Source organism: Cnephaeus nilssonii (genome assembly GCF_951640355.1).
Source record: "Cnephaeus nilssonii genome assembly, chromosome: 5".
NCBI lineage: Eukaryota > Metazoa > Chordata > Mammalia > Chiroptera > Vespertilionidae > Cnephaeus > Cnephaeus nilssonii.
Window position 1 is genome coordinate 4581811 of NC_137076.1, and position 141882 is coordinate 4723692.

Genomic DNA, 141882 nt, shown 5'->3' on the forward strand with positions numbered 1-141882 from the left:
CCCACGAACAGCATATACGGTCTCAAACTACAGGCAGCGATTGTTCTCTCTTTTCCAGAACAAATAATAACTCAGAAACCAGGAAGCTATTAGGAATAGGTATAAATGAGCCTAAAAAATAAGGCAAAACAATTTTAAGTATAACGGAAAAAATAAACAAAACCAAGTAAGTTGATACATTTTTTAAAACACTTAAAATATCTCCTTTTCATTTTGGAAACCAAAATCAACATAAGCAGTTTAACCCGTGGAACTGAAAATAACCCAAAGCTGGAAACATATGAAGGTGACCAAGCAGGAAAGCTGCAGGCTGGTTTCTGAATACCTTTTTATTGTTTACTGGATAATGCGGTTGATTATGCTAAGGTTCCACACCCTTCCCTACTGCAGGGATGACACTAATAAGTAGTAGTATTAAATAACAGTGTGAAACTTTTATTAAGTACCAGGCATTTCTAAAACTGTGACATGTAGTGTCCATGGTACCACGTGGTAGAAATGGCATCTCCATTTCACAGATGGGAAAACTAAGGCCTGAGAGACCAGACTAGTGGCTGCAGCCAACGCTAAAACAGCCTGGAAAGACCACGGAAGGGCCCGCAGAGGGGACTGTAATCGGGTTTCTCATCAGAACCTAATGAGCACCTTCAACACAAACATTTGCTCAGAAGCAATTGCAGTAGCTTAGCTTAACCCTAGCACCTCAGGGTCAGACACCAAACGTATCGCCTGTTTCAGCCGCATATGAAACCACTTCTCTCACCAGCGGCCACCGTCTTCTTATCGTCGAGTGACTGACCCTATTCCCCGCAAGGCTTGACATAAAAGGAAGAGACCTCCCATCGCCTGCCAGGCTGCAATGCATTCCACAGTTCGCCTCCAGCCCACGCATTTATCCAGCGGACAATGAGTGCCCTAGGCCACACGCAGCCCTGGCTGCTGACCATACAGACGACGCCAGGCCCTGGCGGAGGCCAGCAGGTACCAGACAGGTAGATGGTGATAGAGGATAAGTTCTTGTGGCAAAGACGGAGCCGTTCCTCCCACTGACCATCATCTGCCTTGTCAGCAAGTTAAGCTCTGGATCTTAGCTGGGCACACGGCCGCGCAGACCAAAGTCGGCGTTACCAACTCCGCTCGAGCGATGTATGGCTCTTGGGCAAATTCCCGCCCAAGGGCTTCGAGGGACAGTGGTGTGAGCGGCGCCCGGCCGCGCTCTGAAGGAGGCAGTGTGCCTGGCTCCAGACCTTTCCTGAGGACTGAAGTGATAACTCCTGCACCAGAGCTGGAGCCTGTGGAGGCCCGAGGGGTCGCATTTCAGGGACAAAGAAGCAAGTCGGAAGGTCACGTCCATCACCAGCTCTAGATTGCTTCCCTCTGGACCAAGCTTGTGTGGGCAAACCAACGTTGCTCCTGTACAATTCCTGTGTTTAGGGGTCTCTGTCCCTCCCATTTGACTTAGATCCTTTAAGTGGCCACTTGGGAGCGAAGCTGTTTTGTAGGAGATTGAAACGGGTGGTGCGTGTCGGTGTCTGGTCAGAGGACGGAGCGGGCAGGTGGCAGCTGGTAGGTTTAAGCTGGCCTAGCGCAGTCACTTCGGTGAAAGTCTGCATCGAAGGTATTGATTATGTTCCGGTGAGAAACCGCTTTGCCAAAGCCGACAAGGTAGACAGACATATGGAGAACAAGGAAGCAGAGACCGAGGGGCGGCTGTGGCCTCTGGACAGGGGAGTCGGGGAGGTCTCGGAGGCAGGTTGGAGTCCTGGTGCACGAGAGCCTGTGGGGGGAAGCTGCAGCGAGTGGGGCACAAAAGCAGGAGTCCAGGAATGGGGGCTCGCTGTGTCCCAGGACCAGCCGGAGGCACAGGGCCACTTCCCACACTCCCCCCACCCCCCGCCCCGGGGATCCTGACCCCCAGCGCAGAGATGGGTCCACGTGTGTGCTCGCTCCTCGAAGGGTCTCTTCCAACGGCGCCACCCAGTCAGGAGGCTCAGCTTCCACTCAGAGCCGCCTGCAGCTCGGCACCTGACGTCCACGTCAGAACGCTCCCCAGGTCTCCGTACGAATATTCCCTATTTCCCTCAGCCCAGCCAACGGATGGTCTCCTGGTCCACCGCACCACTTGCCTTCTCCCTTTTTAAAACATATTTTTATTGATTTCAGAGAGGAGGGGAAAGAGAGATAGAAACATCGGTGATGAGAGAGAATCATGGACCGGCTGCCTCCTGCACGTTCCCTACCAGGGATCGAGCCCGCAACCCGGGCATGTGCCCTGATTGGGACTGAACCGTGACCTCCTGGTTCATAGGTCAACGCTCAACCACTGAGCCACAATGGCCGAGCGCTTGCCTTCTTCCTGAAGTTCCACGGCTCTGGCTGCCCACACTTCCATTGTAATTGCTGATACCCTGCCATTCTGTTCTAATCCATGCGTGCCTCGCCATCGCAGCCAAGATGCAGCATGAGCCCTTCATCGGAAAGCCGGCACCATCCCTTCGCTTCTGTCTCCTCCAACAGAAGGCGACCCAGAACCCTTCCGTGTGTCCCTTCCTGCACTGCCTCACCCCCCAGATCACAATGCAGAACCCTAATCTCCCGCTCCTCTCCCGCCAGGAAGCTCTGAGTGGCTGCAGTGTCCGAGCTATATATAGCCGCTGATGTCAGCGGATGCCAGGCTCCTCAGCAAGCGCAGTCCCCGGTGGAGCGGAGCGAGGACCATGCCATCACGGGCTCAGGCGTAGACCGTCGGCCCAGGAGCACCCCGACCCCGCCGCGGCCTTCCCGCACCCCGGGCCGTCCTGCTGGGAAGCACGGGCCGAGGGCAAGGTGAGTGCACGCTTCCTGAGTGAGTTCTCCCTCAGTTGTCACGGGCTCAGGACTGTGATTCACAAATGAGCATTCTTCACCCTAAGGGACAGCTGTCGATGCCAATTTTAAACCGTCCCCACGCAGCATGCCGGCTTGATCTGCGTCCTTGCCTCACTCTGGAGTCTGCGGCCCAGAGGGGCTGGATGCTGGGGAGTGGGCCAGCAGGGACATGGGGACAATGAACATGAGCCGGGAGAGCCGGAGGGGAGGGGCAGCTCTCTCACTGTCCCCGCCGCCTGGGGGTCCTTGTGCAGAGACCAGACCTACCGAGCCCAGCATCCCCTCTGCTCACTGTGACGCTGCCGTCCAGGGCGACAGGCTCTGGCCCCCGCGGGGGAGGCGCAGGCAAGCCTTCAGCCAGAGCGTGGCGGAGGCCTCCTAAGGAACAAAGACGCTCTCTAAAGGACGGCACGCCGCCCCCAGGGCGCGCCTCCGCTGCTTCAACACGTTTGTTTCCACAGGGAACAGGCGATGCTGTCGCACGGCTCAATGGTGAGGCAGAGGGAGCAGCAGGCCTCGGCTATCGTGAAGGAAGTCCACGGACACGGTGCCCTACTCCCCGTGTGGCGTGGACATAGTAAGGGACACGGTGCCCTGAGCCCCGTGTGGTGTGGACATAGTAAGGGACACGGTGCCCTGAGCCCCGTGTGGTGTGGACATAGTAAGGGACACGGTGCCCTGAGCCCCGTGTGGAGTGGACATAGTAAGGGACACGGTGCCCTGAGCCCCGTGTGGAGTGGACATAGTAAGGGACACAGTGCCCTACATCCGTGTGGAGTGGACATATTAAGGGACACGGTGCCCTGAGCCCCGTGTGGCGTGGACATAGTAAGGGACACGGTGCCCTGAGCCCCGTGTGGTGTGGACATAGTAAGGGACACGGTGCCCTGAGCCCCGTGTGGAGTGGACATAGTAAGGGACACGGTGCCCTGAGCCCCGTGTGGCGTGGACATAGCTCAGCACTAAGGGGGACCCCCTGGCGTGTGTACTAGCCTGTGGCCGACCGTCCGCTCGGCGTTCCCGGGGCAGCAGGCGCGGGGGGAGCCTCCTCATCACTCAGCCTTTTGTAGTCATCTTCTCATCTGGAAGCTATTTTCAGACGAACAGCTGCTCGGCAGGAATGAGGCCAGCTGACAGCTGATGTGCGTCCTGTGGGGCCTGCCCGTGAGCAGCGACTAGCGCTCTGCTCTTCCTTCCTCTGGGCCGGCCTCCCCTTTGTCTCAATGTTCATCCCCACCGCAAACCTTGATCTACTCTCCCTTCGGGCCCACAAATCATTCAAAACAGGCTCTATGGTCCCTTCTTTAACAAACAACAGAGGATGGAAGTGGGAATTCATAGTCATTGCCACTCTCTTTAACCCTGAGACCCGTCATCATCTTGGGTAACTAACTTAGCGAGAACTTTGCATTGGAAATCTTTTATTCGCGACTCCTGGGAAAAGACGAAGCTCTTGTCATCTCAGCGCCCATGATGCAAACCATTCTCAAGAGAAGTGAGGGGCGAGGTGCCGACGCACTCTCTCTTGTCCCTTACGTTCTAGCAGGGGACTCGGGAGGCCAGGCTCCTCCCCTGCACTCTGATTGCTGTAAAGAAATCCGGCTTTGCATGGGCGAAGGTGGCATCGAGGTTACGGAGAGGAAGCAGAGCGCCAGGTCCCTTCAGGGCTGATCGGAGCTATCCCCGACAGACCTGTGGTTTCTGCCGGAGGCGCCTGGTTCCGGCTGGGACAGGAGCCTAACCTTCCCCCCAAGGACCCTGCGGCCCGGCCTGAGGTCTGGGGGCGGGGCAGGGAGCAGTGCGATCACTCGCCTTCCCTGAGGGCGCGGCGGGGACCAGGGGAGCCGGTGTCCCATGCTCCCGATGCTCCTGATGCTCCGGACAGCACCAGCGCCAGCGCAGGCAGGAGCAGGTGCTGTGGCTGACCCTGTCCTGGTTCCGGAGAGACGAAGTCGGCACACGGACCAGCTCCGTGCCCATGCTCCGCGATGTCGAACCAGCTCGGGGGAAAGTGAGGAGGATTCGGACTCAGTTTCCAGAACTGAAACAGACCCAGAGTCCCCAGATCCACATGCCGGCCTCCTTCGGTGTACTTCCTGCTGCAGGGAGTCTACGCAACATGGTTTTCACCGCTTTCCTGATCAATGCGGCCAAAGTCAGACGGCCACTCCAGTTTGAGACGAAATTGTTCACCTTAAAACTAGACCTGAGCCACGTGATCATTTTCTCATTCATCATGATCGTATGTCAGTGGACCCATTTCATGAATCCCAGTTTAAATCATATGTGGGCCTACTCTGTCAGTCCAGACACAGAGCTACAAGGATGAGAATAGCTTATCTTTATAGCATAACTTCGGTGTTTATAAAAGATTTAAAAAGTACAATTCTATCTCAAGGGGGGAAACCCCAACACTACTGTCTCAGCCCCAGGCGATGGGGGTCACCCGGAGCCCCCCTTCGGGTCACGGGGAGTCCCACCCCGTAGTGGGGTCACAGGTTCTGCCCTGGTCCCGGCGCCCGGGGGCCAGCTGGCAGGGACCGCCACGTCGCCCTGAGTCCCGCACACAGAGCAGCTCTGTGCGTAGGAGCCGCTTCAGCCGCCCCTCTGGCTCCCTCGGGTGTCTCCCGGGGACAGCTGTCTGCACGCAGCTTGGTCTCTGGGACCTGGAGGTCAGGGGGTGTCATTGTTTAAGGAAGTGGCATGGAGGCCCCGACGGCAGAGGACCCGTTCTGGGCGCGATCCTCCAGACTTCCCACACCGCACAGCAGCCCGGAGCCGGTGACTTAAGACAAAGCACGCGACTGTTTCCTACCAATTACAAGGCTGACCCAGCCACAGGACTGGCCGGCCTTCATAAAAACGGAGAGGAGAAGGCCCTCGAAGCCCTCCTCCCTGTGCCTCGGGCTCTCTGTAGTAGGAACGTCACGTATTTTTTCTATCCGTTTTCAACAATCACTGAGCCACAGGAGAATGGAAGGCGATCACGGGGCCGCTCCACGAGCCCCTTCTAAGCATGAGGTGGAGGTTCGGCCCAGTTCTTGTTGTGGGGGAGACCTAGCAGGTGCGCCTTTGAGATCAAGCAGTGGGAAAAGATGAAAATAAAAAAACAAGAGTTTTACATCTGAGCCTTCACCCTCCTGAAGGAGAAATAACCTCAAAGAACTACTGAGGAGTTCTCTCCACATAGACCCACCACGAGAAACCGACAGACCTGAGTGAGTGCCGCTGCTAACCGCACCCCAGTTGTCTCCTTGTGGGTCCGCTGTGCTTGGGGTCAAACTGCGTCCGGACGCGAAGTCACCGCACGCCCAGCGGATAACTAACAAGGAGTGTCCCGGCCCAGGTACCGCTGTGTCGGGTCGCCGCCAGCATCAGCAGCAGTGAGCCCACGGAGCAGCCACCTCGTTAGGTTGAGATACAGTGAGTCCCTGTTTGCACAGAAGTATCAGAGCCACGTTGCTACCATCCAAGTGCGGCTCTCAGACCCACAGCACCGCAAAGGGCCTCCCAGTGTGGGCACACGAGTTAGCTGTGGCCTGTTCTGCAGCGATCGCCACCTTCCCCTGTCAGCACCTCAGCTGGGACTTGAAGACTGAGGACAGAGGGGGGGAAGGGGGACCAGAGGTTGCTGACAGAGAGACATGGGGGGATGGGATGGATGGAGAGGCGCAGAGCAGCCTGGCTGTTGTCCGGAAGTAGCAGGGACTGGAAGTAGAACAGCCACGGGAGGTGGGGGCCCGTGTCCCTGATCGTAGGCACAGACATTGCCGACAGTTTAGGAGCTTCAGAAGCAGGAGGACCCCACCTCTGAGGCTGTTCTGCCGCCTCCAGTTCCCTCACCTGGGCTCTTCGAGGGCTTGTTGGTGTGTTTTTGCTCTTGGTAGGGTTTTTGATTTTGTTTTTCTCCCCTCGCAACCTGTGAGCCGCTTTCCCAGCACACGGGAGAGGACTGGGCAGACTGCTGTGATTCCAGGAAAAGGGCTTAGTTCGTGCAAGCGGGGGGGCCCAGGTCCACGTGGGGTGCTGCGGCCAATAGGGTCCCAGGAGCCCGGGGGTCCAGACCACACATTAGAGTCCTCGTCCGAAAATGAGGAGGCTGGCGTGCTGACACGTTGAATTCTCGGTCCCTGTCGCTGTTCACGGAGCCGTGTGACGCAGCAAACATCGTGTTTGGAATTTCTCCACCAATAACCAAGGCGATGCCAATATTCACACGGACTGCGGGGCTCTCTGAAACGCACGGAGCACAGCATCTTGAATTTCAGAGGGAAGATTATGTGAAGACCCTTTTCCTTTCCTGTCTAAGCAGATTTTACACTGTAGTTGATCAGGTCATCATTATTAAAACAAGGACAGCAGGAAGGCCTTCAAGACCACAGATCAGAAAGTCCGGGGCAGAAAAATAACTTAATGCCTGAGTGTACAAGTCTGTTCGTTTTCTTTGGTTTAAAGTTTCTCATAACCCCCCAAGAAAGATGTTTTATTTTGAAAAGCAGTGTAGTTTCTGGCAAGTGTTTAATTGAAGCCAAACTCTTCCTTCACCGGTGTCTTCGATGCCCATGCTATTAACAGCAGCTCTAAATGATTCTGTTTGTGGAATGCAATCTATGTCATTTAATACGTTGGTAACCTCATTTCTTCAATGTTTATAGATTTACACAGCCATTAAGAGATAATATTTTTATTAACATTTTTGAGAACTTTAAAGTCTTAGAACTCAAATCAAGGCAAAGAGATATAAAATAGGAAAATCAAAAAAGTTCCATGTGTATTTCAATATCAACTTTTTAGTATAGATAAAATTATTAGTAAACTTTTAATCAATTGTAGGCACTATGCACAATCACACTCTTCACTATTATCTTTTACTAGAGGCCCGGTGCATGAAATTTGTGCACTGGGGCATGTGTCCCTCAGCCCAGCCTGCACCCTCTCCAATCTGGAATCCCTCTCACAATCCAGGACTGCTGGCTCCCAACTGCTTGCCTGCCTGCTTTCCTGATTGCCCCTAACCGCTTCTGCCTGCCAGCCTGATCAGCCTGATTGATGCCTAACTGCTCCCCTGCCAGCCTGATTGCCCCTAACTGCCCTCCCCTGCAGGCCTGGTCCCCCCCAACTGCCCTCCCCTGCAGGCCTGGTCCCCCCCAACTGCCCTCCCCTGCAGGCTTGATTGCCCCCAACTGCCCTCCCTTGCAGGCCTGGTCCCTCCAAACTGCCCTCCCCTGTTGGCCTGATTGCCCCCAACTGCCCTCCCTTGCAGGCCTGGTCCCTCCCAAATGCCTTCCCCTGCTGGCCATCTTGTGGCAGCCATCTTGTGCCCACTTGGGGGCAGCCATCTTTGACCACATGGGGGGCAGCCATGTTGTGTGTTGGAGTGACAGTCAATTTGCATATTACTCTCTTATTAGATAGGCTAGAGGCCTGGTGCATGGGTGGGGGCTGGCTGGTTTGCCCTGAAGGGTGTCCCGGATCAGGTTGGGGGTTCCCTTGGGGCGTGGGGCGGCCTGGGCAAGGGGTCTGTGGTGGTTTGCAGGCCGGCCACATCCCCCGGCGACCCAAGCAGAGGCCCTGGTACCTGGGATTTATTTACCTTCTATAATTGAAACTTTTAACCTTGAGCGGAGGCCAGGGCCGGCCAGGAAACTTGGCTTCCTCCATCGCCGGGGGCAACCCAAGCCTCCTGCTCTCTCCAGCTCCGTGGCTGCTGCCATTTTTGTTGGGATTTATTTATCTTCTATAATTGAAACTGTAGCCTTGAGCAGCCAGAGCAGGCGGGAAGCTTGGCTTCCTCCATTGCCTAGGAAACCCAAGCCTCCTGCTCACTCCATGGCCGCAGCCATCTTGGTTGGGTTAATTTGCATGCTCACTCTTGATTGGCTGGTGGGCGTGGCTGGTGGGAGTAGCAGAGGTACGGTCAATTTGCATGTTTCTCTTTTATTAGTGTAGATATGACACACTGTACTATGCAACAATGTATATTTCCTGGGGTCATATGCAATCCACATGGGCCACCCGCAGGCAGTCCTGTCGGGGGCAGAGAAAGCCTCGTGGCCTCAGCCAGGCTCCTCAGTGAGTCCCGGGCCCACCTGCAGCTGGGCATTCCGGTGGCTCCCCTCAGAGGGGTGCCTGCTCCACCAGAAGTGCAGCTGCCAGGCATCATGGGAAACATCTGTAAAAAGATACTTTTTCTCTTACTCCCATTATTTGTAAGTGGGTACCTTTACAAAGTATGAGTAGAATTCACTTACCTATCTTAAATTTGTCACTTTGGCAGGATCACAATTTCAAATTTAAAACACAGCAGTTCTTGGGCACACATAAGTCGCTGTTCACTTAATTTCAGACTATTAATCTATGAAACTAATATGAGAGAAAAAAAAGAATGTTTCCTTTTGGAGGAATGTAAGCCCAGTGTCCACTCAGAAGACTACACATTGAAGTAGGGTTTGAAAGAGGAACTGACCACATTTCCAATGATGACTCATAGTCTCCCAATAAAATGTGATTTTCCTTTTGGTTCCCAGTGTTCAGAGCAGCGTGGCTCCACAGTATGAAGTTTTTATGTAAGATTTTAAATCTTAATTTAACTACAAGAAGATAGTACATTTGAAGACATTATGAGAAAGAGTATTGGTAACAATTATTTAATATTTCTAGTAGATTAAAAATTGTGGATTTTTTGGTGGAAATTAATTTGATTATGGTCAAGACCCTAAAGGTGTATGTTGATATCTATCCGTTCATAATTACATAGTTATTCAAAGATAGTCCCTGATTTGCTTGAAAGAATAGTAAACTATAATAGATGAAGTCCCCTCAAATGATTAAAGAATAAACAGAGAATTCTGCATCAGTGTCAATGACATCAGTAGGAAAGTACGCCCAGCAATATTATTTTCATTGGATGACCTAATGCCACAAAGACAACCTTCTAATCCATCGGGTCAAGGATGTGTATCCTGAATACGTTGTGTCATTTATCAGGCATCCAGCTCACACAGGCGGCTAAGACCCTGCAGGGGTTTGCAGCAAAGGGCAGGGAACAGCTGAAGTGGACGCCCTGTGTCCAGCTGGCAGCCTTCTTCACGCTGAGCGTTTAGGCAGCGAGAGTCCATACATTAGACTCTCCACTCGCAGGTGGTCTGGGCCCTGCCGGACACATCAGAGATTTAAGTGTTGGAAGGGAAGGGAGGGGAAGAAAACCTTGGAGAACCTACTTTATGTCTTTTGTTGTTTGTTTATGCAAAATATGTTGACTTATGTCTGTGTTTAGGAGTATGCTAGTAACTATTTAACTACTGGTTCTTTTTTGGGGGGGCGGGGGGGGGATGCCTTGGTTTGCAGAGTTTGCTAATTTCTGAGGTATAAGTACTCCCTCCGTGGCCAATTTCAGTACCACCAGGGTCACTGCAGGCCGACTTGAGAGAGATGTGCAGTAACAGGACCTTGTACAGTTTCCACCGAACAGATCCAGCAGAGAAATACCGTCAAGGGCACACCAACAGCAAAAAGGAGTATAAGAGAAAGTGATGAAAGGGATCCTTTTGAGTCTTTATAGCTTTGTTTTTAATTTCTCTAGTGATTAACTTTATGTAACTTAATTGTAACAATGGCTGTGTTCATGGAGTTTCTCTGCTGGCTCGCGCGTTCCTGAGAGCTGACCCGTGTGTGGCTCCGGTGAGTGTGCCTTCGCCCACTGGCTCCTTTCACGCAGCCGCACACATCAGTCATCCGTGTCTTTTCGTGGCTGGATGGCTCTCCATTGAACTTTTATTTTGAGATAACTATAGTTTCACATGCAAACGCGAGAAATAATTCAGAGCTACCCCCTGGACCTTGCCCCAGCCTCCCCCAATGATAACACCTGTGCCCACACCATGCGACGCCACAGCCAGAACCTGACCCTGAGGTGGTCAAGACTCCTGATGGTCACTACTCCGCTCGCTCACTCGCCGTGTGTGTGTGTGTGTGTGTGTGTGTGTGTGTGTGTGTGTATTTTTTCTTTTCTTTTTCTCCCCTTCCCTCCCCTCCCCGCCCCTCCCCTTCCCTCCCCTTTCTTTTTCAAGACTGCAGTGTGAATGGGATCTTGCAGCATAGACCTCTGGGGCTGGCCTCAGAGTGGGCGAAGGTGCACTCCGTGTAGCTCTCTGGCGATATGCCCAGGTGTTGCATGTCCCAATAGCTTGTCCCTTTTTATTGCTGCCTGTCATGGTATGGATGGGCTAATGTTTTTAACCATTTACCTATTGAAGTACATCTAGGTTCTTTCTGTTTGTTTGTTTGTTTGTTTGTTTGTTTTTAAGAGTAAAGCTGGTGTGAACATTTGTATACAGGTTTTTGTGTAAACGTGAGTTTCATTTCACTGGGGTAAATGCCCCGAAATGCTGGTAGCTCTGTGTTGGGTTTTAAGCAGAACCCACTCCGTACTTTCCAAAGTGGCTGTGCCATTATCCGTCCCAGCAGCGGAGGGCGAGGGATGGTTTCCCGGGCCTCCCGGCAGGAGGTGCGGCACGTCCCCACTCCAGCCCTCGGAGGCCTGTGCGGGGACATCTCCCCGCGGTTTTAACTGTAACGTGAACAATGCCTTTGACGGGCTTTTCATGTGCCGATGGCACCTGCCTGTCTCTTCCGGGGAGATGTCTCCTTTCTCTTGCCCACGCTCTCGATGCTCTAATTGGATGGTTTGCCTTTGTACTGGTGAGTTTGGAGAGTTCTTTGTTTTATTCTAGCCTACTGTCCAATCCAAAGGCAACATATGTGTTTTGCAAACATTGTTTCCTACATTATAGCTTGTTTTCTTTTTCATCCTTTAACAGAATCCTCCTCAGAATAAAAGTCTATAATTTTGATAAAGTCCCACTTCTCAGCTTTTCCTTCGGTGGACGGTGCTTTGGTGTCAACTCTAACAGCACTTGGCCCGCCCTGGAGCCCAGAGGCACGGCCGTGTGGTTTCTCTAATGCAGGCTGCACAGTCGGTGGTGGATTGGAGGGATTGGTGTCTGAATATTGAACGGTCTCACATCTGAGGCACAAACCCCACGGGCTCGTGTAGAATTGTGCCCACACCATGTGGCATTCTACTCGCGAATACTTTGTGAAGCACCTCTGCTTCCACTGGCGGGAGGGACATTGGTCTGTGGCCTTCTGTGTGTTCTCCTTGTTGGGTTTGGGTGTCAGGCTTGTGTTAGCTTAACAATGAATTGGGAAGTGTTCCCTCGCCTTCCACTTTCAGACATAGTTCTCCAGTGAAGCCTTTTAGCTCTGAAGGCCTTGGGGCTGGGGCCTTGGGGCTGGGTACCTCAGGGCTGGGGCCTCGGGGCTGGATACCTCAGGGCTGGGTGCCTCAGGGCTGGGGCCTCGGGGCTGGATACCTCGGGGCTGGGTGCCTCAGGGCTGGGTGCCTCAGGGCTGGGTACCTCACGACTGGAGACCTCAGGGCTGGGTACCTCAGGGCTGGGTACCTCACGACTGGAGACCTCAGGGCTGGGTACCTCAGGGCTGGGTACCTCACGACTGGAGACCTCAGGGCTGGGTACCTCAGGGCTGGGTACCTCAGGGCTGGGTGCCTCAGGGCTGGGTACCTCAGGGCTGGGACCTCAGGGCTGGGTACCTCAGGGCTGGGTACCTCAGGGCTGGGTACCTCAGGGCTGGGGCCTTGGGGCTGGGTACCTCAGGGCTGGGTACCTCAGGGCTGGGTACCTCAGGGCTGGGTACCTCAGGGCTGGGGCCTTGGGGCTGGGTACCTCAGGGCTGGGTGCCTCAGGGCTGGGTGCCTCAGGGCTGGGTACCTCAGGGCTGGGGCCTTGGGGCTGGATACCTCAGGGCTGGGTACCTCAGGGCTGGGTACCTCAGGGCTGGGTACCTCGGGGCTGGGGCCTTGGGGCTGGGTACCTCAGGGCTGGGTGCCTCAGGGCTGGGTGCCTCAGGGCTGGGTGCCTCAGGGCTGGGTACCTCAGGGCTGGGGCCTTGGGGCTGGGTGCCTCAGGGCTGGGTACCTCAGGGCTGGGGCCTTGGGGCTGGGTACCTCAGGGCTGGGTGCCTCAGGGCTGGGTACCTCAGGGCTGGGTGCCTCAGGGCTGGGTACCTCGGGGCTGGGTACCTCAGGGCTGGGGCCTTGGGGCTGGGTACCTCAGGGCTGGGTGCCTCAGGGCTGGGTGCCTCAGGGCTGGGTACCTCAGGGCTGGGGCCTTGGGGCTGGGTGCCTCAGGGCTGGGTACCTCAGGGCTGGGTGCCTCAGGGCTGGGGCCTCGGGGCTGGGTACCTCAGGGCTGGGTGCCTCAGGGCTGGGGCCTCGGGGCTGGGTACCTCAGGGCTGGGTGCCTCAGGGCTGGGGCCTCGGGGCTGGGTGCCTCAGGGCTGGGGCCTTGGGGCTGGGTACCTCAGGGCTGGGTACCTCAGGGCTGGGTACCTCAGGGCTGGGTGCCTCAGGGCTGGGCGCAGAGTGAACAGTGTTTGGACAGAGACAGGGAAACGGGGTGGCATGGTGGAAGGGTTGCACTCCAGCAGGAGGGACAGCTCAGACTGATCCCCAGAACAGTGGGGAGCACACGGAGCTCTTCAGGAGGACTCCGAGCAGCGCTGCCGGAACACTAAGTGCGGAGAGACGGCATTCTACCACTAGCAATGACAGCGCACATCCACCCCTCTCTCCGTGCCAAGTGCCACGCGAAAGACTTCGTCTGCAGCACTGCATTCAGTCCTCCTCTCACCCCACGTGGTGGGTCTGCTGAGCCCCCTTTAGAGATAGGGCATGAGGGTTAGGGAGTTCAGTGCCGTATCTATGACTGGTGGTTGGCACGGAGTGAAGCCAAGGTCGCCGGGCGGGCTGAGGGGAGCCTGCATCCAGGCCCCAGGCCCGCAGATGGCGGCGACAATGACGGGGTTTAGGAAGGCACCTGAAATGCATGTGGGTATCGTTTTCCAGACGCGGGCGGCATGGACCTGGGCAAGAAGGTGAGCGTGCCGCGGGACATCATGCTGGAGGAGCTGTCCCACCTGGCCAACCGCGGCGCCCGGCTCTTCAAGATGCGTCAGCGACGCTCTGACAAGTACACGTTCGAAAACTTCCAGTACGAATCGAGAGCGCAGATAAACGTACGTATCCTTGATCGTGGGGCGTGTACACAAATGGGCGCCGTTTCTCCACGCGTGCGGATTACCAGGTTCCCAACAAGCGTTCTCCGTATGTTCTTCCTCTGACCTGCTGAGACCTTTTCTCCATGACGGCGAGTAGTCCTGGGGGTGACAGGGAAATGCAGTGTGTGGCTGAGTGTCTCACAGGGACATGGTGAGCCTGTGGACGTGGCACTGAAGCCAGCCGGTCCTGCCAGGAGCGGGGGAGGGTGGCGGTCTTATCTGGCTGGTCGGTGAGGGTGGGACACTCCCGGGCACACAGCGCTCCGCAGAGCAGGGGGAGGAGCCGGGAGCTGCAGACACACGGGGTCCCCAAGCACTGACTGTGTGTGGTGTAGGGAGGGCTGTGCCTCTTAACCACAGAGCCAGCGATGGCAAAACTCCTTGGACAAAAGCTTTCCTAAATTAGAAGCTAGTAAACAGTAAAGTAAGACCCGAAGCAGGGAGGCATGGAACAGACTGACACACCTCGATGTGGGATTGGGGGGACCAGAAGAGATAAACCAAAGAACTTAAATACTTACTAGAGGCCCAGTGCACAAAGTTGGGGCAGATTGGGGCTGGGCCTGTGGGGAGGAGGAGATGGTGGAAGATTGGCCGGCCGGCCGGCCCGCCCTGATAGGCTGATCAGGGCTGTCCAGCTGGGGGAAGGGGCCGAGGGTGATTGGCTGGTGGGCCCCACCTCCAATTGGGGTGGGGGGTACTGATCAGAACCAGTGGCCTGGGAGAGGGGCCATGGGTGTTTGGCCGGCCCTGCCCCTAATCCGGTGGGGGTGCCCATCTGGGGTGGGGCTGAGCAGGGGGAGGGGCTGCAGGAGATTGGCCGGCCCCACCGGTCAATTGGGGTGGTGGGGGCCCATAGGGGGCGGGGCTGGCTGGGGGGAGGGGCTATGGGAGGTTAGCCAGCTGGCCCCACCCTCTATTGATGGTTGGGGCTGGCCAGGGGGAGGGGCTGTGGGTCGATCATGGTGGTGAGGGCCCATCAGGGGCATGGCCGGCTGGGGGGAGGGGCTGCAGGCCTATCATGGTGGGCGGGCTGATCGGGGCCGGGGCTGGCCGGGGGAAGGGGAGGGGGTATTTGACTGGCAGGCCCCGCTCTTGATTGGGTGGGAGAGTCCGATCAGGGGCAGGCCGGCAGGGGGTAGGGGCTGTAAGGTTGGCCGACCAGCCCCACCCCCTGATCAGGCCAGTTTGCTGGCCACAGTGGGCGTCATAGCGACCAGTCATTACGGTCATTATGGCCATTACGGTTGCTGGCTTTTTATATATATAGATGTGCATAGCCATGGACACGGGCCATAGGGTGGGGAAGACGTGGGGGGGTGGGTAGGGGTTGAGAGGAAGAGGGAAAAGGGGGGAGGAAATGGAAGGTATTTATAATACTATCAACAACAAAAAATATATTTTAAAATGAAAAACAAATAACACTAGTAAACAAACATACTCCCTGGTGCTCAATGCCATTTGCTCAAATATTATCATTTTAAAAATAGAAAATGTAGGTGCAGTTTGGGCTTCCTCTACTGCTCAGAACCGGCCAAGGGGAGCCACACAAACCTCCTCTGACACGAACAGCAACCACGGGAGACGCGCATCCTCCACAAGAGCTGCAGACCTGGGGCTGGTACACAGCCAGTCTCCATGCTCTGGCTCCGCCCCGCACACAGAAAGGCAGATAGGGCGACGGCGAAGGAGAGGGGCCTCCCAGGGAAACACAGCAGGAGCGTGGGTCGTGGCGATTACATTACCTTCGATAAATCGCTGCAAAGGGTATTCAGCAAAATACCCTTTGTCGCCATGTCACAGTTAAAACTACCTGTGCCTTTAGTAACGAGGCACTTTAGCCCCTTGCATCTTAAACAATGTTGGGGAGGGGAACGTGCACCGTTAACAGTAATTCTGAAGTAACACCAAGCTAAATATGCTGGGATTCTGAATATGTGTTCATTTGCTCAAAAAATAACTTTTACTATGTATTTGGCACACATTATAGAACACCTCAGGTGAGGCCCTTAATTTATGGCCTTTCATTATGATAAATATTTGGATTTTAGGACAAAATAGTCTTTTATCCTCATATTTCTATAAAGGTAAATAAGTATTAAAATGTAAAACAGTACTTTACTACATCACCTTATAAATAAATATAAACAAGCATTAAAATATTTTCTGCTTATGTCATACCAAAAAAAAGTCAAAACTGGTCTTCATTTGATATGCTCGTTACCGAATTTTTCTTTCTAAATTTAAAAGATAATTTGACTTTATACTCTTCTTATATTGACTGGCCTTTTTAAAAACACACATATTTCCCATATGTAAGTAAACATGCTTTATTATAGAGAGAAGGTCTAGCCATACTTCTGAGGACATAACCAATTACAATTCTATTTTCTTTGTTAAAATGCAAATTGGCTATTTTTAAAGTGCTTTATTATTGCCATAGAATAAATCCTGCGTTATAATAATAAACAAAATTCACCTAAAACTTAAAAGAAAAACATCTTTTAAGCATTTTATTTTCTAGAAATTCCAAATTCTTCCTTCTAAAAATTTATTCAACTTAAAGGACAATTTCTTTTTGTTACACATGACTATTGTTCAAATATCAGATTAAATTTCAAGACAAGACATATTAAAGAATCGAACTAAATCCCAACTATAAATAGAATAGCAATGTGACAATGACTAAGCCCAGTGTTTGACCAGGATGCTCTGTGTTAGATTAGTAAAGACTTAAGAACTAATCATATTCACCTCATAGGGAGGTGGTGCCTATAAATGAAATGACTGATACAAAGCCCTGACACAGCACCTGGCACAGTGAGGCTCAGAAAACGGTGATGAGGTGGACTGTCATCATAAGACAGACCTTGGAGTGACTTCAGTCAAAGCTCAACCAAGACCATGCAAAGCTCAGCCAATGACCATGTCAGCTATGATGCCCCATGAAACAATGAAGCACCATTGTAGCTAAACCCTAACTGTGTGGAGGAGGCCAGCACAGGTGACATTTCCTGTTGGCCTGCCTGATATTTTTGAGTTTTCAGCCGAGTTTGCTTTTGACCAATACAGCACAACCTGGCCATGCAGAATGGGAAACTGGACGGAAGCCTATCAGAAGGGGGGTCACAGCAAGCCCCGTTCACTCCTCCCAACACCCCGGATCCCAGGAGCCCCCCGAATCCAGAAAACATTGCACCAGGTAACTCGGCGCCTTACAGATAAAACAATAGTCGCTGTGCATTTAAATGTGTGGCTCAGGTCACGTGGACCCTCCCTTAGTAAATGGTATCAGCGTGGGACTGCTGGTCTCATTATGGTCAAAATGGGCAAAGGCAGGTTTACATGTGTGAGTACACGAAACACAGAGTTTATCCTTGTATTCTTATTTATTAATTACTAGAGGCCCAATGCACGAAAATTTGTGCAAGAGTAGGCCTTCCTTCCCCCAGCTGCCAGGACCGGCTTCCCTCTGGCACCCAGGACCCAGGCTTCCCTCCTCCGGCTGCCTGCAGGCACCCGGGACCTGGGCTGGCTTCCCTCTGGCCCCGGCTTCATCAGGAAGGACGTCCGGAATGACGTCCGGAAGACGTCTGGTCTAATTAGCCTATTACCCTTTTATTATTATAGATTGTATTTTCCATACGAACAACTGTAGACCTATTTTTATAGACTCACCCCACATCTGTGTGTGGGTAAGTCTGAGGTCAATGTAAGACGGAGACCTAAGGAGTCCTGCAAAGCACTGACATGGCCTCCTGTCTTTCAGATGGCTCGCTGATTTGCTGGCAACCACCGGTTACGTTAAAATTTAAGTCATTTGTAATTATATTGACGTTCTTTTTGTATAAAACTATATAGCCTGTGGAGTGCTATGATATACATTTGTCTTCCTTAATTTCACAATAACTCCATGACATTTTTACTACAATCTGCACTTTAGAAATTAAGAAACGGAGGTTGCGAATGGCTATGTGTCAATAGTGACTGATGAAGAATTACATCCGGGTCTGGTTCCAGATTTACAGTCACGGGGTCATTATGTCCAAGGGTGAAGACAAACTGGGGAAAACACACAGAAATTAAGCACTTGTGTTGAGTAGTGGGATTTTAAGAAAGTATAAAATTTTAAAATGTCTGGTCTCCGCATGCCTGACCTCTGATCAGCTGTAGGAAGAACAGGAAATAAGACGTGGGGCAATGACAATGGAGGGCTGACTCCTACACAAAGGACAGGCAGGAGAGGCGAGTCTGTCCCCAGTGGCCACAGAGAGGTCATCTCACGCCCAGGCTTCTGCAGGGCCTGGCGGGTGAGGATGGCGAGGGGGGGGGGGGGGGGCAGGAGCACAGGGAAGGGGAGGCGGCGTGGGGACCAGCTTCAGGCAGAGCCCGGGTCTGGAGCACAGACGTGAGGACCGTGCCAGGAGGTGAGGCTGCACAGGGGGGTGGGGACAGGTGTGCCATGCTGAGTGGCTGAGATTTTTGTCCTGGGAAGTGAGTGACATGGTCAAGTTTTCCGGTCGTAGGTCACCAGGGCAGCAGTGTGGAGGGTGCCCGGGAGGCGTGGGGAGCCAAGGGTGAGCGTGAAGGCTGCTGGGAAAGGCCAGGCAGCAGAGGGGCAGGGCCTGACCAGGGCAGGCGAGAGGGAAATACAGAGGACGGAGGGCGTTTTCTAGGGCACAGTTTCCCCATGTTCTCTCTGCAGATCCCTGCGTGAGATGCGTAAGCCACCCCGAGGGTGACTGCAGCCAGGTATCTGCAGGGAAAAGCCCTCGACATTTGGGTCCCTACCGACGTTTGAATTGGTGCCGAGGTGATTCGGAAACGGTCTGCGAGCCGCTGTATTAGAAAGCCTTCAGGAGCGCAGCTGGCAACACTCGGACCCGCGGGACCGAGGCGGCTGGGGAGCCTGCTGTCCTGGGCATCTGAGGGTAGAGGGATGCCGTGTGCTCAGAGAGGTTCTTTTGACCCCTTCCCACACGGAAAAGCAGCAGGGTGAGTTAGAAAGGCCCGGGGTCCCGGCGGGCCGGGAAGTTTGCCAGGGAGCAGTCGCTCGGACCAAGGCAGGGGTGCTGGAACGGAAGGGCCCGGAGACCAACATCACAACTTGGAGTCACCGATGGGTAGGAGCCCGATAGAGCCAGCCAGGAGAAGAATGTTCTGGCAGAACGGTTGGTAGGAATGGAGCGCTCCGAGGGACACCAGTAGTTGCGTGGCGAGCCGGGAAAGACGCCCACAGAAAGGGGCTCCTCGGCGGCTGGGAGCATCAGAGGAGGATGCAACTACTGCAGCGAAGGGCCACCCCGCGGTGGCCGATCCGCGTAAAGAGAGGGCAGGCAGCTTGACGAGGAGATGGCGGTGTTAGCGACGGGAAAGAGCGTGGGGACCAAAAGCAGGAGGCTGCAGCGGGCGGGCGGTCTGTGTGCGGGGCCCTGGGAGGCCTGTGGAGGTCTGGGTGCAGGGCCTGGGGAGGTCTGGGTGCAGGGCCTGGGTGCAGGGCCTGGGGAGGCCTGGGTGCAGGGCCTGGGGAGGTCTGGGTGCAGGGCCTGGGGAGGTCTGGGTGCAGGGCCTGGGTGCAGGGCCTGGGGAGGCCTGGGTGCAGGGCCTGGGGAGGTCTGGGTGCAGGGCCTGGGGAGGTCTAGGTGCAGGGCCTGGGGAGGTCTGGGTGCAGGGCCTGGGGAGGTCTGGGTGCAGGGCCTGGGGAGGTCTGGGTGCAGGGCCTGGGGAGGTCTAGGTGCAGGGCCTGGGGAGGTCTGGGTGCAGGGCCTGGGGAGGTCTGGGTGCAGGGCCTGGGGAGGTCTGGGTGCAGGGCCTGGGGAGGTCTGGGTGCAGGGCCTGGGGAGGTCTGGGTGCAGGGCCTGGGGAGGTCTGGGTGCAGGGCCTGGGGAGGTCTGGGTGCAGGGCCTGGGGAGGTCTGGGTGCAGGGCCTGGGGAGGTCTGGGTGCAGGGCCTGGGGAGGTCTAGGTGCAGGGCCTGGGGAGGTCTGGGTGCAGGGCCTGGGGAGGTCTGGGTGCAGGGCCTGGGGAGGTCTGGGTGCAGGGTCCAGGGAGGTCTGGGTGCAGGGTCCAGGGAGGTCTGGGTGCAGGGTCCAGGGAGGTCTGGGTGCAGGGCCCAGGGAGGTCTGGGTGCAGGGCCTGGGTGCAGGGCCCAGGAGGTCTGTGTGAGGGCCTGGGGAGGTCTGGGTGCAGGGCCTGGGTTCAGGGCCCAGGAGGTCTGTGTGAGGGCCTGGGGAGGTCTGGGTGCAGGGCCTGGGTGCAGGGCCCAGGAGGTCTGTGTGAGGGCCTGGGGAGGTCTGGGTGCAGGGCCTGGGTTCAGGGCCCAGGAGGTCTGGGTGAGGACCTGGTGGGGAGGAGAGGCCTGCGCGAAGGACACGGCAGGTAGTGTGGTTGTGGACGGAGGGTGCAGGGCTCCGCCATGAGGACTTGGAGCGGGTCACTCAGCGCATGTGTAAGCGGCGTCGTCTATGCGAGCTGCTGCGAGGCTAAATGGCACTCACAGAGGTGGTCTACCTGCGAGAGGAGCGGGCAAGGAGGTGAGACCAGCCGCAGAGAGTCAGGGACAACGTCCACAGGGACGGGGAAGACCAGGCCCACCCACGGGTGCAGACACAGGCCCCCCCCACAGTGAAGGACAAGCCCCTGCATTACCTCCAACACACCGGCCAGGCCCAGGGACATGTCTCCACTGCTGCTTCCCGAAGCCAGGCCACAGCCCACACTCGATGGGTATTTTCAGGTCAATTCACGCACAGTGACAGCGAGAGCCCAGTACCAACGAAGGGCAGGGGCCGGTTTTAAAAACCAAAGGAGTAGTTACGTGGACAAATATGCACTGAGGTGGGGGTCCCTTAGAAACTCCCTTGTCGGGGGCGTAGCCTGTCTACCCGCTGAGACTGCTCACTTCCGAGAAGGCAGGAAAGGGACCTTCTTCATCAGTGACTGCGTGACCGCCGCAGGGCGCAATGTCGGGAGGCGCTCCCCCGCGCAGGCTGTGTTCACTCCTGCTTGCTGTTTCCCGAAGGCTATTCCGGGCCCCTGAAGGAGATCCCTCCGGAAAGATTCAACACCACAGCCGTGCCCCGGTCCTACCAGTCGCCGTGGGAGCAGGCGGTCAGCAGCCACCCAGAGCTCCTCGAGGCGCTGTACCCGAAGCTGCTCACGCCCGAAGGCAAGGCGGAGCTGCCGGATTACCGGAGCTTCAACAGGTAATCCCGTGACTCGGGTGCCCTGGGGCGTGTGCTGCCAGGCTCGGCGCCCTGCAGGGTCTGGAAAATCTGCTAAAAAACCCCAAATTCTAGGTGTGCTGGGAGGAGGGTCCAGGTATTCCAAGCTTCTACTGGGACTCTGAAGGCTCTACCGTTGGAATAAAGGTGAATGAGGGCTATGTCAACACTTGGATTATTACCATAGAAAGAAGGTGTTTGTTGTTGTTGTTTATTGTTGCTTTTTTCAATATATTTGTATTGATTTTGGAGAGAAAGGGAGATGGGAGAGAGAGATAGAAACATCAGAGATGAGAGAGAATCATTGATCGGCTGCCTTCTGCACGCCCCCCTCTGGGGATCCAGCTTGCAACCAGCCCTTGATTTGAGTTGAACCTAGGACGCTTCAGTCCACAGGCCAACGCTTTATCCTCTGAGCCAAACCAGCAAGGGCACCATAGAAAGAAGGTTTTAAAACATATTTTATAAGTTGATATTGTGATGGAAGTCAAAACACCGCCGACCCCTGGGCAGGCGAGGGCTGATTGGCAGGACCCTCGATGCTCCTATAGGGACTCAGGACGGGTGCTGGTGACAAGGTGGTTCACTTTAGAATAAGCTTCTGTGCCTGTCTATGAGGTTTCTGTACTCGCTGTTACATTCAGTGACAGAAATGTTTTTAAAAGTAAATAAATAGATTTCATGGCAGATCGAACATAGCGGACTCACAGTGTGCAAACTGGAGCAGAGGAGACGATGGGTTCCCACTGCAGGGAAAGAGCAGAGGACACACTTGGCAATGAAAGTGCCAGCATACGGGTGTGGTTAAAGGCTCGGGAGGGAAGAGGAGAGAGTAAGGCAGAAGCGATAGCTGAAGAATTCATGGCCCGGAAAATTTCAAAATTGACAAAACACATCCGGCCTCAGATTCAAGAAGTAGTATGCGACCCAGGCAACTACACAAAGGTCAGGGCTGCAAATCAGCGGAAAACCAAAGACAATGGGAACATCTTAAAGCTCGTGGAATCACGCCTTTAAAATTCTGAAATAAATAATGGCCAGCCTGTAAGTCCATGTCCAGTAAAAACACTCTTGAAAGGTAAAAGTTAAAATAAAAACATACATGCATGTTTTCAGACAAAGAAGTTGTTTTAATAAACAAAAGCTATCCTATCTAATAATAGAGTAATATACAAATTAACCATCACTCCGCGACAAAAATGGCGGCTCCCATAGCCACAAGATGGCGGCGCCCAGTCAGCTCAGCTCCGCTGCTGGAGTGTCCAGCCTGTCGGCAGAAGCAGCAAAGCTGGATCCGCCTCCAGAGGGGTTTTTGATCCGCTCCTGGACACGGCAGTCAGAGCCTGGACAGCAGGGCATGGAGGCTTTGGTGGTAGTGGGGAAGCCCCAGGCCCTGCAAACAGAGCCGGGCCGGGACTGCAGGGCATGGAAGCTTCTGCAGCAGTGGGGAAGCCCCAGGCCCTGCAAACAGAGCCGGGCCGGGACAGCAGGGCATGGAGGCTTCGGCGGCAGCGGGGAAGCCCCAGGCCCTGCAAACAGAGCCGGGCCAGGACAGCAGGGCATAGGGGCTTCCTTAGTGTGTCGGTGTCCTCAAAGCCCCCAGGCCTGGCAGACAGAGCACACTGCAGGGCATTGGGGCTTCCTTTGCATGGTGCATGGGGAGGCCGGCAGAAAGCGGAGAGCAGGGCATGGGGGCTTCATCTCCATGGCTGCAGCGAAACCTCCAGGCCCGCAGAGAGCAGAGAACCACGGGCAGTGGGCCTAAGCCATCAGTAGGACATCCCCTGACAGCTCCTGGATTGTAGAGGGTGCTGGTTGGGCTGAGGGACCCCCGTGCACAAATTTCGTGCACCAGGCCTCTAGTAAATATATAAAAGGAAAAATAAAACTGTTCTTATTCACAAATGACATGATTATGTCCCCAGGAAATTCAAAAGGAACTCCAGGTTAGAAATTAGAATTAGTAAATTTAGTAAGATCACAGAATACAAGATCAACATAAAAATTAATGACATTTTTATATGCCAGCAGCAAATAACTAGAAAATAAATAATATTCATCAAGCTTTACCTTAGGATTTATATACTTTTTAAAATGTATCTTATACTTCAATAAATTTTTATTTTAAAAATATCACATAGGCAAAAATAATCTCAATAGTTACGTGGGTCTTTAGAAATTGAATGTGATAAAAGTCATTCCTTTAATTGGTCCAGAACACATTCCAATCATTTAAAAAAGGTTAAAATAATTTCTAGGTACAAATTGGGTTAATATCTTTTGTGTGGTAGGTTATTTAATGGGATTTATTTTATCAAACCACTCAAGGTTATGAAAAAATAATCTGACCAGAAATTTAGTTCCTCACACAACTATTATACATTAAAAGAAAAATTATACAAAGCAGGTTAGGAAACACTGCTTTTATTTTATTTATTTTTGTTGTTGTTAATCCTCACCTGAGGATATTTTTTCATTGATTTTTAAAAAGAATGGAAGGGATGGGGGGGGGGGAGAGAGAGAGAAAAAGAGAGAGAGAGAGAGAGAGAGAGAGAGAGAGAGAGAGACATCAATCGGAGAGAGACACATCTATTGGTTGCTTCCCCCACACACCATGGCCAGGGATTGAGCCTACAACTGAGGTATGTGCTCTTGACCAGAATTAAACCCAGGACCCTTCAGTCTGTAGGCCAACGTTCTATCCATTGAGGCAACCCAGCTAGGGCCTATTAAAAAGAAGATGTAGTAAGAAGTACATTTTTTCTTTCTTTTTCTTAAATAATTCAATATTATTATATTGACTTTATTCTAATACATGGTTTTTGTTTTTTTCATTTTTGCTAAAACAAATGAGAGCTAGAGAAACAAAGAGGGGGGGGTGGGGCGTTTGCAAATATACCCAGAGTCCTTTGCGAAGAGTAACATAATATTATTTTGTGGCCCCACTTTATTATACATAATCACTAGCTATTGCCAGTGATGTGTGGAAGGTGAGATGCAGTCCTGTAGTATTCAGCAGGGATAGGACCAATGAGAAATGCTCCCAAGTCTAAGCATGACTTCAAAATAGCCCACAGTAAGCACAACTTTGCATTCTTGCACTCATTTTGAATATACTACTTAAATATTATGCTACTAGAGGCCCGGTGCATGAAATCTGTACATCGTTAGGGTCCCTAGGCCTAGCTGGTGATCAGGGCTGATCAGGGCCGATCAGGGCCTTCCAGTCCAGCGGCCATCCAGGGCCTTCCTTCCCTGGCTGCTGGTTGCTGGCCAGGGCCTTCCTTCCTTCCGCACCGCCCCCTGGTGGTCAGTGGAAGTCATAGTGAGTGATAGAACTCCTGGTCTCCTGGTCGAACTCCTGCGGAGACACTTTGCATATTAGCCTTTTATATATATACTAGAGGCCTGGTGCACGAAATTCGTGCATGGAGGGGGGTTGTCCCTCAGCCCAGCCTGTACCCTCTCCAATTTGGGACCCCTCAAGGGATGTCCGACTGCCCGTTTAGGCCCGATCCGGGCAGTCGGACATCCCTCTCACAATCCAGGACTGCTGGCTCCCAACTGCTTGCCTGCCTGCCTTCCTGATTGCCCCTAACCGCTTCTGCCTGCCAGCCTGATCACCCCCTAACCACTCTGCTGCAAGTCTGTTTGCTCCCAACTTCCCTCCTCTGCCGGCCTGGTTACCCCTAACTGCCCTCTCCTGCAGGGTTGATCACCTCCAACTGCCCTCCCTTGCAGGCCTGGTCCTTCTCAACTGCCCTCCCTTGCAGGCCGGGTGCCTCCCAACTGCCCTCTCCTGCTGGCCATCTTGTGGTGGCCATCTTGTGTCCACATGGGGGCAGGATCTTTGACCACATGGGAGCAGCTATATTGTGTGTTGCAGTGATGATCAATCTGCATATTTCTCTTTTATTAGATAGGATAGAGGCCTGGTACAGGGGTGGGGGCCAGCTGGTTTGCCCTGAAGGGTGTCCCTGATCAGGGTGGGGTTCCCTTGGGGCGTGGGGCGGCCTGAGCGAGGGGCCTATGGTAGTTTGCAGGCCAGCCACGCCCCCTGGCAACGCAAGCGGAGGCCCTGGTATCTGGAATTTATTTTCCTTCTACAATTGAAACTTTGTAGCCTGGAGCGTAGCCAAGCCTGGGGCTCCCTCTGAGGCCCAAGGCCCGCAGCCATTTGTGTTGGGGTTATAATTGAAACTTTATTGCCTTAAGCAGGTGGGCCCGGCCAGGGTGTGCAGAAAGCTTTGCTTCCCCTGTTGCTGGCGGCAACCCTGGCCTGCTCTCTCAAGCTCCATTCTGCCGCCATTCTGTTTGAATTTGTTTACCTTCTATAATTGAAACTTTGTAGCTTGAGTGGAGGCTTAGGCCTGCAACGGCTGGCAGAAAGCTTGGCTTCCTCTGTTACCTAGGAAACCTTGTTCTCTGTGGCTGTAGCCATCTTGGTTTGGGTTAATTTGCATACTTGCTCTGATTGGATGGTGGGCGTGGCTTATGGGTGTGGCTTGTGGGTGTGTTGGAGGTATGGTCAATTTGCATATTTGTCTATTATTAGATAGGATAGATAGATAGATAGATATAGATATAGATATAGATATAGATATAGATATAGATATTTAAATAACATTATATTACACCCATGCAAGATGTGAGGAAAGTTGAACTAGAAGGTTTCCAGCTCTGCTTCAAAAAGCTGTGCAATGATGCCATTTAACCCTCCTTGTATTAATTTCCTCATCTGTAAAAAACGTCTATGATTGCCGTATCTGGTTTGGCTCAGTGGATAGAGTGTTGGCCTGCAGACTGAAGAGTTCCGGGTTTGATTCCAGCCAAGGGCACATGCCTGGGTTGCGGGCTCGATCCCCAATAGGGGGTGTGCAGAAGGCAGTTGATCAATGATTCGCTCTCATCATTGATGTTTCTATCTCTTTCTCCCTCTCCTTTCCTCTCTGAAATCAGTAAAAATACATTTAAAAAAAAAATGTCTATGATTGCCTGGCCAGCATGGCTCAGTGGTTGAGCGTCAACCTATGAACCAGGAGGTGATGATTTGATTCCTGGTCAGGGCATATGCCCTGGTTGTGGGTTCGATCCCCAGTGTGGGGCAGGTAGGAGGCAGTCGATCAGTGATTCTCTCTCATCATTGATGTTTCTATCTCTCTTTCCCTCTCCCTTCCTCTCTGAAGTCAATAAAAATATTTTTAAATGTCTATGATTATATGACTAAGTACCTTTAAATATATCACATACATTAGGTATTTAGTTGAATAACTTATTTTAATTTCTATACAATCATTTTACAAGATTCTTTACCTTACAGAATAATCAGCCATCATTAGGGTTATAATTCCAGCACTATTACTTAGTACAAATGTAATCCCATTACTGATCAAGGTAAATAAGAAAGCATCTATTAACTGTGAATCTGAGTGAAACTAGCTCCTTACTCCATAGATGACCAAGTGTAAAATCACATTATATCAGATCTATGTTTGAAGAAATGTGGGAATTATAGGGACGCAGGGTTATCCCTGGTAGACTAGTCCAAATCTTTTAGTGGAAAATTTTGCTTCATTATCTTTGACTAAAACTTAAAACTATTTCCAGAGACCTTAAATATCCTACAAGTAGTCTTTGAATGCTTACCATCTCTGTGAATGGACTGTTTTACTTTGTGTGCCTAGAGCAATAAAAATTCAAGCAAACAGGATACAGCCTCAATGGTGCCAAAGAAAAGAAAAGGCTGCCTTTCAAACAGCAAGCTTCCACTGGGTCAGAGGTAGGAGGTGGAAGACCAGGGATGGAGCGGAAGGGAATGTTTTCATTTACAAGAGAAGAAAAGGACCCACAAAGTGGGAGGGAAAAACAACACAGAACTGGACAAAAAGGGAAAAAGTAACACACTCACTACCAAATCCAAATACTGGAGTTCAGTGGCTGAGGACCATTTCTTCTTTTATTTAATGCAGAAAAAAAATGAGTAAAATTTATATCTGGAATTCATAAACATAAGATTGACCAGATTCAGCCTAAATCTAGAAATGAAGTCCAGCATCTTGTATCCAGTGGAAACCATATATTCTTTTTAAAAAATATATATTTTATTGATTTTTTACAGAGAGGAAGGGAGAGGAATAGAGAGTTAGAAACATTGATGAGAGAAACATTGATGAGCTGCCTCCTGCACACCCCCTACTGGGGATGTGCCCTCAACCAAGGTACATGCCCTTGACCAGAATCAAACCTGGGACCCTTGAGTCCGCAGGCCGACACTCTATCCACTGAGCCAAACTGATTAGGGCGGAAACCATATATTCTTAAACTCCCAGGATGGATGTGTATAAGTTTGGCTGTCGTCACAAAAATCAAACTCAGATGCCAGTGAAAAAGGAGAGAGGTTTATTTAAGTGCCGGTTACCTGAGGAGATGGGGAACTCTTGTCCAAAGCCCATCTGAACATTGCAGTGCAGGCAGAGGCTTTTATAAGGAGGGAGAGGGAAAGCAGGACAAAGAAATCAAGTTTTCTACATGCAGATCAGCACAGTCCACTCTGATAAAGACCTTGAAACTGGTCAAGTGATGGCCTGGTGTTTGTCATCCTGGTTCTACCTTATCCTGGTTTTACAGTTGAAGGTCAGCAATTCTCCTAGAGCTATGACGACTAAAGGTCAGAGTCTGTATCTTCTGAAGTTAGTTCCTATGATTCTTACACAAACATGCTGTTTATCTATAAGCTACATATTAGTCAGTCAGCATTTGCAGAAACTATGTCAAAAGAACGGTGGGTGGGTCACAGTCCGGTTACATGTGCAGTCCCTGCAGTGGTGTGGCCCCGGCTAGAAGGACCATGCTGGCCATGAGGCTTTGCTGTCTCTGTTTTGATCGTCTTAATGTTGTAGTTGTTAATCCTCACCCGAGGATATTTTTCCATTGATTTTTTTTTCTTTTTAGAGAGAGTGGAAAGCAGGGAGGGAGGGGGAGAGAGAAAGAGAACATTGATGTGAGAGATCTACCTGTTGCCTACTACACCCCCCCCCCCCCCGACAGGGGCTGGGAACAAACCTGCAACCTAGGTACATACCCTTGACTGGAACTCGAACCCAAGACCCTTTGGTCTGCAGGCCGATGCTCTAACCACTGAGCAATGCCAGGCAGGGTGATAGTCTTAACAATTATTAAGAAGGGCCCCCCGTTTTTATTTTGTATGGGGCCCTACAAATTTCATAACTGGTCCTGATGCTAGGCTCTGAACTTTACAAGTGTTTCCTTTTACCCTAAGCAACTCTGTATTCAGGATATTCTCCCCTTAAGTTAACGATCATATTCCATGATGTGTTGGTCTTTCCCTCACGTCTCACTCTACACTGCTCTGAGAACTCAATGACGTTAATAATAATACAGCCTTTTCATCTGCGAATTCCTCACACACAGCAGGGCAGATATCTTAAGCAATCACTTCTTTGTTGTATGAATAAATGAAGAGTCAACAAATGAACAAACTATTTCTATACAATGGTACATTTCTAAAATGATAAAATACTGTCTTGCACACCTTAGACACCCAAGAATAACAGGTTTTACTTATGCACAGAATGAAATTTGAGTGTTAAAGACTCTTCAATTCGTTAAATCACATGACCAAATGTGGGGCGTGACCAGATAGCGGCATCAGTAATGTGACAGGAACATGGCTGGACATCAGTCAGACACAGCCCAGTGGGTGGATGTTCCTACACGCACTGCACTTGGAAGTGACCTCAGGAGGCCCAGCACGCCTCACGCAGCACCTCCTGAGGGTGTGGCACAGGCAGTGACTGGAAAAGCAGGCCTCCAGGGCCTGGGTTGACATCCCGGTTCTACAACTTCATAGGTGGGGGCTTTGAGCAAGTCATGTGCTGGAGTGTGCCTCCATGTCACCCAAGACATAGGCATGTTCACAGAACCAGCTCCTAAGGTTGTTGTGAGGATGTCAGGAGACAATCTCGTCAAGCCTTGGCACTGGGCATGGTGCGGGACTGGTTAGATGCAGACTCTCAGGACACGCCCTGGTGTGTCTCAGTTAGCATCTGCACTCCAACAAGGGCCCACGGTGAGCAGCACTTCAAACAGTGGCCGGTGCATGGCACCCCGTCCTGCCTTCATCGTTCTTTATCCTTCTGAGTTTGCATGATCGGAGAGCACCTGCCTGATGATCCAGTTCCTGGTTAAATGCTAGGAGTAATGCCGACCTAGGTCCCTCTCATGAGCCCTGGATGACGGACATGGACCATCAGTGCTGCAGGGACTGGCTAAGGAGCATGGGCTGGGGTAGTTGCTGGGAAGTTAGAACTCACAGGCCGCAGGACGCCGCAGATGGAGTGGAGATAGGGAGGGAACATCTTATGCAGGGAAATGTGAGCAAAGACCCAAAGGCAAGAAGTGATCATGCCGATCTCCAGGTGCAGGGAATAGATTCGTTTAGTCCAAAACTAAGAGTACATACAACAGGACTTGACACAAGTCCGCGGTCCCTGAATGGAAATGCTTGTCTCAGAGGTCAAAAACTGAAAGGCATACTAAGAATACAGCAGAACACGCCCATAAAATTATGAATTGAGTTGTTTTTCTATGTTCCAGTAGATACATTTGGAAATTGATTTATTCTTTTTCTTTTCATTCCCCACAGAGTTGCCACCCCATTTGGAGGTTTTGAAAAAGCATCAAAAATGGTGAAATTCAAGGTCCCAGATTTTGAGCTACTACTTCTAACAGATTCCAGGTTCATGGCCTTTGCCAACCCTCTTTCTGGCAGACGGTCCTTCAACAGGACTCCTAAGGGGTGGATATCTGAGAACATCCCTATAGTGATCACCACCGAGGCCCCAGAGGGCCCCGCCGTCCCAGAGTCGGAAGACCTCTGAGCAGACAGCCGCGAGGCCTCAGGAACCTCTGCACACTAATGTCGCTTCTGTTATTCCACTTGCTGGCAAAGCCACTCACACTCTTCAGCAGCAGCAATAACTCAGTCGTAACTTAGCAATGTTCCTTTTATGGCATTTAACTTCAACCTCGGAGCAAATACTAATAAACAACTCATAATCTTGTTTTAAACTTTTAGCTCACTTGTGTTTATTCCTCACTTTGTTTTCGCGTGGTCCAAACAATCCCGCCTTCGACTGGGGCAGCCCAGGAGATCGGACAAAAGTTCTACCCTTTCTCCTTTGTTGTATAAATAAATGAACGAGTCAACACGAGCTAGTCCCAAATTAAGCTTTTCAAGTGCATCTAGAATCAACGCAGTCAACAAATTCAGACGCATTCCGTGCGGGATGTAAGGGGTGAGGGGGATGGAGGAGGCTATGCAAACATCGCGATAGGAGAGGCCGGGCCGGGCCCTTCCTGGTGACCACGGACAGTACCATGTCTGGATGGAGTCTTTGCATGAGACAGTCTGACCGTTTCTACAGGGCCTTGTCTCCTTCCGCATGCTCTGAATCACGAGGTAATTATTCTAGACATTCTCCAGAGTTCAACTGGGTTGTTACACCGGCTTAACATTCCACCAAGGAGACTGAGACAATGACTCAGGGAACGTCCTGCTACCTAGTTTTAAAGGCCAAGGTTACCTGCAATTCAAGTTCCTCACACCCCAATGCTGTGTGCCGATGAGGTTCAAGTTTATGTGTACATTTTTAGGAGTGTAAAAACACATACAATGCACACTACTATACATCTAAGCAGATGTATATGCGAGAGGGAGAGAGAAATTTGAATTGGTATCTGTCTTTGATGAATCCTTAAATTCTGTTCAAATCCTTAAGCACTAGGGAGTATATGCTATAAAACAAACAAAAACAAGCAACAGCAGGTCCAGCCGGTGTGGCTCAGTGGTTGAGCTTCGACCTATGAACCAGGGGGTCAGGATTCAATTCGTAGTCAGGGCACATGCCTGGGTTGTGGGCTGGATCCCCAGTGTGGAGCGTGTAGGAGGCAGCTGATCCATGATTCTCTCTCGTCCTTGATATTTCTATCTCTCTCTCCCTTCTTCTCTGAAATCAATAAAAAAAAACAACCCAGCAGAACATTAAAACCTCTGAAAATAACGTTGCACACATCCGCCATGAAATTTGTGAATACACTGGAATAGGAGACTCAGACATGTCTTAAAATATGATTGAGGAAGCACAGAACTGGTAAGAAATAAACACCAGGTCTTCCCATTTGAATTCAGTGAAGAGTTCTGTGACAGACGCTGAGATGGAGAATGTCCCACCACAGGAAACCACCGAAGATTAAGCTCAGGAGGTGGAAGAGGGAGTGTGCACAGCAGAGCAAGGAAAACGCACGGAGCAACACTGCTTATTTACAAGAATCTGTTCCTCGTGCTGGGACTCGTGGTTGTCTTAATCAGCCTCTAGCCTTGTAAGTGAATTAAAAAAAACTTAATGAAACACGCAATCCCTAGAAATGATATCAATATATTATATTCATACATATTGTCATTGGAATAATTTAAATAATTGGTAATTGGTGTAATTTAAAATATAACTTTAGTATATATCATTTTTATTTATGTTTTGATGTTTACCTGTTTTAAAATGATTTGGCACCTGTGATAAACGCTAGGTATGAGGCTCACATCGCACCATTTTTTGGTTCATTTTAAAAATAAAAATTACTCCTATTCTATTAGGCATTTGCTGAAATGGTTTTGTTTCCATTGGCAGTTTGAAATGAGTTACTATTGTTCATTAAATTAGAATTTTATTGCCTGGTTTTAAGTACCACCAAGTGGATCACCATTGGTTCAACCACCTACAGGGGGCCAACAATGAAATGTCAGCACAGAACAGGACCCCCAGCACCAAGGAGCAGACTTTAAAAGGGAGAAGCGAAGTGTGTTTAAGATTAGGCGGAAAATGATGGACCCACCCTCAGGGCACCACTGCATGTCTCCTTCCTGCAAGTGGCCGTTCATCTCGTGCAGCTGTCTGACACCTTTAGAAATGCCAACGTTTCACACTCCAGTTGCTGCGCAATTAAGATTTCAAATGCATTTTTATTGGGTTTTCCAGGGACCTGAGAAGCAGCAATATCTTTCCGAGTCTGAAGAAATACTGTAGTCAGTTTAGAACAGCAGAAAGACTGGGGGATCTATTCCCCCGCCCACATGTTACGCGTGAAACGTGGAATAAAGGGGTCGGAACATGGAAAGACCAAGTGAAGGGGTGAGAATACTTGGTGGACTATTAAATGCCAAGCACTATATTCACTGCTTTACAAAGGCTCCTTGATATATACTCTAGTATTTTACTTTCACAATGATCCTGTGAGGAAGGTATTCAAAATAAGCTCCATTTTATATAAGAAAATCGAGCCTCAGAGAACCAAGGTGATTGATTCACTTGATTCTGGCTCAAAATGGGAAGAACTTGGCAAGTCTGACTGAAAAATAGATAAGAACTCATGTTCATCACTTCTCTTTCAGAATAAAATTCAGCACCAAACTATTTTATTACATCTAGACAAAACAAAACACACACAAAAACACAAAAAACCTCTCCATGGTCTTCACTGGGCAAATACGGCGCTAAACTGGGGCATTCTCGAGTCACCCTCAAGGTCATCCGGGCACTCTGACTCCTGAAAGGCTGCCTCTCAGACCGTGCTGAGAGTGGCCGAAGGAGCACAAGCCGTGTGATGCCTGGAGATGCCCTCGGACACAGGGGCCTGAGGAAGGCTGCTCCTGGCTGCACGCCTCGTGCCAGGGTCGGTGGAGCCTCATGCAGGGGCAAAGGGGGGACAGAGAGGAAAGACAGGCACCACAGCGACACCCCGAAGGCAATCACCCAGCGTGAGAGCGCACCCCAAACATCCCTTCAAGCGAAGGTATTTTCTCCTTTCAAAACTTTAGAGGAAGCTCTCCCAACTCCCATTATCCTGTTCAAGGGCTCTGGGTCCCTGAAGTGACATTTCCTCTCTTATTTAGCCAATGCTTGACGATCACCTGGCGACTTCTCTAACTAGAGCGCCAATGAACTAGAACTAAGCTGAAAAAAACAGCCTTCTTGGCTTGTAACTCTCCCCTCCCTTCAACAGACTATAGTATTTCTCCAGACTCTGATGATCTCACTTTCCATTCCCTAATATTCTAAAGAACTTGATAATAAAACATAACTAATTATTGGTTGTTACAAGATCAAGTGCAAATACGGACAATCATCTTTTAGTTGAAATGACCATTTACTGCATCCACTTAAAATTCTACATTCTCTAAAAGGACACATTTATAATCGTTGCAGCAGCCTGGACATGGAGGGAGCCAATTACTCTCACAAAGGCTACCGTGGAGCCCAGCGCCCGCGGCGAGCGTGGAAGGAACACGGTGAACTTTCCAGCCCAGGCACGGCCGTGCCAGCACGCTGATTAATTCTGGAATTTCCTCGCTGCGCTGCTGATGCAAGATAAAACCTACGTGACATCACTGGGTTCTGGCCACGACTGCTTCTCATGAAGCAGAGGACAGTGCTGCTTCGAACACCCCTGCTCTTATGAAAAGTACTTTCCGCCTCCACAAGCTGTCATCTGTAGGAGGGGCAGCGCCTTCCTGTGGAAGGTGGACGGGGGGCCAGGCTTTGCCAAAAGAGCAGGGGGTCTATTCCACACTCACCAACCACAGACTTCACAAATGCATCAGAGGGTTTGTAGGAAATGATGCCTTGTCTCAGGATTTCAATGGCTTAGGCTGCAGTATGATTAGAGAAGTAAAAGGGTGTGTCCTATTTAATTCCTTCAACAGAAGAGCTAGCTTTCCACCCTGCATATGAACTCTCCCTGGCTTCTCAGGGTAGTGGGATTCAATGGTGAGATTGGGTACCTGTGGGCAAAGAGAGAGGGAACCAGTTACTTCTAAGAGATTATAGTTCAGATCCAAACAGAATGTGCTTGTTATTCAGTACTGTGTGACATTTGGAAGCACGTTTCAATGACAACTTACGCAGTGTCGGAGATAGAGATGGTTCAGGAAACAGGACCGGAAAAGTCAGAAGAAAAAAAGAGCAATTCAATGTCATGCCCTATTTTAAAACTGCTGATGGGAGAATTGGTATAGAAGTTGCAGCACCAGCAAAATAAATATACAAGGACCGGGTGAAGGATGCCAGATGGAGCAGGCTGAGGGGCACAGCCTGCCGCACACAGCAGCTCTCGGCTGCTCTACGGCCCCTGGCCTTGCCCCTCAGGAGCAGTTCTGTTCACATACACTCAATCTGTTTGATGTGAGCTGTCTCCCCAATAGGTATTCTCATCACACTTTATCAAAACTCACTCGCAGCAAGTGCCAGCTAGCTACTGATCTGCCGCAAATCACTGATACCTTCTTAAGCAATTTACTTCCCCCTAAAAGTCAGTTTTCTTCAGCTCTATTTATGTGGCTCACATGCCACCACTGCCTGAAACCTTCCCTGGCCAGCGCTATTGAAGAGACCACACTGCTAACCCCTCGTGTGTGTGTTTTTCTTGACAGCACTCATGACTCCCTAACCTAGTGTTATTCTAATCCGGGTCCTCTGAGAAGCAGATGCCAAGATGGGGTCAAACCTGCAAAAATTGTATTAGGAAAGCTGCCCACATGAGAGAAAATGGGGAGAGAGTCCAGAGACCTCCTGTGGGTGTGTTCTAGACATAGACGTATTCTAGACATAGACCTGTTGTAGACATGGATGTGTCGGAGGCCTGAGCATGTTCTAGACATGGATATATTCTAGACATAGATGTGTTCTAGACACAGGCACATTCAAGAAGTAGGCATGTTCTACATATGTGTTCTAGACACAGGCATATTCTAGATATGGGTGTGTTCTAGACATGGGGTGTTTTAGATGTGTTATGCCCAGTGTTCAGGATCCCCAAAAACCCACCAGGAAGGAGCCGAGCCCGATGCAAAAGCAAGAGAACTTTTATTCGTGCTAGCACGAGCTCCCGTCTCCAGCAATCACCGGCGCTGAGGCGGGAGAGAGAGAGCGCGCTTTGGGGGAACACAGGCTTTATTGGGGGTCCAAAGCAGTGGGCGGGGGGAACGTTCGTGGCCCCATTGATTGGTCAGGGGGCAGGGTCAGGGGTCTGGTTACACGGGGGTACTGTGCAGCTTGCCTAATTTGGACTGAGTCCACTTCTCTGCATTCCTATTGGCAGGTTTAAGGGCAGGTCGGGTAACTGCTCAGAAAAGGGAGTCATATACATAGTTACACAGGATGGAGGGTACAGTACATTTTGTGCTGTCCTGCTCTGCCCTGTCATTCCCCCCTTGTCTTGAAACTTACGGGCCCAATCATGGGACGGTTTGCATTTCTACCTCGTCTCCCACTTCTGGCCAAGGCCTCTAGTACCACAGTCCCCATCAGTACTGTCCACAGTGAAGTCCAGTTCCTCTCCTGCAGGTGTCGAGTTTCCTCCTGGCCTGCGTGGAGCCCAGGCTAGGGATCTCACGGGTGGTTGCCAGGATCCAGGCCGTTTCCTGGTGCAGGAGCTGGGAGTGGTGTAGCCAGGTCTGGACACTGTCTACTTCAACATCCGTGGGCATGCTCAGGATAACAGTGTAGCGTCCCTTTCAGGTTAGGGTGAGTCCTTGGTCAGTGAATTTTACCTACACCGAGTCCCTGGGCTGGAAGGGACGTACAGGGTCCGCGGTGGGCACTGGCAGAGCATCTTGCTCTCTGGGTATACTGCAGAACCTGTAAGGACTTGAGTAAGGGAATGGTTATGAATTCCAGCTTTCAGTTTCTCCCTGACCCTGGAAAGGATGAGGGGGGGGGAGGTCTACTATACATGACCTCAAAAAGAAGGGAGGAACCCTCCCGGTAGAGGGTACACATGGCCCATAAGAGGGCGAAGGCAGGAGGTTGGTCCAGTTTTCACCGGTTTCTAGGACAAATTTAGTTAAAGTACTTTTTTTAGAGTCCTACTTATGCCTGTCCAGATTCTGGGCCTAAGGCTTGAGCTATACTTTGAAATACCTTGGCTACAAAGGTGGGGCTGTTATCTGATCCTATGACTACTGGCAGCCCGAATGTAGGTATAATCTCCTGGAGTAATCTCTTGACAACTATAGAGGCAGTTTCTGTCCTAGTGGGGTATGCTTCAACCCAACCCAAGAAGGTGTCTATGAGAACTAGCAGGTACTTGTACTCTGATGCTGGTGGCTTAATCTCTGTGAAATCCACCTCCCAATGCTCTCCTAGGGAATTTCCCTGGGGCCTGAATTCTCAGGGGGACCCTCTTACCTTGCTTAGTATTTACCTGTGCACAGACACTACTTCTAGTGACTATGCTTCTAATTACCTTATCTACGCCTATGTGGGTAGCCTGGTGTAACTGGGAAACTAACGTCTGACCTAGAGCCTCTGGGACCAACAGTCTGTCACCTGGTAGGGTCCACCAACCATCTGGTCCTTTGATGGCTTGCTTCTGTTCTGCCAATTCCTCCTCTTGTTCGGTGTAGGAGGGGGTCTGCCGTAGGTCCAGGTCCGGCAGGGTTACTAAAACTTGTAAAGGCCCCACTGGTTTTAGGGCGGCTTCCTTGGCAGTTTGGTCTGCAGCTCTATTTCCTCTGGCTTCAATTGTCTCCCCTTTCTGATGTCCTTTGCAGTGCACCATTGCAACTGCCCTTGGGAGCCAGATGACCTCCAATAAGGCTAAAATCTCTTCCTTAATTTTAGTGTCCTTTCCCGCTGCAGTTGGTAACCCTCTTTCCCGGTGGATGGCACTGTGTCCCCATCGAAGGGCCTGGATTAAGGCCAAAAGTTCGGCTTTTTGTGCCGTGGTTCCCCTATTCAGGGACTGCACCCAAATGGTGCGGTCCAGGGTGACTACCGCTGCCCCTGCACATCGGATGCCATCCTGAACATAACTGCTCCCAACCGTGAACAGTACCTTGTCTGGTGATGATAGCGGGACATCTGTCATGTCTGGGCGAGCCGTTTGTACTGCGTCTGTTACCTCTGTGCAGTCATGAATGGGTTCCTCTGGGTCATCATCTGGAAGCAGGCTGGCAGGGTTGATGGCCAGTGTCTTATGGAACCGGACGCGGGGCTGGTCCAGGAGAAGAGCTTGGCACTGGGTGATCCTGGTGTTTGACATCCATCTCTCCGGAGCAACTCGAAGGAGGGCCTCCACACCATGGGGTGTTGTCAGGGCTAGTTCCTGGCCCAGAGTCAGCTTATCTGCCTCCTTCACCAGCGATGCTGTGGTGGCCACTGCCCGGAGGCACGCTGGCCACCCTGCTGCCACGGGGTCTAGTCTCTTAGACAGATAGGCAACAGGTCTCTTCCAGGGACCTAGAGTCTGAGTGAGAACCCCTTTGGCAATGCCCCTTACCTCACTCACATAGAGGTGGAAGGGCTTCGTGACGTCTGGCAAGGCTAGGGTAGGTGCTGAGACGAGAGCCTTCTTTAGCTTTTCAAAGGTCCGTTGTTCCACTTCGGTCCAGTTCAGCGGCTGCGTTCCCCCAGTACTTGAGTATAGAGGTTTAGCAGTCTCCAAGAGCCCCGGTATCTACAGGTTGTAGTATCCAACTGCCCCTAGGAATTCCCGCTCCGTTCCCCTCAAAGGATATGGTAGCACGTCCAAATAGTTTCTGTAGGAGGGCACGTCTACACAGGGGGTACGGACATTCTGGCATGACCAGAAATGAATGCGTTACCGTGTTCCTTCCAAGTTCTACAGTCCTTTTTGATGTCCAAGGAAAATAGGCAATTTGTCCGATGGCTTCCTGGACTGCTGTCTTCTTAGAGGTTACGGGTCCCATCAGCTCTGTCAAGACTGAATAGGCTGCCCCAGTGTCCACCAGGAAACTAACAGGTTTGCCCCCCACTTGTAAGGTTACCCTGGGGGCTTAATGGAAAGGAACCCCGGTCCTATCAGTCCTCTTCCTCTAAGTTAAAGACCCTTGGAGTCTGAGTCTCCCCTTTCTGCTTCTCTAGCTAACATGCCAGGACATTCTCTCTTCCAGTGCCCCTGCTTCTTACAATAGGCATACTAATTCCTTTCTATTTGCTGCTGGCCTTTTCTTCCTTCCAACATTTCTCTGTTCCCCTTCTCACCACATACACAAACCTTCACAAATTTCACAATTTCAAATTAGCCTTCAAACCTTCTTTCTATGTCCTTCAAAAATGCATAACCATGCCTCAAACCTTCCATTATTTTAAAATATTTAGAAAAGGCAGAGGGAGAAGGGAGCAGGCCCAGCCGCTCCCTCCAGCCATTTGAATTTCAAACTTCCACATTTTTCCTAGAGATAAAGATCTCAGCCTCCGATAAGCCTGAAAAGGGGAATGGGGGGATTTCTAGCTGCCGCCTTTAAGCCCCCTAACAGAACATGGTGAAAAGTGTCCAAGGAGTCGCCGAGGGTTCTTGGGTCTCATTGGGGCACAGGGGGTCACAAGGGAATTTCCCTCCTCGCAGCCGCCTCCAGCTACTCAAAACCCTGTCAGTTGAGGGCTCAGGGGGGATGGGCGCTGGGTGGGTGGAGGCAGGGATCGCGGCTCGGGTCCCAGGTGGTGAAGGAGGTGCTCCCACCAAGGCGTTTTCATCTGGCAGTCCACTGGGAAAAGCGCTTGCCTCCTGCCAGGGAAGGTGGCATGGGGGAACCAGTGACCTCTACACTGCAATCAGACTCCCTAATCTTTCTGAAAAGCCACTCTGCGTGAGTTTGTTTCTATTAAAAATTACTGATCTTAAAACTATAACTTAAAAGATGACATATACATACAAGGACCAAGTGGCCCACAAAATATTTTCCTTTCCTTCTGAAGGTTTTACAATGTACTGTAATCATTAATCACATCAAACTTAAATGGCCAATTGAGACAAACACTTCTGAGACCGTTCCTCCACCACTGATTAAGACTGGGTGGTGGCAGGTGTCAGAAATAAGATTCATTTAGTTTTTGAGCTTGCTGGGCAGACTTGGTGACTTTGCCAGCTCCGGCTTCCTTCTTGTAAATAGTTAACTTTAAAATTTGGTCCCTGCTTTTAACCTTTTTTTTTTTTTTTGGACCACAATTGTTACAACATTATACCTCCAAATGAATAAACATAGACAGAAATGTTGTTAGGCGGGCCGATTCCCCCTCTGACACAGAGCAAGCACCCCGGGAAAAAGAAATCCCAGTGGCCACTTGGGGCAATTTGCTATGTGTCAGAACACTCAGCCTTAAACAAATTAAATGTTTCTTTTTTTTTCTTCTCACAGACTTCTACATATAAACAAATAATTATAACCAGGCAGATAAACAAAATATCAAACAAACATCTGTACTTATACCATTTCAGTAAACAAGTATTCTTACAGTCTTGGGATCTGAGCAGATAACAGGAACACTGCCTCTAAGTCCCCTGATGGGGGCCTCCCTTTCCCACATCCCAGGACAGGATTCTTGACCCATGTTTCAGCAAAACAGAAATGGCATTCATGTTGGACAAAGGAAACAAGACTAATATTTCAGGGACTGTGAGGGGAAAGTTATCCTACAGTACGGCATTGACCTGGGAAAAAAATGCTTAGTCGGGGAGGGACAGGTTACACATAGAGGCAAAACCTTGCAAGGAACCTTGATAAAAAGCTCAGTAATTCAATCACACAAAGGTTAAACAGGGAGGGAAGAACAACTCAATGTCCTCCAAGAGGATTTTAACAGACTGACAACAAACTGACAAAACCTTGACAAATCAAAATTCAACAAATAATACACACATAGGGCCTAAATATGACAGACAAAGACAAGATAAAAAGACAAAACAAACAGTCCTGACACCAACATGAAAAAACACAAAACAAACACCTGTCGGGAGGGAGAGCCTCCGGCCCCTTCTGGGGGGTCCCTCTCTCCTCTCGCAGGAGGAGATTTCTTGCGAGCTGAAAGCCAAGATGGCCTCCTGAAAGAAAAGATCTTTAATCCAGTTACAGATGCTATCAGAATCAGGATGAGAGAGGAAGGGAAAGACCAGGCTATGTCCTCTATGAGGATCCTAATAAATAACTGAAAACAGTAAGTTAAACAAACGGTTAACGGGTCTATAGAAAGTTAATGATAACTTCAGCCTTAGTTCCACATTGGACTATGATGTCACAGGCAGGGACAGGGCCTGTAAATCTCTCCGCCCTTCGGAGCTGTAAGTCCTGCCCCTGGGAAGTCTCTGACCACCAAAAGAGATAAAAAAGCCATAAATAAAAGTTCTTTGTTCTTTGAAATGTTACAAATGTATACTTTTAAATCAACCCTAGGACTTTAAAATTAAATTTAATACAGCAAATTCACATATCAGAGCAAACTGAAACCTTTACTTATACAAACAGAGAGAGGAATTTTTATTAGCTAAGTGGGCTGATTCCCTCTCTGACGGAGAACAAAAGACTCGAGAAAAAGGTGTCTCAGCAGCTGCTAAAGACTTTTGCATTCCATCACAGCAGGTCTGCCCTATCTTTAAATAAATTAAACAGCAGAAAGAGATAACAAATACTCTCACATTTATATTTATATACAAAACAGTCTGAGTTTTTTACTCCTACTAGATATTTACCAGAGTTTAAACAGTCACCTGATTCCTGATTCCTGACTCCTGATTAATTTGCCTGAGGAAGCTCTATGGCCTCCGGGGGGGGGGGGGGGGGGGAGAGGTGATCAAGCTCCCCTTTCCACTCACTTGGAGTGGGTTGAGTCTGTCCCATAATGTCCGTCCAGTAAGTCCACAAAATAAAACAGAGAAACACAAACACAGACAAAGGGCCCCAAAGAACAGTCTTCCAACTCCGTGGAAGCAAAACCGAAAGCTGGACGACGGCCTCACGCCAACCGGCAGGAGCGACCCACCTCGTCCCAGAAGCTCGAGGGGAATACACATCCCTCATGAGGGGAATACACATCCCTCCTGAAGGAGGATTGAGACATCTCCTGATTCCTCCCATCCGTGGTCCTCCAGTGCGTCCACCTAGACCACTTCGGGCACTGCCAGAGATTCAGATTTGAGCTCACACAAGAGACAAAAGACAAACAGACACTTACCGTGGCCAATCAGGTTCTCCGGGTTTGGGGGTCCTTCGGGGGGGCGGCTTGGGGATCCCGGGCGAGGCCCCAAATGTTATGCCCAGTGTTCAGGATCCCCAAAAACCCACCAGGAAGGAGCTGAGCCCGATGCAAAAGCAAGAGAACTTTTATTCGTGCTAGCACGAGCTCCCGTCTCCAACAACCACCTGCGCTGCGGCGGGAGAGAGAGAGCGCGCTTTGGGGGAACACAGGCTTTATTGGGGGTCCAAAGCAGTGGGCGGGGGGAACGTTCGTGGCCCCGTTGATTGGTCAGGGGGCAGGGTCAGGCACAGGTGCGTTCTAGAAGTAGGCATGTTCTAGACACGGGTTTGTTCTAGAAGTAGGCATGTTCTAGACATGGGTGTGTTCTAGACATGGGGTGTTCTAGAAGTAGGCAGGTTCTAGTCTGCTGTGCAGTCCTGGGAAGATTCATCAAGGCCACTGGGGGATCCTTGAGCCCATCAGTTGTAGGAGGGGTCCTATGTTTTCCAGAAACAGGTCTGTCCCGGTGAGTCTGTGGCTGGGTGCTGAAAGCAAATTCCAGTAGTTAGCATAATAAATGTGAGAAGTTTATCAGAAGGCTGATGGACAGCTTCAACAGGGCTGAAAATCTGCATATATTATTGCCTGCTGCTGGAACAGCCAAAGGCAGTTCCCCCAACCTGATAATCTTTTTATTGTTTACCAGGCCTTACCTTTGATATGTATATCTGCTTTGCTAGAGGGAAAAATGTGTGAATAAAAAGCCCTAGGTGCGGAGACTGGAAGAACTTAGTCACTAGAACTAAGCTTCCTCTGGCTCCCCCAGAATGCCTTCCAAATTTATATTTCATGTCTAGTTTATTTAATTTACTCGCAGCCCCTTCTCCAGATTCCAGAACCCTTCTAGATGCTGAGAACCACCCCGGCAGCTGGGAGCAGCCCGTGAAGGGAAGCCTCGGCCAGAATGTCACAAAGGCAGTCCCAGTGCACAGAACTGGGGCCCTGGGTCACTTACCAGCTGAACTGCTTCCGGGCTCATGGCCGCCACACAGAAGCCAGGCGTTTACTCCTCTATCGCTTATCTCACCTGCCAGAATGAACGCCCTCACGGCAGGGACGTGCCTTTTTATTAACTGCTGAATCCTAAACACTTGTTAAATAAATAAATGTATCTGAATTATGGGGAGCATACTAGTACCTACCTTAAAAATACTGCATTCTAAAATACATTACCCAATACGTGGTAAGGGCTTGGTAGATGTTAGTTACTGTTATTAGCAAAATAAAAAATGGGTAAAGAAGGTGAAGGGGTTAGCTAACGAACATATATGCACAGCCCTTCATGGTCTGCTCCCCGCCAGAGACCAACCATGACAATGACATTAGGGCAGACCTGTTTCTGGAAAACGTAGGACCTCTCCGGCAGCTGACTTGGGCTCAAGGATCCCGCAGCAGCCTTGACGAATGTTCCCTGGACTGCCCAGCGGGCTAGACCCTGCCTAAAACAACACAACTCTGCAGGTCAGAGTCCAACACAGACCTCCCTGGGCTCACCTCAAGGTGCCGCAGGGCTGCATTTCCATCTGCGGGCTGGAGGGGAGCATCCATTTCCTTGCTCATTTGTATTATTGGCCAAATTCAGTCCTGTGGCTGTAGACTGCAGTCACCTGTTCCTTGCTGGCTGTCAGGTGATGGCCATTCCAGTTTCCAGAGTCCAGCCCATTAATTCACTCAGGGTCCCCTTTCTCCATCTTCAGAGCCAGAATGGCTGGTCAAGTCCCACTCATGCTTCGACTCTCTCCTGCCTCTTATGTTCCATCTCTGTGATTGCAGCCTGGAAAGGCTTTCCACTTCTAAGGGCTCGTGTTATTACACTTGAACCCACGTGGACAATACAGGACAATCTCCTTATTTTAACGTCAGCAGATTAGGCCCTGGCTGGTGTTGCTCAGTGGTTGAGCATCATCCATGCATCGAAAGGTCGCCAGCTGTGGGCTTGATCCCCAGTAGGAGGCATGCAGGAGGCAGCCAACCAATATTTTTCTCTCACATCAATGTTTCTCTCCCCTTCCTTCCTTCCTCTCATTTTCCCTCCTCCTTTCCTCTTCCAAGTATTAGTCCAGTAGTGCAGACTTGGAAATTGGATGGCCCCATGTCAGACCCAGGAGATGTAGGATGGAGTTGTGCACTAATTTAAGAAAAGCATGTTGGGCTCCGGCAATGGGAGGGCAGAGTGGACTAGGGCTGCATGAGGAGAGTCTGGGGTGAGAGCAGAGAGGACAACCCTCGGGTCCCTGTGCTGAGTCATCCCCCATTGGGCAGAAACCATCTTTCTCACGTAGAGGTTCTCCCATGAATCTCAAGCTTAATTTCAAAACTCAGTTCCTGCCCGGCCAGCGTGGCTCGGTAGTTGAGTGTTGACCTATGAACCAGGAGGTCACGGCTCGATTCCTGGTCAGGACACATGCCTGGGTTGCTGGCTCCATTCCATTGTGCAGGAGGCAGTTGATCAATGAATGATTCTCTCTCATCATTGATGTTTCTCTCTCTCTCTCCCTCTCCCTTCCTCTCTGAAATCAATAAAAAAATAATTAAAAATAAAATAAAAATACTCAGTTTCTAATATTCGTTTTACGTTACTTCTCCCTGTATGCAAAACTGGGGCTGCTGACGATTCTACACCACAGCTGATGTGCCTCAGGTCCAGCCTCCTGGGCAGAGCTCGCTGCTGGCCACACCGCACGCCAGGCTCAGAAGCTATCTGGGAACAGGAAGTCAAAGGGACTGCATTTATTTAATAAACGTATTCTTCAGTACTTCTGATACATGGAAAGAGGGGTGAACATGGTGCACGATTCATTACAGTAAGCTTCCTCACAAACTCATCAAAATCTATTAGGAACATATGAAACTTACAATGCCACAGACTGAAGGCGTGTTCCCCTCAAATGGGCATGTTGAAACCCTAACTTCCAATGTGATGGCGTTAGGAGGTGAAGCTTTTGCGAGGTGATGAGGTCGTGAGGGTGGAGCCCCTCATCGTGGGATTAGTGCCCTTATGACAGAGACCCACAGCGCTCCTCACCTCTCCTCCCTCCCCGCCCCCCCCCCCATACACACACACACAAAGGACACAGACAGCAGCCCTCTGAACCCGCAGCAGCTCCCACCAGACATGAATGTGTTGGGGTTTTGATCCTGGACTTCCCAGTTTCCAGAACTGTGAGAAATAAATGTCTGTTGTTTACAGCGGCCTGAACAGACTAAGATGCCTAGCAACACTAAAATTATCATGGTGCCAGATGCATTTATATATACATGCATCAATTATGGTTAATATCATAATTACCAGACTGCATTAGACCATCCCATTTGTATTATCCCATACCCTGATGTTGACTTAACTGGCCCTGTCAGCAGAGTCAGAGGATATTAATATTTTGGATATTATAATAAGAAGCAAAGAAAGCGAGTTATTATCTTGTCCGATACAACTCACTAATACTATGTTAATAGCATAATGAAACACTCCTTTGGCTTAAACAACCATTTGCTTAGAATCGAAGAATTTTAGAATTAGACACTATTTTATAATATTCTACATCAAGTCTTTTTTATAGACGGGGACTTAGAGTGGTTAAGAAATGAGCCCCATCTCACACTGCATGGCTCACATTAGGACCAGGAACCCTGCTTCTGGTCTAACGCCCCTCCCACTATCTTCTTCTGTCTCCTGCCTCGGCCAAACACACTCCCCCATGGTCACGCTCCACACATCCCCTGCGGACACACAGGACATGGTTTCATACTGATGAATGTCTGTCTGGATACAGCCTTATGTAATCTGGGTACCTTATGTATTAACCACAGAGAAAGAAGACTGGACAAGAAGCGATGTTAGTACCACATGGTGCCTTTTTCACAATGCTACAAGTTTGACTTCCATCGTAGAAAACTGTTCATGTGAAAACATCACACGATGTTCAAGTGGTAGGGAGTAAATTCCCACACGGTATTGAAGAGTGAACATGGTCCTTCCACTAAAAACCTCCTGCTCTGAGTCTCTCAAAGACTAGTTGTGTTCTGCTAAGGGGTCTAGAAAGCAGTTCAATCGGGTGGGATTGGCTGCTTTCAAACGAGAAAAATAAAGTAAAATATCAGAGCACACCTCTCACAATAACAGTGTTGTTTCATGAACTTTTGATTTGTTTTATGTATGTCACGTGAGCAAAATCAAAACTTAAAAGATGCCGCTTCCTCTAGGCTGAAAGCTACTGTTGCTATTGGAAAGTTAAAGTGTTAGCAGTGTTTGTAGCGACTGAAACGGCTTCTCTCCATCCCATTAAAACTACTCTACCCAATTTGAGAAGGAGAGTTCTCCTGAATTAGAAGAATTTGAAAGTGGGACAAAACTTGTACAAAACCATTTAATCTGAAAACTTTGACTTTAAAATGTACAACAAGGCTCTCACATACAATCCAGGGATACTGTTTGCCAAGAGTTAATTGCTGTTGTTTATTTTTCCAGTGCAATTTCGGGCTTAGGGCTTGTTTCATGGATGAGAGAATGAAAGACTTGAGCACTAACAGGTCAGCGTGAGAAATAAACTCGGTGCTCCGGAATCCTGCCTCTGTGTACCCCTGTAGTTCTTTGAAGTCCTTCTATCCTCGAGACCTTTCCAACAATTTTATTACTCTATCAAAAATGTGTCTTATTTCCCTCTTTTCTTTTGCATGTGAAGTGATTTCAACAAGGAAGTTGAACTTGGAAACACTGGTGCCCTGAATATTTCTGTCACCTTTACAAAGACGTGCTCTCTGGGCAACTTCCTCTGGTGGGTTCAGCCCTTAGGCCAATAGCTGTGAGCAAAGGACAAGGTGTTATTTTCCTATTGTATTTCCAAAGAGCTGCTTCAAAAACAAGCCAGTGGGAGAGGTAGTGTGCGTGGGTGAGTGTGTGTGAATGCATGCACTTATCACAGAGGCTTAGCCTGGTCAGGTTCCCGAAGGGTGGGAAAATACATCTGGTAAATTTCCAAACACCTTCGTGTGCTTCAAGTGAGAGAACACCTGGACATCCCGGTTCAGAAGAGGCGGTCTCGGCCCGACTTCTCCCACATCCCCTCGCCTGGACTTTCAGAGGGCACCCAGGTGCCAAAACTCGAATACAAGAGAGGCCACTGTGCTTGAAGCAACAACACCATCTCCCATGAACCTTCCGAGTTTATTTGACACCAGGCCCTTCCGAGGGTTCAGGACTGGCCCACAGTCCTGGCTTAGTGTGTCCAGCATGAGCTTGGGTAAGTCTGCCTCCATGAGCTTAAGTTTCCTTGCCTGCACAGTGAGAGATCTTAAACTAGTCTCCCAGATCCTTCCCATTGCTACGATTCTAACGAATATTATATATAAAACTAGAGGCCCCGTGCACAAAATTCGTGTACTGGGGGGGAGGGGTGTCCCTCAGCCCAGCCTGCACTCTCTCCAATCTGGGAGATCCCTCTCACAATCTGGGACTGCTGGCTCCCAACCACTCACCTGCCTGCCTGCCTGATTGCCCCTAACCGCTTCTGCCTGCCAGCCTGATCACCCCCTAACCACTCCCCTGCCAGCCTGATCAATGTCTAAGTGCTCCCCTGCTGGCCCAATCACCCCCAACTGCCCTCCCCTGCTGGCCCGGTTGCCCCCAACTGCCCTCCTCTGCAGGCCTGGTTGCCCCCAAGTGCCCTCCCCTGCAGGCCTGGTCCCCCCCAACTGTCCTCCCCTGACAGCCTGGTCGCCCCTAACTGCCATCCCCTGCTGGCCTGGTCACTCCTAACTGCCCGCCCCTGCTGGCCCAATCACCCACAACTGCCCTCCCCTGCCGGCTGTCTTGTGGCAGCCATCTTGTGACCACATGGGGCGCCATCTTGTGTGAGGGTGTGATGGTCAATTTACATATTACCTCTTTATTATATAGGAAGATATGTTATAAAATGTGTTTTATAGATAGAGATATTTATGCACAAAAAACCTAGTGAATGGCTTAATGACAAAATCTCTAGATGTTTTAGTTCTGTGTTTTTTAGTGGAGGCCAGACTGCCTTGCTCATTTCTGCTAACGGAACCGCCACGGCCGCCACCAGGCAGGTTCCTGCCTGCCTGACGTGTGCCGGGGACCTCGCTGCACTGTCTGTAAGATAAGGATGTAATATATCTAAGTGGTAATACCAGGACTATATGGGAAGTTAAGTAAAACAATCTGCATAAGGCACCTGGTTTCTGACGCACATTTTGGAATTAAATAAAGACTGGGAATAGAAATGTAGGGGTCTTGTCCCCAGTCGTTATTTAATGTGCATTTAGAAGTCTGTCATCCAATCCTTCCATTTCTGGATCAGGAAAGAGAGGTTAGAAGAGTTGAAGTCACCAGCCCACAGCCAGGCAGCTACTTGGTAAGACGTCCACAGTCTCCCTCCAACGTTCTATGGCATCAGGTTGCTGTTGAACACAAGTGATTCCACGACCGTTCCTTTCATCCTTTCTCTCGGGTTACAAACACTGAAAGAAAGAAATTAAAAACCAGGCAAAGAAATGCCCACAGGGGGTTGGCAACCCTACTAATCCTGGGGACCAGCTAGGACCGCGGCAGCATCCAGATGAGGAGCCTGTGGTTAGGAGAAGTTAATAACCGCTCAGGGCCACGCAGAATCTAAGTGGCAAGGTGAGGACCTGCACCTAGGTCTGTCCGGGTCTAGAGGCGTGTTGTTACGGCACCATGCTGCCCTGGGACATGGTCTCTTCTTGGCTTTCTAAACAGTTTTAATGCTGCCACCCGGGTGAACTTGGATTCCAGCTCAAGCTGAGTGTCAGGAGTCCAGCCTTCTTCGACATCTGCCCCAACGATTCAGCTAAAGACAAAGAAGGTCCTAACTTGGCAACACAAAACTCTAGGCAGAGCAGTGAATCCGATGCAATATGGTTAAAACTTCAATATCTGCCCGGCCGGCATGGCTCAGTGGTTGAGTGTGACCTATGAACCGGGAGGTCACGGTGTGATTCCCGGTCAGGGCACATGCCCAGGTTGTGGGCTTGATCCCAAACAGGGGGTGTGCAAGAGGCAGCCGATCAATGATTCTCTCATGATTGATGTTTCTATCTCTCTCTCCTTCTCTTTCCTCTCCTTCATCAGTAAAAATATATTAAAAAACAACAACAAAAAACCTTCAAGATCTAATAGGATGTTTTAAAGAAAAGGAACAGATGATGAAGTTGCTTGTGTTCTGAGGAAGTATAAACATGTGTGTCTAAAAAACTAACAGCATTAAGATTTGGGGAACCTGGCTCAATATAAATTCACACAAAAAAACCCCCAAAAAACAATAAAAATTCAGTATTTTGAACATAAACTTCCATTGGCTAACAAAGTGACATAGTTGCGAAACAAGTTAAAACAATCTTAAACTGTCCCGATAAAAACACCCAGAGAGGATATAATTCCCCCAAACCATAAATCTGGCCGATTGTAAAAACCTCGTTTTATTTTTGGATGCCACATTTTTTCCGAAGTTGATAATGAAAGTGCAGTGTGAATTCAGGGCATCGAGGAGGGACTGGGACTTGTTGATGAGCCCATTGTCAGTGCACACTGATAAGAGCCTCCTTGGATGGCGGCAGGCCCACGTGGGGGAAAGCAGTGTTTTAGGTGATGACAGAAAAATGCCTTCCTGTTGCTGATAACTTCAATGTCACAGTCACTTCTGATCTCAGCTCAGAGCCAAACCAGTTGAAGCCACAGGCTCATGCGTATGTCTGTCCTTTTGATCTCATTCTCTACGTTCCACTTGTATTTTAATTGCCCGTAGCCCTGATTCCTTCTCTGATTAATATTGGACCACTGTTTTATAGTATATGCTAGAATTCACTTTATTTCACTTTACTTTGTTAAGAATGTCCTTTAAATCCTTTTTAGGATGAGATGAACTGGTTTGATTAGTTTAATATTTACCAGGCCTTCAACAATTGAGAGAACTGAGTATTTTTAGCTGGAAAACACAAGAGATGTTTTCAAAGCTGAAGTGTCTTACAGGAAGGAGAATAGGTACAGATTTCTGTGGCCACAAAGAACAAAAGTAAGACAGCCTGTGGACATTATTGGGAGGTGGATGAAACTCGCTGGGATGAACATTTCGGAAGAGCTGAGGAAGTCTTAAAGAGGAACAGGTGGCCCCTGGAACCTTCAGCATTTCCGTCCCTGTCGCCACATTTGAACAGAGGTCGGGGAAACCCATCAGGGAGGGGAGGCCGGACCAGAGGGCATCTGCAGCCTCCTGGGTCTCTGAGGTTGTCGTAAGTACACACCACAGCAAGGAAAACAACATATAGGTTCGTAGAGCACCACGTTATCATCGATGACAGCAGCAATCATCAGAACAGCAGTAATGGCCATAATAACACAGCACAGGGCTTTACAGCTGCTTTCATCTGGGGCCTTGTCAAAGGACATCAGGTGTAAGTATTACTTCTCATCCCCATTTGGCAGATAAGACAATTAGAATGTTTCAACGTGAAATAACACGGAAGGGTAATGAAATCGCCTAAGCTGACATAAGTCAGCAAAAATTACCGAGTCCACTGGTTCAACCACTAACTGTGGTTAACTAGCAAATGTGGGCTGGTAAGTAAGACGCCATGGACACTGAGTTTGATCTCCTGATGTGTAACAAGATGTCATGCTGCTAAGCGTTGAGGGGTCCAGTGAACACTCACCCCTGGGAACCCCTATTTTATAAGAGGATGCAGGACCCTCAGGGCTCTCTCCTCCCCACATCCGCCTTACTCTTCCCGACCAGCTACTCCATGGCAAGGCCCATCGCCTCAGCAGCTCGGAGCTCACCTCTCTACAGCTTTGCAATCAGACAAAAAAGGGATCTTCCCTGCAAGTTCTAATGTGAAAACTTCTGGGAAAGGATGCTAATTAGCCTGAGTCACTCCTACCGAGAATCGTGGCCAGAAGAGGGAGAAATCCCCCCTTGGCGCTATGCCCACGCTGTGGTTAAGTGGCCTGGCTCTGTTACTGAAAGCAGAAGACAAAGCAATCCACGTCCACCACAGACATTTTCGCAATCGAAGGAAATGACATGTATATTAGCCACATTTCCAAATACATTCTTACCAGCTTTGTCAGAAGTCTACATAATAAATAATTAGGTCTTCTAACTTTCTAAGAGATTACTTAATGAAAGATTATAACCTGCCCTAGCCTGTTTGGCTCAGTGGGTAGAACGTTGGCCTGTGGACCAAAGGATCCCAGGTTCAATTCTGGTCAAGGGCATGTACCTCCGTTGCAGGATCCTACTGGTCCGGGCCCTGGTCAGGTCTCATGCAGGAGGCAACCAATCGATGTGTCTCTCTTACATCGATGTTTCTCTCCCTCTTTCCCTCTCTCTTCCACTCTCCCAAAAAATCAATGGAAAAATATTCTCAGGTAAGGATTAACAAAATAAATAAATAAATAGATAAATAAGTAAAATTGTAGTTTTATCTCATTTTTGGGTGCTTTTCTCCCTTACCTTCTTTCCCTTCGGAACGATTTTTATCATTTCACAGACAACAGTTACTTTGGCCATAACATGACTGTACTTCCAGTTCCAACTGTGAGAAGCTACTCAGGACGTATTCACAGAGGGCATCTGAGTTCTAACAGTGACCAGCAGCCTTCCAGGGACAGTCACGGCACCCTCTTTCCAGGGCCCCCACCCTCTTCTCTTGGTGACTGTACATTTCAGTTGTACAGGAAAAAAGAAAAAGAAGAAGATCTTATTGTTATGTTTCAATTCCGTGACTTATCGTAGACGCTAACTCAGGTGTTGAACAACTCTACCCACTCCTATTCCAGGCCACAGTATCAGACTTTACAGACAGAAGGACCAACAGAGACAGGCCTTCGTGGGATTTTCTTCCTAAATAGTAAGTTGATAAGCAAGCAAGCCAATAAGTAAGCACAACAGTCACAGGTTGTGATAAGTATGAGGGGAATCAAAAGGACAGTGGATGGGGCCCACAGGGAGTCCAGGACGGCTCTTCTCAGAAGGTGAAGTTAAGCCTGGGGAATGGAGGATGGAAAGGAGTCGCCATTGGAGACACAGGGAAGGGTGCTGTCGGCCAACCCTGGCACTACTGACATGTTAGACCCATGGTCGGCAAACTGCGGCTCGCGAGCTACATGCGGCTCTTTGGACCCTTGAATGTGGCTCTTCCACAAAATACCACGGCCTGGACGAGTCTATTTTGAAGAAGTGGTGTTAGAAGAAGTTTAAGTTTAAAAAATTTGGCTCTCAAAATAAATGTCAATTGTTGTACTGTTGATATTTGGCTCTGTTGACTAATGAGTTTGCCGACCACTGTCTTAGACCATAGAATTCTGGGGTGGGGACTGTCTGTCCATTGTGGCAGGGGCCTCTCCCAGTGGATACTCATAGCGATGCCCTCCCGACCCCGAAATGTGTTTCTGGCCATTGCCAAATGCTCCCTGGGAGCCCCTGCCCCCGGGAACTCCCTCCCCTCACCCCCACCCTATCCCCGGGGCTGAGAGCCACTGCTGTAGACACAGGGAATTAAGAATGTGAAGCTTCAGACAGTATGAGACACTGTTAGGGAGCTAGGGACAGACCTTCTGGGTCTGCAGGCCTTGGCAAGAATTTGGATTTTATTTTATATAAATGGCAAGTCATTGAACACTTTTAAGTCAGGGAGTAACATGTCTACGTTCAAAATAGATTCCTTGGGCTCGTGTGTAGGAAATGGGTTTAAACCAATGAGGATAAGCGAGATCTCAGGGCCAGGCACTGAAGGAGACTGAAGAGCAGTCAGCGAGGCTGGGGCAAAGGCAGGAGAGGCCGTCCCAGCCACCGGCGGAGTGTGCCGGAGGGAGTGGTGGCCGGTGACTGCGTTGTTCCGGTGACCTCATTACCAAGTCACCGCCTGAAGACTTTTCTGGAATTGCTCTGTTTAGCTCATCTTCTTGCTTAGCTATAATTTCCCCTACAAATCTTCTGTATATAATTCCAAAGTAATCATCTTGTTCAAGAACATACAAAGGCTTCCTGTCACAGCCCTACACCGGCCTTGTTTATTCGTTTCTAAAAATTTGCTCTTGAAGTAGCCATGTCTCTTCCCTAATGCCCTCAACATAACCACCGTGAACCCTGCAGGCTGAGGCTCATATGTGCTCTCCCACAGAAAGTCCCCCTGCCCCCCAACAATTCTGTCCCACACAGATGTCTTTAATTCTCTAAAAAATCAATGAAACTCCCAATTTTTCACTCCATCTGCTGAGCATGTACTTGTCAAGCATCAGTGCCAGGCTCTGTGCTGTGCCCTGGAAATAAAACAATGCAAAAGTATGGTCTCTGCTCTCCAGGACCTTAGCTAGTAAGGAAATAAAACTTGTCAGCAGCAGTTTGTCTAGTATCTAAACCGGAGTCAGCCATTCAGCTGCTGCTCCTCCAGCCGTGGGCTGCTCTAGCCCGCCCAGTTCAGTCCCGGCTCACCACGCCCTGAGCTGGGGATCACCTCCTGGAATTACAGCATCCCAGCGCCTCAGGATGGAACATCACTACACCTGCTACTCATCAGTGATAGGGTGGGTCCAGCCACAGGCAGCACATTTCCCAGAGTCTGAGTTACCTCACGCCAGAAGAGTGTAACAGGTGTATCAGTGTGATGGTGCAGGTGGTGCACTCTGGCTAGGCCTCAGCTGAACAATGAGGGAGTCCTTTTTAAAAATCCTCATCAGAGGATATTTTTTTCCATTGCTTTTTTCAGAGAGAGTGGAAGGGAGGGAGGGGGGAGAGAGAGAACCACTGATGTGAGAGACACATTGACTGGGGGCAGGGTGTGAACCTGCAACCCCCGTATGTGCCCTTAACAGGGAATTGAACCCATGACCCTGTGGTGCGTGCGCTAACGCTCTAACCACTGAGCACACCAGCCATGGCATTAGGTGGTCTTTGGCATGCCAAACCTACCCCCTTGTATGATATTATGCCAGTGTGATATACAGAGATCCTTCTTCGTAAATTTGGGTCCATCCAGAAATAACTATTGCATCAAACCATCAAACACACACACACACCCCGTCAAGGACAAATAGTAATTCTCAGAGGCAATACATTCAAAATCTATGTTGTGCCATTCCTAACTACAACGTTTCCTGGGACCCTTGCGGTTTGGAATGTCACAACATAGGTTTTAAATGTATTTTAAAATGCCTATTTCTGTCCTAATATGCAGGACAATTTTCCTTTCCTCCATGTTTGCTTCAGATTCACCTCTTAACACTGAACTTGTGACCTATTACACATCCATCATGTAAAACCCAATACTTAGACATGCCAAGAACTGGCAGAAGGTTTGAAATTGTATGATTAAAAAAGTGTACAGTCAGGGTTTAGTCAAACTCCTGAGCAGGGTGAACTGCGTGGGCATTCTTCTGTAATCTCCCAGTGAGGAGGGCAGAGAGGATGCGTCGATGAGCCACAGTTCAAATTATTTTTTCAAGAGTGGAGGTGGGGGTTGCTCCGTCACTTATGTTTGCATAGAAATAATTATAGTACAATATCGATGGTTATAATAGAAATACGCCCCAAAACGATGAAAGAAGGGCAAGTCTGTCTCAGAAAGTTATGAAAAGTTCCATGGAGAAGACAGGTATTGGACTGAGACCCGAAGGGTCCCGAGGGAACCGCGATGGATCTCAGAAGAGCCAGGAGTGTGGAGCAAATGGGAAAGGACGTAGGCCATGAGGGACTCTGCTGGTGACAGGGTGCCCGGCACAATTTTGGCAGAGGAATCTCGTGATCAGATTTCCATGTTAGATTATTGGTAGCATGGAGGTTGGGCAGGAGTGGGACGTAACTAGAGGCTATTGCGATGGTCCCAGGGAGGTGAGCCAGGAGAGAGGATGACTACTTGACAGGCTAAGAAGGGAGAGTGCAGATTTAAGACGGGCGGGCGGGTGTGACAGATGCTTAAGGAGATAAGAGCCAACAGAATTGGATAGCAGGCTAGAGGAAATGAAGGAAATGCAATAGAGAGGAACTTGTGGATTTCTGACTTGGCCAACTGGGTGCCAGTATCTGCAACAGGGAATGAAAATGGGCTCGGTTCCAGGAGGGTGGGGGGAGACGCTGCACCACAGTAGGCAATGGTGGGTGCCGATGTCAATGTGGGGCATACTGAAGGTGCCTGGGTGAGGTCCGAAGGAAGATGCTATTGCTTAGAGAGGGCACGCAAGGGAGGAACATTTAACACGCATCAGCCAGGTAGTCCCAGAACCAGGAGACGGGCACTAGGGAAGCCCAGAGGAGTTCATGGTGTTATTATTACTATTTTTAAAACGTAGAGTTTTTATTCTCCTCCTTCAAAAGTTTTAAATTTCTTGAAGGCAAGAACCATGTCTTAAATTTCACTGAATTTCCTTCAGTGCCTAATGCAGTAAAGAGAACACAGTAAGTGCTCAAGAAATTCTCAATTCAGTTCGACGTACTATTCGCCCATATCATCTTATTTCTTCAAATAAACTTGGAGTTACCTACGAGTTTACCTACATCAATGCCCCGCCTGCCCCCGCTTTGGAATGAGCTCCAAAACTATTTACCACTGACTGAGGCGTCGTTAATGCTAAAGACGACCGTGGGTTGTGTGTTTTTTTTTCTCACTACTATTCCTAAGAAACAATTTATTACGAAACCAGGTTTAGCATAATTCCCAAGAAGGAAGCAGCATGTAATTGAAAACCTGTTTGTTGGAAAGCACGGTCAGGAGGCAGCCAGAGTTTTCTTACCACAATTAACCATTAACCAGGTCAGTAGGTCTGTGAAAGCTTTCATTTTATTAACAGCCACGAAACAGCCGGTCGGGGGATACACACCCTGCACACTGGTCCGCCTGCCTCCGACCGCTGAAGGGAAGCGCGTACCTGCACAGGGTCTGGTGCCGGAGAGACGCGCAGCTCCCAGGTAACACCCCGACCCAGAGCCCCGCGCTGGGGACTCGCTTCCTGAGCTCAGGACACTCCGAAGAACCAGCGGAAGAGTGACCTGCACGAGAGGGCTCGCCCCGCCCTCGCCGGCACCGCCAGCCCCACCTGCAGCCACCTAGCCCGGCAGCGAGACCGAGCCCGGCGCCCGGCTCCCGCCTTCGGAAGATGCTCCAACCTCGGCTCTCGCGGGATCTCGCGCCCCAGTGAACCCCCGCGGGAATACCGCCCAGCAAGTCCGACCCAGGAACTCGGGGCGGGGCGGGGTCGGCTGGTGAGCGTGGGGGCGGGGCCAGCCCGAGGAGGCGGGGCGAGCGCGAGGCGCCGAGGGGCGGGGCTGCCGGGACCTGTTGATCGCAGGTGTCACTGCCCGGCCAGGCCCGGGGTGTCTGCGTGTGCGCATGCTCCGTGCGCAGGGTCGTGCTCGGGGCGGCGGAGTCCGGTCGCCTGTGCTCCAGTTCCCCGCGCGCGGCGGTGGCGGCGGCGGCGGCGGCGGTGGTGGCAGCGGCGGCCGGCGTGTCAGCCCGGTGCTGGCGCGAGTCGGCGCTGGGCCATCGGGAGGGCGCCCTGCGCGAGAGGAAGGGCCGAGCCCAGGTAAGTCTCCGGAACGTGTCCCTGGATGGAGACCCAGCGACCTGCGACCCCGCGGGCCCGATTGGGACACCGGGCTCCAGCCCCGCGACCCTGTCCGACCCCCACTCCCGGGGCCCACGCGGGTTCCTGGCCGGGCCAGAGGGCCCACGCTGGGTGGGTCGCGGGGGCGGCGCTGCTGCCTCGGCGGGCGAGTGGCCCGGGAGGACCTGCGTCCCGCGGGGGCGCTCGGGGCGTTGGATGCCGGCGCCCGCCACTGCCCGGCCGCGGCCCCCAGCAGCTGCCTTTCGAGGGGTCCGGCGGCTTGGTGCCCTCCTTGGGGACGACAGGTGACTGGATCCATCGCGAGGACCTCTGGCTGCTGGTTGCGGGGTAGTAGTAGTCACTTCCAAAGTTAATGTTTAGCCTCCGAACGGTCGCTTACGGGGCATTTACCAAAGCGTTTCAGACGTCGTCGGAGAACAGGAAGTACCTGCGCAGGTGCCTCGGGGAGGGTCCGGAGCTGCAATCTGAGCGCCTTGGAGGTTTTGTTATCCCGCTACAAAGTTTTCTTTATCAGCGCGAGGTCTGATTAAGGCTTGCAAAATGCACTGCAAGGCTTAACGTGTCACCCAGCCATTTGCCAAATGTTGCTTTATCTGGGAAAAACCAGTTTGGGGTGCGGGGGGGGGAGGGAAGGTTTTCCGCAAGGAATGTTCAAGGCTGTTTTTTGAGGGATGTTCAACAGTAAACTTAGGAAGTTCTTTGTGATGAGGGTCTGATTCGCTTTTAGTTCTGGTCTCTTTAAAGAAAAGCATTGCTGATTCTCAGTATTTAAAAGGAGTAGCAAGTGCTTACACAAAATGAACTTTTGGCTAAATTGATACTTGTTAGTTTTATTTTCCTTTTTTTAATGTTCCATGATATGGTCTAGGCAAAGATCCTGTGTCCTGTTAAAGAGAAATTAAACAAACAAAACTTATTTTGCAAAACCAGTATGTGATTTATCTGCCATTGTCATAAGAATTCCAAATAGACTAACTCACTGTAGGTAGGAGTTAAGTATGGCCTGAAAAAACAAGTTTTTTGTTTTTGTTTTACATTTTAGAGGATTTTGAAATTAGTTGTTTGGACAACGTGACTAGGCTCATGATTACTGGACCTAAATCATGAAAGTGATTTATTGAAACATGTTCACAAATTAAACTCACTGGTGGTTATGTATAAAAAATAAGTGCCCAAGAATAGACCTTTCTTTTTCCCTATTAATTTTTGAAAAACTTTTTATAAATTTTGGTAGATGGTAAATTGTTCATGGACCTTGATACTAATAGGCAATCCATTAATATTATTATTTTCTCTAGATGGTACAAAAAGTAGTTTCTAAAGAGATAGCTATTTTAATGGGGTAGGGGCACCTTTTCCACCTAGTTTACTTTTTTTCCTTAAAAAGAAAAGAAAATCACAAAACTCATAATTTATTATGTTCTGTGACTCAAGGTCTTTTATATTATTTAGTGTCAAGTAAATGTTTATTTTAAACTGTAGTATCAGGAAATAAATTTTGGAATTATATGGTTTAGAAGTTTGTTTCAGCAGGACAGAGAGTTAAATTATGAAAATCTGACCTATTTTAAGGTGATATACACATTTACAAGTCAAAATCAGAGGCATTTTGCCTGCGGGAACTGTTTGGAATTCACTGGCCTACCATTCCACAGAGGACATTGCTTTACCCTCCAATTTTCCGAAAATATGTTTGAAATCTGTGAAGTGGTAGATTAAGCTCTCCTACAGAGACGCTTAGGTACTAAACTACCTAGCATGTCTTCTTATTTGACAGCTCTAACTATAAGGTGTTTCTCAATTATAGACCGCAGAGACAGCCTGCAGAAGGCAGCTTACCCATTGCAGCTGGAAGCATTCTGACGCAGAGTGTGCTTGGTATGCTTGGGCCCAAAAGATTGTCAATCTGGCCTCACGTTGCTCACGAGCTCTTGGATAAAAGGAGGAGTGAGCTAATTTATGTCATCTGTGGAGAGCTAGCTAGAAATTAGTGATGATACAAATGTGGCATTAGTATATTATTAATTTAGTATAGCTGTAATGATTTTAGATTTTGCATTGCAGTATATGCGCATAATAAGAGCAAGAAGTGGATGCAACCTGTATACTACCACAGAGAAAATCTTCAAAGATTAGATAAGCTTTAAATAACTTTATATAAAACCCTAATCTTGGCAAGTTATTATGAATTTCTTTAATACTAGGAATACTACATATTTAGAATATTTAGGCAAAATGTATCTGTTCTTTGCTTTTCCAGGTTAACCTGTATCTTCTATCAGGAGTTCTTAAACTGGGCTCCATGCTTAAAACCAGAGCCTGTAGAGCTGAATTTTAACATAATTAACAAACATTATTCTGAGGAGTCCATAGGCTCTGTGAGCTACAAAAGGTGGCTGTGACACACCAACGCTAGAAACCATTGCATCCGGTTGAACAATTTTAGTTTTACATGAGTCACTTCAGAAAAGTTATATCGTATGTTCATATTTGTAATTTATCAGAAAATAAAATGTTATGCAACATAAACCATATTTGAATATCTTAGCCGTTTCGATGAACAAAATCAGTTACCTGCATTGTCATGGTATTTTTTTATTTAATTTTTTGGAAATCATTACATTAGCTTTCTATTTTGCAAATATCGACCTACAGAAAGCAGTTTGAAGAAATACTTTTCCTTTGGAATTTGGAACTTTTATATTTACCTTTTGTGCTTTGCCAAGTTAGCAAATTTGTTCAATAAACATTTATTGACCTGTAAGTTGTATGATAGGCGCTAGGGATTCAAAAACCAGTACGACAGTGTTACAGTTGGTCAGATATGTGAGTTCTTCCTTTTCTGAGCCTCCTCTCTGGTTCTTGCCAGTCCTCCCCCAACTGCACTGAGATCCTAAAGATAAAATAGTCTTTTTTCTCATTCTCTTGCCTTCACGAGATGCTGCTTCTCCTCTCTTCCCATTCCCTTTTCAACTCCCAGGGACCACACCCGCCTGGAAGTGTGTTCTGATCCAGCAAAGGACAGTAAAGTACCTCATCCTTGCATTAAGCACCACTTGCTGCACTTCGCACATGCTTTTGTTGAGGGTTTATACTGTATCCTACAGGGAAGACAGATAATTAAGGGCATCTGAAGATGGTGACAGGTACTGTCATCTAAAATGTCAGGAGAGTGCTGGATGGGCCCCCCAGGGGACGGGAGTGCGGGCATGGGGAGCATTTTCAGCACTGAGACCAGGCGACCCCAATGTCAAGGTAACATTTGGTCACTCTCGTTTTTTATGGCCGGCTGGATCTTCATGTTATTTATGAATTTAAATGGTCAGTAGGAACGTTTGTGGTTATTTTTCTGAAAAGTTTTACAGGCAGCAGTCCCCTTATCTGTGATTTAGCTCTCCCCGTTTCAGGTACATGCACTCAACTGTGGGCTAAAATACTAAATGGAAATTCCAGAAATAACCAGTTCCTAAGTTTGAATCGTGCACCATACTTAGTACCGTGACGACATCTCGCACTGTCCATTGCTGTCCCAAGGTGACTCAGCCTCTTGCTCAGCATCTCCGCTCTGAGAATGCCCCTGCCGTTAGTCAAGCTGTCTGGGGTATCACACCCACTGTCTCAGAACACAGTGCTTGTGTTCACATCACCCTCATTTTACTCAAAGCACAAGAGTAGCCATGGTGGTGATTCAGATGTGCCAATGAGAAGTCAGAAAGTGCTTCCTTTAAGTGAGAGGTGAATTTTCACAACTTAGTAAAGAAAGAAAGAAATCTGCTGCTGAGGCTGCCAAGGTCTGTGGTAGGGACTCTTCTATCTGTGAAATTGTGAAGAAGGAAAAGAATTTGTGCTGGTTTGGTGGAGAGCAGTGAGACACATTTACAGAATAGTATATAGTTTTTCTATTTTAAAAAAATAATATATATATATTTTAATATTTTTATTGATTTCAGAAAGGAAGGGAGAGGGAGAGAACGATAGAAACATCAGTGATGAGGGAGAATCATTGACTGGCTGCCTCCTGCACGCCCCCTACTGGGGATCGAGCCCGCAACCTGGGCATGTGCCCCTGCCCGGAATCAAACCCGGGACCCTTCAGTCTTCAGGCCGATGCTCTATCCACTGAGCAAAACTGGCTAGGGCTAAAAATAATATATTTTTATTGAGAGAACTAAGATGGTGGTGTGGGTAAACAACAGTACTTGCTGCCTCCCACAACCACATAAAAATTACAACTAAAATACAGAACAACCATTTTTAGAACTACCTGAAAACTGTCTGAATAGAAGTCCTACAACTAGAGAAGTAAAGAAGAAAGTGCATTGAGACTGGTAGGAGGGGCAGAGACATGGAACAGGCTGGTCCAACACCCATGTGTGGTGTTTCTTTAATCGGAAGGTGATATCTCCAAGGCATCCCGTGAGAAGCGAGGGATCCCAGCAGCACACCAGGCCCCCAGCCCAGGGTTCCAGAGCTGGGAAGAGAAGTCCCCGTAACTTCAGGCTGTAAAAACGAGCAGGGATTGTAGCTGAGTGACATGGAGGCTATTGGAGGCCCAGGTGCTCCTCCTAAAGGGCCGGTGTATGAACTTACATGATCCCGATTCCTCTGAGCTCCAGCACCAGGAGGCAGCTTCGGGGGATCCAGGGACATATGGGAAGGAACTGGACTGTCTGGCATTGCAGCAAGAATGCTGGGCGGCTTTCTCCCAGACAGGCATGCTTGCAGGGGTCATTGTTCCTGTGCTGGGACCTCCCACATCACAGAGCTGACTACTGGCAGCCATATCTGAGTTTCCATCAGCGTGGCCCACACTGTTCGCTCCATCCTGGTGATTCCCTGAGACCCCTGCCCCCATCCAATTTTCAGCCCCACCCAAGCTGTTTGTAGCTGCTTTTCCACATGAATGGCCAGTCCTTGCTCAGGTTTCAGACTTTGCTAAAATATCTTAAACAAGCAGCAGCTGGTGTCAGCATGCCCCAAACCTATCAATGGAAGGCCAAAGACCCAGCACTAGCACCAGCCTGTCTTGCCTCACAGCTGGGCCTCACCTGGGCAGTTCCTAGCCCAATACAAATAGCATCCATCTGCAGATCTCCCTGTAGCTTCTGCCGGGTGGCTCCAGGCAGTGGCTGACTTTGCACCTCCCAGGAGGCCCCAGAGCCAGTGCATCCGGTGGGCAGCTTCAGACCATCCCAGATTACAACTCTACACATTCACAAATGACACACTCAAGGGGCAGACTCAGTGAGCACCAAAGCCCCACTGAAGCAAGTCCTGCTCCATTGGGGTGTCTTCTGCACAGCAGCTCTCCCACTGTAGTCGCAGCTGGTCCTCACAGCCAATTGGCCTGGAGGTCAGTTTCTCCCAGTGATGCCAACAGCAATCAAGGCTCAACTACAACAAGACTGTGCACACAGCCCACACAGGGGTGCACCTAGTGCTCAGCTCAGGTGACTGGGGAGGCTGAGGGCCCTACAGGACACCTACTACACAAGGCCACTCTACCATTTCTAGGAGACATAACAGATCTATCTAATACATAAAAACAAACACAGGGAAACAGCCACAATGTGAAGACAAAGAAACATGTCACAAATGAAAGAACTGGAAGCAAGCAAGCTAGTGGATACAGAGTTTAAAACCATGGTTATAAGGTTACTCAAGGTTCTTAACGAGATCTTCAAGGTACTTAGTGAGACTTTCAGGGGTTTTAGTGAGAATGTCAAAGACAAAAAAAAATCAGAAATTAAGAATACACTAGCTGAAATAAAGAATAATTAACAGGGATTCAAAAGTAGAGTAGAGGATTCTGAGAATCAAAGATTTGGAATTTGAGGAAGTAAAAAACACCCAAGGAGAAGCGTAAAAAGAAAAGGAATCCCAAAATATGAAGATAGTGTCAGCACTCTCTGGGACAACTTCGAGTGCACCAACATTCGCATCATGGGGGTGCCAGAAGCAGAAGAGAGAGCAAGACATTGAAAACCTATTTGAAGAAATAGTGACAGAAAACTTCCCCTACCTGGTGAAAGAAATAGACTTATAAGTCCAAGAAGCACAGAGTCCCAAACAAGAGAAACCCAAAGAGGCCCACACCAGACATATCCTATATAATTAAAAGCTAATATGCAAATAGACAGAATGGTGGAACAACTGAACAATCAGTCGCTATGACGTCGGCCGTGGCAGGATGGTGGAGCATGTGAGCGGGACGCCAGACCAAGGTGGGGCGCCGGTCGCTGTCATCAGGGCAAGCCTCTGGTGGTTACTGAAAATTATTTGCTCCCGTACGCCGCAGTCCCACCCAGCGTTTGCACCTGTTGCGGGCACCAGCCCTGCTCGCACCCGCTACCAGTGCCAGAGCCACTGCTTGCCCCCACTGCCGATGCCCGGCCCCAATAGCTTCTCAGGATTTCTCCACCTTCCCCTGCTCCTGAGGGGCGATCAGGGCTGGCAGCCTCCGCTCACACCTGCTGCCAGCACCTGGCACCGGTCACAATCACTTGGTGCCATCAGCGGGTGGGAGCGGAGGCTGCCGGCCCCAACCATCCCTGAGCACTTCCCTCTGCTCCTTAGGGGCAATCGGGCCAGCAGCTGCTGCTCGCACCCACTGATGGCACCAGCCCCAATCGCTCTGCGCCGTCAGCACGTGGGAGCAGCGGCGGTGGGAGCGGGGTTGCTGGCAGATGGGACTGGGGGCCACGGTGGGAGGGGCCAGGCAGGGGCACCCCTTTGCCCACTGCAGCCTCAAGGCCCACATTTCCTCCCCAGTTCCTTCCGAATTTGTGCACTGGGCCCCTAGTCATAATTAAAATGCCCAGGGTTAAACAGAACCTTAAAAGGAGCAAGAGAAAAGCAGTTAGTTACCTACAAGGGAGTGCCCATATGAGTTTCAGCTGATGTCTCAACAGAAACTTTGCAGGCCAGAAGGGAGTGGCAAGAAATATTCAAAGGGATGAATAGCAAGGACCTACAACCAAGATTACTCTACCCAGCAAAGCTCTTATTTAGAATTGAGGGTCAGATAAAGAGCTTCACAGACAAGAAAAAGAAAGGAGTTCATCACCACCAAACCAGTATTTCATGAAATGTTGAAGGGTATTCTTTAAGAAGAGGAGGAGGAGAAAATATGAACAATAAAATGGCAATAAATACATATCTATCAACAAAAATAAAAATGAACAATAAATCTAATGAACAAAATAAACTGATGCATAAAATAGAATCAGAGGCATGGAAACATGGAACAGAATGACGAATATCAGAGGGAAGGTGGGTGGATGGGGAGGAGAAGTGGGAAAAGATTAAAGACCTTATGGGCATACATGCATTACCTAAGGACACATACAATAGGGTGGTGATGGTCTGGGGCAGGGCAGGAACTGGGCAGAGGAGGATTATGGGGGGAAAAGAGGGACTTCTATAATACTCTCAACAATAAAGATTTAAAATAAAAAAATAAAAAATATATTGATTTCAGAAAAGAAGGGAGAGAGAGATAGAAACATCAATGATGTGAGAGAATCATTGATTGGCTGCCTTTTACTGCCCCTCTCTGAGGATTGAGCTCCCCACCCAGGCCTGTGCCCTGCCTGGGAATTGAACTCTTGGTTCATGGGTTGATGTTCAACCACTGAGCAACACCAGCTGAGCATATAGTTTTTCTATTTTATTATTAGTTGTCTCTTACTGTGCCCAGTTTATAAATAAAACTTTATCATAGGTATGTGTGTATAGAAAAAAACAGTGTTTTATATATATGCATATATATATATGTATACATATATATACATATACATATATTTGCGTGTGTGTGTGTGTGTGTGTGTGTGTGTGTGTGTGTATGGTTTGATACTATCCATGGTTTCAGGCATCCACCCCTGCAGATGAGAGGACCACATAGATTGAATTTTTCTAAATTAAATCTTCTCCGTTGCTTACGTGATTATTTGAGTAGCTGCCCGAGTATTTCTGGTGTGTTGCTTTCTACTGTTTTAATTCAGTTCTCCTTCTCTAGTCCAGTTTGCAAATGAAAGTTTGAAACAATGTGGTGATTCCACTTGAAATGAAGCATTCCCGTTTTTTTGTAAATTAGAATTTTTCACATGTTAAGTTTTCATAGTGTAATATAGAGCTCTATAAATGAAATTGCTTATTTTCTACTAAAAATGACTTATTAACAAATTTTAAAATTTAGAAATTGATACTTTATTATATTATACAGTTCATCTGACCCCACTAAATCTGGATAAAGGCCATGGTCAAGAGTGATACAGCAGCCTAAGGGAAATGGAGAAAGATGGCAAAGTGGGATATAAAATACCATGTAGTACAGCTTTTCCTTTATTCGTTTGTTTATGTTGTTAAAAATCACATCAAAGATTGTGTGTTGCTGTCATTATACTGGTAATGCTTGCATTTACTGAATGCCTACTATGTTTTGGGTATTTATTAGGTCTCTTATCCATGGTTTATGATTCCTACAATAACTCTCAGCCTTTTACAGAGATTGTGATGGTAGCAACTGCCGTGCCTTTAATGATTCTGTGGTTGAGAGGTGTGCTGTGTGGCTGGAGCCTTTGGGGTGGAATAAACAACTGGGAATCCTGAGTCAGAGCGTGGATTCCGTGCTTGTCAGGGGCCCATCAGGAACCCACCAGACACTACACTTTGGCTTCTGAGCTTCTCAGCCTGCGTAACACACTCTTGCCCTGTCTGGTGGCCCCGCCCATTTCCAGGTGAGCAGGCTGTGTGGATCCCTGCAGGTGTGCCCTCCTGTTTGTACTGCTCTGCAGGCCTGAGAGCACGCACCCCCGTCAGCCCAGTACTGGCCCTGTCTCCGCTGCCCGCGTGTGGGGACTCGTCCTGGACCCTTCGTGCCTCGGTCTTCTCAGGTGGGAACACTGATGGCAGAGGGCTTGTTGATGGAGGTTTCACTTTATTTCCCGAGTTTTCACTCAGAAAGAGGAGTAAGAGGTGATGCCAAGATGTTTGTTCTGAGCAACTGGAGGATGACGTCACCGGCTGAGAAGGGGAAGAAGGGAGGCCAAGCCGGAGCTCAGGCTGGGGCTGCGCCCGCAGAGCATGCCCGGGGTGCCTGCCGTGGCACCCTCTCTTTGGGGGCTGTGTCTCAGAGGTTGTCAGTGCTCGTGTTGCGTCTTCAGGGTGCACATGCAGGCTTGTCTCAAGTCACTCGTGTGATATATATATATATATATATATATATATATATATATATATATATATATATAAATTATTGATTTCAGAGAGGAAGGGAGAGAAGGAGAGAGAGATAGAACATCAGTGATGAAAGAGAATCACTGATCAGCTGCCTTCTGTACACCCCACACCGGGGATTGAACCCACAACCTGGGCATGTGCCCTGATCAGGAATTGAACTGTGACCTCCTGGTTTATAGGTTGATGCTCCACCACTGAGCCACACCATCCAGGCCTTGTTTTATATTTTATTAGTTGTTGCCAGGTAGATAGTACACTATAGCCACAAGGGTATATAGTATGGTTACATTTTTTTATTAGTCAACAATACACTGAGTGGCCAGATTATTATGATCTCTGAACACATAATAATCTGGCCACTCAGAGTGTGTGTGTGTGTGTGTGTGTGTGTGTGTGTATGTGTATAGATAGATAGATAGATAGATAGATTAGATAGATAGATATAGATATAGATATAGATATAGATATAGATATAGATATAGATATAGATATATTAGAGGCCCGGTGCATGAATTCGTGCATGGGTGGGGTCCAGCCAGCCTGGCGGGGGGGGGGGTGGGCGGGGGCATGGGCGGTTGGCTGGCCTGCCTGCTGGTCGATCTCCTGGTCGAGGGGACAATTTGCATATTAGCCTTTTATTATATAGGATATACACTGAGTGGCCAGATTATTATGTGTTCAGAGATCATAATAATCTGGCCACTTCGCTTATTTAAAGTGGATTTTAGTACATCACAATTTTAGGATGTTTTCATCACTTCAGAGATGCGTTCAGAGATCATAATAATCTGGCCACTCAGTGTATGTCTGTTTACCCCCTTACAGTGTTACTTTAAGTTTTGCCAGCCTGACGGAAACAAAGTCGCTCTTACTGACTGTGTAGCCCTCTGTGTGGGGTCTCCTAGACCCTGGCCCTCCTTTCAGAGTCAGCAGACGGAGAAGGGTCATGGGCGGAGGTCTGGTGGGAACCAGGCACCAGCTCCCAGTAGTTTTCTCCCAGTGGAGTCACTCGGGGCACACTCACTCCTCCAGCGAGGCACTACGATGACACAGAAAATATCCTCAGTCAGAGGCGGGAGTATTATGTGGTGGGACACGGGCACCTCCGTCTGAGACAGAGCCAAGTGCCAGGCTTGCGGGAGGAAGCAGGGTCTGGAGAAGCCATGGTGCTGTTCGTTCAGGTGCAGAGACCACCTTACCAGTCGCTGGGCTGGGAATCCTCCTGAATCGAATCCTAAGCTCCCAGAGCCAAACCCTTGGAAGCAGGCTTTTCCAAGGAGAGCAAATGCCAGCTCGCCGTGTAGTCTTTTCTTTCTGTAAAAAGTGGCTTTTATTGAAATACTAGAGGCCTGGTGCATGACATTTGTCCACTGGGGGTGGGGGTGTGTCCCCTCAGCCCAGCCTGTGCCCTCTTGCAGTCCAGGACCCATTGGGGGATGTCCGACTGCCGTGTTAGGCCCGGTCCCACTCAGCCAGAAGCTGGGCTCGCTGATCCTTAGCACTGCCTTGGAGGCGGGAGAGGCTCCCACCACCAGTGCTGCGCTCGCCAGCTGTGAGCCCGGCTTCTGGCCGAGCGGCGCTCCCCCTGTGGGAGCACACTGACCACCAGGGGGCAGCTCCTGTATTGAGCATCTGCACCCTGGTGGTCAGTGTGCATCATAGCGACCGGTCATTCTGCCGTTCTGTCGATTTGCATATTAGCCTTTTATTATCCTATCTAATAAAAGAGTAATATGCAAATTGACTGCACCTCTGCTACATCAACAAGCCACGCCTACAAGCCAATCAGGAGCGAATATGCAAATAAACCCAACCAAGATGGCTGCGACCACGGAGAGCAGGAGGGAGGCTTGGGTTTCCCCGGAGCTGGGCGATCGGAGCCAGCTGGGGGTCCCCTGCCCAGGGCCCAAGCCTCGGCCAGAGGCTTGCAGCGTTGGCCTGGGGTGGAGCCAGGCGATTGGAGTCAGTTGGGGGTCCCCTGCCCAGAGCCAGAGGCTTTAGGCCTTGGCAGGGGTGGAGTCGGAGATCGGAGGAGATAGGTGTGAACTACAGAGGAAACACCTTTTCTGATCACTCATTGGCTAAGCTCCCTGTATGCCACTGGTAATATTCTTAGTAACTTGGTTATAAGAATCCAAAAGGTTATCTAGGGTTTTTCCACCACACTCCTGGAGAAAAAAATGAATGTCCGCTGCTGGAGGGCTAAGAAATCTCATATCCTGCCCTAGGCGGTTTGGCTCAGTGGATAATGCCTAGGTTATCAACCGCAGGATCCGGGTTAGATTCTGATCAAGGGCATGTACCTAAGTTGCAGGCTCCTCCCTGGCTAGGTCAGGGCTCATGCAGGAGGCAACTAATCAAAGTGTTCCTCTCACTTTGATGTTTCTCTCTGTCTTTCCCTTTCTCTTCCACATTCTCTAAAAATCAATGGAAACATATCCTCAGGTGAGGATAAAAAAAAAAGAAAGAAATGCATATCCTATGAAAGACACATCTTGAAAATGCCTAAAGAAACTTGCCATTTTTTCATGGTGAAGGGACTGGAGTCCGTGTTGATGAAAACACCTTGGTGGCTGCGGTGACTGGCAGTGGCTGCAGCAGCGGGGTGATGGGGCTGGTGCCTTTCCCTGATCAGCCTGGTTGTCTCCCACAAAGGGAAGGGGCCTAAGCCATCAGTAGAACATCCCCTGAGGGCTTCCAGTATGTGAGAGGGAGCAGGCTGGGCTGAGGGGGACCCCCCCCCAGTGCACGAATTTCGTGCACCGGGCCCCTAGTATAGGATAATTTGTATACCATACAATTTGCTCATTTAAAGTGGATTTTAGTACATCACAATTGTAGGACATTTTTATCACATCAGAAAGAACCACCGTACCCTTCAGCTGTCGCTCCTTGCCCCCACTGCCACAGCCCCTCACTTTCCTATCTAGGCAACCACCAACATGCTGTCTGTCTAGATTGCTGTGTTCTGGACGTTTTGAATGAATGGAATCATGCGCCATGTGGTCTGTGGTGACTGGCTTCTTTCACTCAGCACAGTGTTTTCAGTGTTCCTCCATGTCGTTCAGCCGTCAGTCCTTCATTCCTTTTCATGGCTGAATCATATTCCACTGTTTGAACACACACACACACATAGTGTTTAGGAAGTGTACGCTTTTTGATTTACATTAAGAGCTGAAAATTCTTGTTTTTATACTTAGTTTCATTAGTTTTAAAGTGATGTAGCATGGTAACACCTACAAAAATGGCTTATGCTGGATATTGTGCAAATTTTATCCCCTGAACAAGTAGGACCAAATAATCTCTCTCACTTATTGTCAATGTGCAAAACTATTTTATTTTTTTTATTATAATTGACACAATATTTTATCAGTTTCAGGTGTACAACATAGTAATCTGACTTTCTCTCTCATACAAGTGATCATGTAAATCTAGTGACCATCTGGCACTGAATGGATTATACGATGTTACTGAGTAGATTCCCTGTGCTATTCGTTCCCTCCAGGACTTATTTATTTTAGACCTGGAAGTTTGTTCCTTTTAATCCCTTCACCTTTTTGCTCATGTCCCCTCTCCCCTCCCACAGGCAACAGTCTGTTTTTTATAGGGTTTGATTTCACATTGTTATTTAAACAATTTTTAATGGTAAACTATGTTTTCATTTTCATATTTTAGAACATTAGTTTTAATCTTTTTATGATTATACTAGAGGCCCAGTGCATGATTCAATCATGCACGTGTAGGCTGTCTGTCTGCTGGTCGGGACCCGGTGTGGCCCGCAGCTCCGAAGTCCCTAGGGCGAGGCGGGGCGTGGGCGTGGTCCTCCTGCAGCCAGAGCCCAGGCCGGGGTCTTGCCTTCGCCTCCCGCCCAGGAAGGCTGGGGCCGCCGCTGCCTCCTCTGCCTTCGTGGAAACCCGCGTCCTCTGCGGACACCGGGACACCGCCACGCGCTCCTGCGGCCCAGCTGCCGCCAGACTCCTCCCCCGGGAGCTGCACCGCCTCCAAACCTCCAAATGCCCGGCTCGCTGCCCCAGAGGCCTGTCTGTGCCGCAGCACAGCCATGGCGCAGATGCTGAGCTCGCGTCGCCGCTGGCAACACGAGCTCAGCGTCCTGCCGGCCCAATCACCACCCCAGCCACCCCGAGTCCCGCCCCCTGTGTCTCCCGCTGGCCCAATCGTGGGCGTAGCGGAGTGATGGTAATTTACATATTACCTTTTTATTATGTAGGATAGTCAACATTTCAAATATGTATTCACTATTTGTGTTCACATAGCAAAGTAGGGGCTTTCTTGATTAGCCTTTACGTTCATGTAAACTCTTTTTCTTTGTTGTAGAGTTGCTTTGCGGTCACATGGATATGCAATATGGAGTCACTCACCTTTGATAACTTCACCTGGGAAAGAGAGAGCCTTCTTTCTTATTAAAAGGCCGTAAGGAAAACAAACAACCAAAGGAATCGTGCCAGATGCCAACGCTACATCGTTTTCAAACCATCAAGACAAATGGCTTGAACTTTAAAGAAAATTTGTTCATCAACATTATTTTTAGCAGTTTAAGAAAATACCTTTTTCATCGTAAGCTATACAAATCTCTTTTAAATGTAACACATAAAAATCTTTAAGGCCTTGTTCAAAATAGCCTTCTTTTTTCGTTTTCAGAACTTAACGTTCATGTGCCCTGTTTCAGTTGACAAAGTCCTCACAGTATTCGGCAGCAGGAAAGCTATGGATGCGGACGCTCATGGTATTGTCTTAGACTGCAGTACATTTCAGTGGACACGTCAAGATAGCACCCGTTTCATCAAAACATCACACGAGCTTACCATTCTCAGCTTTAATGCCCACAGAGCCGCTTGAACATGGCGTGGGTGAAGTTCCTGCGGAAGCCGGGCGGCAACCTGGGGAAGGCGTACCAGCCGGGGAGCATGCTGTCGCTGGCGCCCACCAAGGGCCTGCTCAACGCGCCGGGCCAGAACAGCTGCTTCCTCAACAGCGCCGTGCAGGTGAGCCTGCTCCAAAGCGCAGGCGTGCTTTTCAGGAAAGGCTTCGTCTGATGGTGCTTTAACTTGTGCATTAAGAATAAAGTTTTTTTTTAAAATATATTTTTATTGATTTCAGAGAGGAAGGGGGAGAGAGGGAGAGAAAGATGGAAACATCAGTGATGAGAGGGAATCACTGATTGGCTGCCTCCTGCTACTGGGGATTGAGCCCACAGTGCCCTTGACTGGAATTGAACCCAGGACCCATCAGTCTGCAGACCGACGCTCTATCCACTGAGCCAAACCGGCCAGGGCAAGAATAAAGTTATTCTTGACTGCAATGACCTTTTATCACTTTTAATGGTGGCAACAATATGTGGGCTACTAGGCACTTTGGTTATTATATCAAAAGAAATTACTTTTTTCAGCCGGATCGTATATTACTATGATATAAAAATATATTTTGATTTATAATGATTACTTAGTAAATTAAGAGTATTTTTCTCAAATACATAAAATAGTTTTTGAATCAGCTAATTTCCTCCTGTGCCCCCCTACACGCACACGCATCCACATACTTTTTAAAAGGAAATCCAGTAGAATTCCCATAGACAGCATAAAAGGAAACGAGCCCTTTGTGTTGAGAGGAGCTGGGGTTTTTAATCGCAGTGCTCCAACGTCCTCACCCCCACTGTGCCTTAGCCCACCTCTGTGGATGCATGATTGGGACTCCACTGTCTTTGTGAAATTGGAGCTTGGTCCATTTTGCTTCCGTCCTTGTTGCAGTTCTTGTAATTAACAAGTATGTATTAGCCCACTTTTCTGCCTGAGATAAATGTCCTTATGTGTGGTACGGTTTCTGTTCACCAGTCCCAGCTTTTGTAGGATCCTTTGTTCTTCCGACCACTACTAAAGAGGACTTAGAATGTTGGGCTGTTACTCTGTTGACCCCAGAATATACCTTAGAAGAATTTATTGAAAATAAACTACTTTTCACATATTTTCCAATGCTACTTTTTCCTCCTGACAGCTCAGAGTAGAAAGACAAGTACTGGTTAGTTAACCCCTTAGTTAAATGAGCCTATCTGGACTGCTCAGACATCGGAGCAAGGACGCGCACAAGGTAAAGAAAATGCAGAAGTGTTCCTATAGGAATGCACTTTTTAAATGAGCATCCGTGACCTTGCCCATGAAGATTCTCTGCACTTCCTACGCAGTTGCCTCGCTGGTGCTGGCATCTTGTGTGCAGGCCCAGCGTGGCGTCTGCTGGCACCTCTCAGCCTTTCTCGTGGTCCAGGCTGTCGGCCATGAGTTCTTGAGTTTTTGTGTGTCTGGGAAAAAAATCAACTTCATTTTGTTTGTGAAAGATGCTTTCACCCCTTAAAGGCGTCCGAGTTGCCCGTTTTCTCTTCAGTTCTGTGACGCGCTCATTCCTTTTCTTTGGCTCGCGTTGTTTCTGATGAGAAGCTGTCGTCTCACCTGTCCCTCTGTCCCTGGGCGGCCATGGTGGTGGTGGTGTGTTTCCGCATCGTCCTCTTCATGTTTCTTGTATGCGGTTTGCTGAGAACTGATTTATAATTCTAATTAAATTGGGAAACTCCGACCATTATGTCTTCAGATGGTCCTGTCCCCTCCTGTGGAGGCTGCACATAACGATACACTGGTGGTTGTGGCAGTAATGACGGCGGCAGGGAGCAGTTGGCACTCGTTGCCTGCCAGCTAGGCCTGGCACTGCTCTCCCACTTTAAAGGTTATAACTGAGTGTTGGATCCTTATAGGAGCTCTGTGAGGGTGAGGCAGCACAGGATCCCCACAGTAGAGATGTCAGGTTTTTCAGGCCAACTTTAAGTACCGAACTGATTTATTTAAACAAGTACAGTCTCTCTCTCTCTCTCTCTCTCTCTCTCTCTCTCTCTCTCTTTTAGTAGCAAATGATGACTGGATAGTTGTAGCAAAAGTATCGGGGTTATTTCTAACTCCTCTTCTACCGGGCTGCACCCCCGTTGCCAGCCAGGAGCCTTCCCCTCAGTGTGGGGTGAGCACGCAGGCCGCTGCTCGCCCTGTCTTCTCGCTCACCCCACACTGACCCATGTGCTCAAGTCCAGTTGTATTTCCTCTCTGAATTCCAGTTCATTCCAAGTATTACGATCACTTCCTCTGTTGTGTCTCTGCCAAGTCCCCGCAGTAACGTGTGTGTCCTGCTCAGAGTCCTTACCTGAGGCCTCCGCTCGCCTGCTCCGCGCTGCTCACGGGCTCCCCTGGGCGCCGGTTGGCATCGCTGGTTCCTGCTGGTGCTGTCTAGGGGTGTGTGTCTGATGTTGTGCAGGAGGTTAAAGGCCGTCATGGTCTGCAGTTTCTAAGACTTGTCCGCCTCTCCTCGCCGAGAGTCTCACGGTCTCCCCACGTCTCCTGCCGCAGGTGCTGTGGCAGCTGGACATCTTCCGGAGAAGCCTGCGGGCCCTGACGGGGCACGTCTGCCAGGGAGAGGCCTGCATATTCTGTGCGCTGAAGGTAACCTTTATAGCTCTGACTGACAACTTCCAATTGTCTCTCCAAATTTTTAATTTTACTTGACAGTTTGTTTGATTTATTTGCCATATTTGATTAGCTCATTTGTAATTAAAGTTCATTGTCAAGTGATTTATAATTTTGAAGATGAATTCTTAAAGTATGACTTATTTGGGTTTATGTTTTCATTTTTCACTTCTATACAAGGACAGTTAAATTAATATTCTACATGGTATGAAATTGTTGGGAACATTACCTTTTACATTATTTTGAAATTATTAGTTTTTAAAAAAATACATATTTTATTGATTTTTTACAGAGAGGAAGGGAGAGAGATAGAGAGTTAGAAACATCGATGAGAGAGAAACATCAATCAGCTGCCTCCTGCACACCCCCCACTGGGGATGTGCCCGCAACCAAGTACATGCCCTTGACAGGAATCGAACCTGGGACCCTTGAGTCCACAGGCTGACGCTCTAGCCACTGAGCCAAACCGGTTAGGGCTGAAATTATTAGTTTTAGCCTGTTTTTTGAACTGCTGCTAATTCTGGTTGCCAAGGAAGCAGCAGTGAACAGAAGTGATACAGCCTGCTTTCAGGGAGCGTCTGTTCTAGGGAGGGGAAGTGAAGCAGCACTATGGGGAGTATATCAGGCGGTAGTGACTGCAAATGAGGGAAATGGACCAGGAAGGGGAATCGAGTCGAGCAGCAGGAAGCCCTCGCTGGGAGAGTGGCATTTACATTATGACCTGAAAGGGTGACAGTGGCCTGGATGTTCAGGCGGGCAGGGCCCTGAGGGGCCGTGAGCATGACAAGGTCCTGGAGACCTGGCTGCAGCCGCTGTGTGGGCGCGGGTGCCCGGGGAGCTCCGGTGTGGGGAGCAGTGGTCACAACCTGCCTGCGGAGTCCTCTGTGGGCTCCATCCAGGACATAGGATGTGGCTGCAGGTGCTGCAGCCCTGAGGCGAGGTGCCTGGAGAAGGTGCCAGGGCTCCCCCTGGCTCTGTCTGGCACCTCGGAGTGGCTGCGGTCCCAGGAGGAGGCCAGGCTGGCACCACAGCCCGGCAGTGGGCAGCACTAGCAGCTGCCCGGCATCAGTGAGGGGATGAGTCCATTCCCAGCGCCAGGCGGTGCCACAGGCCTCCACCAGAGCAGGGCTGAGCTGTCCCCACCAAGTTCAGATTTGTGCCCTGAGTGAGGCCGACTGTTAGTCACAGCCTGGTACTTCATCATGGAGTGTCAGTAACACCCAGGAGGGCAGGGCACGGAGGGCCTTCCCGGCCTCTGAGAGGACCTCGGCTTTTCTCCTGCGTGATGCCAGGTGTTGGGCTCCTTGGCATAGAGGGTGATGCCGTTTGTTTTAACTGGATACTGTGTTTGGACTGGACTTGGCTGCAGGAATGAGCATAAAGAGAAGAGATACAAGGCAGAGGCAGGGAGTCCGTATAGATTAAGCAACTCATTTGTGCCATTGAAATCCCGTCCAGGAATCTAAGATTTTATCAACACTTTAAAAAAAAATCGATTTTAGAGAGAGGAAGGGAGAGGGAGAGAGAAACATTAGTGATGAGAAAGAATCACTGATCGGCTGCCTCCTGCACACCCCCCATTGGGGATCAAGCCCCCAACCCAGGCATGTGCCCTTCACCAGGAATCGAACTATGAGCTCCTGGTTCATAGGTCGACGCTCAACCACTGAGCCACACCATCCAGGTTATTAACACATTTTAACATTATCGAGTTCCTGCTATTTTTCATGTGATTAGATGTTTATTCTTGGTTAACATAATTTCAATTCCTGTAGTACACTTTTGATTCAAAGCAACTTATCCCAAAACGTCCTGAGACCTGGTCAGAATCAGCCGGGGAGCAGTGTAACGCGGGCCTCACTCAGGCACACGCAGCCAGGAGCATCCAGGCTGGGTCCGAGCAGGCTGGCTGGTTCTGCATGCCGACGCTCAACTGCGAGGCTGGGGCTACCATCTCCGCACAGGGCTTTTCTGTGGAATTTCAGGGCAAAAGGCTGTTTAGCGTTGGTTTCCGAGGGTAGAGTTTTGTGTCACCGTGTGGGAGTGTAATATGGACGTGTTTCTGCAGTTGTTGGCATTGAGCTCACGCATGTGCTTGTGGATTCGCAGACCATGTTTGCTCAGTTTCAACACAGCCGGGAAAAGGCCCTCCCATCGGACAACGTGCGGCGTGCCCTGGCCGAGAGCTTCCGGGACGAGCAGCGGTTCCAGCTGGGCCTCATGGACGACGCTGCCGAGTGCTTTGTAAGGACTTGGGAGCCTCCTTCTGCGGGAGCTCGCGTCCCCTAAAGAGCCGATTCACAGACTGACATGGTCAGAGCGCGGCGAGGGTCAGAGCGCCTCCGCAGCTCAGTTGGGGGCTCTGGGGACCTCTGGTTTTGCCCTTTGTGCTGCTCCAAGTTGTACTGTTAGGCTACTAGGGTATTTAAAAATGTATTTATTAGAGCAAAAAGGTTCATTCAATTAAAGACATCACTTCAGCTGGCGCCCCGCCCCCCTGGGCCTGCAGGTGCACATAGCCTGCGAGCCCGTCTAGTGGGCAGTGACTCGGGCAGCTCTTGAGCAGCAGGGCTGGCACGCACCCCATGGCAGGTCGAGAGGCCCGGCGGAGGGAGGCCCTGAGACTTCGCCGAGTGGATGAGCAGAGCGTTCCATGGTCTGTCATGGACCTTGTGCACCTTCCTCGGTGTTTCAGTGAGAGAGGCTGCCTGTACATAAGACGCACCGTTTCTTTCCTACCTTGTACCCAGCTAGCAAGTCCCCCCGTGCTTCCTCAGAGCCCCGTGAGGTTCTCCTTGGCTTAGTTCTCCTGTCCCCCTTCCACCCCAGCTCCAGTGAAGCCTCCTTCCTGTGGCCTTTCAGCCTGGCCCCTTACAGTCTGATTTTTTAAATGTATTTTTATTGATTTCAGAGAGGAAGGGAAAGGGAGAGAGAGATAGAAACATCAGTGATGAGAGAGAATCGTTGATTGGCTGCCTCCTGCATGACCCCCTACTGGGGATTGAGCCCACAACCTGGGCATGTGCCCTTGCCTGGAATTGAACCCGGGACCCTTCCGTCTGCAGGCTGACGCTCTATCCACTGAGCCAAACCAGTAAAGGCCTTACAGTCTTTTTTTTTTTTTTAATGGCCCTGGTTAATACCATTTTCTTCAGTCTATTGCTTGTTCTCCTAATATTTCTGTGACTCGAATCCAGACTCCTGACACGTAAGGCCCTTCTGTTGAACTGCAGGCCTCGCTCTGCATCCCCGACTGTCCCTGCGAGTGAGTGATCACAGTTGCCTTTCACAGCCTTTGCTCAGGCCCCGAAATCCTCACAACGTCTCTGATGTATTCAGTTGTCCAGGTGCGGCCTCAGTCGTGCCTGCTGGATACGGCAGGTCACAGCCCCCGCAGTGCTCCGGGTTTCTGTCACTGTCGTTAGCGAGCATCTTCTCTGCTCCTTGGACAGGGCGACAGCTCCTTGACGGGGGGACTGCTCAGCACACTTGCCATATTGACTAAACGTCCAAAACAGCACACACATCATGAAATAGGCTTTTACAATTCTCATCTTAATAATCGATCCATTGCTCTAAACATAAATATATGGGGCACAATACTGAAACTATACTTCACTTCGCTGAAATGCACTAACACAGGATGCGACCGTTCATGGAGTATCTAGCAGTCCCGGCTTGATAACTGTTTTCAAGGTGGTTGAAAGGATCCATTATTTACGCTTTGATAAAAGAGGGTAATTTGTTGGAGTAAATGCCCTTGGTGATGTGTATTAGACCTGAGCTGTCCCGAGCCTGTGGGGAGCACGCCCCTTGCGTGGTGAGAGTGCAGGTGTTCTCATTGCACGCCACCGTGGATGTAAGTCACATGGACTGTCCACGAGAGCCATGTAGGATTGTGTTTAATTAACAGGAAACATAGGAAAGTGTTTTCTGGTATTAAGTCCTAGATGTCAGCTACCATAACTTGATTTTTAAAATCTATTAAAACCACACATTATGTTTCTTTTGTCAAATTTGTGAAGTGGATGTTTCTTTTATTCGATTTGTTTTAAGCTGACTCCACAGGGGTGAACAGTTGACCAGCATTCGAGGTGTCATTGAGCAGGAAAGCTGGCACTGAGTAGGGAACGCCTAGATCTGGCCCCGGGAAACCGTAAAGGCTTACGCTTGTGAGGATATTACGGGCTGTATTTTGAAGTGTCTCTGCCAGATTCACCGCTAATGGGTCTTCTGCTTTTAAACCAGGAAAATATCTTGGAGAGGATCCACTTCCACATTGTGCCCAGCAGGGACGCGGACATGTGCATCTCCAAGTGCTGTGTCGCGCACCAGAAGTTCGCCATGACGCTGTACGAGCAGGTGAGGCGCCGACCTCGCTCCTTAGATGCCGTTTGTGTTCCACGAGCCGTGCATTAAGCGTCTGTTTCTGCCGCAGTGCGTGTGTCGTAGCTGTGGGGCCTCATCAGACCCTCTGCCTTTCACAGAATTCGTGCGGTACATTTCGACGACAGCCCTGTGGTAAGAACCGGAAAGCACCTTCACCAAAGATTTAATAGCACAGCGAAGCACAGCGAGCATTTACTTTGTAAGCCCACGGCATCCGTGAGTATCTGCTCTGTCTGGGACTCAGGCTACGACCATCAGAGGTACTGAGTGGTGTCTGTCTCAGTTGGATATTTCTGAGGTAGCCAGGTGCATCTACCACTTAGTGCAATGTGCAAAACATGAGTCAAAATTCCCGCCTGTTCACATCGACAGCACGTCTTTGGAACTGGGCAGGAGGGCTGGAAATGACAAGCAGCCCTGGCTGGTGTGGCTCAGTGGTTGGGCGTTGTCCCATGCGCTGAGAGGTTGCTGGTTCGATTCATGGTCAGGGCACATGTGTGGGCTCGATTCCCCATGGTGGGCGTGCAGGAGGCAGCTGCTCACTGTTCTGCTTTCACACCGATGTTTCTCTCTCTCTCTCCTCCTTTCTCTCTTTCTCTAAAAAAAAAGTATTTTTTTAAAAATGACAAGCGAGTGGTCAGGGAGCTGCACCTGACTCCCTAACTTGGGCAGGTGTGACTTTGTAGTGGCCATGTCCCCTGTCAGCCCCGCGTGTGCCTTCATGGTGATGGAAGCTGCACCTGACTCCCTAACTTCGGCAGGTGTGACTTTGTAGTGGCCGTGTGCCTCCGTGGTGATGGAAACGGGGGAAGCAGGAAAGAAAGAAAACAGTGAACACAACCCTCTGCTAGGTCTGCGGCCTTCAGGCCTCGCCATCACCTGGAATAGGAATTTGCCTGGCTTGCCCGCCTGCTCCCCTCTGTCTGCTCAGGAAACAGTACTAGTTAGGGACCCAGAAGTATCCCCAGACTTCACACAACAGCCATCACTTGAACACTCCCAGCAGGCAGTGGAGAGAATGCTATTTGCTGTGTGCACACACTGACTAAGGTCACAGGTGCTTGCAGAAGCCAAAGGTGGTCGATGATCCTCAGTCGGATCCGTCAGCTGGTTACGGCAGCAGTGTTTCCTCCTGCAGAGTGAGGCAGGTCTCCTCGTTCACCCACTCCATGTTTAGACTTCCTCCTCTTGTGGGTGTAGCACAGCATTTCTTTAACACTGTTGGGTAATAACAACTGGGTTATTTGGGTGTGTTTAGCATCTTTCTTGTATGGACAGAGTTGGGGGAACGTCGGTTTAAAGAAACATTCCCTGAACTTCAGTCATTTGCGGCTCGTTTTGTTCTCTTTGTGTGAAGAGTAGGGTGGTTTGGAACAGGAGAGCCTGCGCTAAGGAGAGCGGTAAGCCTGCGCTTTGAGCTCCTGTGTACAGGCGTCCCTGAGCAGGCGCTGAGGCCACACAAACTAGCGCTCCGTCTGTGCGCCCTGGCCCACGCCCCAGATCTCAAGAGCCCAGACTGTGAATTCTGATAGTCTCTTTTTGTGGGTATTGAGGATTGAGTATTAATTATTGAATGCTTACTATGTTCCAGTCTTTACATAAATTGTTACTTTAACCTTAATAACACCGTTTCATTGATGCAGAAATAGGTTTAGTAAGGTTGATCTGATACATAGACCAAGTAAGACTGAAAGCCAGGTGGGTTCCATTTCATTCAGTGTTTGGTTGTCCACTCCCCGACAGCCGGGTCTGATTAGTGCTCTCTGTCCACGGGTGGAGCGCGTTAGGAGGAGGGTGCTTGAGCTGTGACTGAATATTGTGTGCTTTTTCCGCTACACCGTCAACTCTGTCCAGCCCTGGGACACTTACATTAAATAGAGCCAGGGCGTCTGGAATGGAAACTAGTAAGGGTTTTGAGCCGCATTGCAGTCTCTTTGGAAATGTTTAAATACTTGCCTAAAGGTACTTGATAGGTGTATGTAAAAGGTTGACTCCAGCGGAGGCCGAATAAAAAGTGGCAGGCACCTGCAGGCTCCGATGAAATGGCGAGCTCGCCCGATGGGAGCTGGAGGCCGGCCGCCGACATGGTGGCTCTGGCTGGCCTTCCCCGTGATGGCAGCCTGCTCTCAGCTGGAAATGTAACTGCTCCTGGGAGCCTGGGGCCAGAGAGGGAGCCTGCCCACAGTCTGTTAGGTCCAAGTCTGTACTCACGCCCCTCAGTAATTGATGTCATAATTTAAGTCATAATGTAAAACAAATATTTGACTTACAACTACCTTTAGACAGAGCATCTTACCTCGTTCATGTGGTTCCAAACAGTGCTATAATTTTTGTGCTATTCCATTCTTGACCTGATTTTTTATCACAGACCTGCCAAATTTCATGGTTTTCACTTTATGGAAATTTATGGTTAATTTGTTTTTACACAAAATTATGTTTTAAGACAGAAAAAGTGATCCTGCATATATTGATAACTTAGTATTTTTCATACGTAATTTCATACATAGGCCAGATTTGGGACTGCTTCTTTCTTTTGTAGCAACGAAGTTGGAAGAATGACGGACAGGCATGAGCGTGTGAAGCCCGAAATGTTTGCGGAATTGTTGCAAGCAGCGAATACGACGGATGACTATCGGAAGTGCCCCGTAAGCACAGTTTTGGATTGTCAGTGGCTTCTGTGTGCGCTTAAAGGAGACACCCAGAAGTTATTATGTCATGTAGATTGTCTATGGAATTATTTTTAAGAATTTGTTTTTGCAATGTTATTTTAGGTAACTATACCATGCGAGCTATTTATCTCAGCACTAGTTCTTTAAACACTCGACTTTGGAAGGATTTAAGGTAGCATATGTCAGTTTTTTTTAAAGTTCAGAAATCTATCATTTCACTAAAGACAAAATTAATTTCTTTTTTTTTTCCAAATGGTATCATTCTTTTCTGATGTACTATTATTAATCATTTCAGGGGTTCTATTTCTGATTTTTTTAGGCTGAATTCTTGTTTTAACATATTTACAAAAATACTGAAGAAAGCACTTTGATTTAAAATAAACTTCCTGTTTAATCAATAATTAAGAGAAATAGTTTGTTAGAAGTTTATTTTAATATGCTAAAGAAATAAATTTGCAATATATGTTAAGAGTGTTACTGCATCATGCCACAGGCGCCACCTGTGATATATATGTTTCAGTAATTCCTAAACTTGCATTTTGTTTTTTTCTTTAGAGTAACTGTGGCCAGAAAATAAAGATCCGCCGTGTCCTGATGAACTGCCCGGAGATCGTCACCATCGGCCTGGTCTGGGACTCCGAGCACTCGGACCTGACCAGCGACGTGGTTCGGAGTCTGGCAACCCATCTCTCTCTTCCCGGGGTATCTCCGCTCTTCATTCTCCTCCTTCTAGTTTTGCACTCCCGGACACACTTTCACCGGCCGGTTTTTCACAACGAAGTTCTCTTTCTAAGGAGGGAGGTTCAGATGGAACTCTCCTGGAGCTGACCCAGTCAGGCTAACCGGGCTTCCTCCGAGCCCAGGCCGGGAGCGGCTTTCGCTTCTGTCTCCTGCTGCGTCTCTTATCACTCTAGAGTGATGGTGATGTGATCATAAGTGTAAATATGAACTGTTCGCTTACATGCTTTTACCATCTTAGTTAACTATTTTGAATTGGTTGATGTTACAATTAACTTTTAGAGAGTTATCTTTTAGGTGACACAAGTTTAATGTGTGTTCGAATATGTGATTCAATCAAGAACTATCAGAAAATGGGTGATTATTTCATATTTTGATTCTGTAGATGTAACGTGTCAGTTCTATTGGAGACACTGTATTACTGGGCTAAAGTCAGGGCCTTCCTGTAATGCCTCCTGACGGGCGATTGGAAGTGTAACTGGGGGGGCACGCAGGCCGTGGTGCCTTCACACCAGGCAGCACTGGGTGGGCAGCACGCCCGGGAGATGTGTTTATGGGGAGTCAGATGCATGATAGCACATCACTGCTCTTCACTTTTAAGGATACAGTCCTAACTGTGCATTACTAATTTTTCAAACAGCTTTTTTATAGGGTTACTGATGAAAATGCCAAAAACAGTGAACTTCACCTTGTTGGTCTGATATGCTATACCAGCCGGCACTACTGTGCCTTCACATTTCACACCAAGAGTTCCAAGTGGGTGTTTTTCGATGACGCAAATGTGAAAGAGGTAGGTGACACTTCTATGAACTGGGATACTTACTGTGATTTATGCTCTTTAGGAATAAATGATGTAATAATGATCTATAATAATGAAAGCATAATATGCTAATTAGACTGGCTATCCTTCTGGACGACCTTCCGGACAAAGCCGGGGCTGCGAGGGAAGCTTAGGTACCGGGTGCCTGACGGCGGTCGGAGAAAAGCCCGGGTCCTGGGTACCAAAGGGAAGCCTGTGCCGGCAGCCAGGGGAAGGAAGGCCTACTCTTGCACGAATTTCGTGCATAGGACCTCTAATCTACACTAATACAAAAGAAAGATGCGCCTTGACCAGTTTGGCTCAGTGGATAGAGCATTGGCCTGCGGACTGAAGGGTCCCGGGTTCGGTTCTGGTCAAGGGCATGTACATTGGTTGCGGGCATATCCCCGGTGGGGGGTGTGCAGGAGGCGGCTGATGGATGTTTCTCTCTCACCCATGTTTCTAACTCTCTATCCCTCTCCCTTCCTCTCTGTAAAAAGATCAATAAAATATTAAAATATATTTTTAAAAAGATGCAAATTGACCGTACCTTTGCTACGCCCACCAGCCAATCAGGAGTGAGTATGCAAATTAACCCAACAAAGATGGTAGGTTGATTTGCATACGCAGGTGCTAAGTGGTTGGGGGCGGGGTGGGATGCTTGCATCGTCGCCATGGCGACAATGCAGGCGTTCTGCACTGCCCCAGCCACTCAGGGCCTCTGGGCAGCATGGGAAGGCAGGGCCGGAGCAGAAAGAGGCGGCTCCAGGGCTGGAGCGGAAAGAGGCGGTTCCGCGACTGGAGCGGAAAGGTGGTGCCAGCAGCCAGGGAAAGGAAGGCCCATTTTTGCATGAATCTTTGTGCATTGGGCTTCTAATCTATACTAATAAAAGGGTAATATACTAATTAGACCGGGCTACTGGACAACTTCTGGTTGTCTGGTCCTCCTTTCCGACAAAGCCACGGTGGCCGGGGGCCGAGGCAGAGGCGGTTAGGGGCAATCAGGCCAGTAGGGGAGGGCAGTTAGGGGCAATCAGGCTGGCAGGGAAGGGCGGTTAGGGGTGATCAGGCAGGCAGGCAGGTGAGTGGTTAGGAGCCAGCGGTCCCGGATTACGAGAGGGATGTCCAACTGCTGGTTTAGCCCAATCCCTGAGGGGTCCCGAATTGGAGAGGGTGCAGGCTGGGCTGAAGGGACACCCCCCCTCCATGCACAAATTTCGTGCAATAGGCCTCTAGTATTAATATAATAGTGACAGTGATAAAATAAAGGTATCTATATACAGGCAGTCCTTGGGTTACGTCAGAGATCCGTTCCTATGGCGCAATGTAACTCAATTTTCGCCATAAGTCAGAACCCACCTACATAAGCACCTACGTCACTCATATGGAGCAGTAATGAAGTGAAAGAGTAACAAAAAATTAAAGATAATTCCTGACCTTTACTTACGGTAAATAAATAATAATAAACATAAAGCACATATGTACATACGTTGAAATGTATGGGCCTTTTTTTTTTTAATAAATACTGTAAATGGGAGATGGCGACGTAACCATGAAACGACATAAGTCGAGTCCGTTGTAACTCGAGGACTGCCTGTATATAAAAGCCTAAGTGACTGAACGACTGAATGACCGGTCGCTATGATGCGCACTGATCACCAGGGGGCAGACGCTCAAGCAGGGGCTGTATCCTGGTGGTCAGTGCACTCCTACAGCCAACTTCCCATGGTCCCTCCTGGCTGAGGGACTCTACCCATGCACGAATTCGTGCACCGGGTCTCCAGTAATTATATAAAATGATTATTAGATGTAAATGCTTATATAAAATAATAAATGAATTTAATGACAATTCTTGGAATTCTTTTATTAATTTTGAAATCAGGTTTATTTTGAAGCTGTGACTCCATATCTAGAATAATAAAAAGTCGACAAATAAGTGTTAGTGTAGTCACCAGGGATTCATATGCACCATCCTTCTGTCTGATACACAAAAGATTTACACAGTTCACCAAAGGAGATAGGTGAACAGCCCTTGCAATGATACTTGGCATGATTGGGCACAAAGAAACACATTCAGTTCACAGTGAGGTTCAGATTCAGCTGTTAGGAGGATAAATTCCAAAGCCCGACCTCATCGGGAGCATGGAGGGCGTCAAACAGCCAGATCCCTGACACAGGCGCATGGCAGTGCCGACCTCACCGGGAGTGTGGACGTCAAGCAGCCAGATCCCTGACGCGGGCGCGTGGCAGTGCCGACCTCACCAGGAGTGTGGACGTCAAGCAGCCAGATCCCTGACGCAGGCGCATGGCAGTGCCGACCTCACCGGGAGTGTGGACGTCAAGCAGCCAGATCCCTGACGCAGGCGCATGGCAGTGCTGACCTCACCGGGAGCGTGGATGTCAAGCAGCCAGATCCCTGACGCGGGCGCGTGGCAGTGCCGAACTCACCGGGAGCGTGGACGTCAAGCAGCCAGATCCCTGACGCGGGCGCATGGCAGTGCCGACCTCACCGGGAGTGTGGACGTCAAGCAGCCAGATCCCTGACGCGGGCGCATGGCAGTGCCAACTCACCGGGAGTGTGGAGGGCGTCAGGCAGCCAGATCCCTGACGCAGGTGCATGGCAGTGCCGACCTCACCGGGAGCGTGGAGGGCGTCAAGCAGCCAGATCCCTGACGCGGGCGCATGGCAGTGCCGACCTCACCGGGAGTGTGGAGGGCGTTAGGCAGCCAGATCCCTGACGCAGGCGCATGGCAGTGCCGCATGGAACAGCCACCTTAGAGAGGTGCGTCAGCGTCGTGCACATGTAACCTTACCATGCAGCCAGCAGCACCACTCCCTGAGAATGTGCCCACACACAGCTTGCCCTTGAATGTCCGTGGGAGTTTTATTCCTGTAACCCCACTGGAGAACCCGAACGTCCATCAGCAGGTGAGCAGATAACCACGTCGTGGTCCAAGCGCACAGTGGAGCCTGATGCCCATCAGACAGCAGTGAGCTGACAGGTGTGGAACATCTCAAACCATTGTGCTGATGACAGAAGTGAGACTCACGGCCAAAGACCGATTCCACTGACGCAGAATTCCCTGAAAGGAGGAAAGCGTGACAGAAGGCACTGCAGAGGGCTGTGCACACTCGTCAGAACGCGGGGCTTGCACAGTGTACCTGGGAGGTCATAGTTCATGTGATTATGCTCAGTAAAGCCAACGGGAAATTCTGGTACTTACGTTCTAAAAGCAGCTCTTTGCTCGGATTCCTTCAGGCTTTGCTGTAGCAGCTTATTAAGAGGCCCCGCCTGCATCCGTGAGTAGCGCCTTTGGCCGTCCTACTTGGCATCCACATGGTTTAAATTGTCCAAGCTTGAAGGAGGACCTGGGTGTGCAGTCACCCTGTGAGTTTCATATTTGTTTGGCTTTCAGGTCACTAGTTCCTCAAGTATGTCAGCGTCCCAGGTGAGGAGGGTCAACAGCTAAGTGTACAGTTTGAAAAATTCCTCAGACTTTTTTACGGCCCTTCCTTCCCTGCGAAAGCCAACATTCTAGAATGCTTTGGTTCCTGTTTGTTCGGTTTTGTTTTTAAACCAACATTATAGAGGTATAATTTACAAACATTAAAGTGCACCCATTTAAGTGTTTGGCAACTGTATACACATCTATGTAACCTCCACACTATATAGCACAAAGCATACCCTTCCCCCCACATGGTGTCACGTTCTTGTTAGGCCCCTCCCACCCCGGCCCAGGAATCCTGGATGCTCTGTAGATTGGTTCTGCTCCCTCTTCACCATCGTGGGAATGGCCTTCCCCGTACACATCCCTCTGAGGCTGGCTGGCTTCGCCAAGCACATGCCTTTTAGGATTCACACGAGCAGTGTTCTGTCCTATGGCTATATAGAACAGGGGTCCTGTTAAGGTAGGAAGAGTCTGGGTGTGAACACGTTTTTCCATTGCTCCCAGGACCAGGGTCGGGTGTCTGGGTGGTCTGCTAAGTGTGTTCAGCTGTATGTGAACTGACAAATGGCTGTGCACAGAGACTGCGCATTTCCCTTCCTCCCGGCAGCCCTCCCGCATAGCACCCCCTGCTGGGAGTCTCTTACGTTAGCCTTCCAGGGGCCCTAATGTTGCCTCACAGTGATTTTCATTGCACTTCCCTTTGATTAACAGGAATGTTTTGAACTCTTCATGTGCTTACTGGCCATTCTTACGTCTCTTTAGTGACATGTCAGTTCAGATAATTTGCCCATTTTTCAAATTGGATTATTTTCTTCTTAATGAGCTGTAGGAATTCTGTATCCGGCACAGCACTCCTTTATTAGATATAGGTGGGGTTTTTGTTTCGTTATATTTTCCATTTTGTTAATAGTGACTTTTTTCATGGATCAGAAGTAATTCAGTCATTTCACGGAATCCAATTTTACATGTTTTCTTTGGTTTGATGTCCTATATAAGACATATTTACTTTCACTGAGGTTAATGTTTTCTCTCATTTTCTTCTGTAAACTGTAGAGATTTTACATGACTCGTTCTGAGTTCATTTTTGGGCTTCATGTGTAGTTGTGTCTTCTTTTTCCTCCCATTGCTGTAGAATCATTTGTGGAATCGACTTTTATATTTCCCCATTAAACTGCCTTTAATCTTTGTCAAAAGGCAGTTGACCATGTGTGTGGAAGGCTTTCTAAACTTTGTTAATCCAAATCTTGATATAGATTGTGTATAATTTTGCCCATCAATTATTTTTTAATATATATTTTTATTGATTTCAGAGAGGAAGGGAGAAGGAGAGAGAGATAGAAACATCAATGATAAGAGAGAATCATTGATTGGCTGCCTCCTGCACGCCCCCTGCTGGTGATCAAGCCCACAACCCGAGCACATGCCCTTGACCAGAATCGAACTCGGGTCCCTTCAGTCCGCAGGTTGATGCTCTATCCACTGAGCCAAACCAGCTAGGACAGCCCATCAATTTTTTAATGTTAATGTTTAAATATTTTTTAGACTCATTAAATAAAATAAAGTTACTCATACAACACACAGTTGAATGGCTGGCTAGCATCTGGATGTCGTTAAACATCTTTAATATGCAAATTAATTCAGCCCTGCCTTTTCGGGTAACAGGTTGCTGACAGGCTTGGTTTTGCTCCCTGTGGTTTTGTATAGGTGGGAACGAGGTGGAAGGACGTGGTCTCCAAGTGCCTCCGGTGCCACTTCCAGCCCCTGCTGCTGTTTTACGCCAACCCCGACGGCACGGCGGTTTCCACCGAAGACGCACTCAGGCAGGTCGTCAGCTGGCCGCATCAGAAACCCGCGGCGGAAAATATGGGTAATTCTTTGTCTTTTAGTTTAGTGTTTTTCTTTCTCACAGTCACACTAGGAATACTAATATCCTATATAATAAAAGGCTAATTTGCAAATAGACTGAACAGTGGGACTATGGGTCGCTACGACTTGCACTGACCACCAGGATGCAGATGCTCAACGCAGGAGCTGCCCCCTGGTGGTCAGTGCACTCCCACAGGGGAAGCGCCGCTCAGCCAGAAGCCAGGCTCATGGCTAGGGAGTGCAGCAGTGGTGGCGGGAGCCTCTCCCGAGAGGGCGCAGGTGGGCTGAGGGGACACCCCCCCACCCCCAGTGCATGAATTTTGTAGTGAATATAAAATGAAAGTTGAGGATAATTTCAAATTTTAGTTTCAGATGGAGTTCAGGAAGATTCTAATACATCTTTCCTGACCAGTGGCCTCACAGGCACCCCCGGGAGCCACCCATGACAGTGGTCACATGGCACAGAGGGGCTGCCCAGCTGTGAGCTCTTCCTCGCAGGAAGCTTTGGGATTTAAAGCGAGTCAGTCACTGGGCAAGTCCAGAGCAGCGAGGGAGTCGGTGTGCATTGCACAGCACGTAGAGATCCTTGGAAGATGTCACGCCTCTGAGTTAGTAATTGTCTACAGTATCAAACATATCTGAAAGGATGATTCGACATCTCTTCTGGTAGGAGGAGGAAAGGGATGATGCATTTGTGCTTGTCTTTTTAAGGATCTGAAAAGCCCTCGATTTATAAGTCAGATAATTCCAAAGAGAACGGATTTGGTGGTCAGGCCAAACAGAGAGAAAATCAGAAATTTCAAACAGATGACATTTCAGCCTTCAGTCGGAGCCACATCCAGGCGAGCGGTGGCAGAGGAGCAGGTATGTGTTCCAATGCCGTTTTCGCAGGCCCCGAGGAGACGCGCTTGCCCGCTTCCCTTCCTGACTCGCTCCTGGTAGGGACCAGGCGACAATAACAAGTAGCAGCAAAACTCTGTCTTTCCGCTGATGTGCGTCTCAGAAGTGCAGCCTCATCTGGACAGCTGGACTCACCACTGCCTGAGCTTCCCACGGCTCCGAGCCCTCGTAGGCTGGAGGCAGTCTGGGCTGTTAGCAAAAGCTGTGGCCTTGCCTTCAAGCTGTCCGTTACCAACTTGAGAGGAAAAACGAGTTAACAGTTGGGCTCACATGCCAAAACTAAATTCACAATTAGTGACTGCAGTAGTGGTTCAAAGCTACTGTCGTAGTTTATTCTTAACCCATTGTTATTCAGCTCTCTTGTTACTGTCATCCCACAGCTTTAATTTTCACAACCCGAGTGCGGTGTGCAGCACGGCTTAGAGATACCCTAAACTCTACTTGGGTGGGTGTTCAGGATGATTTGTAAGCAACTTTTTAAAAAATTTTGTTGTTAATCCTCACCGGAGGATATTTTTTCATTGATTTTTAGAGATAGTGGAAGGGAGGTGGAGAGACAGAGAGAGAAACATTGATGTACGAAAGATACATCAATTGGTTGCTTCCCACACGAGCCCCGACTAGGGCTGGGGATTGGGCCTGCAACCGAGGTACATGCCGTTGACAAGAATCAAACCTGGGACCTGCCAGTCCACAGGCCTACGTTCTATCCACTGAGCCAAACCAGCTAGGACTGTTTTTTGTTTTGTTTTTATAATTGATTTCAGAGAGAGGAAGGGAGAGGGAGAGAGAATTAGCTATCTGCTGCTTCCTGCATGCCCCCCTACTGGGGATCAAGCCCATGGGAATCGGACCATGACCTGGTTCATGGGTTGACGTTCAACCACTGAGCCACACCAGCCAGGCATCTTTTTAATATATTAGTGAAATAATGTCTAACCAAAAAGATAACCCGTAATCAAGGAAGGTAAGATTCAGAATTAACAGTCATCAACAAAGAAGTACAGTAAATGCTTTTTAAAATTCTAAATGGAAATATACCTTTTCCCTCATGTATTGTTGATACTTTTAGATTAAGCCATTATCTGTCTTTCTAAAGATACCTAGTTTAAGCCCAGGAACTGTGTGTGTGTGAACACAAACATTGGCATCAGGCTGGCGCTATCTGTACCTACATTGTGAGTGATGGGAACTTGGGCAGGTTCGTTACTTCTGCTTCCCGATCCCAAATGGAGCTGTACTTGTGCTCATCTCGAGAACGAAGTGAGTTAGGACACGTGGCGACCGTCACCAGCCTTTAGCTCTTATCATTTCAACAGAAGCTCATTTCTCCTGCATACTCACTTTAGATGCTTTACAACAAGTTTTAAAAGGTAACATGCATCTCCATTGTCAGGAGACATCACACTAATTTGATTTAGTTAAACATAAGGATGAGTTTACTCGTCCTTTACTGCGTGCTTTGTCTTTAACACAGAGCGTCTTAAATGTTCCATACAGTTCAGTTTGTGTGCGTAGTGAGCAGTTAGAAAGCAATGTGCTTCCTGATTGGATGACTGGTTTCCCCTACAGCGAGGCCAGGTCCCAGCGACCCCCGGGAGAAGATGAAGGGCCTCTCCAGGGAGTGTGCCCTGAAGGCGCTGGAGCAGAGGCACCTCCTGTGCGCGCCGAGGAGAGACGTGGGTCGGCACCGAGGTGAGCTGAGGGCGGGCAGGCTCCTTGGAAAGGGGCCCTACAGCCTTATCTGAACACTACGTTGTGTAACTTGAATACAGCTTAACCGCGTTAAATACACTGTATGTGTTTGTTTACATAGATTAATATGGTTTCTCTAACACACGTGTTGAACCTGTAGATATAAACTTTTCACGTTCTTGTTTAATTCTAGTCTGGAATACTTTGCTGTTTTAGCTTTTAATTAAAAAAAGAATAAAAGTTAATTTCTTTAAAATTTTTTAAATATATTTTTATTGATTTCAGAGAGGAAGAGGGAGAGGGAGAAATATCAATGATGAGAGAGAAGCTATGATCGGCTGCCTCCTGCACTCTCCCTACTGGGGATCGAGCCCAAAACCCAGGCATGTGCCCTGACCAGTAATCGAACCATGCCCTCCTGGTGCTGAGCCACACTGGCTGGGCAATTTATTTAAATTGTAATTAAAATTGATTTCAGCCCACTCGTGGTGTACTCAGTGAGGAAGATTCTAGAAAAAGTGACAGGGGCTCGCTTTCCTGGCACCCCGACCTCCCCTGGTCCCCATCGTCGTTTCCTTCACCACGAGCCTGCCCGTTCCACGCTTTCCCTGTGGCCATCCGGTCTCACTGAGGCTGCGGCCTGTAGAAAGGGTGTGAGGTTGACCTTTGTGTGCCCCGTGTGTACAGCCACAGCAGAATCCTTTCCGGGAATCGCTGGGTTAGGGGTCTCTTTTGGACTTGGTCGCTTAACTGGGACCCGTCCGCGGTCCCCCCACAGCGACTGGGCGTCTGTCCGTCCCCCCTCCACAGCGATGGTTCTCACAGACGTTCAACACTCTGCTAGCATAAGAGATAGAACATATTTTTGTTTTTATGATATTCATTAACCATGAATGAGGTTGAATACTGTTTTTTTTTTAAATTAATTATCCTATGATCTACTTTAGAGATACTTTTTAAAATCAGTATGTAACCTCTATAATAATAAAAGGGTAATATGCCAATTACACCAGACGTCTTCCAGATGTCATTCCGCACATCCTTCCTGATGAAGCCGGGGCCAGAGGGAAGCCAGCCTGGGACCCGGGTGCTGGCGGGCGGCCTGAGGGAAGCAGCCTCGGTCCTGGGTGCCTGTGGGAAGCCGGTGCTGGCAGCCGGGGGAAGGAAGGCCTACTCTTGCACGAATTTTTGTGCGTTGGGCTTCTAGTTGAATTTATAAATGCCTCAGCACAGGACTAGAGCTCTGGGTGGTAGAATCATCACTTACTCTTACTGCTCAGACATCTGCTCTGGGAGTGGCTTGTGACTGAGAGTGGCCCTGAGAGTAGTCGTGTGTCTTTCCTTGTTTGTCTTAAAGATGTGCTGGATGAAGACCTTCCACGTGTCAAGCCTGGATCACCTCCTGCCCCGAACGGCTTCCGACAATACGGCAGTCGCCCCGCGTCCCCCAGTCAGGGGCGGGGGCCGTGCGGACAGGACCCACCCACCCAGAGCCGGGCGTCTGCGCAGGTCCCGAGTGTGGGGAGGCCCCAGGCTCCTGGTCCAGGGGAGCAGACCTCCGTGGGCGGCCGGGTGCAGGGCGACAGCGGCCCCGGGTATGAGACAGACAGCAGCCTCGACTCTCGGGGCAAAGGCAGCAGCCGCAACAGCAGCAGCAGGAGCCGGAGCCGAGGCTGGAAACCCATGAGAGAAACACTAAATGTCGACAGCGTCTTCAGCGAGAGTGAGAAAAGGCAGCACAGTCCACGGCACAAAGCCAGCGTCGGCCACAAACCCAGGTGTAGCAGAGACCAGAGTCTTGGCAGCTGGCCCAGGGAGCCGCCCAAGCAGAAGTGCTTGATGACAATCTACGAGGACGAAGTGCGGCAGGAGCTGGGCAGCAGGAGTGCCCTCGAAGGCCCGGGGAAAGACGCAGAGAGCGCGGAAGGCCTCTCAGAGACGGGCGTCCCTGCTGACGCGTGGCAGGGGCAGAGGACCGAGTCCGGCTACGAGAGCAGCGACCACGTCAGCAGCGGCTCCGCCAGCCTGGACTCGCCGGGGGTGGACGGCGCCGGGACCGTGGAGCCAAGCGGCGCCCGGGACGCGGCCCCCAGGTAGCTCAGTCATGGGAGCGCCCCGCCCCAGGCTCTCTCATTAATTATTTGAGTGATTTTCAAAGCCCAGGGTCCGTTAAGTGTGATGGAAAGAGCTTGACACTTGGGACACTGCAGGTTGTTCGCTGTTTCAATAGTTATTTCCAGATTCCAAAACACACAGCTGTGTAGGAAATGGGAATTATAGGGATACATTCTCATGGTCGACATTGAAAACTATTGGAAGATGCTACAGGGTTTAAAGCACAGCTTTAAGTGGGTTGTTTAATTCTTTCATCTAGTTCAGTGGTCGGCAAACCGCGGCTCGCGAGCCACATGCGGCTCTTTGGCCCCTTGAGTGTTCTAACGCCACTTCTTCAAAATAGACTCGCCCATGCCGAAAACCGACTTCTGGGCATGGGCCACGAAGTTTCAATGGCACTGTACGTGCGCGCCTTATGTGGTATTTTGTGGAAGAGCCACACTCAAGGGGCCAAAGAGCAGCATGTGGCTCGTGAGCCGCGGTTTGCTGACCACTGATCTAGTTAATGGCTATTCTCCCATCTCTAATTTGTAACTCGGAAGCGGGGTTATTTTATGCTGTCACAACCCCCCGCCATGGAGCATAGTTTTCCTTCAGCAATGTGAAGAATGCAGCCACACCATCGGTTTGTGCTCAGTGACTCTGAGCGTGTGATGTCGCTGTCCCAGCCCATTGTGCGTCTCGGGAACCCTGTCCCCAGCCTGCTCAGTGGCTGGCTTCGTGGGTCCGTCTAGCGACTGCTTCTGCTTTTAATTCATCCAAAACATTCTGATTTGATATTAGATGGTGTTTTACCACCTTCATTACTAAAAGGTCAGATTTGCAGAAATCGGCTGCCCGTGTTCCATTAACACAGTCGGGAACTTTTTGTCAGCAGGGTAATTTCCGTGCTCTGGGAAGGAGTTGCTTAGGGTGGTAGAAAGGTCAGGGCTTCGTAACCTCGGATTTTAATTATTGGGCAAATTAAGTTTACTTCCTCGCCGTGATCTGCTCTGACCTGAGGGTAATAGTGCTGCGAGTGTCTGGTGAGAGGTAAGTGAAGTCGTGTGCGTGAACACCTAGAACAGCGCGTGGCATCTACCATTGCTTAACGAGTGTTGTTTCTTTCTTTGTCTCAGAGGAAACTGAATAGTAATTCATGGTGGCTGATGTGTCTGGTGTGTGTTTTCTATTTTTTAGTGACCAGAGTAAGATAAGCAACCGAAATACAGAACGTGTGAACGGCACCTCCCAACAGAGTAAAAACCACCTAGAAGGTAAACTTTTCATTCAAATAGATTGTACTTGTGGTCATAAGAGTAAGGAAGCTAAAAGCAGTCCTGTCACTGAGAAGTTAGGAGCTTGAGGTGGAAGTGGGCGGAGCCCGTGCTGGGAGCCTTTGAAGAGACAGGAAGGGGACTGTCCTCACAGTGAGGGCCGCAGAGTCCCAGGGTCATAGCGCAGTGTGTTTCTGATGGACCCAGGTGATCACGGTCCCCAGCGACAGGACCCCATCGGCACTGATGCTTCTCTGATCACTGCTATATGGGGGTGGGGGTATCCCCCGCACAGAAAATCACGTGTTCGTTCTTAAAGCTTCGCCCAGGAGTTGTCAGGCACGCCTACGCTCCGCACTGGCCAGGCAGGCCTCAGCCACAGGCCTGATTGCAGAGGGGAGGGACCATGTCATAGGGCCCAGAGGCTGAGCTGCCGCTTGCACCACACCCTGGTGTCTACCACAGGGTCAAGGGCAAAGAGAAACTGGTCAGCAGCTGCGGGGCAAGTTCAGTCTGGAAACAGTGGGCAATGGTGAGAGTTACTCCAGTGCCCGTGGTGCGGGCCGCTCCAGTGCCTTGTCAGCAGCGAGTGGCAGCCCAGAAGCCAAGGGTGTTGTGAGGGGGGGGGGGGGGGAGGGAGGGAGAGGTGTGTACAGAACTCGGCAGTGCTGTCGAGGGGCCCAGGTGTCTGGGAGGCTCGGGGGAACCATGAGCAATTACTATTGAGGTTGCAGGGACCGACAGTAGAAATGGTAAAATTCAGAGGATTAGAAGGGATTTAATTTTTCAAAATAAAGAATAGCCATAAAAATCAAACTTTAAAGTTTGTTTTTAGTATTTATCATCCTGAAGGCTGTTGTGGAGATTACTGTTCAGGTGGCAGACTTTGAATATGGTTAAGTGCTATTATTTTGTTTGCATCAAAGGGTATAATATCAGAAGGAAACACTGATATTGAGGAAATAACCTTCCTTTCCCATATAAATGTCTCGCCTGTTTAACAAATCTGATAAAGTCTGGTAAGCAAGTATTACAGGAAGCAGCGAAGGGCTGGCCAGAGGCCGCGGCCGAGGTGGGGAGCTTGAACAATGACCCCAGTTCAGGATCTTGACAGAATGGCGCTGGCCTCCCGAGAGCGAATCGCACAGGTCGGGGGCCTGCGGCCAGGAGTGCACTGGGTTTCCCACTGACTGTGAAAGAGTGGGCAGGTAGCCCACTTAGAACAATGGTTTTCAGTATATTTGTACTGGTTTCAGAGAGGAAGGCAGAGGGAGAGAGAGAAACACCAATGGGAGAGAGAGTCATTGATTGGCTGCCTCCTGCACGCCCTAATGGGGATCGAGCCTACAACCCAGGCATGTGCCCTTGACTGGAATCAAACCCAGGACCCTTCAGCCTGCAGGCCAACGCTCTATTCACTGAGCCAAACCAGCCAGGGCTGAAACAATTCTTATTGTGGTAAAATACGCATGACGTTTGCCATTCTAATAACCACTTTTAAGTGACAGCTCAGTGGCATGAAGTACACTCACATTGTTATGCAGCCCGCACCTCCCCCATCTCCACTCCCATCTTCTCACACTGAAACTCTGTCCCCATCCCTCCCTTCCTCCTACTCCCCCTCCCACCCCTCCTCCTTCCCCTCCCTCCCCCCCCAACCCCCGGGGCAGCCACCTTGCTTTCTGTCTCTGAACTGGACTAGTCTGGGCACCTCAGAAAAGGGATCGAACTGACTGTGTTTTTGTGACTGGCTTATTTCACTTCACATGATGTATTCAGGTTTTATCCATATGGTAGCCTGTGTCAGAATTCCCTTCCTTTTCAAGGCGGGATAGTATTCCATGGAGGGACCTAATGCGTTTTTGTTTATCCACTCGTCTGCTGTCGGACATTCGGGGCATCTCCACCTGTGGCCATTGGGAGCAGCATTCTGTGAACACGGGGGGACGGGGACCTGAGAGTACACCCAGAGTGGTTGCTGGGCCCTGTGGTCGTTCTGGGTTAATTCCTGAGAAACCATCGCGGCAGCTGCACGTTTCACAGCGCCCTGCAGTGCACGAGGTGCAGCCCGCTCTCCACACCTCCCAGCACGCGTATCGTCTGGGCTCTTTGATGGTTGCCATCCTAATGGGTGTGCAATCCTCTTTTTGTTTTGCTACATAAATTGCATCTGTTAAAATCATTTCTTGCCCAGCCGGCGTGGCCTATGAACCAGGAGGTCACGGTTCAATTCCCAAAGCATATGCCTGCGTTGGGGGCTCAATCCCCAGTAGGGGGCTGCAGGAAGCAACCGATGGATGATGTTTCTCTCTCATTGATGTTTCTATTTCTCTCTCCTCCTTCTTCCCCCTCTCTTTAAATCAATAAAAATATATCCACTCATCTACTGATGGGCACTTGGGCTGTGTCCAGATCTTAGCTATTGTAAGTTGCACTGCTATGAATATAGAGGTGCATACATTCTTTCTGATTGGTGTTTCGGGTTTCTTGGGATATATTCCTAGAAGTGGGATCACTAGGTCAAAAGGCAGATTCATATTTATTTTTTTTTAGGAAACCCCATATTGTTTTCCACGTGGCTGCACCAGTCTGCATTCCCACCAGCAGTGCACTAGGGTTCCCTTTTCTCAACATCCTCGCCAGCACTTGTCCTTTGTTGATTTGTTGATGTAGCCATTCTGACAGGTGTGCGGTGATACCTCATTGTGAGTGATAGCCCAAGTGCCCATCAGTAGACGAGTGGATAAAAAGCTGTGGTACATTTATACTGTGGAATACTATGCAGCTGTAAAAAAGAAGGGTATCTTACCCTTTGGGACAGCATGGAGAGACCTGGAGAGATTATGCTGAGTGAAATAAGCCAGTCAGAGAAAGACAAGTATCACATGATCTCACTCATATGTGGAATCTAATGAACAACATAAATTGATGAATAAAATAAATCCAGAGACATAGAAGCATGGAACAGACTGAAGTGGAAGCTCAGAGGGAAGGTGGGGGCGGGTGGGTGGTTGGGAAGTGGTCAACTAAAGAGCTTGTATGCATATGTGCATAAGCCATGGACACTGCCAATAGGGGGGGTGAAGGTGTGGGGCGGGGGGCGGGGGCAGGCTAGAAGGGGTCATTGGGGGAGTGGGGGACATATGTAATACTTTAAACAATAAAGATTTAAAAATAAATGTAAAAGAAGAACTGAGATGGATTTATAGCGTCATCCAAAATAAAGCATGAATGAAGTATAGACACCCTAAAAATTTTTTTTAAATTTCTTATTCAGTGCACATCAGAACTCCCATGGTTCTTATCTGGCTTTGCCTTGCTCACATCCCTGCCCTGTGTGTCTGTGCCCCCTGCCCAGGCCTCGGGAAGTGGATTTATTAGGCAGTTAGGGATGTATGCCTAGATCTCAGGAAAGATGATGTATTTGGACTTGTCAGCATGTATGGGAGCTGAATGGCATGGGCATGAGCTGTAGCACTCAACTGGAGATGTGGAAATAAAAGATAGAAAAAGAAAGGAAGCATATATTTCATTCATCAGTTTATTTTGTTCATTAGATTCCACATGTGAGTGGGGTTTGCTGGGTGAGAAAGGTGAGCCAGGACAGAGAGAAGGAGCCACGTTGGAAAAATGTGAGGAGTAGCTGGGAAGTCAGAATACCCAGCAGGGGGTCATCCCAGGGGACCTGGGAGTTTCCTGAGGGATCAGGGTCACAGAGTGAGCAGAGCAGGGTTAGATGTCCACTTCAGCAGTGGTCCTCAGTGATGCCAGAGAGCCAGCGGGCTGGAGGGCATGAGACATGAAGCAGGATCCGAGTGAAGCGTTGGGAAGTAGGCCGTGTTCTTGGTGCCTCACTCACGTGTGTCAGACCACGGGGGGAATGTTCACCAGAGGGAATCTGGGGAAGGGCACAGGGATTCCTAGTACTAGGCTTAATCTTCCAAATTTTCTGAACTTCCTGAACTTATCTATACTAATAAAAGGGTAATATGCTAATTAGACTGGGTCAACCGGACATCTTCCGGTTGTCCAGTCCTCTTTCCAGACAAAGCCACAGTGGCAGGGGGCTGAGGCAGAGGCGGTTAGGGGTGATCAGACCAGCAGGGGAGCAGTTAGGGGGCCATTAGGCCAGCAGGGGAGGGCGGTTAGGGGCGATCAAGCAGAGGTAGTTAGCAGCGATCAGGCAGACAGGCAGAGGCAGTTAGGGGCAAGCAGGCAGAGGCAGTTAGGGGCAATCAGGCAGGCAGGTAGGTGAGTGGTTAGGTGCCGGCGGTCCCGGATTGTGAGAGGGATATCTGACTGTCAGACATCCCCCAAGGGATCCCAGATTGGAGAGGGTGCAAGCCAGGCTGAGGGATCCACCTTCCCGTGCACAAATTTCATGCACCAGGGCCTCTAGTCTATATATGTAAAAGCCTAAGCAAATGTTCAACCGTTCCACCGGTAGCTATGATGCGCACTGACCACCAGGGGGCAGATGCTCTGACCGATGGCGTTAGCTTGCTGCTGGAGTCCAGTCCAGCCAATCAGGATTGGGTGAGATGGGCCGGACATGCCATGGAGCCCTCCTGCAGCCCCTCTCCGGCCCTGATCATGCACTGGTGGGGTCCCTCGGCCTGGCCTGCACTCTCTCACAATCCAGGACCCCTCGGAGGATGTTGGAGAGCCGGTTTTGGCCCAATACCTGCAGGCCAGACTGAGGGACCCCATCGGTGCACGAATCCATGCACCAGGCCTCTAGTTTTCAAGTAAAAAGTTTTCCCAGTAGAATTGAAAGTAAATAACAGGGAAGTAGAAATGTGGCTTTACCACGTCTGTCCAACCTTGGCTGGGATTAGCCCAGCAGCACCTGGAGGAGGAAAATGAAGGCCAGAGCTCAGCTTGGCATTCGTGTCAGGAGTAAGGAATAAGGACGCCCTAGGAGGAGGAGGTGTGAGGGCGGGAGCAGGCCGGGGCCAGGACAGCCAGGGCGTGGTGTGTGGAGGGAGAGCTGGAGGGAACCAGGAGGAGGCAGGCCTGGGTGGGAGATGAAGGTGGGGCCTCCTTCCCTGTGCTGTGCTCAGTGGGTGTTGAAGGAGTTCACACCCAGTGGTATCGTTCTCTAGGAGCTGAGGGTGTCTGCTAAAATCATGTATATTCAGATATTACAGATTATACACAAGAAATCTCAAAGGGATTATTAGGTTTTTCAGAAAACTTTTGCCACCAACTTTGGAGTCAGCAATCCTTGGCTCAGTCTCAGTTGAGGGTAGAAGTCAGCCTTAGTTCAGGCTGAGAATCTGGATCTTGGAAATGACAAGTTAATCTGTCATTTAAAAAATCTGTTAATTCCCTGAATTTCTTACTACAAAAAAGTCTACTTCCACTCTGTTGAGTGAAATAGACTCCCCTTAATAGTGTTAAATCCTAGAATCAGTAAATGAAAAAAATTTTATTGGAAGAGTTTGTACATGTGCCTGTTCACTTTCTCTAAGGTTCCCCCCCCAAAAAAAAACTGCAGAGTGTATTCATTTAAAAAAACCTATAATAATAAAAGCATAATATGCTAATTAGACTGGACAGCCGCAGACAAAGCTTCGAGGGCTGAGGGCAGGCAGCTGTGGCAGCCGGCAGTGGCAGCAGCGGCGGAGTGATGGGGGCGGCGCCTTCAGATGATCGCCTGGTTGCCTCCCTTGAGGGCTCCTGGACTGAGAGGGGGCAGGCTGGGCTGAGGGGGCCCCCCCTCCCCCAGTGCATGACTTTCCGTGCACCGGGCCTCCAGTAACATTAGAAAGTGAATCTAGAGAAGAGGTGTTTTTGCCAGTTGACTCGTTCCTGTGATGCCACATTTATTTTCTGAGTGTCCCCGATTGCAGAGGGCAGTGATGGCACACAGCATCACCAAATGTTGATGTCGTTTTTAAAACTGTAAGCGTTTGGTATTGAAATTAAGTTTGTCGCAAAATAGCATTATTTGCTTTTAGTTTAAATTGTAATTCCAGTGAGAAAAGTTTCTGACTCCTGTCTTTATTTTGTATCATCCCAATATTTAGTTACCTTGGAGCGTTGGTAAAGTAGCCACTCATGCCCTAACCGGTTTGGCTCAGTGGATAGAGCGTTGGCCTGTGGACTGAAAGGTCCCAGGTTCGATTCCGGTCAAGGGCCTGTACCTTGGTTGCGGGCACATCCCCAGTAGGGGGTGTGCAGGAGGCAGCTGATTGATGTTTCTCTCTCATCGATGTTTCTAACTCTCTATCCCTCTCCCTTCCTCTCTGTAAAAAATCAATAAAATATATTTTTTTAAAAAGTAGCCACTCATTCCTGCAGGGTAAATTTAGCCAGAAATATTTATCCAATGAAATTCTGTGCTTTTTCTAAAGTATTCAGATCTTATTTGCATGTCTTATCATTGTAGACCAGGTCATTAATTGTATGCCTGCTCTTGAATGTTCAGGCTTTGTAACGGTAGTGTTTCTCTTTGTTCTGAAATCTCCCTGGAAAGCGAGAGGGCAGTTTGGTTTTATGGCTACTTAAGTCCATTTCAAACCTAGGCCATCTTTTCAGAGGAAGTATATATTCTGATTTCTTGACTGTTGGGCTTTGGGTTTTTTTAATATACAGTATCAAAGTTAGCATTATTAATTAAAGCTCTCTGCCCTGACATTGCGGCATCATCCGTGCCAAGTGTTAAAATCGGTCTATTTTAGATTTGCAAAGAACCTGGAGCCAAAATTCCCGTAAAGACACATGGATGTCTATGTCAGCAGGAGAGAAAAATAACGCATCTATTTTTAAGGTAGTGGAATTCTGAAGTCAGACCACTTGGTTGAATGCTTGCCATAGTGACTGAAATTCCACACACTCACAGAGCCTCTGCTGCCCCCTGCTGCCTGGTGTGTGGACACTTGAACAAAAGGAAAATTCTTTAAGAATTCTTTTTTTCTTGTGTGTGTGAGTCTATTAGACTTGAAATTATGTGTAAGCTAAAAAGTAAAATAAATATTCTGAAGTTAATATCAAAATGGGAGGAAATTATAATCTAATTTTGAATTACAAATGTTTTAGGCTTTAAAGATTGAAAAATTAGCCAGGTTCTTTTTGACGTTAATTTTTAACCATAAAGGAACACGGGGCGGGAGGCTTAGTTTTTGAGTATTATAGATGTCTGGGGTGGCAGAAGATAAAATCTATGGCAACCCGCTTCCGCACCACTAAGACTGGGGGACGTCACTCTGCCGTTTATTTAGGCGGCACTATAGTGGTGCTCGGGCGGAGACCTGACTAGGTGGGGAGGTCAGAACACCGTCTCAGGGTCCACTTCCCTGGCCCGGGTCCGGGAGCTGGGAACACGGTGGACGGCTGGGCTGACCTAAAGAAGGAAAACAGGGCGTTGCCCATGCAGTTGCTTGTTCGTTCTGTAGATTTCCATTGAGTGCCTTCTGTGTGCTAGGTACTAAGCTAGCCTCTGGGGAACAGTAACGAATAAAGAGCTTCCTGGTCTGGTGGAAGTCAGACTCCGTCTTTAACAAGTGAACGCCAGACCTGTGGTTCCCCCCATTCCGCTGGGAGGTGTCATTACGTGTGAGCAGCATCGCACCTAAGTATTAAATTCCATGAATGTTACACAGTTCTTGCTTGGAAATTGCTTCAAGATTTAACTTGCAGAACCTGGTCAAAGTCAAATACAGATTTTTTGGTAGGGTAATATTTAGATGTTTGGATCAACTATGGATTCCACATGAATTCTGAGGGACAGGGTAGTTTTTACAAATATACCCTGAAGATCAACTTAGGGATAAAGGGCATCTATGATAGAGTTCCATATTACTGTTTAAAAAATAAAGTTCTGTTTTAATGCCTTTGTTTCATTTTCTTTGATCTTTAATTTGGTGTGCATGAGAACGAGAGGAAATTGAGATAAATGAACATGATGAAAAGGTCACCTAAAATAAGGAGAACACAAAAACTTATTAGAACTGTACAGAGTATAGGCAATTAATTGAAAATGTAAGCTGATGCCATATATTTTATCTTCTGTGGGCACCAGCCCATTCAAACCAGTGGCCCAGCTGCGTCAGACAGAGACTCTGTGGGATGACCTTGTACTTAGGGCACATGCGCACGAGGGCTCCGGGCCCTGGGGGAGCCGTGTGTGACTGCTGCCACCTGCCAGCAGCGGAGCATTGCTGGGTCGCCTGCCTTCCTCGGGCATGAGAGGGGAGTCGCACAGCGTAGCTGTGACGGAGACCTTAGGAAGGCAGCTGTTTTAATGGAGAGCAGCCTTTTAACCGCATATCATTGTATTATTAAACAACACCGAGGACCTCAAGACCTTTTGTTTCTATAGTTATATCTATCAATACTTGCTGTAGTAGGCATTAGACCAAACATTTTAAATATTTATTTACTCACTTAAAGAATGTCTTACTTTACTCACGCATGGTTTTATAACGTCCATGCATCTTTATTTGGGAAATATTGGTTTGCTAAATTATGTAAGTCTTCTAGTCCTTGATACTTTTTTGTTTTTTTAGGAAGAGTTCATTTCTAATTCTTTTAATATATTTTTATTGTTGATAGTATTATAGATGTCTGCCACCCCAACCCTCCTTTTCTTCCCTCCTCCTAGCCCCTACCCCACTCCCCACCCCCAGTTCTTCTCCACCCTGTTGCCCATCCATGGCTATGCATATTAAGTATATGTAAGTTCTTTGGTTTATCTCTTCTTGTCCCCCCAACCCCACATCGAGGTCTGTCAGTCTCTTTCATGCCTCCCTGCTTCAGGTCTTATTTTGGTACTATCTTTATATAACTTTTTTTAAACCCTATTTGTTAATGTCCCCGCAGACTTTAGCAGAAAGTCTTTTTAATTTTTGGGAAGCTAAAAAACTCACAGAGGTAGATAATAAGTTTTTCAAAAGTTATTGATCCAAAAGCTTAAATTTCATCATTGGCAATAAACACTGCCAGTTGGCTTTCTTGGAGTCACATGGTCACTTCTTTAACGTTCAAGAAAATTTCTGCCAAATAACCAAGCCTGATAACCCATGCTTGTCATCTTTTTCAGTAAAAATGGTGTTCAGTTGTAGAGAGTAAATAAAGTAATTATTATCCACTTCTCACAGCCCTCGTGGGCGGTTAGGGTTAGGGTTAGTCAGCGGTAGTGGGTGGTGGTGGTGTAACGTGCGTGCTGTGACCCAGTGGAGCTCCTACCCGTGAGGCAGGGGAAATCACTCCTGTGGTCTCATACTAAGGGAGCGACATTGTCGGGGCTGAGGGGCTTGCTCGGTCACCACCCGGTCAGCCGTGACTACAGGATCCCACCAAGCCCTCCGTCTTCAAATGAGGGTTCTGTACCTCCTCAGAGGTGGGCCTCGTACACCTGGGACATGGGCACCTGGGCCTCGTACACCTGGGACATGGGCACCTGGGACTCGTACACCTGGGACATGGGCACCTGGGACTCGTACACCTGGGACTCGTACACCTGGGACACGGGCACCTGGGACTCGTACACCTGGGACACGGGCACCTGGGACTCGTACACCTGGGACATGGGCACCTGGGACTCGTACACCTGGGACATGGGCACCTGGGACTCGTACACCTGGGACATGGGCACCTGGGACTCGTACACCTGGGACACGGGCACCTGGGACTCGTACACCTGGGACACGGGCACCTGGGACATGGGCACCTGGGACTCGTACACCTGGGACTCGTACACCTGGGACTCGTACACCTGGGACTCGTACACCTGGGACACGGGCACCTGGGACTCGTACACCTGGGACACGGGCACCTGGGACTCGTACACCTGGGACATGGGCACCTGGGACTCGTACACCTGGGACATGGGCACCTGGGACTCGTACACCTGGGACACGGGCACCTGGGACATGGGCACCTGGGACTCGTACACCTGGGACTCGTACACCTGGGACACGGGCACCTGGGACTCGTACACCTGGGACACGGGCACCTGGGACTCGTACACCTGGGACTCGTACACCTGGGACATGGGCACCTGGGACTCGTACACCTGGGACACGGGCACCTGGGACTCGTACACCTGGGACACGGGCACCTGGGACATGGGCACCTGGGACTCGTACACCTGGGACTCGTACACCTGGGACTCGTACACCTGGGACACGGGCACCTGGGACTCGTACACCTGGGACACGGGCACCTGGGACTCGTACACCTGGGACATGGGCACCTGGGACTCGTACACCTGGGACATGGGCACCTGGGACTCGTACACCTGGGACTCGTACACCTGGGACTCGTACACCTGGGACACGGGCACCTGGGACATGGGCACCTGGGACTCGTACACCTGGGACTCGTACACCTGGGACACGGGCACCTGGGACTCGTACACCTGGGACACGGGCACCTGGGACTCGTACACCTGGGACTCGTACACCTGGGACACGGGCACCTGGGACTCGTACACCTGGGACACGGGCACCTGGGACTCGTACACCTGGGACTCGTACACCTGGGACTCGGGCACCTGGGACTCGTACACCTGGGACACGGGCACCTGGGACTCGTACACCTGGGACTCGTACACCTGGGACTCGTACACCTGGGACATGGGCACCTGGGACTCGTACACCTGGGACACGGGCACCTGGGACTCGTACACCTGGGACTCGTGCACCTGGGACACGGGCACCTGGGACTCGGGCACCTGGGACACGGGCACCTGGGACATGGTCCCCGGTCCATGCCCAACCCGTGGGAAGAGCATTATTCAGGCATTGCTGACACTTTGAAGTGGTAAGTTGAGGGAAGAGCCATTCTGTAGAAAGGGCCAGAAAAGAGGTGCTGTTTGAACTGAGTCTTGAGGAATTGGTTTTGTAAATCGGAAGATTTTAAATACTCTCACTTTTCTCCCTCCTCAGGCTGTAGAAAAGAATTCAAGAACTTGGAAGTAGGCTGTAAGTCTCATGACCCAGAATCACATCCACAAATAAAAAACCCTGTGATAAAAAGGTAAGGAGAGACATTTGGGAATATTAGTGTCTTTTTCTTAAGGGGGTGTATTAGAGGAACGCTTTACTTACCAGAAAGGCACAGTGCACATTCCTACCCCATAGCCATGGTCAGCGGCATGTTGATGTCCATCTTATTGGGGTCAGTTAACAGGACGTACACCTAAGGAGAGGGGGCCCACGGGTACAGCACGATGGTTTCAGTCCTCATAGATCCTTACAAAGTAGATGGTGTTTTGCAAAAGAGAAGATTTGGGACTTAGGTGAAGTAATTTGTCCAAAGTAGTGGAGCTCAAACCTGACTATAGCTCTTGTCTACCTAGCAAAGCCTCAACTCTTCATCATTATGTAACTAGCGTTCCCGTTGCAGGAAAAATCCTGCAATAGGGTTTCCTGCTGCACTCTACCCCACCCTGCCTGTTCTCCTCCCTTGTCCCCCGCCCCGCGTTCTCCGCCAGCCCCCCTGCTTTTCTCCCTTCTCAGCCAGCCCGCTCTCCTTCCTTCTCCCCTGGCCCCGCCTCCGCTCCTCCCTTCTCCCCCGGCCCCGCCTTCTCCGCCAGCCCGCCTGCTTTTCCCTTTTCCCCCAGCCCCGCCTCCGCTCCTCCCTTCTCCCCCGGCCCCGCCTCCGCTCCTCCCTTCTCCCCCACCTTGCCTTCTCCGTCAGCCCGCTCTCCTTCCTTCTCCCCTGGCCCCGCCTCCGCTCCTCCCTTATCCCCCGGCCCCGCCTCCGCTCCTCCCTTCTCCCCCGGCCCCGCCTCCGTTCCTCCCTTCTCCTCCCCCTGGCTTGCTTGCTTCTCCGCAGCTTTGCGCCCTTCTGCAGCTCTTGGCTTCTTTCTACGCTGTCTTGATATGCAAATTAGCCGCCATTTTTGTTGGGGTGATTTGCATATTTGCCCTGATTGGTTGGTGGGCGTGGCTTGGCTGGTGGGCGTGGCTTGGGCGTAGTGAAGGTGTGGTCAATTTGCATATTTGTCTATTATTAGATAGGATGCCCATGATAAAAATAACCAGGTGAGTAAAAATATTTTGCAGTGTGCTACCTTTTATCTCCACCTTGGATGTTAATTACTACCTAAGTAGACGTAATCTTGGTTAACTAGATTATTTTAAATTAGTGTCATATGCTTATGTGTCAAGATTAAAGTACCTCCATTACTGTAAACTCTGCAGTGTTGGTTGGGAAGTGTCTAAGGGGATTGAAGTGTTTGCTGGGAATATCTTCCTGAAGTCTGAAGTTCATTTTTAAAATAACACTTCCAATGCTTAGCAACTTGATTTAGTAGTGACTGGTGTTTCTGAGCAGCACTCGTGTCTGGTTGTCAGAGAGTGTAAAATGTTAATGCTTCAGATCCCTTCCGTCTGTTTTGTCACAAAAGTCGCCTAACGTGTCTGCTGGGAGATGAGGTGACCGGACAGTTCCCTCCAGCTCCGCATGCTCGCACGTGGGGCTGTAGCTTTGCTTTGTTTTCCTACTTCAGGTCCCGCGGACGCGACCCCAGCGGGAAGTTGCTCCCTGCATTGGGTCCACACGTCCTCCGGGACCTCATAGCCAGTGAGCACACCCCGTCGGGGGAACAGAAGCTTGAACACGCCAGCGAGTGCCAGTTTCCCGCGCGGCCAGGTGGAGGCAGTTCCGAGGGGACAGGTTTACTGTCTCACACTGATGCTAATCCTGCGTCTGGAATGAGAGCGAACAGTGATGACGTCTCACCAGCCTCGGTGTGGCCCGTGCCTGGGAGAGCTGCGGGGCTCGCGCCCGGCACTGCCCCCCTTGCCTGGCAGTGCACTGCCACGGACCCGTGTTACCCAGAGACCTCCCCATCCAGGGGGCACGGGGCTCCGTCCACTCGCAGAGTCGACGGTTGTCAGGTGCCAAAACTCATTTGCCAGAATCCACCACCCCCTTTGCCACCAAAAAGGTATGCTGTGACCGGCGTGGCACAGCCCGGGAAAAATGGCCCTGTGCCGGCCGCCAGGCTCCCAGAGGCGCCCAGAGCTCGCTCAGCTGGTCCTCCGCCACTCAGCGCGGGGACAGCGGCAGAACCGGGCACCGCAGTGAGCGCCCCTTCCAGGGACGAAAGGCTCAAGCAGACGGTCCAAGCGAGAGAGCGCGTGGGCACCCCCCGGAACCACCCGACCAGCTCGGCCAGTGGTGCCCAGGCAGGCCTGGGTGCAGGTGTCACTGCATCGTGCCAACCGGAAGCAGACTGGAGTCCGGCCTGTCCCAGGGAGACCGTATCCCTCACCACCTACTTTTCAGTCGATAGCTGCATGACTGACACGTACAGGCTGAAATACCATCAGAGGCCCAAGCTCTGCTTCCCAGAGAGCTCCGGCTGCTGCGGCGACAACTCGGCACCTCGGGGCGAAAGAGGCCCGGCACCGGGACCTGCGCTGCCCGACAGTCTCGGGGCCAGCTGCCCTCCTGAGCAAAGACACAAACCCAGTGTCCATTGTAACAGATGAACCATGACACCGCAGCCTCACGCTCAGAGCCATTACAGCACGAGGGAGATCGACGGACCCAACTTAGTGAACAATGAAATTATAGCCGTGGTGTTTCAAAGTCATTCGTCACTTTAACTTTCTCCTGTACGTTGTACCTTGAGACAATCAACTTATTGGATGTTTTAGAAGTCCCGTTGAGTCATCTTGGCTTGCCTCGAAAAGTAGACAATCAGGGATGTGCAAAAAGTCACGTATTGTATGGTGGTTGAATAAAAATGGAGTCTGTCCCTTGGTTTTGTGGTTGGTAGAACCCCGAGTGTGAGAGTAGTCAGACCTCGTGTGTGGAGATGGCTACACTGTGCTAACTGAACGGTGCCGGGGATGTGTAGTCGGTAGGCAAAGCCGGCTGGGCTTTCTGAACAAGCACTTTCTCGTGGGGCCAAAGGACACTTCGCCTTCCCGTGGGTTCCGACTTCTGGGAGAGTCGGCTACGTATGACCTCTCCATGTCTTAGAAAATACCGACCCATGAAATCGATAGCATTTGGTTTGGGAAAAGCCTTAATGATAAAGATATTTTTAAAATATATATTTTTTTATTGATTTCAGAGAGGAAGAGAGAGGTAAATAGAAATAGAAACATCATGATGAGAGAGGATCATTGATGGGCTGCCTCCTGCACGCCCCACACTGGGGATTGAGCCTGCAACCCGGGCATGTGCCCTGACTGGGAATCAAACCATGACCTCCTGGTTCATAGGTCGATGCTCAACCACTGAGCCACACTGCTGGGCAATAAAGAAAAATTTAAATTCAATACTCAAGGTCAAAACAGGAGAAACTCAATTTTGCTCCTAGAACTTTCACCTTCGGAATGCCTAGTTAACATCAGTTTGGCCTTTGACTGTTGTATGTATCAATAAACAATACTTCAGCCAGGTAAGCTAAAAATAATAAAGTACTTAGCTTTAGTATATTTATTTATCTTGTTACTTTTTAAAACTTTTGTATGAAATGTGAACGGTTTTTATTGGTTTGGTTTACTGTGGGCTGCTAGTAGCCAGTGTTGGGAATTGACCTAGTGCCCTCCTGGGAACCTCACTGTGACCGCCTGATTTCCCTGCCGTCATCTCTTCTGTCTCTAGGATGGCAACCCATTTTGTTGGTTTTCTGATTCTTGTATCTGAAAATCTTTCTGGGTTTCCAGATAAAATTGTTGCCTTTGATTTAGAGGGTTTAATTTGAATGAAACGTCGTTTTACCCTAACTACATTCATGGAGAGGGCTCTATTTTTAAATAAAATAAAGGAATCTTCCATTATCACAATGAGCTCACAAGTGTGTGAGTTACTTTAATTTTAATTGTCTATTACTTTACTTTAGTAGTTGTCATTTTGTACTAACCGAGGACCCTAACTGGCTCAGCTGAGTTTCCCATTGTCCACTCCAGAGAAGACACACCAAAAGCTTTCTTACCTTTGCCGATGGTAAAGTTTATAGGCAGAACTTGGTCACCCTACAAACTGGTTAGTATATTTAATACTTTGACCAATTCCATAAATTAAAGTATTCCAAAGTGTAAATGACTAACAATACTTCCAAATAGGAAGTAATTGCTTATAAAAGCCTAACTTACCCAGTTGTCAAATCTTACAGTTGTCTTCCACCAAGAAGAAGGGTTTTAATAGCCTTTTCTAACCATGACAGTGATTATCACCTTCTCTTCATTTAGAAATACTTGAATATCAACTGAATTAAATTTTCTTTTAAAAAAACTTATTTTAACATGACTGAGTATGGAGCATTTGTAAATATTGTAAACTTTGTAAAATTGTATTTGAAATGTCAGTGTATATAAATACTGCTTTTATAACATTGTAAAATACTAGAAAACGGGCTTCAAGTATTCTTAATAGCTTTCAAAAACCTTTTGTGTAGGTTTTTATTCTACTGGTCAAGATGTTCAGTTGAGATGTATTATTTGAAATAGTTAAAGCAATTTGATATTTAACAGCAATCTCCTAGATTTGAATTTACACTCACAATTGAGTTCAGACATCAACTAGAAATGCCCCCTTTGGGCTCCTGTTTAAGGGCTGTCCAGTCGAAACATCCCGAGTCATGTAACAGCTCGCACAGGCTAGAAATGACCGTTCGTCTTTATGTGATCCAACACTCCAAATACAGTTTGAGTGCTTATTTAGTAACTAATAATTCACATGTAAAATTTTTATTTTTAGGGTGCCTATTTATTTTTATAGGTGTCTTCCACTTATAAACTTACTATGGTAACTTTTGAAATAATGCAACCAATTGTAATGTTCAAAATACTTGTCTTCCAGATGTTCTATTTTCATGTGAAATGAGTTTTCCCAGTTCAAAATTTTGGGTTTTTTTTTTAGATAAGCTGATCTTGAAGTTGATATGGTTGGACCTTTCTTTGCATTCGTGAACATCCCCCCCGGCCCCCATGTGGATTATGTATTTTATGCGAAATGTGTCAATTTAAAGTTCAGGGACTTGGACTATCACTGACCATCAAGTGTTATCACAGCCTGAAGCAGCCCCACAGGAGCTGGTGGCCTCGGTGAGGAGCCAGGCGGTACTCCAGGCCTGTGGACACGGTCTGTGCAGCACACACTCCTCAGCTCCGCCCGAGCCGTGGGGAAGCAGGCGTGTGCCAGGGAAACGTGGACGTTGACACTTGAAACATCATACAATTTTTACTTGTCAGGAAATAATCGATTCTCTTGCGTCATTTTCTCAGCTCACAGGCCTTACAAAGAGAGGCAGTGGGCCGGCTGTGGTCCATGGGCCAGTTTCATGACCCTTGTCCTGGAGCATTATCCACATTGGATGCCCTACTGACCCTCAACTCCCTGTGGGCTGAGTGAGTCTGTGCGGTTAGGGGCTGGGTACAGGCAGCACTTCACATCCTAACACTTTCAGGCTAACAGCCTTCCTCACAATTGCGCATCAGCCAGTTCATTTCAAATGGTTGTGAAGACCATCGTTTTACTTTTAAGCTTGTGAAATTTACCAGATTAAAATCATATTGCTGTTATTCTTTTGGTGTCTTTGTTCTTGCCATAGCAAATGTGCCAACGTTCTTGGTGTCCCATTTACCAGGGTGGAGGCTTAGAAGCCGTCACTGCTTGAGGCCACAGCTCAGTGGTAGTGCCATTTCTTACTCAGCACCTGGAGGACAGGTTCCACCTCACCTGCCACTTCTGGGTGCCATTCACAGCCAGGCCCAGCTCTGAGAGCCTCCGTGTTACCCGTGTAGAAATGCTTAGAATGTGCCATCGCTGTATGTAGGCTGATTTTAGGCTCGGAAAGGTAGTATGCAGTGCAAGCCCATGTGTGACAACAGTAAGCAAGCTACATGAGAACCTTCATCCTGTCACAACCTCACGTGTCCATCAGACCAAAGTTAGCTGCACAATAAACATTTATTGGACAAAATTACCACCAGCAGCACAGAAACAGTTCATACAATGTTTGGATACCCAAGGAAATTCCAGTTCTGTTTCTCTAGATGCTCCAACCTTTGCCCAAAAGGTTTTCTTCAGACAGATCAACGGTACCCTGGAGGCACTGTTGTTACCCTTGTAGTTGACAGGTAAAATCCTCCAAAGTCAGTCCCAGATTCCACTGTAACCCTAAGTGCCATTCTGAAAGGTAGAGGACGCAGAATTCACCAGATCTATGCCTTGATTTGAAAGAGGGAGCATATCCCCCAAAAATGTAGGCAACTCACATACATCAACTGTCCCTAATTTCGACAAGAGGCTGTTCCGAACATTGTATATAAAGGAGTATCTGTCCTGTAACGTCTGAAAGGCTTATCGTAGCTACTCTGCGAGTGTGGCCCTGCTCATCAAATGCCAGCTGTGCACTCCTAGAATGTAAATTCTTGTTTAAAAACCAAGGTGCTGAGTTCCTCGAAGGCAGTGATTTTTGTTTGTTTTGTTCACTGCTGTACCCAGTCCATACAAGTGCTCAAATATTTGAATGAATAAATATGCTTATTTTGCTGAAAAGTTACAGTAATTATACAAACAAGCGTGTTTTGGCCACAAGTATTCTTAATGTAACCCCAATAACAAATAACAGGACTGAAACACACTGTCCTATTTTAAGGAGTTCAGGAGCTTAAAAGGAAGAGGGGAGCTTTCCACTACTGGCTATTCTATACTTTCTCTATAAGGTCATGTCAACCTGGCAGCCCAACAGAGGCCCACTTAATCTAGAACTTAAGCTGGATTCTTACAGCTAGTCACTTGCAGACCTGCATTTTCTGTATAGCTTTTAATTCCTTTTCTAAAATTCTCCCCTTGCTTTCTAGGAATTTAATTTTAGATACTTCACCTTAATAATTCACCATATATAATATTGCATCATACTAAACCCTGGTCAACCCTTAAAATGTTAAGGGAAAGTCATTGTTGTAGTTCTTAATACACTAAACCTTTCTGTACAAATATTTTAATTCAGCTCCTGCAAAGCCATCAGCCATTTGAAGAAAGTTTTTAAACATGAATCAAAGAGTCTAGTTTTAAGGACTTAGTTATGAATGGGTGAGGTCACTACCCATTTAATATAGTCCCCCAAAGAGTAAGGAATGTGTAAAAGGAAAGAAGGTCCCTTAAGAGTTTGAAATTCTTCTGTTGCACAATCCTGTCTTTGTTCAAGAAGTTGTAAGTCATGTTCAGAATTCAGTCCAGGAGTCAACTTCTTGATGTAGATATCAGGTAATCCATCTGTAAAAACCGAGTATTTGTCAACAGTGTTGCCTTTTTCTTCCCATAATACTTTATGCCAACTTCTGAAATTGACTGTCTTGGTGACTTGCCTATTCCGGATGAATGACACTGACAAGAGCAAAAAATAGCCCGAGCCATTGATGAAAAGGCTTCTGTTTTCTACCCAGAGCTGAAAATTCAGGTCATTAAAAAACAAAAAAATCACTATACTTGAGGTACATCTCTACCAAAAAGGGGGCGGTGGAGAAGAGTGGACGCTCTCCCTTTACAAATGGCCCCACAGAGGATTTTATAGAATCACCCAACTCTCCCATTCGCCCACTCACCCTTCTCCCTGCTAACCTGCCACAGATCCAAGAAACCGGAGACCAAGGGGCCTCAGGTACGCGCTTATGCTCAAATCTTTGCCGAAACTTGGGCAACTGCCTATCAAGAGTGCTAACTCACAAGCGTGATGACCGAGGGCAGTTAACTTATGGGGAATAAAGAACTCCAAAGACCAGGAGGCGTTTGATCTCTTCTCCCATAGGCGCCTCCGCCGCTCCCCGCTTCTCTGCTCCACTGGACCCCTCCGCGCCCCACTCTCCCCACCCCTCCACCCCCACCCCGCTTTCAGTCCTGCGTCTCTCCCCTCTCCTCCCCTCCCCTTTCCTTCCTTCCTTGCTGCCAGAACTGCCTTCCGAGGGAGCGGCTGGGAAAATGGACTTGCAGGTGGAACCCACCGAGCAGTGTGAACTGCCCCCCGGTGTTCGGGATGTCCGGCCGGGTCCGAGGTGGCAAGCTGACATTACTGAAATGGCAGCTCTGGGAAATAAGAACATCTGGGACCCGAGACACCTGCGGGCGGGCTCCTGGTCCAGCTGCAGGGCAGTCACAGGGGCCTGGGGGCCACGCAGCGACCTCGCCGCCGATAAATCCCTGCCCTTGGGCCCCGCTGCACTCGCAGGACCGGGCCACTCGGGTCCCCCGCGGTAGACGCCGAGAGCTCCGCGGAGCTAAACAACCTCCGCGTCTTCGGGGCGAGAGCACACACTCCGCGGCTTCGGGGCAGAACATCCGAGAGACACGCAGCTCAGGTTCCCGCACCCTTTCCCTAGACCCGCCGGGCCTGGAGGGCCCCGCGCCCCGCGCTCACCACGGCCACAGGTAGACGACCAGGAACAGCACCAGGTCCACCAGCACGAACAGCCAGAGGTCCAGCCAGTACGAGTGCTTGGGCAGCCGCTCCGCCGCGGCCGGGGGCCGCCCCTGGTGGTTCTGCTGCGGCGCCGCGGCGGCGCCCGGCCCTCGCCGCTCGCGGGGCCCGTTCCGGCCGCCTCCCGCCGCCGCGCGCCCCTCCATGGCACCTCAACCCCGCAGCCGGAAACCGCAGTTCGCGCTTCCGCCTTCCCACGCCCATCCAGGGAACCAGGCCGCCGCCTACGCATGCGCGGCGCCCCGCCCCGGAAATGGGCCCCCCGCCCCCGCGCTCCGGCACCGCCCGTGGCCGCTGCGTCCGTGACCGCAGGCAGACAGCGCGAAGGGCGGGGTGGCCGCCGCCCACCCGCCGCACCTCCCGGCCCGCCCCGCCGCCTGTGGCCTCCAGGCGGGAAGCTGGCCATTCCGGTTTCCCTAGAAGAAGTGCCCCGGCCGGGCCGGAAGTAGCCCTCACGTCCCGTTCCCAGCGGTGACGGTCCCACCAGCCCGGCGCATGGCGCTTCCCCCTCCTCGTCCTTCGTTCCCTAGGGTCCTGGTGCGGAGGTTGCGGGAGGGAGCGTTCTGGGCCTCCCCGCGGGTCACGCTTGCTTGTATGGTGATTTATGGATGAGTTGCGAATCATAATGGCCAGCGCGAGCGCCTCAGGGGCACAGGACAGAAGGGGGCAAGCACCTCGTGGGCGTGAACTTGAGAGGAACCCGGGGTTTGCCCTGGGACCCCGGCAAGCTCGGAGCGCACCCAGAAAGAGGTTGGCCACTGTAGGCAGCAGAAACGCCTCCGCCCCGTTTGGGTCCCAGAATTACAGCGACAGATGACATGTTCACAGAAGAGCTTGCACGTTTATTCATCACTTACGTGCACAGGACCTTCACGAGAGGACCAAGCCCTGAAAGGTGCCGGAGCAGAAAGCTGCTTCACCTTTTGCACGACCAGCAAGCCCAGGGCTTTGGGCCGCTGGTGGTAAATCAGAGACGGGTTTGCCTGTACAGGTTTCTCATCGCCATTCCTCATCCCTTGTTCCTCCTGGGCCAGGGAGGGCACCTCATCTTCTTGTTTCGGGAAGAGGAAGAAAGGTCAGAGTGCCCTCCGTGCACCTGCTGTTTCTTAAGAGCGTTGAACTCAAAATAGTCAGTTTGCCCAAGTGGCCTCGTTGGGGGTGAAAAGCGCTGGACTCCTTCACTTCCCCCATGCGTCACAGAGTGGCTGAACAGGTGGCTGTGGACAGAGGCTTGGGTTGGTGGCAGAGTGGCAAGGGGTCTTAGATTAGAATGGAATGAGTAAAGTGGAAACTTGCAGATCTGAGCACATTTCCCCACATCCCGTTAAATCCAGCTTCCGTCCCGGGAACAGGTCACTTTAGTAGAATGGCAGATGCCCATTTATCGGATGGAGAGCATTCATCTTGTCCTTCAGAGGGTTCAGATTAGCGGCTTTTCTTCCCAAGAGATGTGCACAGAGGCAGCATTCCTCCCCGAGGGTTGCACAGCTCATCCCGCTCGGGCTGTCCGAGTGTCCAGGCGAGGGGAGTGTGGAGTACAGCAAGGCTAACTATTCACTTCTGAGCACTGTGCTTCCAGGATTTGCACAGTGATAGCAAACACTTGCTCTGTTACTCTGGAAAGATGTAGAACTGCCTTTACCGACTGACAGGTTCCCAAGCCTGGGAAAAGGGATCTCAATGCTGAAAAGAACTTAGGATTGTGAGGCACAAGCCAGTTTCCTATAACATCTCATCTGGTATGTTTACATGGCACTACTTTAAGGACAAAGGAGCCCAGGATGTAATTTGGCTGACATTGAAGGCGGAGTGCCTGGTGACCGAGGGCGTCAGGAATCTGAGTCCATATCATCCTAGCCATCTGGTCGGGAACCTTTATATCCCTTGTTACCACATGAGATGAAAAGGCCAGTGTTGTTCATGGCTGAGATCTGGCAGGAACATGTGACCACCAGGTCGGGGTTGGTGTGCCTTGTCACCTGTCGTGCTGGCATCTGCACATCTCCATCCCTGTGTGTTCCCGTCAGTCTGGAGGAGCCGAGCAGGCTGGAATAATGACATGGGAGCTAGGCCTTAGCAGCTACAAGGCTTGGTTTTATTACCTGACCAACTCAGTCCGGATTGCTGGTCTACCCATAGGTAATGTTTGGTCTTTTGGCAACTAATCAGGGGAGCCACTGAGATACCTAAGGTTGCACAAGCGTGGCTGGAGAGCCACACGTAACATCTAGTGATTTGGCAAGTGTCCATACCGTAAGAAGCCACACTAAGACTGTTGGTGACCTTCGTGAGAGGCTTGAGGATGCTACCTGTGGAATCAAACCACAGGGTGGTTGCAATGTTGCCTTGGTATGCGACCCAGGCAAGGCCCAGCACCGTGCCTGTTTTCAATGCGAAGGAGAAAATGCCCTTCTGATGTGTCTGCCTGAGCTGAGACAGGCCTTGAGCTTCTAAAGGCATTTCTGTGTGTGTGTGTGTGTGTGTGTGTGTGTGTGTGTGTCCAGTTGACTCACCAAAAGAAGAGTGACGTCGTTCTCTTGGTCATGGATGCCACACATTGTAATTCATCCATTTTCTAGAGTTGGTCCTCCAGGTCCTCCCATTGGCAGGAACACAAATCAGTATTTTTGCTCCTGCCAGTGGTCTAAATGTTGACATAGCCAGCACTCAGATTGATTAATGTGGCCAGGGTTTGAAAGTTGGTACAGGGAGTGTCTGTGCTTGACCTTTTGAGAAACCAGTACGAGTTTAAGTTCATAAGAGCGAGACACAGCTTGAGGAAGAGCCATGGTGAAGAACCAGATGGAAAATAGGATAGATTGAGACAAGCAAGCTCATGTCAGCCTTTTAATAAATGGCTGAAGGAAGTGGAGGTTTGGTTAAAAGAAAGATGCCTCCCTGTTGTATTTCCCTCTAGAAGTACGGAGACCCAATAGGGGGAGAAAGTAAGTGGAAGTGAAGTTTCTTGATCTGTGATCTTGGGAAGAGCTGTCTGCTTCATGCTTGTGTCTGCCCCTGGCGCCTGGGAATTGGTCCAGGAGTCCTGACTTCAAGGTCACCTTTTGATAGTCTTCTAGTGATCCTGGGAGTGATGGCCACACCAAGCTAGTGTGGCTTATGTGAATCCAAAGTAATTTTTTCTTCATTTTGATGGCAGTAGGTAGTGAGCATCTCGTAAGGGCCTTCTCAGCAAGGTGACAACATGTGCTTTCTGCATAACCGTGATGTATGTCCCATCCCCAAGTCAAAAGGGATGGCAGTGCTTAAGGTCAGTGGAGGCCACGCCCTTTTACCTGTCGATGCTATCCTACAGGTATACTAGGTAGTTCCTGCATGTCGCTGGTCAGCATGGAATTAAGTCCCTGCACTGTTCACTGAAGCCAAGAATGGGAGGATTAGAGAAGCCAGGAGGCATAGGGCAGCCAGACACTCTTCCAAAGGGGCGACCCATGTCTTCCACCCGGAGGTTCTGTAAGGACCACTGGGAGCGCTCCGGCCGGTGAGTCCAGTCTCTGACAGTTTCCATAAAGCCTTTCATTCCTCGACTTCTGGTTCCATTTGCCCTGAGGATTGGGGTTGGTACTGGGAATGAAATATTGGTGGGTACGCCAGAGTTTTTGCAAGGAAGTGGTTTATTTCTGCTGTACAGTGGGTTCCCTGGTCTAAGTCAGTCCTTCCAGGAACATTATGTCTGGATGTTCTCCGCCTCTGTGGCCCTTTGCCCACACCTCTCCGCCTCTGTGGCGTCCGTTAACTTCTCCGCCTCTGTGGCGTCCATCCACCAGTCCTTTCACCAGTCCATCCACCAAATATACAGGCCAGAACCAGTGGGAAGAGCCCACAGTGGAGGCAACTCTAGGGTCTGCTTTTAGTGCTGCATGGGCAGTGGGGCAGGGAGGGCATTTCCTCACCCCAGGTTGAGGAACAAGGACGGATGGCCCTGGCTGGACACTGAGGCCCTGGGGCCTCGGACAGAAGCCGGCAGAAGGTAGGGATTGGCCTGGGTCAGTCTCCAGCTCTGCCTGCAGGGCCCAGACAAAGCGGAGTGGCCAAGTCTGTCTTCGTACTCCCTTTCTAGACTTAGAGTGGCCAGAGAGAACGTGTGGCTAGTTCTTAGGAAGAGTGACTCCGGTCTTTCTCTTATGAGGACTCCTGTTTTCTATTTCTGACGGCTGTAAGGAAAGGAGGGCTTACCAGCTGACCGCTCTAGACCCCAGCACCCTCAGAGGGTTCATTTTTCCCTTCTGCGGACAGCACCCCTCAGCTCACAGGGTCAGCTAGGCCTTAGTCGCACCCAGAGCTCACCATTAGCCTCAGCAGAGGACTGGACGGGCTTCGTGGGCATGGCGCAGCGTCAGCCCCATCCCGAGGTTCGCTCTCTCCTGGCACCTCCGCGTCTGTCCAGGCTGACGGGTCTCTGGGCTACCTACTCATGGTCCATATCTCAGGCCACCCAGCATCCTCAGGCCCCTCTGTCCCGTTCCCTTCTCCATCATTACTGCTTTACATCCCCATGACAGTTCTCTTTGAGAGCTGGGCAGTTGTCGCCAATGCTGTTGGTTGCAGCTTCTCTTCTGTCTCCGTCTTAGCCTCTCACAGCTCCCATCCCTCGCCCCACTCAGCCCAGTGCCCAGCAGCATGTCTGCTCAGCCACTCAGCACCCGAGTGCCCAGCAGTGTCCCTACTCAGCCACTCTGCCCCTCCCCCAGTGCCCAGAGCACCCCTGCTCAGCCACTCAGGCCCCTTCCCCCCATGCCCAGAGCACCCCTGCTCAGCCACTCTGCCCCTCCCCCAGTGCCCAGAGCACCCCTGCTCAGCTACTCAGCCCCCCGGGGCCCAGAGTGCCCCTGCTCAGCCACTCAGCCCCCCGGGGCCCAGAGCACCCCTGCTCAGCCACTCAGCCCCCCGGGGCCCAGAGTGCCCCTGCTCAGCCACTCAGCCCCCCGGGGCCCAGAGCGCCCCTGCTCAGCCACTCAGCCCCCCGGGGCCCAGAGTGCCCCTGCTCAGCCACTCAGCCCCCCGGGGCCCAGAGCACCCCTGCTCAGCCACTCAGCCCCCCGGGGCCCAGAGTGCCCCTGCTCAGCCACTCAGCCCCCCAGGGCCCAGAGTGCCCCTCCTTAGCCAGATTTCCGTCTCTGTCTTCCTGTGGACACCCTTCTCCTCTGGCCTGTGGGCTGTGGTGCTTCTTATTCTCACTAAACTATGTGCTTCCCCACCTGTCCCAGCCCTCTCCATCCCTTTTCACTGTAAGCACACCTTCCTAACATTCCCCCTGCGATCCACACCCATCCTCCATTCTCAGTCTGTCTAACATGCCAGTTGCAAAAACCGCTCATTCATCTGTCTCCAACATGTTATGTGGTGCTTTCTTCCTGGGCAGGGTTATGTCCTGAAGACAAGCAGTGAGGTGACGTTCCTTCTGTGTCCTTCGCCTTCTCTCGGTCTGTAGCACCTCCTGTTGATGACGCTGTTATTGGATGGGTCATTTTTCAAAATTGCTAAAAAAATACTGAAATTTCCTTACCATATAGCCTGCGCATTGACTTGCTTTGCAGCACAAATTTACGTGAATTGTCTCCCCTGTCAGAGTAGTAAGTGTTCTTTAGGAGTGAGACTATCTTCTTTACTGTCTTCGTGGCCTCCACGGTCCCTCCAGCAGTGCCTTGAACAGGGAAGAAATTCAGTATTTATTCAGTTATATTTTGTTGTTTTTAGCAACCACCATGAGTAGATAGCCTGTTCACAAAGAATTTGTTGATGATCTCTTCCCGGCTGAGTAGTACAATGGTCCCTCCCTGTCAGGCTTCTTCAGGTACTGGTGACGGACACGCACGAGCCGTGCCCCCGTGGATGGCTCGTCTTTAATCCCAGGAAGCAGTCTCAGAGTGCTGGGCACTGAGGAGCCCCGGGAGACAGAGGCAGGGTCATCCAGCGCATCAGCAGGGCCAGTCTCCACCACAGCACAGTGGTGGGTGGCCAGCAGCCTGGCCCGGAGCCCGAGGGCGGGCATCCCGCCTGGGTGCGGGGAGGGCCAGGCGGGACAGGCTGTGAATGAATGGCCTCTCCACCTGCTGTTGACGCACTCGCAGACCTCCGCAGTGGAGCTCAGTCTCGTTTATTTCATATTGCAGGGTTCAGAGGAGATTTCATTTTAAAATAAAGGAGACATTCTGCTGCTTTTTAAGGGTTAAAAACAATGGGGCAGAGGTCACTTAATTGGAAGGCGGGTGTAGATGACAAAGATGGTGGAACCCACAACCTTAAAATATCTTCATGCTCATCAGCAGAGCAAACAACCAGCTTTTGTTTTACTGAAAGGCGGGGGACAGTCTCAGCGGGTGGAGACTGGAGGTGAGTCAGCACAGGGCCCGTCTGCTCTCATGAAGTGATGGCACGGGCTTCCAGGCGAGGGTGTGCCGATGTCGTAGGCGCCATCTGGAATAACTGTGAGCTGAGTAGATGCAGGTGGTCAGACACTCACCAGAATTGGGCATTGTTGTAAGTGTGGGAGAGGTCAGCATGTTAACAGCAGTTACCTCAGGAAATGGGATCACAGGTCATTTTATTGCTATGCGTTTTCATAATTTTTAAACTTTCTCAAAGAAAATACATTAACTAGAAGTTGGGGAGAAAGTTTTTTGAAAGAAAATCAGAAAATAAATGAGGCCACCTGGGCCAACGTTCTTGCTTGGTGATTTCTAACGTGGGATCACAGCAGGAGGTGCGTCAGCGTGGGGTTGCTGTGAGGGGTGACTGTGCTCATCAACCTGCCCTTCATGGAGCTCTGATCCTGGAGGAAGCTTTGACGTCCACACCTATAAATGTCCCCGTGAGGAAACAGACTTACTTTCCCTTCCAGTCTGGTGACCTCGGTGTCAGAAGGTCCCCGGGAGATCCAGGTTTGGAATGGTGGAGAAGGCAGCTCCACGCCTCATCCCTCCACAGAGACCTGGGGCATGAGCAGGGACTGTCCCGAGCAGTTGTCAGAGGTTTGCGGATCTGAGCCAACATTGAGTCAATGATGTGAAGAAGACATGGACAGAATCGAGGGAGAATAGACAGTTCTGCAGTAACAGTTGAAGGTTCAACACCCGCTTTTAGTAATGGCAACAACATCCAGACAGAAGGTCGGTAAGAAAGCAGGAACTTGAATGGCACTGTAACCGCCAGACTAACAGACGTGGAGCTGTACCCAGCAGCCCCAGAATCCATGCTCCACTGCTCAGCAGCCTGAAAGACTGGACAGGTCATGCATGAGCTTTCGAAAGCGGGAAAAGTAAACTTTATAAAGTCTCAACGTTGCCACCTCACTAAAGAGTCCTGCACAAATCCCAGCTCCCAGCAAGTGAGAGGCTGTGCTTATACATCGCGCCCTCTGTTCTCCCTACACCCGGCAGCCTGAGTCTGGATCAGCACCCACAGGTAATGGATGTCAGATGGCACAGTGCTGTGGGGACAGTGAGCCTGCATCAGCACCCACAGGTAATGGATGTCAGATGGCACGGTGCTGTGGGGACAGTGAGCCTGCATCAGCACCCACAGGTAATGGATGTCAGATGGCACGGTGCTGTGGGGACAGTGAGCCTGGATCAGCACCCACAGGTATTGGATGTCAGATGGCACGGTGCTGTGGGGACAGTGAGCCTGGATCAGCACCCACAGGTATTGGATGTCAGATGGCACGGTGCTGTGGGGACAGTGAGCCTGCATCAGCACCCACAGGTATTGGATGTCAGATGGCACGGTGCTGTGGGGACAGTGAGCCAGACTACTTTGGTTCAAGTCCTAGATCAGCCACTTCCTGGCTGTTGCATTGGCCACATTCCTAACCCCTCTTCCTCAGTTCCCCATCTGTTAAGTGAGGGTTGCTGGTTCTCTGTGAGCATTAACACTTGTTGATTTTTAAGAGGCACTTCAACAGCGTCTGCTCATTACAGACATCACAAAGGTGGGGCGAGGTGCACTGAACTTCATCTCAGCTAGTGCTGTGTTCTGTGGATAAAACACTTATTTATAGTTTACAATGCTCTCTTTATATTTTGGAGCCATTTTGAATTTTGAAGATATTTTAGGTCCTGGGAACCAGCCTTTTTCATGTCCGGTTACAAATTAAAATAAGGATGGAAAGAACACATCCTTATTAAGTGTGCGACAGGCCTCCTATAACTCGGGGAGGCCACATAACCGGCATGTGGGGAAGGAGGCCCATGGAAACATGAGTTTAGATGTTGCGTGAGTCTATGAGAGCTTCGGCCACGTCCTCGTAACGCCTATCACAGTGGTTTCTGCTCGTTTCTACCTCCAGATGCTGGCCTAGGCTGGATTCAAAGCTCTGTGGGGACAACATGGGTCTGTCTCATCCGTCACTGAGTTCAGATTAGCTGGAGCGGGGAAAGCTGCCCAGCACAGGGTTGTCTGTGTGTAAGCCCCAGAACACAGGTGGCGAGGCTGGGTGGATGCCCACAGGCCCAGGTATCATCCAGCTACAATGATTAATGTTTGCTGTGTCTGAGAGGGACATGGGTGCACAGAACTGAGACCATCCTGGTCTTAGAGAGCTCACGGCCTGCAGGCAGCAAGTGAGCCCACTGGGTCCAGAGCGCTGGTGTGATACTGGCAAGCCCTCTGTGCTGTGGGCACACAGGAGGCACACTCAGGGACCACCCTCATTTCAGTTTTTCTGTCCCAAGGACATGTTGAAACAAAGACATTCTGAGTCGTGTTTGTCCTTTGATATCCTTATTATCTTGACATCTTCTTTTAAAAAAATACATAGAAACGATTACAACGGGACAGCAAAAATGGGGAAACAAAGAAACAATCCCCAGAGGAAAGAAAAGGAGGAATTGCCAGAAAAGGAACTAAATGAAATGGAGGCAAGTAATTTGTCAGAGTAATGGTTGTACAGATGTTCAAACATCTGGATGAAAAATACAACTCAATGAGGATTTTAAGGAGCCAAATGAGAATTTCACCAACATGAGTAAGAATCAAGAGGAAATGAAGAATGACATAGCTTCGATAAAGAACACAATAGAAGGTTTCAACAGTAAACTAGAAGAAACTGAGGACTGAATCAGCGAGTTAGAAGACAAGGTGAAAAATTATCTAAAGGAAAACCAAGCAATGGCAGTAAGCACATACTCCTTGTGCTGAAGCACTTTGGGTGTGTTTCTTTGTGAATGAGGGAGAGCAGGGTTCTTTGGCTCTGGGGGCTTCCTGTGGTGAGTGTGGGCAGTGGAGCAGAACTGTCTGAGAAGAACCCTTTACACCACTGTCCTCTGGGATGTGACCTTGGGACTGAGCGGAGGTCTGGGAGAACTTCCTCCCTCACCAGGCTCCACTCCTCCTCCCCACACAGGAGTCCTGCCCACTTACTGCTGGGTGGGACTTACCTTCCCTCTTCTCTTCCTGGTGATCTAGCTGCCACTGAAGGCGGGACTTTCATGGAGTTCTCAGTGGGAGTGGGGAAGGATCAGAAAAGCCCTTGGAACACTCTTCTGGTAATTTGCTCCGTGGCCCTACATTTTGCAACTTCTGCCACTTCCTGCTGACTCTGCCTACTGATTGTGATGTTTCTTCCACCTAGTAGCCTGAAGGTGGTTGTTGAACTTGGCGGTCATAAGTATACATCACCTTGCACGTCAGTACATGCTGAGGGTCACCCTACATATCAGTACACACTGAATGAGTGTTACCCTGCACATCAGCACACGCAGGACAAGTGTCACCCTGCACGTCAGCACATGACGAACGAGTGTCACTCTGTATATCAGCACATGCAGAACGAGTGTCACCCTGTATGTCAGCACACGCAGAACGAGTGTCACCCTGTATGTCAGCACACGCAGAACGAGTGTCACCCTGTATGTCAGCACATGCCAAACAAGTGTCACCCTGTATGTCAGCACACGCAGAACGAGTGTCACCCTGTATGTCAGCACACGCAGAACGAGTGTCACCCTGTATGTCAGCACACGCAGAACGAGTGTCACCCTGTATGTCAGCACACGCAGAACGAGTGTCACCCTGTATGTCAGCACACGCAGAACGAGTGTCACCCTGTATGTCAGCACACGCAGAACGAGTGTCACCCTGTATGTCAGCACACGCAGAACGAGTGTCACCCTGTATGTCAGCACACGCAGAACGAGTGTCACCCTGTATGTCAGCACACGCAGAACGAGTGTCACCCTGTATGTCAGCACACGCAGATCGAGTGTCACCCTGTATGTCAGCACATGCAGAACGAGTGTCACCCTGTATGTCAGCACACGCAGAACAAGTATCATCCTGCACGTCAGCACATGCAGAATGAGTGAATCTGTTGATGACATTCTTTAAAAAAAATATGTATTTTATTGATTTTTACAGAGAGGAAGGGAGAGGGATAGAGAGAAACATCGATGAGAGAGAAACATCGATCAGCTGCCTCCTGCACACCCCCTACTGAGGATGTGCCTGCAACAAAGGTACATGCCCTTGACCGGAATCGAACCTGGGACCCTTCAGTCCGCAGGCCGACGCTCTATCCACTGAACCAAACTGGTCAGGACTGATGACATTCTTAATAACTATCTTACTAGTGGCATCTATTATTGAATACTTGATGCCTGACACACAGTGCTGTTATAAAACCAATGAAAGCCACTTTGGGGATTGCTCGGGAGGACAGAGGAGTGTTTGCGTTGCATCTGTTTAGTTTGGAAGTTGGTATGAGGAAGCCTTTGCCAAGTATTGCAAACTGCCGAATGCAGCATGTCCAGCCTTTCTGGACACCTCCTACTGAAATGCATCTGCCCCTGGAGGCCTTAAAAGAGCTCATGCCCATGACCAGCAGGTGGCAGTCTCGTCCTAGAGTTGAGAAAAAGCAAGTGGCAGCAGAGGGTCAGGAGCATTTCATACCCCTTGGAAGTCCCTCTTCTTCACCTTTCCTGCTTCCCAGACAGCATCTCACCCACCCTGCCCCTCTGCAGGTGCCGGGGCTGGCTTCCTGCCAGGCTATAGCTGCTCGTGGGAAAATGTCTGTTACAGTTAGTCCCAGCTGGCTCATAGGAACAGGGCCTGTATAAAATGCACACGTGGGGTCCCTGGTTCAGAATTTCCTGAGGGTAAGTGCAGTCACAGCCATGAAGAAGCCATGTCTGCATCGCAGCTCCTGTGACACAGCATGCCACTTAACAGAGTCACTGCATGCTGCTCACAGATCATAGAATCTGGCACCGGGAGGGGATTTAGAGACCATCTAGTCCAATGGCCTCCTAAAGAGGACTGAACTAAGTTCCAAAGAGACCAAGTGACTCACCCGTGTCCTGAGCTGGTGATGTCACAGACTTCCCTGGACTCGGGGTTCTCACTCCCAGGCGAGGCTCTTCCCCCACGCCCCCCCCCCCCACCAAGGCTGAGGATGTGCCTGCAACTAAGGTACATGCCCTTGACCAGAATCGAACCTGGGACCCTTCAGTCCACAAGCCGACACTCTATCCACTGAACCAAACCAGTCAGGACTTGGTTCAGCACACGCAGGACAAGTGTCACCCTGCACGTCAGCACACGTAGAATGAGTGTCTGAGGGCCCACCCTCCCCCAGGCTGGTGATGCCCCAGGCTGAGCCTCCCCCACAGGCTGAGCCTCCCCCCAGGCTGGTGATGCCCCAGGCTGAGCCCCCCCCAGGCTGGTGATGCCCCAGGCTGAGCCCCCCCCAGGCTGGTGATGCCCCAGGCTGAGCCCCCCCCCAGGCTGGTGATGCCCCAGGCTGAGCCCCCCCCCCAGGCTGGTGATGCCCCAGGCTGAGCCCCCCCCAGGCTGGTGATGCCCCAGGCTGAGGATGTCCCCCCACCCCTTGGCTTTCCCATCAGTCAGACACACTTTGCTCTGTTCTCCCTACAAGAAAATGGCATAGGTGTGAATTACATTTATTGAGTACAAACTCTGCTGGGCATCTTGCTAGATGTTTTTTATATAACTAGAGGCCCAGTGCATGAAATTCATGCACTTGCGTGGGGTGGGGGGTGCGAGGGGGGATGCAGGGGGGTCCTGGGCAGAGGGGGGTTCCTCAGCCCGACCTGTGCCCTCTTGCAGTCGGGGGCCCTCAGGGGATGTCTGACTGCAGTTTAAGCTGGCAGTTGGACATCCTTAGCGCTGCCACGGAGGCAAGAGAGGCTCCTGCCACTGCCACTGCACTCGCCAGTCGTGAGCCTGGCTTCTGGCGCACTGACCACCGGGGGGCAGCTCCTGCATCGAGCGTCTGCCCCCTGGTGGTCAGTGCGCATCATAGTGACAGGTTGTTTCGCTGTTTGGTTGATTTGCATATTAGCCTTTTATTATATAGGATAGCTCAATTAACAATCTCAAGATCATTACCATTTTCCACGGGAGGAAAATCAAGCCTGGGCACTTGCATTTGAGTTAGTGAGTAGAAGACAGAGTGTGGGAAGTCTGGGATCCCCACCCACTCCTGAGCCCAGGAGGAGCCAGCCTGCGTGCCTGGGCATGGCACCCATCTTCAGTCAGTGATGGCAGGTCTCGGAACTGAGTAGACTCTCTTGTGCGTCACGCTTTTCAGGCTCGCTCCTGCCCTGGAACCTTTGCTCCAGGCTGTTTCCTCCTGGATGGTTCTTCTCTGAGACACTTCGACGGCTAACTTGTCTCCTTCCTTGCTGATGGTCACCTTCAGGCTGTTGTGGGCCTCCCGCTTCTTTTGCACCACCGTGCCTGCAGCGGGAGGGGTGCAGTGAAGTCAGCGCCAGTTCTGCCTTAACTCAGCATCACCATTCGCGACCATATGTGGGGGTGAGGGGGTGGAGGGTCAGGGTGCGGTGGAAGGCCCGAGGGCGTGGCCTTGTAGACGGGCAGGTGCTTCTGCAGAAAAAGTCCCTGCTCAGCAGGTCCTGAGCCCCGACAAGCTATTCTCCCCGAATTTGAGAAAAAATAAATGGAGCATGGAACTACAGAACCTTAGAACTGAGTGATTTAAATGAAGTGATCAACCTTTTTGTCTCAGAGTTAAACCAAATTCCAGATATGACCAATGAAGGATTAAAATGACATTCATCCATGTGTAAGGATATACAACTTTAATTCTGTGAATACAGGATTCTTTTCTCACTGCAATTCTGCTTTCCACATGGCTTCAGATGTTGACCTTTGTCCTTATCTTTGCTTTTTGAAGAATTTCTGACTGTCACGGACATGAGGAAGTCAGCGATTATTACAGTCAAGGTCATTATCATAAAGCGTACAGATGCCATAAACGCGAGCTTCCGGTCCCTGAGCTGCAGGTCACAGTGGAGGCAGCTTTTTGCTCTGAGTAATGACACATGTGTGTCTGCCCTTCTTGGGCAGCATGTGGGCTCCGCGTGTTGGATCAGCTATTAAAACCGGTTACACTAGGGCCTCCTTGAGGAACCCCAGGTTGTCGGGAGGTTGTTCCAAGGTCATTGCCTGGCCTGCGACTCCTGCTAGAGCCCTCCCGCCCTCATCCCATGCCTTGGCTTGGCCGGCCCTGGAACGCACTGTCTCAGGCCCGGGAGCAGCCGTGCACACCGCCCTTCTGCCCTTTATAAAAAGAAGCTGTGCGCGTGCGCCCACACGGCGCAGTCAGCTCTAGCGCGAGGAAACATCTGCATCTTTTGAAGTATGGTAGAAATCATCTCAGGTAGAAACAGCAATTTTTACTTTAACTTTAACCCTGCTGTTTGGCTTCTGTACTTATTTGCTTGCTAAAACAATAGAAAAGTTATTTTGATTTTCTGAACTTATGTATGCTATCCCAATCGATTGAATACTCCATGGATGGTGGTTTGAATATCCTATTGATTGTGATCTTGCTGGTTATCGAAGCACATTCTTCTGTACCTGGGAACCAGGACAGCACAATTATCCTAAATTGTCTCAGTAGCTACAGATAATGCGTTTCGGTTGACTCAGTGGTCCCGAGACCAGGACAGCACAATTTCCCTAAATTGCCTCAGTGGCTCCAGATAATGTGTTTCTGTTGATTCAGTGATCCGTAGACCCAAAACTATACTTAATCTTTATAGATAACTAACTTGCTCAATTTCGCTTCTGTAACTGTGCAAACCAAAGATGTAATCGATACCTTTGTGATATTCTGCCTATATAAGCCAGATGTGGCAAGCATTTCAGGGCTGCAAGATTTGGAGCACTGTTGCCCCCTCGTAAGCCGCCGGCCTTTAATAAATGACTCCATAATTCAACTTTTTGAGGTGTCCTTTGTGAGATTCGGGGTACACTACAACACTTTGTGTCTCAGGGGACAGCACCCAAGGCTTTCCTTCCACTAGTGACAGTGTGTCTCCAGCGGGAGCCGGGAGCCGGCGTGCCCTGCTCTGGGCCAGCACTCGGCCGGAGCCCCTGGGGCCAGGGGGTGAGGAAGACGCTGTGGGAAGCAAAAGAAGGAACCAGGAAAGAGGGAGGCCCTTACCCGTCTTCTCCATGGACTTGTCATTCTTCTCTTTCCGCTCGACCTTCCTGGCCACATTGGACGCCATGATCTCCGGTCCTGTCCAAGCTGTTGCAGGAGACTCAGGTCTGCCCAGAGGAGAGAATTTATTCTGTTTCTTATCTTAGAGCCAACCACGCCCTGTGATGTAGAAGTTTAACCCTTTGCACTCGCTTGCTTTTTTCTCGATTCCTTTATTCTAATGCTAACCGTGTCGAGTCGCACTCGACATCCGAGTGCAAAAGGTTAAAGTTCAGGAGGTCACCTCACCTAAGTTCACTGAATGCAAAGCAGTTTCTGTTCCTATAAATCCCTTAGTTCCTCTCCTGAAAGCTCACTGAATTAAAACACGGTAAGCACGCCTGCTCTTCTCAAACCACAACTTGTGGGACATTTGCTTGAAGAATTAGAAGGAAGCCTTAACCAGTTTGGCTCAGTGGATAGAGCGTGGGCCTGGGGACTGAAAGGTCCTGGGTTCGATTCTGGTGAAAGGCATGTACCTTGGTTGTGGGCACATCCCCAGCAGGAGGTGTGCAGGAGGCAGCTGATGGATGTTTCTCCCTCATCGATGTTTCTAACTCTCTATCCCTCTCCCTTCCTCTCTGTAAAAAATCAATAAAATATATTTTTAAAAAAAGAATTAGAAGGCATAGTGTTGCAGAAGACCAAAGAAATACCAGGCACGCTTCCTAGAGAAAGAGAGGGACCCCGTTTATTAACACTAGTGGACTCCGGGAATAATTTCCAAATCAGATTGAGGAAACACACAGAGGGCTTCACTTTTATAACCTTCTGGGGTCTTTGTCTTGCAGATATGGTCCTGCCCCCTTTCGTGGGCTTACAGGAAGGCCCCCAGGTGTTGGGGGTCCCCAGGCCATATCCGATCATCTGTCCTGGGGCCAGCCATGACGACCCTCCCCTCCGCCCCCCAGGGCAGTGCATTGTTCACAGTTTTTATGGCCTGACACGCCTTGCAAGACCAGTTTCCTTGAGAGGAGAAACCAAGATGGCGGCATAGGTAAACACCTGAACTGCTGCCTCGCAAAACAATTTCAAAACTACAACTAAAAGACAAAACGGACATCATCCAGAACCATAGGAAGGCTGGCTGAGTGGAAATTCTACAACTAGAAGGAAAGAGAAAAGCACACTGAGACTCAGAGGAGTTGCAGAAGGCAGAGGTACAGAGGCGCGCGTGCGTGCGGAGAGGGCTGGCAACTGAGTACTCGGCTGGCTTTCTCAATCAAGAGAGACAAAAGCTCCCGACTGCACTGAACTCCAGTGCCGGGGAGACTCTGGGGACCCAGACTCATACGGGAAGAAACTGGACTGTCTGGCAGCGGGTGAAACTTGAGGGCAGCTTTCTCTCAGAGGTGCTTGCAGTGATTACTTGCAGTGAGACACAGGGGCCTCTTAGGGCAGGGCTGATGGGAAGCCATTGCTGTTTGCTCTGCCCTGAGATCACACCCCATGAAGCCATTGCTGTTTGCTCCGCCCTGAGACTCCGCCCCATCCAAGCTGTGCGCAGAGGCTTTTGCATATGAATGGCCTGGTCCTTTGAATTCTAAACTTACCTAACAAACTGCAGCTGAGTCAGTGAGACCCAGAACATCCAAAAGAAGGCCCAAGGCCCCACAGCAGCTTGCATTGCTTCACAGCTGGGCCTCATCTGGGCACCTCCAAAACCCAAACAAAGAAGAGGAACCTGCAGATCTCTCAGTAGCTCCTGCTGGGTGGCCTCAGGCAGAGGCTAAATTAGCACCTCCTTGGAGATCCAAGAGCCAGTGTACCCAGGGGTCAGAGTGGGAACATCCAGATTACAACTCCTCAGATCCATAAGGGACACACTCTGGGGGCAGATTCAGTGAGCACCAAAGCCCCACTGAAGCAAGTCTTGCCTCATAAGGGTGTCTCCAGCACAGAAGTTCTCCCAGCGTAGACACAGCTGATCCTCACAGCCAATTGGCCTGGAGGTCAATTCCTCCCAGTGATACCAACAACAATCAAGGCTTAATTACAACAAGACTGTGCACACAGCCCACAAAGGGGTGCACCAAGAGTGTCCACCTCAGGTAACTGGGGAGGCTGAGCCACTGGGTCCTATAGGACACCTAGCACACAAAGCCACTCTATCAAATCAGGAAAGCAGCCAAAATGTGGAGACAAAGAAACAGGTCACAAATGAAAGAAATGGAGGAAAGCAAACAACTGGATATAGAGTTCAAAACCACAGTTATAAGGTTTTTCAAGAATTTTCTGGAAAAGGCTGATAAATTTAGTGAAACCCTCAAGGATATGAAAAAGGACCAACTAGAAATTAAAAAATAATATACAGAGATCCAACAGCAGACTAGAGGAATGCAAGAATCAAGTCAAAGATTTGAAATACAAAGAAGCAAAAAACACTCACCTGGAAAAGCAAAAAAAAAAAAAATAAAATAAAATAATAATAATCCAAAAATATGAAGATAGTGTAAGGAGCCTCTGGGACAACTTCAAGAGTACCAACATCAGAATTATGGGGGTGCCGGAAGAAGAGAGAGAGCAAGATACTGAAAACCTATTTGAAGAAATAATGACAGAAAACTTCCCCCACCTGGTGAAAGAAATAGACTTACAAGTCCAGGAAGTGCAGAGAACCCCAAACAAAAGGAATCCAAAGAGGACCACACCAAGACACATCATAATTAAAATGCCAAGAGCAAAAGACAAAGAGAGAATATTAAAAGCAGCAAGAGAAAAACAGTTACTTACAAGGGAGCACCCATACGATTGTCAGCTGATTTCTCAACAGAAACTATGCAGGCCAGACGGGAGTGGCAAGATATATTCAAAGTGATAAATAGCAAGAACCTACAACCAAGAATACTCTACCCAGCAAAGCTATCATTCAGAATTGAAGGTCAGATAAAGAGCTCCACAGATAAGAAAAAGCTAAAGGAGTTCATCACCACCAAACCAGTGTTATATGAAATGCTGAAAGGTATTCTTTAAGAGGAGGAAGAAGAAGAAAAAGGTAAAGATAAAAAATTATGAACAACATATACATATCTATCAACACTGAATCTAAAAATCAAGTGAATTAAAAATCCGAACTGAATAAACTGGTGAATATAATAGAATCAGGGGCATAGAAAGGGAGTGGACTGACAATTCTCGGGGGGAAAGGGGTGTGGGGAGTGCGGGAAGAGACTGGACAAAAATTGTATACCTATGGATGAGGACAGTGGGGGGGTGGGTAAGGGCAGAGGGTGGGGTGAAAACCGGGTGGAGGGGAGCTATGGGGGGGAAAGGAGGAATAATTGTAATAATCTGAACAATAAGAATTTATTAAAAATAAAATAAATAAAATAAAAAAAGACCAGTTTCCTCCTCAATAGGATCTGAAGGAAGGCTTTTTTCTCCGAGGTTCAAAGTGCACACTGCATTGGAGATAACCTGGATCATAGATCCAGTAACAGCTGGGCAGCAAGACTTAATGGCTACTCAGTTTTCACAATAGCAACTTCCTTGTCAGTAAGACTTTCTGGCCAAGTGCAGCTGCAAGACCAAAGTTAATAAGACACTGAGATGGAAAACCCACTCACTTTCGAACGTGTCCCTCCCTGTGTCTGGGGTTGCTGGGAGTTCGTCCCCCGCCCCCGCCACCCCCCGCACCTGGTGTGGAGCCTGGCCCCTGTGCAGACTCGGCCCCTTGTGTTTTGCCCTTGAATGGTGATGGGCCCGGGGCGGGGGGGTAGTGGGGGCGGGGGGTAGTGGGGGGAATCAAGAGGCAGAAAGGAGGCCGGGAAACATGAGAACTCCCATCAGAGAGCCAGCTTCAAGTCTGTCACACCCACCGCTAACTAAAACCTGTCCCTTCTCCCCTCTCCCTGCCCTGCCCTCCGCAAACCTGGCCCAGGGGGACACGGAGACTCCTGTGTGGGGGGCTGGGGTGGAGGGTCGCAGGGAGGGTGGGAGGGACTCAGCCCTCCCAGCACAGGCCCCCGCCTGCCAGGCCCCAAGGAAACCGTGAACTGTGTGCAGAGCCAGTTCACTGTGAAGCAGCCTGAACAGTCATCCCCGAAGACGGCTGTTGTGAGGGGACGTGACTGCCAAGCCCGTGGTTCCCGCCGGTCGTGGAGTAGCTCCCGGGCCGGGCCAGCCCCCCAGGCCCGGGGAGCGACGGCCACACGTCTGAGCAGACAGGGGCCCGGCCAGGTTTCCATCGGCTGGGGTCCCGGGCTCCCCTTCCAGGGAGCTGCCCGCTGTCCGTTCCATCAGCCGGGCCAGAGCAGGGCGGTGGCCACCAGCCCCAGGTGTGGACACAGGCACTGTCCGCAGCCAGGCTCCAGTCGGGTGCTGTCTGCTGCACAGGCCACGCGTGGCTGCCTCTCCTGGGAGCCTGCCCTGTGCCCGCGGGGTCAGCAGCCTCCCAGCTCAGTGACCTCCCGGGGTCTCAGCGTCGCTCAGAAGAGACACCAGGACACGCAGTCCTGAGACTGGGGGAGGCGGTGCCCTGTTGGGGGCTCACCCCAGAGGGCAGGCTCCAGAGGTCAGGGGTCCTCCCCCCAACGCCCAGAGGTGGGGAAGGCTGCAGAGAATTGTGTCCAGTGTCACTCATGGGAAGCAGCCTTGTCAGCCTCCCTCCTCCCTCAGCGCTTCTGAACCTGCTTTGCCGTCCCCAGTTGGTTGACTTTTCATGTTGGAGGGGGAAGTGGTCTGTGTTGGGGGGCGGTGGGAAGGGTGCTGAACTCGAGGAGGGGCGGCGGGGGAGGGTGGGGGAGGTCCTGGAACTCCCGCCAACCCCGCAGGGACTTCCCTCTCTCTCACTCACCCTGAGCCACCGCAGCCCAGAGAGGTGAGGCCTGCCCAGCGATGTCCTAGATGCTGTGCCTGGAAGGCTGCTTGGTTTCCTCCCAAAGACCACGGAGTGGCCGCAGCTGGGGGGGCGGGGGGAGGGCGCGCAGAATCCCATGCAGCGGGAGGGGCTGCCTTCCTAGGACCTGGTGTGTCAGCTGGGTGACCTACAGGCAGGGATTGTGACCTCCACCTCCACCTCCTCCCCCTCCACTCTAATCCCAGACGCCTCAGGATGTGTGCGTGTGTGTGTGTGGGAGGTGGCGTCGTGGGTCGGGTGTCGGGGGGGCTCCTCCTCTCCTGCCCACACATGTGCACCCCACACAGAGGCCGGTGGGTCGCATCATATCTCTGCTCCCCAGGCCACACCCACACCTTAGGTTTCTGCCTTTTTTTTTTTTTTTTTTTAAGAAAAGCTTTTCTTTTCAGCCCATTTCCAACTGGCCATGACCTTCCAGCCGCGACCTCACGTTATCAACCTCCTCCGGGTCTGTCGTTATCATCGGTCCCCATCACGTGCTATCTGCCATCGACACTGGCAGCTGGCTCACTGCCACCACCCAGGGGACCCCAAGTCCTCGTGGAGAAGCCACTGTCACTCTGGCCTCCCAGCCCCCGACCCTTAAAACCTGCTCATGACTCAGCAGCACCCTCATGGCGCCTCCTCACTCCCTTCCACACAAACTTGTCTTTAACACCGTTTGCTTCCGTCCCCGTTTTCTCTTGTCCCCTCGCCTGTGCTCTACCCGCTGCTGCCTCCTTGCAGCCGCTCATGGCGGGCCCCACACCTCCCTGGTCCGAGCGGACCCGGCCTCCGCCTCTCAGAACCTGCTATGCGTGGCCTTCTGCTGCTCCTCCATCTGCCTCCCTGCTCAGCAGCCATGCCCATCCGGCCCAGCGCTTTCTCTTCCTGCCCCTCCAGGTGAGCCCATGTTCCCAAGGGGCCTGCCCTCGCCTTCCCGCCTTCCCTCCCAACCTGCCCTCCCACCGCCCCACTAACCGGCTCTCCCACCGCCCTGCACGGAAACCTGCTCTCCCCCCCCGCCCCCCGCCCCGCACACCGGCCCTCCCCCCCGCCCAGCACGGGAAACGTGCTCTCCCACCGCCCCACACAGGAAACCACGCCATGGATGCCACGAATCCAGGGCCACCCCCAGACAGCCATCTCCGTGGGATCCCCAGCCCTCACCCCCAGCCGGTGGTTCCTGAGTGTCCATATCCATCGGGGGTCCCGCAGCACCTAACTGTCCCACATTCTAAACCACATCGGCCGGCCTCCTCCTTCCCATTCCCGCTTGGTTATTCAGGCGCCTTCCTTCTCGTCGGGCTCGGACTCACCTGCCTTCTCTCTGCCTCACAGGAAGCGCTATGGACTGTGCACGGCCCTGGGGGCTCCACTTACTGCTACAGTGATCCTGACTAGCCACGGTGACCCTAACGAGCCACAGTAACCCTGAGCCAGCCACGAGCCAGCCATGGTGACCCTGAGCCAGCCACGGAAGTCCTGAGCCAGCCACGAGTCAGCCACGGTGGCCCTGACCAGCCACAGCTGCTCAGGTCAGGTCAGTTTCCCAAAGAGGGGTGACAGCAGGCGGTCACAGCCAGTGGTCGGCGGCTCCAATACTAGGAAGCAGGGGACGCCCAGTGCAGGGGAGGCATAAGCTGTGGGAAGTGAGCCTGCGAGGCGTGGACATGGACGAGGGCCCAAGCACTGGCTGCCGCTGCTGGACAGTCGGCCCTGGCTCATTGGAGCGCTGTGCTGGGGGCCCCTGAGGAGCTGGGGACTTTTTTTCTTAAGATACTTGTGTTTATGCTGGCGAGGAACAGCATGGCTCCCGTGTACCGGACAGAAAGTCAGGGTCTCCATCATCCTGGGTCATCGGGCCTCCAACACAGGAGACAAGCTAGTGAACAACATGCCAGCTTCTCCACTTCCCAACGTGGTGAGCGCCTGCCTCCCCCACTTCAGGTACGCAGAAGGTGAGCTTAGCGAGGCACAGGTCTCGGAGCCTTTATTTTTACAAAAGCATGTGAAAATCTAAATCCTATTTCCTCTGTGAAGTTTTCAATGAAGTTATAACCAAACAGTGGATTTGAGGGCTCGCTTTTGCAAAAGGGTAGGTGTTCTCCAATCTGTGCGTTTACATCTTGTGCTCACATCTCTTTCCAGTTCTCATGTATCTGCCACGTGCACACCCACAGCAGGACAGTGCTGGGTCATGGCTAGGATGATATACATGGTCATGGTTACCTTCATAGTATGAAAAAGGCAGTCAAAACAAAAGCTCAGAGAGAGAGAGTCACGAAATATCAACCCCTCTCCACCCCCTGATGCACACCCTCCTGTAATGCAGCTGCTTGAAGAAAATGAAGTGGTACATCGTGTGAGAACATGAGAAAGTGGTACAGCACATGAGAAGATGAGAAAGTGGTATGTTATGTGAGAACATGAGAAAGTGGTACATCATGTGAGAACGTGAGAAAGTGGTACATCACATAAGAACATGAGAAAGTGGTACATCGTGTGAGAACGTGAGAAAGTGGTATGTTATGTGAGAACATGAGAAAGTGGTACATCATGTGAGAACGTGAGAAAGTGGTACATCACATAAGAACATGAGAAAGTGGTACATCGTGTGAGAACGTGAGAAAGTGGTATGTCATGTGAGAACATGAGAAAGTGGTATGTCACGTGAGAACATGAGAAAGGAAAAGGCCCGGACCACGCCATTGGCGGTGCACGTGCTGCTGAAGGAGGGGTGGTAGGTGGCCTGGCCGGTGTCTGCGGTCCTTGATCTCAGATCCCGGCGCCCTGCCCAGAGGTTCTGACCAGGGCTGGGGTGGAGAGGAGGAGTGGAAACCTCCAAGCCCCTCGGGCCTGGGGTCCCTGGCAGTCAGAGACACGCGGGGCAGGCCTCTCGCTTGCACATGGTCATGCTGTTGGAAGTGATGCCTGTGGAGAAATGCCTGTTTCCACAGAGACGAGGCCGGGGGCGGTCGGCTAAGACCAGAATGCTGGCCAGCGCTGGGCCCGGGCTGGTGCAAAGATGAATTTTCCACGTGCTTTTCTACTTCTAAGTTTTCTGGTTGAATATATATTGTTTTTATAATAATATGTTTTACAAAAGAAAATATTTAAAACCAGTGCCGGATTGTAAAGACCCCCATGCAGGCTATGCTTTTAGTTTATTTACCAAATGTGTGAAAAAACCCCAAACACACGGTGACGTCACGTAGCTTTTTCTCTTTAAAGGAGAGGCTCCTTGTAAAGTAATGTCGGAACGATATTTATTCATCTTTTACTAATGTCACATTCTTTCAGAACACCCATCAGTGTGCATCTTGGAGAGCGTACCCCTGTGGAACCTGAATTGGCTTTCACGTCTTTGCTTTGCGAGACTGGACGCGGAGTCGGGGTCGTGCATGGACGGGCTGGCCCGTCAGTTCACTGCCCTCGGGGGAGGCGGGCACAGCGCTGTCCCTGTGGGCCCCGCTGAGCTGCAGGCGCCGCTCACTCCTTTTTGAAGATCCTCTTGGCTTCTACCCCTTCGTACACGTAAGTCTGAAAGGTGTTAACAGACAGGAGGTGTTAGCAGCATTAAGATTTAAGGCTAAATTAAGAAAAAATATTAGATTAGATTCACATACTATTATGACTTTGAAGTGAATTCATAGTGTTTTCCTTGTTCTCGATAGCAGCATTTTGTACAGCTACAGACCACATCTACTTAAAAACATTCAGTTTGCCCGGCTGGCATGGCTCAGTGGTTGAGCATCGACCTATGAACCAAGAGGTCCCAGGTTCAATTCCCAGTCAGGGCACATGCCTGGGTGCGGGCTTGATGCCCAAGTGTAGGGCATGCAGGAGGCAGTCCATCAATGATTCTCTCTCATCATTGATGTTTCTCTCTCCCCCCTCTCCCTTCCTCTCTGAAATAAAATTTAAAAAAAAATATATATATATATATGTTAAAAAGTAAAAAATAAAAACATTCAGTTTGTAATCACATTTCAGTTAAAATAGGCATTGATGTATTGGACATGTATGTAAGTTTGCTTCAATAAATAGGCATCAGAAAAGATGTCTGTTGCTAAAATCAGAAGGTTTATGGGAAAAGTACTGGTCTGGTTGTGGAAGCTGTAACTCGGCAGCCACAGGATGAATGACTCGTGGCGTTCTTGGCTTTGGGAAGCAGTGTCATCGTTACAGCTCACCTGGACCAGCTCACCACCCACGATTTCTCGGACAGCGTTCAGCTCCTTCCCGTTGTCCACCCGCTTGAATCTCCCGACGAGTTTGTCTCCCTCCAGGCTCCAGGTCCCCTACCGAGAAGGACAGTCACAGGGGTGAAATGGACCGCTGGGTCGCCCACGTGTTAGGCGCTGCTCCGAGTCGGGTGCGTGGACGTCTCGCGTCTTCACAATGACCCCGTGCGGTGGTCACGCTCTCCGTCTCACAGGTGAGACCGCCGCCGGGAGCCAGCCCAGCTCTCACTCAGCCCCACGCGCTGGCTTACAAGCCCTCCTGAGAGCAGAGCGCCTGGACCTCGTGGTGGTTCTGGTTAGCTCCCGGGCCGGGCCGGGACCCCTGCTGGCTTTAGTTATGGACTTGTTCTAGTAACTTTGTTAGGCACATAGCGGGCCAGATGTTAACACTTTCATCGTCATTGCAAGCGTAGCATTTAACCAGGAAAATTCTGAGGACGTAAAAGTTTCCAAAAAATCAGTTGAAACATGACTCCCCAAAACTTAGTATCTCAAACATTACACGGTATGACCTACGGTTAGCATGAGGCCTTTCCCTTTCTCATTCATAATCATTTTATTATTTAAATTACACTTATTAAATGCCGGTGATGTCTGGTTAGAGAGCTAAACGTTTTGGCTGCCGTCAGGTATGGAAAGTTGATCTATGATCTAGGTCTACAGTCATTCATTCAACGCTTTTCCTAATTCTTCTTGTTCAGTCCAGGTTCCTTACAGATATGGGTGGAAATAAAAGTGTATTCAGTCCCCTCCAGCTGTGTGATATGTAATGTGGTAAACTCCTAAGTGAACGAGACCCGCCCTAGCTCACCGCCGGGGCGGGGCAGCGGCCCCAGTGCAGGCAGAAAGGCCCAGAAGGCCTCGCTGTGAACACTTACAGTGAGCTCTGTGCCGTCCGCGAGGCTGTAGTTAAAAGTCACACCAAGATCGAAAGCGATTTCGGCGGTCCGGAAGGCGCTCGACTCTTTGATGGTGAACTTGTTTCCTTCCTGGCTGATGATCAGCTTCAGGTTGTCATGGGCCGCGAGCTTCCTTTTCACCACGTTGATGCCTGCAAGCGGGAGGGGTGCAGTGAAGTCAGCGCCAGTTCTGCCTTAACAGCATCACCTTGCAAGCGTGCATGCGTGTGTGTGTGTGTGTGTGTGTGTGTGTGTGTGTGTGAGGCCCGAGGGCGTGGCCTTGCAGCCAGGCAGGTGCTTCTGCAGAAAAAGTCCCTGCTCAGCAGGTCCGAGTCCTGACAAGCTATTCTCCCCGAATTTGAGAAAAAATAAATGGAGCATGGAACTACAGAACCTTAGAACTGAGTAATTTAAATGAAGTGATCAACCTTTTGTCTCAGAGTTAAACCAAATTCCAGATATGACCAATGAAGGATTAAAATGACATTCATCCATGTGTAAGGATATACAACTTTAATTCTGCAAATACAGGATTCTTTTCTCACTGCAATTCTGCTTTCCACAATGGCTTCAGATTTTGACCTTCGTCCTTATCTTTGCTTTTGGGGGCATTTCTGACTGTCACCGACATGAGGAAGTCAGCGATTATTACAGTCAAGGTCATTATCATAAAGCGTACAGATGCCATAAACGCGAGCGTCCGGTCCCTGAGCTGCAGGTCACAGAGGAGGCAGCTTTTTGCTCTGAGTAATGACACACGTGTGTCTGCCCTTCTTGGGCAGCGTGTGGGCTCCGCGTGTTGGAGCAGCTATTAAAACCGGTTACACTACGGCCTCCTTGAGGAACCCCAGGTTGTCAGGAGGTTGTTCCAAGGTCATTACCTGGCCTGCGACTCCTGCTAGAGCCCTCCCGCCCTCATCCCATGCCTTGGCTTGGCCGGCCCTGGAACGCACTGTCTCAGGCCCGGGAGCAGCCGTGCACACCGCCCTCCTGCCCTTTATAAGAAGAAGCTGTGCGCGTGCGCCCACACGGCGCAGTCAGCTCTAGCGCGAGGAAACATCTGTGTCGTTGCGTCTCAGGGGGCAGCACCCAAGGCTTTCCTTCCACTAGTGACAGTGTGTCTCCAGCGGGAGCCGGGAGCCGGGAGCCGGCGTGCCCTGCTCTGGGCCAGCACGCGGCCGGAGCCCCCGGGGCCAGGGGGTGAGGAAGACGCTGTGGGAAGCAAAAGAAGGAACCAGGAAAGAGGGAGGCCCTTACCCATCTTCTCCATGAACTTGTCATAGTTCTCGTTCCGGTCGATCTTCCAGGCCCCATTAAACGCCATGATCTCCGGTTGAGTCTGAGCTGGTTGCGCGAGACTCAGGTCCGCCCTGAGGAGAGAATTTATTCTGTTTCTTATCTTAGAGCCAACCTCGCGCTGTGATGTGGAAGTTTAAAGTTCAGGAGGTCACCTCACCTAAGTTCACTGAATGCAAAGCAGTTTTTGTTCCTATAAATCCCTTAGTTCCTCTCCTGAAAGCTCACTGAATTAAAACACGGTAAGCACGCCTGCTCGTTCTCAAACCACAGCTTGTGGGACATTTGCTTGAAGAATTAGAAGCCATAGGATCTGAAGGAAGGCTTTTTTTTTGTTCCAAGGTTCAAAGTGCACGCTGCATTGGAGATAACCTGGAGCATAGATCAAGTAACAGCTGGGCAGCGAGACTTAATGGCTACTCCGTTTCACAATAGCAACTTCCTTGTCAGTAAGACTTTCTGGCCAAGTGCAGCTGCAAGACCCAAGTTAATAAGACACTGAGATGGAAAACCCACTCGCTTTCAAACGTGTCCCTCCCTGTGTCTGGGGTTGCTGGGAGTTCGGCCCCCACCCCACCGCACCTGGTGCTGAGCCTGGTCCCTATGCAGACTCGGCCCCTGGTGTTTGCCCTTGAATGGTGATGGGCCCGGGGCGGGGGGGGGGGGGGGGTAGTGAGGGGAGGTTCAAGAGGCAGAAAGGAGGCCGGGAAACATGAGAACTCCCATCAGAGAGCCAGCTTCAAGTCTGTCACACCCACCGCTAACTAAAACCTGTCCCTTCTCCCCTCTCCCTGCCCTGCCCTCCGCAAACCTGGCCCAGGGGGACACGGAGACTCCTGTGTGGGGGGCTGGGGTGGAGGGTCGCAGGGAGGGTGGGAGGGACTCAGCCCTCCCAGCACAGGCCCCCGCCTGCCAGGCCCCAAGGAAACTGTGAACTGTGTGCAGAGCCAGTTCACTGTGAAGCAGCCTGAACAGTCATCCCCGAAGACGGCTGTTGTGAGGGGACGTGACTGCCGAGCCCGTGGTTCCCGCCGGTCGTGGAGTAGCTCCCGGGCCGGGCCAGCCCCCAGGCCCGGGGAGCGACGGCCACACGTCTGAGCAGACAGGGCCCGGCCAGGTTTCCATCGGCTGGGGTCCCGGGCTCCCCTTCCAGGGAGCTGCCCGCTGTCCGTTCCATCAGCCGGGCCAGAGCAGGGCGGTGGCCACCAGCCCCAGGTGTGGCGAGGCGATCGCACCGGCTCCGGCTGGCCCGTGTGTCCTCCAGGGCAGAGAAGGAACCGCGTGCACACGGTTTCGGGCTCCTGCCGGTGTCTGCAGCCTCGCCTCCCCCGCCCCCACCCCGTGCCCTCCAGGTGTGGACACAGGCGCTGTCCGCAGCCAGGCTCCAGCCGGGTGCTGTCTGCTGCACAGGCCACGCGTGGCTGCCTCTCCTGGGAGCCTGCCCTGTGCCGCGGGGTCAGCAGCCTCCCAGCGCAGTGACCTCCCGGGGTCTCAGCGTCGCTCAGAAGAGACACCAGGACACGCAGCCCAGAGACTGGGGGAGGCGGTGCCCTGTTGGGGGCTCACCCCAGAGGGCAGGCTCCAGAGGTCAGGGGTCCTCCCCCCAACGCCCAGAGGTGGGGAAGGCTGCAGAGAATTGTGTCCAGTGTCACTCATGGGAAGCAGCCTTGTCAGCCTCCCTCCTCCCTCAGCGCTTCTGAACCTGCTTTGCTGTCCCCAGTTGGTTGACTTTTCATGTTGGAGGGGGAAGTGGTCTGTGTTGGGGGTTGGGTTGGGGGACAGGGGGCTGCTCCTCTCCTGCCCCACATGTGCACCCCACACAGAGGCAGGCGGGTCACATCATCTCTGCTCCCCAGGCCACATCCCAAACCTTAGGTTTCCGCCTTTTTTTTTTTTTTAGAAAAGCTTTTCTTTTGAGCCCATTTCCAACTGGGCATGACCTTCCAGCCTCAGCTATGACCTTCCAGCCGCGGCCTCACGTTATCTACCTCCTCCCGGTCTGGTCTGTCGTTATCATCGGTCCCCATCGCGTGCTATCTGCCATCGACACTGGCAGCTGGCTCACTGCCACCTGTGTCCTGCCACCACCCAGGGGACCCCAAGTCCACGTGGAGAAGCCACTTGTCACTCTGGCCTCCCAGCTCCCGACCCGTCAGTTCACGCTTCGTCCGATGACACCCAGGCTGCAGTCCGTCACGGCCCCGGCCGCAGCCCTCCACCCTCGGCCACAGCTCTCCGCGCTCGGCCTGCACTCTCCCGGCGGCACGGCTGGGGAATGTCCGTCAGCGTGGCCTCTGTCTCCCCCAGGCCAGCCCTCCTGGTTTATGCACATTCTCCGTCCATCAAGGTGCTGTTGCCAATAAGAAACCCCCTGGCACTCTTTCCTGTACCAAGCAGGTGCTCACCCCCATCCCCTCCCATCGTGTCTCAGGGCACCCCTTTCCTCCGCCTGGAAACCCCACCCCTCGCCCCTGCTTTTCTCCTAACACCTGCTTGGCCCGTAAGAAGCCGCTCAATGCCACGTCCAATAAGCCTGCCTCCCACTGGCCGCCTGCTTGTGGCCGGGCCAACCTCACTCCTGCTGCCGCCTCCACGGGCCGTTCTTCACTCTAGGGTCGCGGTGGCGTCAGGTTTCTCCAGGAGACGTCCAGTTTGAGGGCAGAGATGCCCCGAAACGTGCAGAAATTCTGTGCAGAATACGCCATGTTCCCTAATTCCCGCCCTGTTCCCGCCCGGGGAGCAGCGGTGAGTAGCTAACGGTGAATAACAGCAGCAGGGCCTGTGCTGGCTGCTCCGATTCTAGGCGGTTCCCGCCTAGCAGCCGAATCGAGGGGCCCCCTGCACAGGCCCCCCATTGCAGATACCCAGCCTCAAAGCTGGTCGGAGCCATAGCATACATGCTGTTTTGTAAACACTTTCAAAATGAACAACTATCATAACATTTTCCCATTTCATTAAATACTCCTTTACATCATTAAGAAAAAACTTTAGCCCAGCCACGCGTGGCTCAGTGGTTGAGCATCGACCTATGAACCAGGAGGTCACGGTTTGATTCTTGATCAGGGCACAGGCCTGTGTTGCTGGCTCCATCCCCAGTGTAGGGCGTGCAGGAGGCAGCCGATCCATGTTTCTCTCTCTCCCTCTCCCTTCCTCTCTGAAATCAATAAAAATATATTTAGAAAAAAGAAAAAATTTTAAATTATAGGTTAAGGAGCAGTCAATGCATGTAAGAAAATATTAAGAGGCATAAAGAAAAAAATGAGTCAAGGACTCCTAACCCTACCAGCTGGACAGAATTGTGGTAATGTTTAGGATTCTGTTAGTTTGAAGTGTGTGCGTGTACACTCACACATACGTGTATGTGCATATTTCATATAGTCCCACGCACACAAGTGTGTATGTATATGTGCGTACACACATAGCTTCATCTGGCACCAAATATAGGAGGGGTTTGGGAGACCTTCAGGAAGAGAAAGACCGAGAACAGGACTGGAGTGGAGAGAAGCAGAGGCGGTAGGGACGCCCCAGGTGGCGGGCAGAGGAGCTGAGCAAGCTGACCGTGGTGCCAGCTGGGCCGCAGGCGCCCTATCTCCCGGCGGCATCAGGGCAGGACTCGCCCCTCAGGGAGCTCTGCTGTGGGAGGGATCTTTGAGTACAGATAAGGCCCCTGCACACCTCAGTCCGTCGGACATTGACATTTGCCCCCCGCAATGCTGCTGTCCTTGGCAATAGCAATTTGCTTCTTAACTCACCCACTGATAAGGACACGGGTTAGTTCAGATAGAGTCACTTTCCTTAACCACTTAATTGGCCATTCACTTTCTGTCTGCTTATCCCTTCACCCCTTGTCCATCCTTCTGTGACCGCAAGTTGAAGAGCACAGTTATGGAGCTGAACTAAAATGCAAATTCATCTTTGTCCACGGGGAGAAGTGTTTTCCGGTGGCAGCGGGTGCTTTCTGACCGGGTAAGTAAGGATGCTCGCAGGGCCTTCGGGGACGTGGCTCCGGGGCACATGTGTGCTGAGATCTCTCCCGCCCCCCTCCGATGGGTGCAACCGCCTGGAGTCCTAAGGTCATGGCTTTAATCTTTAATGTCAGTCACCTTTCTAATTCCGTGTTTAGAAGGGATCTGCCTACTCTATTAAAGAATACTTGACCCTTCCTTCA

General features: G+C 50.2%; 3 protein-coding genes across 5 annotated transcripts; 2 read left to right on the forward strand and 1 right to left on the reverse strand.

The window, feature by feature from the left end:
- The first annotated feature begins 2689 nt into the window (after positions 1-2689).
- Positions 2690-30271, forward strand: MYOZ2 (myozenin 2). Of its 2 annotated transcripts, XM_079770322.1 has the most exons (6): positions 2700-2826; positions 3330-3445; positions 13796-13965; positions 17080-17209; positions 21028-21211; positions 29895-30271. In XM_079770322.1, exons 2-6 carry the CDS (start codon positions 3340-3342, stop codon positions 30127-30129), a joined length of 825 nt encoding a protein of 274 aa, XP_079626448.1. In that variant the 5' UTR covers positions 2700-2826; positions 3330-3339; the 3' UTR covers positions 30130-30271. The 2 variants fall into 2 exon arrangements, with proteins under 2 accessions (XP_079626449.1, XP_079626448.1); XM_079770323.1 differs by lacking the exon at positions 3330-3445 and having other exon boundaries at positions 2690-2826.
- A 25477-nt stretch (positions 30272-55748) lies between these two features.
- On the forward strand, positions 55749-110747 carry USP53 (ubiquitin specific peptidase 53). 2 transcript variants are annotated; one of them, XM_079771074.1, is made up of 16 exons: positions 55749-55885; positions 69503-70170; positions 72565-72657; positions 74791-74925; positions 76930-77043; positions 77120-77202; positions 79610-79715; positions 80295-80441; positions 81118-81267; positions 86430-86592; positions 87303-87455; positions 89064-89186; positions 90544-91279; positions 92481-92557; positions 103453-103543; positions 105021-110747. In XM_079771074.1, exons 2-16 carry the CDS (start codon positions 70027-70029, stop codon positions 106006-106008), a joined length of 3303 nt encoding a protein of 1100 aa, XP_079627200.1. In that variant the 5' UTR covers positions 55749-55885; positions 69503-70026; the 3' UTR covers positions 106009-110747. The 2 variants fall into 2 exon arrangements, with proteins under 2 accessions (XP_079627200.1, XP_079627201.1); XM_079771075.1 differs by lacking the exons at positions 55749-55885; positions 69503-70170; positions 72565-72657; positions 74791-74925; positions 76930-77043 and having other exon boundaries at positions 77115-77286.
- Positions 110748-134534: 23787 nt separating this feature from the next.
- Positions 134535-137912, reverse strand: FABP2 (fatty acid binding protein 2). Its single transcript, XM_079771654.1, has 5 exons — positions 137875-137912; positions 137676-137788; positions 136398-136570; positions 135469-135576; positions 134535-134815 (listed from the first exon to the last, which is right to left on the reverse strand). Exons 2-5 carry the CDS (start codon positions 137740-137742, stop codon positions 134765-134767), a joined length of 399 nt encoding a protein of 132 aa, XP_079627780.1. The 5' UTR covers positions 137743-137788; positions 137875-137912; the 3' UTR covers positions 134535-134764.
- Between the last annotated feature and the right edge of the window lie 3970 nt (positions 137913-141882).

What these genes read in the sequence shown, in the direction of transcription:
- MYOZ2 (XM_079770322.1), top strand. Translation starts at nt 3,340, where the DNA reads ATGCTGTCGCACGGCTCAATGGTGAGGCAGAGGGAGCAGCAGGCCTCG. An exon ending in CCCCGTGTGGCGTGGACATA is followed by an intron (nt 3,446 to 13,795) that starts GTAAGGGACACG and finishes ATCGTTTTCCAG; the next exon opens with ACGCGGGCGGCATGGACCTG. An exon ending in GATTACCGGAGCTTCAACAG is followed by an intron (nt 21,212 to 29,894) that starts GTAATCCCGTGA and finishes CATTCCCCACAG; the next exon opens with AGTTGCCACCCCATTTGGAG.
- FABP2 (XM_079771654.1), bottom strand. Translation starts at nt 137,742, where the DNA reads ATGGCGTTTAATGGGGCCTGGAAGATCGACCGGAACGAGAACTATGAC. An exon ending in CAAGTTCATGGAGAAGATGG is followed by an intron (nt 136,571 to 137,675) that starts GTAAGGGCCTCC and finishes TCCCGCTTGCAG; the next exon opens with GCATCAACGTGGTGAAAAGG. An exon ending in TGGGTGGTGAGCTGGTCCAG is followed by an intron (nt 134,816 to 135,468) that starts GTGAGCTGTAAC and finishes AACACCTTTCAG; the next exon opens with ACTTACGTGTACGAAGGGGT.
- USP53 (XM_079771074.1), top strand. Translation starts at nt 70,027, where the DNA reads ATGGCGTGGGTGAAGTTCCTGCGGAAGCCGGGCGGCAACCTGGGGAAG. An exon ending in ATTTCGACGACAGCCCTGTG is followed by an intron (nt 77,203 to 79,609) that starts GTAAGAACCGGA and finishes TTTCTTTTGTAG; the next exon opens with CAACGAAGTTGGAAGAATGA. An exon ending in GAGCGGTGGCAGAGGAGCAG is followed by an intron (nt 87,456 to 89,063) that starts GTATGTGTTCCA and finishes TTTCCCCTACAG; the next exon opens with CGAGGCCAGGTCCCAGCGAC.